We start from the raw sequence: 126,806 nt of genomic DNA on the forward strand, positions 1-126,806 counted from the left end.
AAGGAAGCCTTCCACGGCTGGTTTCTTGGGAGCCTTGAATGTTGTACTTTGGCAGGTATGTGACAGCCCAGCAGGGAATCCTGGAGCTTTGAGCAGGCCTGACAGCCACTCACGAGGCAGGCCACAGAGCTTTAGAAATCTTCTAGATACGAATGAACTTAGTTACAAAACAGAAATAGACTCACAGACATAGAAAACAAATTTATGGTTATCAAACGGGATAGTGGAGGCCTGGGGAGGGAGGGATAAATTAGGAGTTTGGGATTAACATGTACACACTACTATATATAAAACAGATAAACAAAAAGGACCTACTGTATAGCAAGGGAACTATATTCAATATCTTGTAATAACCTATCTATAATGGAAAAGAATCAGAAAAAGAATAGAATATATATATATATATATATATATATATATATATATATATATATACACACGTACACACATCTCTTTCTAAAGGAGAAAGCAGAGGGGCCTAAACTTAGAGACAAGAGGCAATGGATCTGGACAGGAGGTGATAAGTACCAGACATTTTTAGAAAATAGATAGACTGATTAATTGGGAGTGTAGAAGCAAAGTAAAAGAAAGAATTGAGAACGATGCCCAGATTTCTTGCCCAGGGAACACGGGCTTTGATAGTTCTCTTCACTGACATAACGAGTGGTGGGCATTCCAGGGAGGTGAGGTGGGGATGGGGGTCGCTGGAAGGAGAGAGAATGAGCTCAGTTCTGTTTTGAAGTATTGTTGTTTGTGTACCTTGGGACGACATAACAAAAATACATTGACTGTATAAGCCCAGAGTTCAGGAGAGTAGTTTAGTCTCAACACAGAGGGTTTGGGAATAACAGCACATAAGTGGTAAGCGAAATCATAAGCATAGATGAGACTGCCCAAAAAGAAGATATAGCATAAGAACACAGGAGGCTGAGAGGAGGCCCCTGGGGAAAACCAAAACTGAGGACTAACTGGAGGAGACTGAGTAAGAAGAAGACAGCTAGACTAACCAGGAGAATAGTGCCAAGAAAATTAAGGGAAGGATTTCAAGAATGCAGTGGTCCAAAAGGTCAAATGTCTCATAAAGGTCAAATAAAATGTCAACCAAAATGTGTCTAGTGGATTTAACAACCAGGAAATCATTGGTAACCTTTTCAAAATGGGAGTGGAAAGCAGAGTACTGAGGATTGAAGAGTAACTGAAGGTGAGGCAGTGTAGACAGCCCCTTCATGCGACTTGACCGAGCAGGGAAGGAGAGAGACGGGGGTGGGGAGGGGAATATCTAGAAGTGGAGCTGGGTCATCAGCAGATGTTCTTTTGTTGTCAAAGTTCTCTAATGGGAAAGATTTGAAAGTGGTTTTATTCTGCAAGGAAGAGCAATGAAGAGGAAGCGGACACAAATATGGAAAATAGAAGGTAAATTTGTCCCCTCTGTCTTGGAGGGGATCAGAGAGGTAGCACTTCAGCTCTCAGATGAGCCTTGGATAGGAGCGACTCATCATCAAAGCATGATGACGCGACATAAAGACTGTACCCATGCAGACAAATGTGTACATGGGAGCAATTATTATCTGTCTTTTTCCCGGAACATATTAAATAAGACAGTCCACAGAAAATGAGGGAGCTGGAGTAGAGATGGGCACCTAGGAAGAGTGGGAGAGGGTTGGAGGAAATGTTAAAGGATTGTACACTCCACTGACATTGGATGCTATAAACCTACATCTACACCAGTACCCATGTAGTGTGACCGTCTCCAGTATCTTTCAGAAACCCAAGCTCTGGAGAAGGAGCATCTCAGAAGTGAAAAAGGTATGAGTTGGTGGTTTGCAGGCAAGTTGTAGTAGATGGACATGGGGACAAAGGAAGCAAGGATGCCAGCAAGAGAGAGACTGAAGGATGAGACACACCATGGAATTTCATCAGGAAGGATAAAGAAATGAAACCATGAAGGGGCTAACAGCTTGGGAGAAGAGTTGGGGAGTAAGCGACTGGAGATTACACAAAGAGAGAAAGCAGGTGGGATTTCATGTCCACATTAAAGGAAATGTGAAAAGGTGGGTCTTACATTTAACGGTATGGGACATTACCAAAGTGTTGCAATTGTGATTATCCTACCTAGCGAAATGGAATAGAAGCAAAGGTCAAGGGTGTCTATGAACTGCAAATACTGCTTTTTTTTTTTTTTTTTTTTTTTTTTTTGCGGTACGTGGGCCTCTCACTGTGGCCTTTCCTGTTGCGGAGCACAGGCTCCGGACGCGCAGGCTCAGCGGCCATGGCTCATGGGCCCAGCCGCTCCACAGCATGTGGGATCTTCCTGGACCGGGGCACGAACCCGTGTCCCCTGCATCGGCAGGTGGACCCTCAACCACTGTGCCACAAGGGAAGCCCACAAATACTGCTTTAAAAAAGTAAAAGCAACCTTGTATTCATCCAAAACTGCTAACTGCAAGAGATATGCCTTTTACTGGCATTGTTATATAAAAAGCTAGAGGCAGGAAGTGTGTCTGAAGTGACAGTCTGGGGAAGACAGATCAATAAGAAGCAAAATCCTGCTTCAGACAAGAGTTGCAACCAAGACCTCTGAGAAAAATTGCAACTTTTGTCAGAGGTCTTGGTTGCAACTCTATAGCAAGACTGGTCAAGGACCATAGCTGCTGAGGTGTAGATCTAGCTCTTCTGGATAACAGGTTGAAACATTACTCAATTCATAATTTCCTCAGTAATAGGCCAAAGTCATGGCCCAAGAAGGGTGATCTCTCAATGCTGCGAGTGTAATCTACTTTGGGACCTCGCTCTCCTCCCTTCCTCCCCTTTCCCACCTGTGCCTCTCACTGGCCAAAAGCAGCCGGAAGCCAAACAGAAAGGCCTTCGAGGAAGGACACACCAGTCAGCCTCCCAGGACAGAGATAAGGAAGGAGAGGCGTGAAGAGTGGATCTGGTGAAGAAACGAAAAACATCCAGCGGATTTAACAAGGATTAGGAGCAGCTGTGGTAATAAGCCAGCATGTGTCTTTAGCTCAAAGACACTGGTTTAAAGAAATAAGTCTGACTTAGCATGCATACTGGGACTAGACTGGAAGCCACAAACCAAACCCACAGGAAATTCAGCATGTAGACAGGTTTTGTTTGGCCAATAAAACATGTGTATGTATGTTTTCAAATCAAAGAAAGCACATGGGGGCTTCCCTGGTGGCGCAGTGGTTGAGAGTCCGCCTGCCGATGCAGGGGATGCGGGTTCGTGCCCCGGTCCGGGAAGATCCCACATGCCGCAGAGCAGCTGGGCCCGTGAGCCATGGCCGCTGAGGCTGTGCGTCCAGAGCCTGTGCTCTGCAACGGGAGAGGCCACAACAGTGAGAGGCCCGCATACCAAAAAAAAGAAAGCACATGTTTCCAAGTGTTTTCACATCAGGAGATATCACATAGAAATATAATTTCTGGCTTTTCTTTAAAAATTGGAAGATCCAGCAACATCAGACCCATTTCCTAGAGGGCAACACTCAGCTGGAGCTAACTGCAGCCCCTTTAGACAGGGCATGCCTTGTCTGAATTTCCTCAGGCGTCACCACCTTCTCTTCCATGCCTAACACTGAGGTCAAAGGCAAGTTTTTAGCCTGGAGGTGTCAATCAGCATCAGGCTTGCAGGGGTGTCTTCTTTCTTTGTTTTAACTTTGCAGTATTTTTTTCTTCCAGTTTTATTGATACAACTGACATACAAAAAGATAAAAATTAAACTTAAGAGGACTTCCCTGGTAGTGCAGTGGTTAAAAATCCACCTGCCAATGCAGGGGACATAGAGCCCATGCTCAGCAACAAGAGAAGCCACCACAATGAGCAGCCCGTGCACCACAACGAAGAGTAGCCCCCGCTCGCCGCAACTAGAGAAAGCCCGTGTGCAGCAACGAAGACCCAACGCAGCCAAAAATAAATAAATAAATAAATTTAAACTTGAGATATAACTGACGCAGAGCACTATGTAAGTTTAAGGTAAACACGGGTGTTTACTTATAGTAGAAAAGCACTTTTCTGGATTTACAGGTATCCCCTGCTTTTAAAAAGTTCGCTTTTCACCAATTCACTTTATGAAAGACCTACGTTAGTACCTGTTTTCGCCAACCGAAAGAAATCAGAAAAGGATTTTCGCTTTTACAAAAAAAAAGACAAAAAGCAAAAATAGTGTTCAGCGTTTGTTTTGCAGCAAGCTTTTACAGAGTCAGCGCGCAGCCCAAGCAGCAAGAACGGCCCCACCAAACTCCCTCCCCAGGGACTACGTTCAGCATCTCAGCATCAGGCCACCATAGCTTTGAGCTGTGTCTGTAAGAATCTGTGTTTTCTCTCCATTTATTTTGTGCATCCGTTAGCAAAATGTGTCCTAAGGTAATTGCTTCTTTACATCTTTCAGCTTACAAAAGGTTTCATAGGAACTCTCTACTTTTGGATAGGGGGGAACACCTGTAAGTCTATACCAAAGTAGGAAAACAAAAGATACACCAAGATGGCAGAATTTTTCCTGAAAAATGGGAGAGAACACTTTCCTTATGGAAGGGAAGAGGGTTCCTACAGTGTTTTAATATGCACACAAAGCGTTTCTGCATCAAAAAAAACATAAATCAAGAGACCATTTTTCTTTCATCCTGCCCACTTCACTCAATTGTTACCTGCCTGGAACACTGTAGGCAATGCAGCTTGAGATTCTGGACTAGAGCCATGCAGGTGGAAAGCAGAAAAATCATCTAAATTTCATGTCACTATCCCACAATATTCTTTATACTTATTGCTATTCCCTACCACTGATGTTCAATCTCCGAATATCTCTGAGCCAATAAGCTTCCCACCATCACCTCTGTCCTCCAAGTAACTTGGGGCATCTCGATCTCAAAGGTTTTGCAGCATTGCGAGGTGGGGACATCCTCTAGGCAGGTAGAAAAATGGTACCGGTGAGGTGAAGATAATGGTTGAAGATACGAGAGTAGATGAGCTCACTTAGTTAAAGCAGTGTGGAAAGAAAAGTGCAGAGGTCAAGATGTAAGAGGCACAAATAATTAAAAAGTGAGGAGAGGCAATTCAAGTAGAGGAAATTCAGTACAAGTAACTGGTTAACCAAGTGATGGAAGAGCTGAGAAGCTAAATGGGCAATGAGGCAACACAGAGATTAGCAATGCCACGAAGTTTTTGCCACCCCTGGGCCTGACAGAACAAAAGAAGGAGATGGTGATGCCAGAAACCTGGACTTCTGGTGGGAAGGAGAACAGTGGCGGAGGCTGCCTTCCCGAGCTGGGACTACAGGAAAAGGGCACAAGTCCACCGAGCCGGAAATGACAGAGACTGAACCACTGCCCGAGAAACCACCTTAGCCTCCTGCCAGTTCCTTTCATGGACCAGATCTACTCAGAAAGGTAGGTTTGATACAGACAGAGCAGGGAAAGAGTAGAGAATGAATCTGGGAGCAACCACAAATAACTAGGCGGAAATCAGACTATGGAGGATTCAACAGGAATTGAGGAATAAGAAACAGAAGCAGCAAATGTAGACCACACATCTGTCATTTGTGCTGTTTCAGTGTTAACTCTGTCCTGTTTGCATTCTTATATTCCTGAGATGTGGCGGAAACTAAATATTCCTAAAAGCTGACTTTAAAAGCTCCATTTCAAGTTATTTTTCCCCAGATGGAATAGCTTCTCCTCAAGTTTCTCCTTCCTCCTTTTCTGCTGAAACTTATAACCTCTTTATTAACTTGTAATTCCTTTTCTTCAAGAATATTAATGAAGATAATAAATAATTGTAGGATTCTCTCCAATAACATCCTGAGTTGCCTCCGTGTATAAGCTCTTTTTACACAATTTTTAACTCTTCTGCAATCAAGAATTCAGCAGCACCGGGACCTCCCTGGTGGTTCAGTGGTTAAGAATCCACCTTCCGAAGCAGGGAACATGGGTTCAATCCCTGGTTGGGGAACTAAGATGCCACATGCCGCAGGACAACTAAGCCCAGGTGCTGCTTAGAGAGCCCATGCACTCTGGAGCCTGCGTGCCACAACTCAGACTCGGCGCAGCCATAAATAAATAAATAAATACTTTAAAAAAAAAAAAAAGAATTCAGCAGCAGGATGCAGTTCTTGTTATTACTTTGCAATTACAAAGCAGTAAATCCACTCATCTGAGAGCCAGCCAGCCTGTGACTTAAAATAACATCTCAGTAGAAGCTAGGGCCCCACCCCTATTGGTGAGATGAGGTTTTCCATTTCAATCGTATGAATAGCTTATAGATACTCTATACCCATCAAGTTATATGTTCCTAAATCAGGTGATTACCGTTTTAATCATACGGTCAGTGAAACAAACTCTGGTTGATTTAAGAGAGCAAGACATTACAGGGAGACAGAACAAGACCAGGACCTAGAGCTTTTTAAAAACCTAGATCTGACTTTCGATTTCCTCATCTGAAAATTTAGAATAATCATTGGTGCTCCAACTACCTCTGAGAGCTTTTGGAAAGTCAAATGAGATTAGTTGAGTATTCCTTATAAAGTGCAAAATAAAAATATATCCACAGAGCCAGAATGCCTGGGGTCCTAATACAATCCCACCACTTCCTGGTCATGTGAACTTGAGCAAATTATTCAACTTCTCTGGGCCTCCATTTTCTCATCTATAAAATGGAAAAAGTAGGAGGGCTCTCATCATGGCTTGTAATTAATGACTGGCTGAGGTGAGGGTACAGAAGCTCTGCTCCGTTCCTAACAATAAGACAAGGTACCGTTTACACTCCAGAGCCCCCAGGCATCAGTCTGAGACCACACTTCACCTGAAACCCCATTCTTGTGTAGCACTTTCTCTTTTCTTATTCTGCTTCCCTCTCTCCCTTACCAGTTTTCCTTAGAACATGCTCTTAATAAATCTCATGCACACAAATTGCTTCTGCAGGCTCTGCTTTTATAGAACCCAAACTAAGTCAGTACTACTCACACAGCGTTGTTGATAATACAAGTAGAGCACTTGAAACAGTGCCTGGCATGTAGCAATTTCTCAATAAGACTGAGCAGAAAATGGGCCAGGAAACATGGTGATGTGATGATTGCAATAATGACGTTACAAAACCCCTGGCTTGCAATTAACATGTATGGAAATTAAAAGTCATCCCTCTTGCAATAATGCCATTTGAAGCAACGTGGATGGACCTGGAGATTATCATAGTAAGTGAAGTAAGTCAGGAAGAGAAAGACAATTCATATAGGATAGACGTAGAGTACAGACTTGTGGCTGTGGGGCAGGGTGCGGAAGGGATGGATTGGGAGTTTGGAAAAGAATATATGAAAAATAATATATATATGTACATATAACTGAACCACTTTGCTGTACAGCAGAAATTAACACAGCATTATAAATCAACTATACTTCAATAAATTTTTAGACATCCCTCTATCCTAACAACAAATAAAAAGCTGAACAAACTGAAAAAATCAACAATTCAACTAAGATCTGTCAGAAGTGAGGTCACAAGGTAACACCCCTAAAACTGGAGAGATAGACAGATATAGAGAATTACACCTTATTGGAGCAGAAACCCACAAGCAGAAAGCTCCATAGAAAGCAGTACTGAGGTGAGAAAACCTGACCTGTAATTGACAAATTGCTGGAGGCTCAGTGTGAACAAATCTGAGAGATAAAAACTCCAGGAGGACCCAGTCATGGTGGGGGTGGGTGCGAGGGGAGAGGGGAATTTTGTGAGTTTTACCTCCAGGAGCTCTACCAGGTTCTCACAGTGAAGACAGGGGAAAAAAAAAATCCCCAGGTGCGGGGGCTTCCCTGGTGGCGCAGTGGTTGGGAGTCTGCCTGCCGATGCAGAGAACACGGATTTGTGAGCCAGTCCGGGAAGATCCCACTTGCCGCGGAGCTGCTGGGCCCGTGAGCCATGGCCGCTGAGCCTGCGCGTCCGGAGCCTGTGCTCCGCAACGGGAGAGGCCACAACAGGGAGAGGCCCGCATATCGCAAAAAAAAAAAAAAAAAAAGTTAAAAAATCCCCTGGTGCTTCCTGCAAGGGGAGGGGAAAAGTAACCATTCTGAAATAACCAGAGCATCCTTATCTTCTTAACAGGGCCTGCCCGCAAGAGAGACTTTTACCGGATCCTAAATTATTGGGGCCTTATCAGAGCCTAACTAACCCAGCAGAAGGGAGATGCCCAACTCTAGTCCCCTCTGGCCATCCCGTCCCACCTAAGGTAGTGAGGGTGGAGGCACTTGTGAAGTTCACAGTCCTGAGGCACAGGCTCACTAAAAACTGATGCCTAGTCAGAGGACTATAGAACACTTCCTCTCCCCTCCCCTCACACCTGACCAACACTTCACTGAAGGACTACTTACTGGAGTTCCTTTTACCCAATACATCACATCCAACTTTAAACAAAAAATTACAAGGCATGGACCTAGAGATTGTCATACTGAGTGAAGTAAGTCAGAGAAAGAGAAATATCATATGATATCACATATGCGGAATTTTTAAAAAATGATACAAATGAACTTATTTACAAAACAGAAACAGACTCAGAGAACAAACTTATGGTTACCTGGGGGGAAGGGTAGGGGGAAGGATAGTTAGGGAGCTTGGGATTGACCAAAAAAAATTGTATATCACTATATTGTACACCTGTGACATATAATATTGTACATCAACTGTACATCAATAAAAAAGAAAGAAAAAAGTTACAAGGCATACTAAAAGGCAAAAAACACAGTTTGAAGAGAGAAAGCAAGCATTAGAACCAAACTCAGATATGGCAAAGATGTTGGAATGATCAAGTGGGAACTTAAAACAACTATGATGGGGAATTCCCTGGCGGTCCAGACTCGGCGCTTTCACTCCTGGGGCCCAGGTTCAATCCCTGGTCAGGGAACTAAGATCCTGCAAGCTGTGCGGCCCCTGGGGGAAAAAAAAACTATTACTATATTAAGGGCTCTAAAGGAGACTGAGTTTAATTTCTCTCTGATTGAGTGTGGACTGGACTTATTTGATCACATCTATTGAATAGATTAAAGCAAAAGTGATAGGATGTCTCTTCCAAGAGTAGGTTATACAAAGACTGGAGTTTCCATCTGGGGTGCTCTCCCTCCCTCTTTGTCCTGGGTCCCTTACTATGGGGGAGGCCCTATGAAAAGGCTCACATGACAAGGAGCTGTAGCTCCTGCCAACAGCCCCAAGACACCTTGGAAGTGGACCCTCCAGCCCTTGCACATGGTTACAGCCCTGGCTGAACACTTAAGTGCAACCTCATGAGAGACCGCAAGCCAGTGTCTGGATTACTGACCCACAGAAACTGTGACCTAAGGAATGTTTCTTGTTTTTTTGTTTGTTTCTTTGTTTGCGGTACGCGGGCCTCTCACTGTTGTGGCCTCTCCCACTGCGGAGCACAGGCTCCGGACGCGCAGGCTCAGCGTCCGTGGCTCATGGGCCCAGCCGCTCCGCGGCATGTGGGATCTTCCCGGACCCGGGCACGAACCCGTGTCCCCTGCATCAGCAGGTGGACTCCCAACCACTGCACCACCAGGGAAGCCCATGTTTGTTGTTTTAAGCTGCCAAATCTAAGGCAATTTGTTATCCAACAATCGACAACAATGTGGAAAGATAATAAAATTCCAGATATCAATGGTTTGGTTTTAGAATAAGGGAGAAATCCCAAGACTATGAACGAAATGGGATGGACTGGAAATGGGGTTACCTGTGTGTATGCAGGGCATCAGACAACAAAACTGCGGAACTCAAATGTCACCATGCTGATATGGAAAAAGCCAAAATAAGTATCATGAAATACAGCAAACTCAGTGGTGAAACCAGATCCCTAAGCTCACTGAGGTGGCTCTGTTCCTGAGGGAGCGTTGCCAGTAGAAACTCAGTCTCTTTAAAACAAATGCAAAGTGCCATGATGAAGGAGAGAGTGAAAACAGAAAGGCCTCTCCTTGGGGAAAGAGAGCAAAGGCAAATAATCAGGCTTTTTTTTTTTTTTCTTTAAAGAATCAAGAATGAATGCTTTACTCTTATGCTAGAACAAGGGGTATCAGATAATTCAAACTCTTTGTATTCAGAGTTGCTTTTTCTGGTCACCTGAATATATATTAATAAGATGTTCCTGTGAATTCAGTCTTAACTGGAAGGATTTCAAAAAAACTTTCCAAAGTCATTATACGTGAATAGAATCCCCAGAAATTTTTCCACAGAGTTCAGCTTTTCCAAGGCAGCTCTGTAGCTTCTTTCCCAAAGTTTCCTTTACTATGTGATGACCCTGCTTGTTCTCCTGACATAAGATGATGCTGAAGGCTAGCAGGGCTGATTTGAGTTCTGCTCTCAGCTCTAGCTAAGCAGTCAGAGGAGCTCAAATAAGACTTTTCTCTTTTGGGGCTTCCCTGGTAGCACAGTGGTTAAGAATCCACCTGCCAATGCAGGGAACACGCGTCTGAGCCCTGGTCCAGGAAGATCCCACACGACGTGGAGCAGCTAAGCCCGTCCGCCACAACTACTGAGCCTGCGCTCTAGAGCCTGCGAGTCACAACTACTGAAGCCCGCGCGCCTAGAGCCCGTGCTCCACAACAAGAGAAGCCACCGCAATGAGAAGCCCGTGCACTGCAACGAAGGGTAGCCCCCGCTCACCGCAACTAGAGAAAGCCCGAGTGCAGCAACAAAGGCCAAACACAGCCAAAAATAATAAACAAATAAAACAAATAAATTTATAAAAAAAAAAAACCTTTCCGTTTTGAAACTTACTTCCTTATTTGTCACTCAGTGTTGACAATGCCATGCTTCACAGCACTAATGTCAAATAGATTACAGAGGAAAAAGCACTTGGCAAACTGTAAAGTGCTGCACAAATAGAAAAGGGGAATTCCTTTCAGCAGCCACATTTCCCAAAGAAGACTATCTCTCAGCCACTGTCAACTCTTCAGTCACATCAGACCTTTTATTAGTAGAAAATGCTTCTCTCCAACATTTGCCATCTCTGATTATAACGATAACAATATCCCCGTGCTTTCAACACACCGGCCCCACCTCCTTTCCTCACCTGTGGCTTGCATTATTATTTCTGCCTTCGCTCGGGCTGCTCCCAGAGTTTCCTTTTACTCCCTCTCTGCCTCCTTTCACCTGGGAGATATTTCCCCCCAGTAAACGCTTCAGCCATGTTTTTGAGGAAACCACCATGGAGTCATTCTGTTTTCATTTTCCCGAGAATAGCTGCCTGCTGAGTGAGAACTCATCCTCCACTGGGCTGTGGCCCTACAAGTCGGCTCTGAATTGTCTGGGCCAGTGCAGTCCGGGACTACCCGTGGACCAGGGATATGGAAATTCTGAACAACACATTCTCCTTTTCCTAAGGCACCGACTTCCTCAGTTTTCTAAATCCAGGATGTTTCATCTCCCGCCAACCTGGCCTGCACCCCTTTTCCATGGAGGGACTGTTGGTGGTTCAGAACATGGACTTCAGAATCACTTGGGTCACCCGGGGTAAGTAACCCAACCTCTCTCATGAGAGCTTCATTTCTCATAAGGATCATGTTAACTGCCTGCCAAGGTCACAGGTCAGAATGAAATGAGACCACGTACAGAGTGTTTACAAGGGTGACAGGCACACAGCAGGGCTTCAGGAATGCAGACTGTTAAGCTAGGTTTCAATTCCTCTTCCAAGCCATCCTAGACTCTTGCCCCCAACAGCCCTTTCCTCTCCACACCCCCACTTCCTTCCTTCCTGCTGATCCCAGTAGGACCCAGCAGGGCCTCCCTCCTCTGCAAAGTAACCCTGCTACACCGTCCTACGATGCTGTCTTCCTCATTGAGTGCCCACAGCCCTTGTCTCTGCCCCTCGTGGGGGAGTGGTCCTGTGCTTCCTTGCGCTATTCATTACCTTTCTATGTGTGGTGTCATTTAACCCAAGCAGGCTTTATTTGCTGACACGGTGGATTGTTATAAATATTTTACCAGACCTCCAGCCAGGCCCAGTAATGGAGATGCTGAATTTTAAAACAAGGTAAGTAAATACCAATGAATAACACTGCAAAGGGAAAGGTTGGCCAAATTTAGGGTCCAACAGTGAGCCTAGTTTTCCTCACAGCCCCTTTTATACCTTCTAGAGCTGTTCTTATTAATAAAGGTATAGTTCCTATACAGATTTATCAGTAAAATTATCAGTAATAGAAAAAACATAGACCTGTGTTCTGCAAAGGTGGTGAGGATTCTACGGTTAAAAAAAGCGATTAAAGTCATTAGATTCTAATTAAGGTAAGGTCAACTGGCTGGAAATTACAAAATGTACACCTGGGAGTCTCGATCTTTAAAAGCGGAGAAAGATTGGGGTAAAGTTAGTAAAGTTCTTGAAAAAGAGATCTGTCTATAAACATCAAGGAGGGGTAGCCAGAAAGAGAGAGAGAGAGGCTCCACCATGTAATCTGTACCCAAGATCCAGGAATGGATTTCCATCAGCCTTTACAATCTGGGGGCACCCTCTAGAAAGGAGACGCATCCCTCTGTCTCTCTTCCTGGTCCTGACCAAAGAGATTAATAAGGGGTGTTCTCAAAGTCAATATTAAAAGGAGACCAAGGGTGATTTCATGGGTCACCCAAGGAAATCTCTCCCCACTTGTTTGCTGATTCCCGAAAAGTCCTTTCTGCTATAAGTAGAGATTGAGGCTGAATATGTGAACACTATTCCACACATTGATGAATAATCCACAAATGCAAACAATGCTAAGCCATGCTTTCTGGGTTTTATTGAGAAGGAAGGAATCATAAAGACCAGTGAGGAATGAGACCCCAAAAGTGAGTCAACTAGCTTTGAACTTCAAACAAAGCCAAAGAGAATTTGTGTACCAGCCTCGTCTCCACCAGGTATACTGGTATGTTTGCAGGAAGCTTTGCTGGCTAAGATACTTTGTGACTCTAGTAAAGTTGTGGACCCATGTGGGCCAGCCCTGGAACTATGCCGCCACCAAACAAGTACAGTGTTTAGTAGTAAAAATAAGTTTAAAGAGATTTCCTCCAATTCCTCAAATAGTATTGAAGCGGCGTGTTATGGACTGAATTGTATTGCCCCCACAAAATTCATAGGTCGAAGCCCTGACCCCCAATAGGACTGTATTTGGAGAAAGGGGCTTTAAGGAGGTAATTAAGGTTAAATGATGTCATAAGGGTGGGGCTCCAATCCAACAGGACTGGTGGCCTCATAAGAAGAAAAAGGGACACCAGGAGTGCAGGCACACACAGAGAAAAGGACAGGTGAGGACACAACAGAGAGGCACTGTTTGCAAGCCAGGAGGAGAGACCTCCCGGAAACCAACCCTGCTGGCTCCTTGATCTAGGGATTCCAGCCTCCAGAACTGTGAAAAAATTATTTTTTCTTGTTGAAGCCACCAGTCTGAGGTATTCTGTTATGGCAATCCAAGCAGACGAATACAAGGGTCTAGTTTATAACCAACACACACACACACACACACACACACACACACACACACACACACACACACCCCTCCTCAGGGAGGTGGATAGAGAACCCAAGCTGACCCTTGCAGAATTCTTTTGATGGGCTCCAGGACGCAGGATGGAAAGTCCACAGATACTCTCACATTAGTAATTTTTATCCCATCCCAACACAGTCATTAAAATAGAAAGAAGATTTCTTCCTGGGGCATTCATACATACAGGTCAACAAACACTTATTATGCCACACACTAGGACCTGGGCTACAAAGATGGAAGATGTTTGCCTTCAAGGATCTCACAGCAGGCTCACCAAGCACGGGAACTGAGGCCACTGGAACTGGCTGCTCCTTCCTGGTCACCCTCTGCCCACCCTGGCAGAGGGATGCAGACTGTGCCCCGGAACTCTGGTCTTACAGACCCCAGCTCTCTGGATGGATTGGGCCTGGGCAACTTTTCTATCTTGTCTACCCCTAAAATATTTTTACCTCTGGGAGTGTTTAGATTTGCCTATATTTCAAAGGGATCCCCCAGGCTCCTCATTTGCAGTTGTTTTTATTTTCAGAAAACGGAATGGTGACTGGGAAGAGCCCAGTTCCAGGCCCCCCACTTCAAATCGAGGACACTGCCTGTCCCAGTCTCCACTGTAGATAAATGGAGACGACAATGCCTCAACATTCTGTGAGGATTTAAAGAAATGTGTATATTTAAGTGCAAAGCTATGTAAATAAAAGGCAGTAGTAATAATGTCATGTATGAACTGTTTGCTATGCACCAGAGACTGAGGTCAGTCCTCACAATAACCATAACAATAGCAACTCTGTGACGTGAGTTCTATTGTAATCTTCATTTTTACTAATAAGGAAAGTGAGACTTAATGAAGCTCTATATGTAGGCTAAGGTCATAGGGGTGATGACGGGAAGCTTGGTGACTGAAGAGTTCTAGGCATCCATTACCCTGTTACATTCTCCCATGGTTGCAGAACTTTTAATCAATTGTCTTAGGTATTTAAGTCATTTGCATTTGTAACTTACCATCATAATTTAAAGGAGTTCACGCACACTTTCCAGGTGGGACCATGAGGAGGTGAAGCCTAAGTAACAGGACAACCATTAGAAGGGCTGGGAAGACAATCCTCATCCAGGCTTCTGCCAACTCCGTGCTTCTAATACACCTCCCGCCCTGCATCACTCTTTAGAGACTAATGCGTGAAGTTGGTTACAATAATTGAGTTTCTGGCATAAGGGATATTTTCCTGATTTTTTTAACCTTAAAAATTGTTCCTCTTACAAACTAGTGGTTACCAGTGGGGAGAGGGAAGAGGGGAGGGGCAATATAGGGATGGGGATTAAAAAGCACAAACTGTTACGTATAAAATAAGCTACAAGGATATACTGAACACAGGAAATATACCCAATATTTTATAATAACTATAAATGGAGTATAACCTTCAAAAACTGTGAATCACCATATTGCACACCTGTAACTTATATAATATTGTATAGCAACTCTACTTCAATAAAAGAAAAAAATTGTTCCTCTTAAAAACAGAGTAGACTGGTGGTTACCAGGAAGTGGGAGTGGGAGAAATGGAGAGATATTGGCTAAAGGGTACAAACTCTCAGTTATAATATTAACAAGTTCTAGGGATGGTGATGCATGGATGGTACAGCATGGTGATCATACATTGAATGTTGCTAAGAAAGTAGACCTTAAGTGATCTCACCACCAAAAAACGGGGTAATTACGTGACCAGGTGTTTCTGAGATGGAGGTGTTAGCTCATGCTACAGTGAATGGTAAACATTTTGTATTCATGTCAATACAACAAACGTATTAAACAAACATACACAATGTTATATGTCAATTATACCTCAATAAAGCTGGAAAAAAATTGTTCCTCTTAAACCATCACATTCAACTACCTCTTTTCTACCATTCAGAGAGGTAAACAGGAATTTCACTTTTTTAAAATTGAAGACAGCATTTAGCTTCTCTCTACAACTCCACATAAAGCCTTTTAACTGTGAGATTACTCTGCCATCTAGCTTCCTAAGTCTATACGGCTGTTCGTGATACTCTCCTGGGGCGTATTAGGGCTAAACACTGCTTTGTTTTAAAATGCATTGTTTTAGATCACTTAACAACTGTTCAATCATCACACACACACACACACACACACACACACACACACACACACACACACACAGCAGTAACGGGAAGCATGATGTCTCCTCAACAGGAAGAAGTCCTTGTCAGAAAGATCAGTCTACAATGTGGTGAGAGAGAACTGAGACACTTGAGATTTCTGCTTGGAAAAAAAAAAAAAAACCAATGGAAGGCATTCCTTCTTTTCAAGCATCTAGAATGCAGATTTTAAGACTTAAAGTGAGTGAAGTTAACATGAAAGGCCAACATATAAAACACCAAGCATCCATCTGTTGACTAAATCTTATAAATTTAGTTGAAAAGAGAATGTGTTTTCTAATAGTCTGTGTATGTTCTATAACAGCATTTTCTATAAACTTGCTACCCATAAGCTACTATAGGGGAACAGAATTTGCCGCCCCAAAATGTGTCTCTTTGGAATATTTTAAGCTGGTTATTTTGTAAAAGACAGAAGACGTGGGAAAAACTCTGAAAACCAAGTAGGAGTTAATCTTTTGTAAGAAACATTTACATTTGCAAGGGAAATCTCCAGTTGTAAGGCTATCTCCCTCTCCATATACCTAGTGGAGGAGGAGTGCTGGGCTGCACCCCACAGGCCTGCAAGCCTTGTAGTTGCCCAGCCACAAGACCAAAGAAAGAGCCCAAAGGCAGCAGCAGAGACATCAATGGTTTAGTAGATAGGGAATCTTACAAGTCTGAAGCGAAAGGTCCAGGAGCGACACTACTGCAGACAGAAGACAGGACATACCCAGCAATCTTCGCTACTGAGGGGCGAAGGAGGCTACCGTTTATAGGGGAGGGGATATTGACGTCAGGTTGGTTCATCAGTTACCAGGGAAACCAGTGGCTAGGGCAGGAGGCAACCACGGAGGCAGTTATTGATTAAGCTCTGTAATTAAGAGGATTGGACAGTCATGTGAATGAAGCAGGGACTGGTTGAACAGGAGCCGTACAGAGAGCAAGACAACAGCCACCTTGAGCAGCCTGACCATACAAGGAGGATAGCCAAATCTCTAGAAATTCTTATCAGTGGAGAACGCAGTAACTTCAATCTGCATGATAACTTACCCTTGTTTACTGTGCTTTTCCAGGGAACCTCTCGTAACTGACTGTCCCCACCCTCAACATCCTCCTTTGTCTTTAGCTGAGGAAGGTGTTTAAGGTGAGGGCTTCAGCCATTTTGATGAGTTACTCAGTTTTCCCGGGTCTCTCCCAGGTATACATGTTATTAAACTTTTGTTTGATTTCTCCTGTTAATCTGTCCCATGTCAATTTCAATTCTTACACCAGTCAGAAGATCCTGTAAGGGTAGAGGAAAATTTCTTCCTCCCCAGGAAGTTGGCGACTCTGGTGTGATACAACTTTACTGGCTGGACACTACTTGCCCCAAAGCTGTCGCAGATCCAGAGACACCTGACAAAAGCCAGCAGAAGGTGAAAATTCTTACCATGTCTCTCAGTCTCCCAAATCTTTGCCTTAGGGTCTGTTGGAAATGAGAGTGGTAAGAGTTTTTCACTCTTCTAAAATTAGATTAGCAGAAGAAAATATTTGTAGGGCTAGCTCCTTGGACTCAGCAACTCTTGGTTTAAAATTTCGAAGAGTACTCTTGGTTTGTTGTTCTTTTCGTCCCAGAGATGGTCACCGTTTTTCTTCATCTTTGTCTTTTGTGTCATTTGTCATAAGGAGGAAAACCGTTGATCTGATTAGGTTTTTCTTTTACCCCATTCTGTCTTGAGAGCTTGGCTTATTGACCAGTGAGAAAACTCTCTCTCATCTCTGCCATCCTGAAGGTGCACACAGATACCAGTGTGCATTTGGCAGCCAGTTCAATGGACTGGAATTCCAACCATCTCTTTGTCTGGCGATGCCAGCTCTCAGGGAAGTTCGTTACAAGGAGATTCAGTCCATAAGCATCCTTTGTCATCTCAAACTTCATTGCTCTATTAGTGATACAACGAAAATTTTTACTTCTGTAACCAAACCAAACTTTGGTCCACTAGCCCACCACGTAGCAAAGCCAGTTAACTGACCCCAGGTTGGGTGAAGTAAAGTACAGCATTTATTGCAGGGCCCAGAAAGGGGTACAAGCATCTCATGCTCAAAAGACCCAAACTCCCTGATGGCTTTCAGGGAAGGGTTTTTAAAGGCAACATTTGTAGGGAGCGCTGCAGGGTGCATGACTATCTTCTGATTGGTTAGTGGTGAGGTAACAGGGTGATTTTCAGGAATCTTAATCATCTGGGGACTCCCTATTTGTATGCTTTTGGTCAGCATGTTGTCACCATCCTCCATCTAGGTGGGGTCTTAGTTCCTGCAGAACAACTCAAAGATATATGTCAGATTGTTACATATACCCTTGAGGGGGAACTAGGATTCTGTTGTATTGCTGAACTATTATCATTACTTTTCTTGCTTAACTTCTCTTCCTTTCTTTCTGCATTCCCTCACTTTCCTAATTAGTAACTACTTATGCCTGCTCTTTAGAACTCAGGGAAGGTCTAGAAGACTAAAGCCTTTTTCTACAAACAAAAAACATGGGACATGGAGAGGTTTTTGGATCTGGGAGGGCCCCGCAGGATCCTCCTCAGTTTCACTTTCTCAGATAACTTTTGGGAGTGAACTATCTGGATCTTGTGAGGGCTACACCCTTTGCACTCTCCTGTGGGGATGCCTCCTGCATCTTACTGGTTTGAGTCCCCATTAAGATCCTACTAGTAGTCAATCTAGTAGCCAATCGTCAGAGGATGGATCCTATAAATTGGAAAAACTTCTAAATTGGTAAAATTTTTAGAGAACTCTCATCATAAACAGCTGTTTTATTGGTACTTAGGGAAAGACCAAGTTAAAAGGTAAATACAAAGAAATATAACAGCTAACCCTAAGAAATCCCTTGGTTTAAAAAAAAAAAGTTTGTGAAGGCTTATTGAATTTGCAGTCTCAGCCTCCCCTCATGGGTCTCACAGATGCTAATAAAAATATTAGGTTAATTAACAAGAGAACAGGAAGAAGCTGAGGGGAAAATCAAGCGACTCTTCCCAACAAGGTGGAATTTTTGTGTGTGTGTGTGTGGTATGCGGGCCTCTCACTGTTGTGGCCTCTCCCGTTGCCGAGCACAGGCTCCGGACGGACGCACAGGCTCAGCGGCCATGGCTCACGGGCCCAGCTGCTCCGCAGCATGTGGGGTCTTCGCGGACTGGGGCACGAACCCGTGTCCCCTGCATCGGCAGGCGGACTCTCAACCACTGCGCCACCAGGGAAGCCCAGGTGGAAATTTTTTAAAAGGGTATTAAGAAATAAGATCAGTAAAGCAAATATTAAAAGTGGTGGAATAAAGGGGAATCAGAAAGGGAAGAGTCACAGGACTCATTCAGGAGAGCAGGACTCAAGCAGGATAGCAATCTTTAGATGGTTATTAAGAAATGGAATAAATAAAATGGGCATTGATGGGATTAAAACAAAGGTTTTAATACAGCACTACCTAAGATTGGATGAGCCAAAGGTATGCCATTTTGTCCCCCAACATAAAAGGGCCCCAAACAATTCGACCCTATTTACCCTAGTTTGGAGAAATTTTAAAAGCTGAAGACAAAAATTACTCTAAGAAACCTGACCAGCAATTGCTTGGGACAACAGACCAATTAATCAGGTTAAAGATTGACAAAAGGGACTTCCCTGGTGGCGCAGTGGTTAAGAATCCGCCCGCCAATGCAGGGGACACAGGTTCGCGCCCTGGTCCAGTAAGATCCCACATGCCGCGGAGCAACTAAGCCCGTGCGCCACAACTACTCAGCCTGTGCTCTAAAGCCTGTGAGCCACAACTACTAAGCCCACGTGCTGCAACTACTGAAGCCTAGGTTCCTAGAGCCCATGCTCCCCAACAAGAGAAGCCACTGCAATGAGAAGCCCGCGCACCACAACAAAGAGGAGCCCCTGCTCGCCGCAACTAGAGAAAGCCCGCGCACGGCAAAGAAGACGCAACGCAGCCTATAAATAAATAAATTTTAAAAGATGAAGTAAAAAATAAAATTCACTAACACACACACAAAGATTGACAAAAGGGCCTGATCCCTTGGCTTGACCCCTCACTGGGGATCCACAGCCTTTTATACAGATATGGAAAGAATGGCTTGGGGATTAAGAGGAAAAGTTTCTGGGACCCCTTGTAAGACTGAGACTTGTTGATGGGGTCCTAATGGAGGCTATGGTTAGAGGTATAAGAGTTCATGCAACTGAGGTGAAAGTTTATAAGAAAATTGGTGTGTTTGAATGGGCTTCATGTAAGGTGGTTGCATCTCTTTTGCCTGATTGTATTGCGGGAATAGACATTGTGTCTAGCTGGTATTGCCTGGTATTGTAAGACAGGGCATATAAATCCACCCTTCAGGCATTGTTAATTAAACATGCTAAAAGGAGCCAGTAGGGTCACCTGAACCCACAGAATGTGAGGTTGAAACTGGGGCCTGATATTCGGGGACTAATAGAAGCAATCATGGAAGGTTTTTGCCCCTAAGATGGATTGGTCTGGGGTTAATTTATGCACTCAGAAAGAGGCCCTTTGCCAAATGTTCATTTAGGAACTAGACTTACTATAACAATGCTTATGCTGTTTCCGAGAGTAAGTTATCTTTCATTAGAAGATGAAAGAGTGAGTGCATTTTACATTTAATTCTTTATAGCTAAAAGCACAAACTTAACTGGTCTCACTGGTCAGGTTTCCTTAGAAGGTAGTTTTGTGTGACTAAGAATTGGCCAGAGTATTTTCAGGCTGGTATGATTTCGCTCTTTCTTTTAGAACTAAGTATTTTATCTTTAAATTGACATTTTTATTTATTTATGCTAAAGTTGGAAAAACTAACCTATGTGTATGTAATGTTTATTTTTTACTTGAAAAAAGTTTGAAAGGATGAAGACCAAAGCCAATTTATTAGTATTTTTGGCCACTAAAAAAAAAAAAAAAAAAAAGGCCTTTGTTGAACACCTTGTGCAGGCTTTTGAAAGACATGATAGATTAAACCCTGAAGTTCTAGAACATAGAAATCTTTTTATTTCCATTTAACTTGGAAATCTCCCTGATATAAAGAAGCAAATTAAAGAACATGTAGTTGGACAGATCAGCCTGTTTATACCATTTAGGCGGCAACCCTAAGGAATTAAAAACAGCTGTCCTTGTTTTACTAATCTAGTCTTTACTGGGCCAGAGGTATGGCTCCTAAACCAATTCAAAGCTCACCAATCCTTTCTACCACTCCCAACCTTCCCTATTTAAGATGCTTGTAAGTACTGAAAAAAAAAATCTGCCCTTACAGGAACAAAGTCCTGGGAGGAACTTGAATTTCTTTCCCCATGCCTTTGAATGTTCTACCTAGTCTTCTCCAGGAACTCTTACCTACACAATCCCTTTAAAATGCAAATTTCAGAAAGATAACTTATCAAAAGGAAAAACACAAAAGGGGAAAAAGTCATTTGGAACTTGGCTTGTCAAGGATACATCTCAAGTGTCTTCCCCACAAATAGTAATAAAAAGGGTGTTAGCTATCTGAACAGGTGACCTTGTTTTGTTCTATCTGCCAGAAACCCAATTTGAATCCAACCTCTTTTGTAACTGCTAGGTTTGGTGTTATCGGCGAAGTGTTAGAATGGGAGCTATGGTGTCTCTGTGTCTGTGTGTTTGTATGTGTCTATGTATTGTGTCTATATATTGTGTCCAACATATGTATGTGTTGTGGATGTGTGGTATTGCTAAAATTAATTTGTAAAAGAGCTGTATCTAATTGGCTTAAAGAAAATTAAGCACTTATATAAATTCTCAGTAATATAATAGAAACTGACCCAAATGAATTTCAGATTCACTTGATCTGAGAAAAGGTATTAAACTAGCTTAAGTTTGTTGGCTTAATTAATACAGAGATGTCTTTAGAGTCATCAACATTAAGTGTAATACTTTTATTATACCTAAGTTTACTGAAAATCAAGTAAGTTCATGTTATCTCTGTTACAAAATTTTTCAGCAAGAAAAATAACTTTGTATGATGAAACTTTCATAAGTAAATAAATGTCAATGGGATAAGAGTTTTTAGGTGAACTCGTTAAGAGTAACTATGTTTTATGGTATGTCTACTTAAAATAGTTTCTCTCTTTTTGGTAACTTGAAACCTTAGACTTTTGCTAAGTTAAATGATGAAAATTTATTGAATGTTTAGATCATTTACAAATAAGATAAAATACTGAAACATTAATTGCTAAACAAGTTACCTACTTCTGACTTTTTATTAGAGAAAAGCTAAAGATATTTAGGTTTATTAAATACATGTCATGTACCACATTAAAAAAAAATTATGCTATGAGGAAATGTATGTTTCTAGAAGTTATGTACCCATAAGTTTGACAACCAAAAATATTACTGTTATAACAAAAAGTTCACAACTGGCTTCTTAGTTTTCACTAGAAATTAAGGTTTTTAAAGGTTAAGAATTCTAATTAACATATGTAACTAAAACTACTAAAATTAATAAGGAAAACATCTTTGTATGCAAGGAGATTTTTTTAAGGTACAAGAAATGGAAATGCATTTTGTTAAGGCAAAAGAAAGTAATTTTGTCCTAAAAAGAGGTTGGGGGTGAAGGGAGAGAGAGAGAGAGAACATGCATAGGACAAAATCTGAATGTAAAAAGGGAAGTTATAGAAGGTTTGTGGAAAAGCAACACTGAGAAGAATTTTGTGTGTGGTCAGAACTGGCTAGGATTAGAATGAGTTTAATTGGTTGGATGAATCCTAATATTAAAAGTAAGCTGGAGCTTCCCTGGTGGCGCAGTGGTTGGGAGTCCGCCTGCCGATGCAGGGGACACGGGTTCGTGCCCGGTCCAGGAAGATCCCACAAGCCGCGGAGCGGCTGGGCCTGTGAGCCATGGCCGCTGAGCCTGCGCGTCCAGAGCCTGTGCTCTGCAACGGGAGAGCCACAACAGTGAAAGGCCCGCGTACTGCAAAAAAAAAAAAAAAAAAAGTAAGCTGGTGCAAACTTAGAATTTAGTTAAGAGGACAGAGTTTTCTTGAAATATTTATCTGCTTTTGATAACAGATTGTAAAGTTTCTTTCCCTTTTAAATCTGTTTTATCTTTCTGCATTTGCCTTGGAAATCTTAGTAACACTTTGGTTAAGAGAATAAGTATTGTTTCACAGTGACCTATGATATTTGGTATGTTAAATTACATGGAAAGCATTGTCAAATGAATGATGATAAACTTTCTCAGATTATACTGTATGGGTAAATGTTATTAATAAAATGTTCTAGAAATTATATGAAATTCCTAAAATTTAGATATGTCCTGGTATAATATGTCATAATTCTAGTTATTATCTTAAAACGCTGTATGTTGCAGAAACAACCAAATTTCGTTATCAACTGCATTCTAATCAGATCTTTAACCATGCCATTTTAAGACTTCATCATTTATAAACAGTTATTGTTTTACTCTGATGCTTTTGCAAAACTGTTTCTTCTTCAAGAAGATTCATAGAACTTTTTGACAAATATAGGCTTCCGATAACCTTTAGGGCATACCACCCAACTGGGTAAAATATTACAGAACTTTAATGGAAAATCTGATGGCTTCATAAAACTGATGACAAAAGTTCAAGATCAACAAGAATTAATTATATGGGACTGAATAAACTGATGAGGATGGTTATAATTTTTATGACTTTTTGTTTGAAACATTGCTGATGTTTCCAGATTTAAGGAAAATTTTTTCTTCTCTCTTGAGCTAACTATAACTTAGAGCAATTTGGTAAAGTACACCCTTGTGAACAAATATGAAACAATTATCTTTTTTCTCCCTACCCGATCCCTCCAAAATTCTTATTTTCATGGGAATATAGTTATTCGCATAAGTTCAAACAGAATCTATTCTCCTTATAAGAGCATACAATTGGAAACATTAGCTATAAATACCAAGGCTTTGACTGGAATGTCATATTTGAGAGAGACATGTATCAACTAAAAAAATAAAATAAAAAAAGCATAACAAAAATTTGAGAATTATTTTTTATTCAAGGACATTACAGAGGACTATAGCCCAGGAAGGCAGCCCAGAGGCTTACCTCTGAGGAACAGTTCCAAACAGGCAAGGGAGGAGCTAGGATATATAGGAGTTCACTTAACATCCCTTTGTTCTTTGTCTGCGGGGCAGTATAATTAAGACTTTAAACTTTGAGGTCAGACAGCCTAAATTCAAATCCCAACTCTACCTCTAAGCAATTGATCTAACTGTCTGAGCCTCAAATTTCCTTATGTGTAAAGTGGAAAAATAAGCTATTCCCTCTCAGAGATTTTGTGAGGAGTTAAAAGTTTTTGGCAGAGACAAATGGATACTAAACCCTCAACAAATGATCATATTATTATTATCATCGACATTTATTTTATATAAAACATATAATATCTTACAATAATAAATAGGGTAAGAATTGAACCTGAAGACATTGTGATCCAAGATACAAAAAAAAAAAAGCTGTCATTACATTTGAGACCCACACTGCCCCTTATTCATAAGGTCTACTCCAAGGTCTGAGCATCACTTCTTATTGTTGCTATTCCCAAGAGCACTGAAACCTTACTGTCACCATAGAAAGAAAAAATTAAGAATACCAAAATTCCAGCTCCATTTCCCACCAAGAGACTGAATTCACAAGGACTACTGGCTCAGAGCTACTGGCTACCAGATCATCTCTGAAGGAACTATAAAGGGAAAAACATCAAAATACAGATAATATTTTTTTAAACATCTTTATTGGGGTATAATTGCTTTACAATGGTGTGTTAGTTTCTGCTTTATAACAAAGTGAATCAGTTATACATATACATATGTTCCCATATGTCTTCCCTCTCCCTCCCTCCCACTCTCCCTATCCCACCCCTCCAGGCTGTCACAAAGCACCGAGCTAATATCCCTGTGCCTTGCGGCTGCTTCCCCCTAGCTATCTACCTTACTACGTTTGTTAGTGTGTATATGTCCATGACTCTCTCTCGCCCTGTCAAAGCTCACCCTTCCCCCTCCCCATATCCTCAAGTCCGTTCTCCAGTAGGTCTGCGTTTTTATTCCTGTCTTACCCCTAGGTTCTTCATGACATTTTTTTCCCCTTAAATTCCATATATATGTGTTAGCATACGGTATTTGTCTTTTTCTTTCTGACTTACTTCACTCTGTATGACAGACTCTAGGCCTATCCATCTCATTACAAATAGCTCAATTTCATTTCTTTTTAAGGCTGAGTAATATTCCATTGTATATATGTGCCACATCTTCTTTATCCATTCATCCGATGATGGGCGCTTAGGTTGTTTCCATCTCCAGGCTATTGTAAATAGAGCTGCAATGAACATTTTGGTACATGACTCTCTTTGAATTTTGGTTTTCTCAGGGTATATGCCCAGTAGTGGGATTGCTGGGTCATATGGTAGTTCTATTTGTAGTTTTTTAAGGAACCTCCATACTGTTCTCCATAGTGGCTGAACCAATTCACATTCCCACCAGCAGTGCAAGAGTGTTCCCTTTTCTCCACACCCTCTCCAGCACTTATTGTTTCTAGATTTTTTGATGATGGCCATTCTGACTGGTGTGAGATGATATCTCATTGGACTTCTGATTTGCATTTTTCTAATGATTAATGATGTTGAGCATTCTTTCATGTGTTTGTTGGCATTCTGTATATCTTCTTTGGAGAAATGTCTATTTAGGTCTTCTGCCCATTTTTAGATTGCGTTGTTTCTTTTTTTGTTATCGAGCTGCATGAGCTGCTTGTAAATTTTGGAGATTAATCCTTTGTCAGTTCCTTCATTTGCAAATATTTTCTCCCATTCTGAGGGTTGTCTTTTGGTCTTGATTATGATTTCTTTTGCTGTGCAAAAGCTTTGAAGTTTCATTAGGTCCCATTTGTTTATTTTTGTTTTTATTTCCATTACTCTAGGAGGTGGGTCAGAAAGGATCTTGCTGTGATTTATGTCATAGAGTGTTCTGCCTATGTTTTCCTCTAAGAGTTTGATAGTTTCTGGCCTTACATTTAGGTCTTTAATCCATTTTGAGCTTATTTTTGTGTATGGTGTTAGGGAGTGATCTAATCTCATACTTTTACATGTACCTGTCCAGTTTTCCCAGCACCATTTATTGAAGAGGCTATCCTTTCTCCACTGTACATTCCTGCCACCTTTATCAAAGATAAGGTGTCCATATGTGCATGGGTTTATCTCTGGGCTTTCTATCCTGTTCCATTGATCTATATTTCTGTTTTTGTGCCAGTACCATACTGTCTTGATTACTGTAGCTTTGTAGTATAGTCTGAATTCAGGGAGCCTGATTCCTCCAGCTCCTTTTTTCGTTCTCAAGATTGCTTTGGCTATTCGGGGTCTTTTGTGTTTCCATACAAATTGCGAAATTTTTTGTTCTAGTTCTGTGAAAAATGCCAGTGGTAGTTTGATAGGGATTGCATTGTATCTGTAGATTGCTTTGGGTAGTAGAGTCATTTTCACAATGTTGATTCTTCCAATCCAAGAACATGGTATATCTCTCCATCTATTTGTATCATCTTTAATTTCTTTCATCAGTGTCTTATAATTTTCTGCATACAGGTCTTTCACCTCCTTAGGTAGGTTTATTCCTAGATATTTTATTCTTTTTGTTGCAATGGTAAATGGGAGTGTTTTCTTGATTTCACTTTCAGATTTTTCATCATTAGTATATAGGAATGCCAGAGATTTCTGTGCATTAATTTTGTATCCTGCTACTTTACCAAATTCATTGATTAGCTCTAGTAGTTTTCTGGTAGCATCTTTAGGATTCTCTATGTATAGTATCATGTCATCTGCAAACAGTGACAGCTTTACTTCTTCTTTTCCGATTTGGATTCCTTTTATTTCCTTTTCTTCTCTGATTGCTGTGGCTAAAACTTCCAAAACTATGTTGAATAAGAGTGGTGAGAGTGGGCAACCTTGTCTTGTTCCTGATCTTAGTGGAAATGCTTTCAGTTTTTTACCATTGAGGATGATGTTTGCTGTGGGCTTGTCATATATGGCCTTTATTATGTTGAGGAAAGTTCCCTCTATGCCTACTTTCTGCAGGGTTTTTATCATAAATGGGTGTTGAATTTTGTCGAAAGCTTTCTCTGCATCTATTGAGATGATCATATGGTTTTTCTCCTTCAATTTGTTAATATGGTTTATCACATTGATAGATTTGCGTATATTGAAGAATCCTTGCATTCCTGGAATAAACCCCAATTGATCATGGTGTATGATCCTTTTAATGTGCTGTTGGATTCTGTTTGCTAGTATTTTGTTGAGGATTTTTGCATCTATGTTCATCAGTGATATTGGCCTGTAGTTTTCTTTTTTTGTGACATCCTTGTCTGGTTTTGGTATCAAGGTGATGGTGGCCTCGTAGAAGGAATTTGGGAGTGTTCCTCCCTCTGCTATATTTTGGAAGAGTTCGAGAAGGATAGGTGTTAGCTCTTCTCTAAACGTTTGATAGAATTCACCTGTGAAGCCATCTGGTCCTGGGCTTTTGTTTGTTGGAAGATTTTTAATCACAGTTTCAATTTCAGTGCTTGTGATTGGTCTGTTCATATTTTCTATTTCTTCCTGATTCAGTCTTGGCAGGTTGTGCATTTCTAAGAATTTATCCATTTCTTCCAGATTGTCCATTTTATTGGCATAGAGTTGCTTGTAGTAATCTCTCATGATTTTTTTTATTTCTGCAGTGTCAGTTGTTACTTCTCCTTTTTCATTTCTAATTCTATTGATTTGAGTCTTCTCCCTTTTTTTCTTGATGAGTCTGGCTAGTGGTTTATCTATTTTGTTTATCTTCTCAAAGAACCAGCTTTTAGTTTTATTGATCTTTGCTATCGTTTCCTTCATTTCTTTTTCATTTATTTCTGATCTGATTTTTATGATTTCTTTCCTTCTGCTAGCTTTGGGGTTTTTTTGTTCTTCTTTCTCTAATTACTTGAGGTGCAAGGTTAGGTTGTTTATTCGAGATGTTTCCTGCTTCTTAAGGTGGGCTTGTATTGCTATAAACTTCCCCCTTAGAACTGCTTTTGCTGCATCCCATAGGTTTTGGGTTGTTGTGTCTCCATTGTCATTTGTTTCTAGGTATTTTTTTATTCCTCTTTGATTTCTTCAGTGATCACTTCATTATTAAGTAGTATATTGTTTAGCCTCCATGTGTTTGTATTTTTTACAGATCTTTTCCTGTAATTGATATCTAGTCTCATGGCATTGTGGTCAGAAAAGATACTTAATACAATTTCAATTTTCTTAAATTTACCAAGGCTTGATTTGTGACCCAAGATATGATCTATCCTGGAGAATGTTCCATGAGCACTTGAGAAAAATGTGTATTCTGTTGTTTTTGGATGGAGTGTCCTATAAATACCAATTAAGTCCATCTTGTTTAATGATTCATTTAAAGCTTGTGTTTCCTTATTTATTTTCATTTTGGATGATCTGTCCATGGGTGAAAGTGGGGTGTTAAAGTCCCCTACTATGAATGTGTTACTGTCGATCTCCCCTTTTATGGCTGTTAGTATTTGCCTTATGTATTGAGGTGCTCCTATGTTGGGTGCATAAATATTTACAATTGTTATATCTTCTTCTTGGATCGATCCCTTGATCATTATGTAGTGTCCTTCTTTGTCTCTTTTAATAGTCCTTATTTTAAAGTCTATTTTGTCTGATATGAGAATTGCTACTCCAGCTTTCTTTTGGTTTCCATTTGCATGGAATATCTTTTTCCATCCCCTTACTTTCAGTCTGTATGTGTCTCTAGGTCTGAGGTGGGTCTCTTGTAGACAGCATATATAAGGGTCTTGTTTTTGTATCCATTCAGCCAATCTGTGTCTTTTGGTGGGAGCATTTAGTCCATTTACATTTAAGGTAATTATCGATATGTATGTTCCTATTCCCATTTTCTATATTGTTTTGGGTTCGTTATTATAGGTCTTTACCTTCTCTTGTGTTTCTTGTGTAGAGAAGTTCCTTTAGCATTTGTTGTCAAGCTGGTTTAGTGGTGCTGAACTCTCTCAGCTTTTGCTTGTCTGTAAAGGTTTTAATTTCTCCATCAAATCTGAATGAGATCCTTGCTGGGTAGAGTAGTCTTGGTTGCAGGTTTTTCTCCTTCATCACTTTCAGTATGTCTTGCCACTCCCTTCTGGCTTGTCGGGTTTCTGCTGAGACATCAGCTGTTAACCTTATGGGGATTCCCTTGTGTGTTACTTGTTGTTTTTCCCTTGCTGCTTTTAATATGCTTTCTTTGTATTTAATTTTTGACAGTTTGATTAATATGTGTCTTGGCGTATTTCTCCTTGTATTTATCCTGTATGGGACTCTCTGTGCTTCCTGGACTTGATTAACTATTTCCTTTCCCATATTAGGGAAGTTTTCAACTATAATCTCTTCAAATATTTTCTCAGTCCCTTTCTTTTTCTCTTCTTCTTCTGGAACCCCTATAATTCGAATGTTGGTGCGTTTAATGTTGTCCCAGAGGTCTCTGAGACTGTCCTCAGTTCTTTTCATTCTTTTTTCTTTATTCTGCTCTGCAGTAGTTATTTCCACTATTTTATCTTCCTGGTCACTTATCCGTTCTTCTGCCTCAGTTATTCTGCTATTGATCCCATCTAGAGTACTTTTAATTTCATTTATTGCATTGTTCATCGTTGCTTGTTTCATCTTTATTTCTTCTAGGTCCTTGTTAACTGTTTCTTGCATTTTGTCCATTCTACTTCCAAGATTTCAGATCATCCTTACTATCATTATTCTGAATTCTTTTTCAGGTAGACTGCCTATTTCCTCTTCATTTGTTAGGTCTGGTGCATTTTTATCTTGCTCCTTCATCTGCTGTGTGTTTTTCTGTCTTCTCATTTTGCTTATCTTACTGTGTTTGGGGTCTCCTTTTTGCAGGCTGCACGTTCGTAGTTCCCGTTGTTTTTGATGTCTGTCTCCAGTGGCTAAGGTTGTTTCAGTGGGTTGTGTAGGCTTCCTGGTGGAGGGGACTAGTGCCTGTGTTGTGGTGGATGAGGCTGGATCTTGTCTCTCTAGTGAGCAGGTTCACGTCTGGTGGTGTGTTTTGGGGTGTCTGTGGCCTTATTATGATTTTAGGCAGCCTCTCTGCTATTGGGTGGGGTTGTGTTCCTGTTTTGCTAGTTGTTTGGCATAGGTTGTCCAGCACTGTGGCTTGCTGGTTGTTGAGTGAAGCTGGGTGCTGGTGTTAAGATGGAGGTCTCTGGGAGATTTCCGCCGTTTAATATTATGTGGAGCTGGGAGGTCTCTTGTTGACCAGTGTCCTGAAGTTGGCTCTCCTACCTCAGAGGCAGAGCCCTGACTCCTGGCTGGAGCACCAAGAGCCTTTCATCCACACGGCTCAGAATAAAAAGGAGGAAAAGTAGAGAGAATTAGTAGAAGTATGAGGAAAGAAAGAAGGAAAGGAGGAAAGGAAGGAAGGAAGAAAGAAGCAAAGAAGGAAAGAAAGGAGGGAGGGAGGGAGGGAGGAAGGAAGGAAGGAGGGAAAGAAGGAAAAAAGACAGAAAGAAAGAAGATACAGTAAAAATAAAATAAAGAATAATATAGTTATTGAATTAAAAAATATTTAGAAAAAAAAAAAGGGACGGTTAGAACCTTAGGACAAATGTTGGAAGCAAAGCTATACAGAGAAAATCTTACACAGAAGCATACACGTACACTTTCACAAAAAGAGGTAAAGGGGGAAAAATCATAAATCTTGCTCTCAGAGACCACCTCCTCAATTTGGGGTGATTCGTTGTCTAAAGGAGGGAAGGAAGGAAGGAAAGAAAGAAAGAAAGAACGAAGGTAAAGTATAATAAAGTTATTACAATTAAAATTAATTATTAAGAAAAAAAATTTTTTTTAAAAACCATGGACAGATAGAGCCCTAGGACAAATGGTGGAAGCAAGAGTATACAGACAAGATCTCACACAGAAGCATACACGTACACATTCACAAAAAGAGGAAAAGGGGAAAATATCATAGATCTCGCTCCTAAATTCCACCTCTTCAATTTGGGATCATTCCTTGTCTATTCAGGTATTCCACAGATGCAGGGTATATCAAGTTGATTGTGGAGCTTTAATCCGCCGCTTCTGAGGCTGCTGGGCGAGATTTCCCTTTCTCTTCTTTGTTCTCACAGCTCACAGGAGCTCAGCTTTGGATTTGGCCCTGCCTCTGCGTGTAGGTCGCTGGAGGGCGTCTGTTTTTTACTCAGACAGGACGGGGTTAAAGGCGCCGCTGATTCGGGGGCTCCGGCTCACTCAGGCCGGGGGTGGGGGGGGGAAGGAGGGGCACTGCGTGCGGGGCGGGCCTGCGGCGTCAGAGGCGGCGTGACGTTGCGGCAGAGGCCGGCGTGACGTTGCACCAGCCTGAGGCCCGTCGTGCGTTCTCCCAGGGAAGTTGTCCCTGGATCCCGGGAACCTGGCAGTGGCGGGCTGCACAGGCTCCGCGGAAGAGGGGTGTGGAGAGTGACCTGTGCTCGCACACAGGCCCCTTGGTGGCGGCAGCAGCAGCCTTAGCGTCTCCCGCCCGTCTCTGGGGTCCGTGCTTTTAGCCGCGGCTCGCGCCCGTCTCTGGAGTTCCTTTAAGCAGCACTCTTTTTTTTTTTTTTTTTTTTGCGGTACGCGGGCCTCCCACTGCTGTGGCCTCTCCCGTTGCGGAGCACAGGCTCCGGACTCGCAGGCCCAGCGGCCATGGCTCACGGGCCCAGCCGCTCCGCGGCATGTGGGATCTTCCCGGACCCGGGCACGAACCCGTGTCCCCTGCATCGGCAGGCGGACTCTCAACCACTGCGCCACCAGGGAAGCCCTAAGCAGCACTCTTAAACCCCTCTCCTCGCGCACCAGGAAACAAAGAGGGAAGAAAAAGTCTCTTGCCTCTTCGGCAGGTGCAGGCTTTTCCCCGAACTCCCTCCCGGCTAGTCGTGGTGCACTAACCCCTTCAGGCCATGTTCAAGCTGCCAACCCCAGTCCTCTCCCTGCGCTCCGTCCAAAACCGAAACCCGAGCCTCAGCTCGCAGCCCCACCCGCCCCGGCGGGTGAGCAGACAAGCCTCTCGGGCTGGTGAGTGCCGGTCGGCACCGATCCTCTGTGCGGGAATCTCCCCGCTTTGCCCTCCGCACCCGTCGCTGTGCACCATTCCGCGGTTCCGAAGCTCCCCCGCGCCCGCCTCCCGCAGTCTCCGCCCGCGGAGGGGCTTCCTAGTGTGTGGAAACTTTTCCTCCTTCACAGCTCCCTCCCACTGGTACAGGTGTCGTCCTTATTCTTTTGTCTCTGTTTTTTCTTTTTTTCTTTTGCCCTACCCAGGTACGTGGGGAGTTTCTTGCCTTTTGGGAGGTCTGAGGTCTTCTGCCAGCCTTCAGTAGGTGTTCTGTAGGAGTTGTTCCACGTGTAGATGTATTTCTGGTGTATCCATGGGGAGGAAGGCGATCTCCACGTCTTACTCTTCCGCCATCTTCAAGGTCCCCCCCCCAGATAATATTTTGAGAAACCCTTGGGGAGATAGAGGGATGCTTTGAAATGGGGGTGGGGAGGTGGGCAGAGACAGCTTATACAAAGGGAGAAAGTAGTCCCATTCAGCTGTAAGAAGGATAAATAGAGAAAGAGCTGTTGGAGTTTATAGAAGAAAGGAAAAAGAACTCTTCTACTCTCCTAGGTTCAATGGCAGGGACCTGCAATCAAACTGATAAAAGATGTATTAAGATGAGGAAAAAAACAGGTTAATTATATACATACACCCAGGAGTTCATGAAGAAAAATGTGGCTCAAGGAAATGGCCAAAATTTGGGGGCTTATGTATTATCTTCAGCTGTTTTTGTTTTTGTTTGTTTGTTTTTTTGGCCACACCGCATGGCCTGTGGGATTTTAGTTCCCCAACCAGGGATCGAACCCAGGCCCTTGGCAATGAGAGTGTGGAGTCTTAACCATTGGATTGCCAGGGAATTCCGAAAATGTATTTTTTGACTTGGAGGAAAGTTGGGGGGTAAATTATAGGATGGTAATCAGGAAATGTGTATTAAGTCAGGGTTTTCTCATACTCTTTGATTGGAAGAATTAATATTGTTAAAATGGCCACTCTACCAAAAACAATCTACAGGTTTAATGTGATCCCTATCAAATTACCCATGACATTTTTCACAGAACTAGAACAAATAGTCCTAAAATTTATATGGAACAATGAAAGACCCAAAATTGCCAAATCCTGAGGAAAAAGAACAAAGCAGGAGGCATAACCCTCCCAGACTTCAGACAATACTACAAAGCTACAATAATCAAAACAGCATGGTACTGGCACAAAAACAGACACACAGCTCAATGGAACAGAATAGAGAGCCCAGAAATAAACCCACACACCTATGGTCAATTAATCTTCAACAAAGGAGGCAAGAATATACAATGGGAAAAAGACAGTCTTTTCAGCAAGTGGTGCTGGGAAAGTTGGAGAGCCACATGCAAATTAATGAAGTTAGTTAATGGCCCGGGAAGATCCCACATGCCGCAGAGCAACTAAAGCCTGTGTGCCATAACCACCAAGCCTGCACTCTAGAGCCCGCGAGCCACAACTACTGAGCCCACGTGCCACATCTACTGAAGCCCGTGTGCCTAGAGCCCCTGCTCCACAACAATAGAAGCCACCGCAATGGGAAGCCCGCACACTGCATCAAAGAGCAGCCCCTGCTCGCCACAACTAGAGAAAGCCGCGCACAGCAACAAAGAACCAAAGCAGCCAAAAATAAATAAATTAAATAAATAAATTTATAAAAATAAAGTAAAATATGACACAAATGAACTTATCTACAAAACAGCATGCACAAATATAAACTCAAAATGGGTTAAAGATTTAAATATAAGACATGACACCACAAAATTCCTAGAAGAGAACATAGGCAAAACATTCTGACATAAATTGTACTGATGTATTCTTAGGTCAGTCTCCCAAGGCAATAGAAATAAAAGCAAAAATAAACAAATCCCTAATCAAACTTGTAAGTTTTGCACAGCAAAGGAAACCATAAGCAAAATGAAAAGACAACATATGGACTGAAAGAAAATATTTGCAAATGATACGACTGACAAGGGCTTAATTTCCAAAATATACAAACAGCCCATACAACCCAATCGAAAAATGGGCAGAAGACCTAAATAGACATTTCTCCAAAAAAGACATACAGATGGCCAATAGGTACATGAAAAGATGCTCAACATCGCTAATTACCAGAGAAATGCAAATCAAAACTACAATGAGGTACCACCTCACACCAGTCAGAATGGCCATCATTAAAATGTCTACAAATAATAAATGTGGGGGAGGGTGTGGAGAAAAGGGAACCCTCCTATACTGTTGGTGGGAATGTAAATTGGTGCAGCCACTATGAAAACACTATGGAGGTTCCTCAAAAAACTAAAAACAGAGTTGCTATATGATCCACCAATCCCACTCTTGGGCATATACCCAAAACTATAATTCAAAAAGATACATGCACCCCTATGTTCATAGCAGCACTATTTACAATAGCCAAGACATGGAAACAACCTAAATGTCCATTGACTGATGAATGGATAAAGAAGATATGGTACATATGTGTATATGTATATATATATATACACACACACACATATATATATACCATATATATACACACACACATACATCTATATACCATACTTATGGTATCCATTATATCATATACACACACACACTGGAATACTACTCAGCCATAAAAAAGAATAAAATAATGCAGTTTGCAGCAACATGGATGGACCTAGAGATTATCATCCTAAGCGAAGTCAGAAAGAGAAAGACAAATACCATATGATATCACATATATGTGGAATCTAAAATACAACACAAATGAACCTATCTACAAAACAGAAGCAGACTCACAGACATAAAGAACAGACTTGTGGGGCTTCCCTGGTGGCGCAGTGGTTGAGAGTCCGCCTGCCAATGCAGGGGACACGGGTTCATGCCCCGGTCTGGGAAGATCCCACATGCCGCGGAGCGGCTGGGCCTGTGAGCCATGGCCGCTGAGCCTGCGCGTCCGGAGCCTGTGCTCCGCAACGGGAGAGGCCACAATAGTGGCCCGCGTACCGCAAAAAAAAAAAAAAGAACAGACTTGTGGTTGCCAAGGGGAGGGGGGAGGGGGGAGGGGGGAGGGGGGAGGGGGGAGGGGGGGAAGGAAGGATTGGGAGTTTGGGATTAGCAGATACAAACTAGTATATATCCGACTGATAGACAACAAGGTCCTATTGCATGGCACAGGGAACTATATTCAATATCCTGTGATGAACCATATGGAAAAGAATATGAAAAAGAATATATATATATATGGCTGAATCACTTTGCTGTACAGAAGAAATTAACACACCATTGTAAAGCAGCTATACTTCAATAAAATTTTTTAAAATATAAAGTAGATTAAATTCCTGAAAACATAAAAAAATTTAAAAGTAAAGAGCTTCCCTGGTGGCACAGTGGTTAAGAATCTGCCTGTCAATGCAGGGGACACAGGTTCAAACCCTGGCCCGGGAAGATCCCACATGCCGCAGAGCAACTAAGCCCATGCGCCATAACTACCGAGCCCACGTGCCACATCTACTGAAGCCCCTGTGCCTAGAGCCCCTGCTCCACAACAATAGAAGCCACCGCAATGGGAAGCCCGCACACTGCAACGAAGAGCAGCCCCAGCTCGCCACAACTAGAGAAAGCCATGCACAGCAACAAAGAACCAAAGCAGCCAAAAATAAATAAATAAATTTATAAAAATAATAAAAACAAAGTAAAATATGACACAAATGAACTTATCTACAAAACAGAAACAGATTCACAGACATAGAGAACAGGCTTGTGGTGGCCAAGGGGCGGTGGGGGAGGGGGGGAAAGGATTGGGAGTTTGGGTTTAGCAGATGCAATTATATATAGAATGGATAAACAGCAAAGTCCTACTGTGTAGCACAGGGAACTATATTCAATAACCTGTAATAAACCATAATGGAAAAAAACCCCCAAATACCAAGTGCTTCTCTTTTTATTTATTTGGCTGCATCGGGTCTTAGTTGCGGCATGCAGGATCTTTGCTGCAGTGCACAGGCTCTTCGTTGAGGCGCACAGCCTTCTCTCTAGTTGTGGCGCGGGCTCCAGAGTGTGCGGTTTCAGTAGTTGCGGCGCATGGTCTTAGTTGCCCCGCTGTATGTGGGATCTTAGCTCCCCGGCCAGGGATTGAACCTGTGTCCCCTGCATTGGAAGGCAGATTCTTAACCACTGGACCACCATGCAAGTCTCAAAAACACCAAGGGTTTTTAAGTAAGGTGTGTTATGCAGATTTAAGACAATGCCTTGGCCATTGATTAAGAGTTGTTAAGAGTCTTCCTCCTCCTTCCTAGTATGAGAAAGGGAGACACCTTTACAAATAGAAATTTCCTCTGTAAGTGTAAATTTTCCTTACAAAGGGGAAATTTATGCTCTCTTTTCAGAGCTTCTCCTGTGTCTGCTGTTTCTCAAGATAATCAGCTCAAAATAATCCTTATGCCAAAGAAGCATATTCTGGTCCCTTTTGAGTTCTATTCTTGTTTCCACACCCACCTCCGTGGAAACCTAGAGACCAGGATGCAGGTATCCTCAGAGTTAGAATCAGGTGGCACAGAAGTCCCACATAAGGCAGGAGCTGAGAAAAATGGGTAGAGCCTCACCAGCTTTGGTGAGTCTGTATATGCATGTATATTACTCCATACTACAATATGGTGGTGTGTTAGCCACTTAACTCTAGTATAAAGGTTAAATGACAAGAATATCAAAAATAACTATAGCTACAATAAGTTGCTAATGAATACACAATAAAAATAAATTGTGAAACTAAAAACATAAAAGTGGAGAGAGTAAAAGGGTAGAGGTTTTATATGGGACTGTAGTTATCAGCTTAAGATAGACTGTTACATCTATAAGATATTTTGTGTAAGCCTCACAGTAACCACAAAGCAAAAACCTATAATAGATTCATGAAAGATAAAGAGGAGGGAGGGACTTCCTTGGTGGCACAGTGGTTAAGAATCCACCTGCCAATGCAGAGGACACAGGTTCGATCCCTGGTCTGGGAAGATCCTACATGCCGCAGAGCAACTAACCCCATGCACCACAACTACTGAGCCTGCGCTCTAGAGCCTGCGAGTCACAACTACTGAGCCCATGTGCCACAGTACTGAGCCTATGCTCTAGAGCCCACAAGTCACAACTACTGAGCCTGCACACTGCAACTACTGAAGTGTGTGCACCTAGAGCCCATGCTCCACAACAAGAGAAGCCACCGCAATAAGAAGCCAGTGCACCGCAACGAAGAGTAGCCCCCACTCACCGCAAATAGAGAAAGCCTGCACACAGCAACGAAGACCCAATGCAGCCCAAAAATATATATATATAAAGAGAAGGGAATCAAAGCCTACCACTATGGAAAATCATCAATTCACAAAGGAACACAGTAAGAGAGGATGAAAGAAACAAGGGAGATACAAAACAGGCAGAAAACAATTAAGATGGCATTAGTAAGTTCTTATCAATAAATAATATAAATGAGTTAAATTCTCATATCAAAAGGCACTGAGTGACTGGATGGAGCATAAAACAAGATGCAACTATATGTTGCCTACAGGTGACTCACTTCAGCTTTAAGGACACACAAAGGCTCAAAATGAAGAAATGGAAAAAGATATTCCATGCAAGTAGAAACTAAAATAGAACAGGGGTAGCTATACTTATATCACACAAAATTGACTTTAAGCCAAAAACAGTAACAAGAGACAGAGGTTTGGATTGTGGAGAGAGCTCTGTCAGCCCTCAGGTTCCCACAGGAGCTCTCCCTCCAGGCCATGAAGATGAACCAGCACTCTCTATGCAGCTCTTCTTGTCTTTGTAAGCACCTGCCAGCAGCCAGTGGAATGAAACCAGAACCCCTTCTGAAGCCCCACTGCCTGCCTCCTGCATAGAGCCTCCCTTCTGGGACACTACAGTTCCCTGAAAATCAAGTGCATCCTCAATACCAGCTCCAGGCTCTGTGAGACCTTAGAGTATGTATGGCAGCTGCAGAGTGAAGAACTACTTCTTAGAGAAGTGCACCACCATCTGCAGTGGAAAGGAACCAGGACCTGGGGCCTGAGAGAGCCTGGCACCTGTGCTTCTCTGAGATGCTGAAGTCCAAGGAAGCCCCACATAGGGATAGGCTATGGCTGCTTTCTGAAACAGCTCAGCCTCCTCCTCTGCTCTCTTTTCAACACTAGCCTCCTCAGAGGAGCTCTGCCTCTGTCATTCTCCCCATGGGCTTACTGGTTTTAGCTCTGCCTTATCCAGTAGACTCTAAGCATCATGACAGCAAGAACTGTGTACATTCATTTTTTTCATCAGTATATCCCTAGTACTTAGCACAGTTACTGGCACAAATGAGACAGTTCATAAATATTTGTGAAATGAATGAATGCATGAGCATATCTTCTCTTCAATGGACTACAGAGTTATAGATTTGAAGCCAGGACTCTCTAACCCTGGCACTCATCCTCACTGCATCCTCCACCCCAACATCACTAGGTTCTTTGGGGGAGGCAGCAGTGGAATTTTTGGCATCCAGTTCTGAGCATCAGTGGTGACAGGGGTTATTTTCACTAAAGAAGCTCCCCACCCCACAGTAACGTAAGACATTTTCTTGTCTGTAGGTTCAGACTCTCTGACCTTATATATAAATAAAATAATCTTTTAATTTAAAAAAGAGAAATACAAAGGTCATTATACAATGATAAAGGAGTCAATTCATCAATTATAACAATATTAAATATATACACACCCAACACTGGAGCATCTAAATATATTAAGCAAATACTAACAAATCTGAAAGGAGAAATAGACAATACAATAATAGTAAGGGACTTCAATACCCCACTTTCAACAATGGATAGATAATCCAGACAGAAAATCAACAAGGAAACATTAGACTTGAACCATACTGTAGACCAAATGGACCTAACGGATATATCCAGAACATTCCATTCAACAGCAACAGAACATACATTCTTCTCAAACACACAGAACAATGAAAATAGGATGCTGGTCTCCAGAAAAAGCATGACCTGTTCAGATGCACAAGGCACTCATTCCATAGTGCTTTGATATTGTGCTCCCTAGAGCAGCAGTGCTCACAGAGCCAAAACACTCTTCAGGCCCCTGGAGCCATGGCCATTCCAACTCTGGGTGACTCTTCGATGGACCAACAGAAGTGAGATGTGTGCTCCTAGTGTGTCCAGCCTCCTCTTGAGTCCTCAGATGCCTAGGACTTGTATCAAGTCCCCAGTCTTTAAGGCCCTGTACCATCCAAAACCATGCACAGTCAACTATCTGTGCACTTTTACACGTTAAATCATTGGATACTTGCAATACTTCTTTAAAGTAAATATAATCATTATGTTTATTTTCTAGATGAAGTTATTGTCTTCTAGAATGACCCACATTTCACTGACATTTTATTATGAAAACAACTGCCCCATTAGTGTGTTTAAATGTAAGAGTGGGAATCTTTCACTAGGACAGTAAGGATTATTTTGGGTGATTAGACAACAGTGTAAACCAGCTGTTCTCCTCATAAATATAAATCAAAGAAAGGGAAGTTGAACTTCCAAGACCAAGCAAGGAGAGATTTTGAGTTTGTTTTTTTTGCGGTACGTGGGCCTCTCACTGTTGTGGCCTCTCCCACTGCGGAGCACAGGCTCCGGAGGCGCAGGCTCAGCAGCCATGGCTCACGGGCCCAGCCGCTCCACGGCATGTGGGATCTTACCGGACCGGGGCACGAACCAGTGTCCCCTGCATCGGCAGGTGGACTCTCAACCACTGCGCCACCAGGGAAGCCCCTTGAGAATATTCTTGACAGGAGGTTGCCAAAGCTAGATAAGATGCTGATCTATCCTACTTTACAGGCTCTCAAGAAATGAGCCTCACAAACTGTACCTCCCAACTCCTCTATCTCTCCACCTCTCTCCATCTCTGCCTCTCTCTCTCCCTCACCTCCTAGGAGGGCTCAGCTTCAGTTTTGCCTAAAGGCGGAAGAATTATATGACCTAGTAGTTCCAGGTAGGCCCAAGGATTCTTCTCTTGTCTCAGGCATCCAAATGGTACAATTAGGCCTCAAAACCTAGCATCCTGTTCAATTATAACAAGGCAGAGGCTACGCACTTAAGGGCCAATTTCTATCAAGAAGTTTTACAGACATTGTCTCATTTTCCCACATAGCATTGCACTAAAAAAGGTAGGAAGTAAACAGTATCCTGCAGGTGGCCTGGGGACTCCCCAAGTGTGGCTAGCATCTGAAATGAGGGCAGCCTAGTTGTAGACTATGACTTTTAACTGGTGGGGTCTGTGCTAACTCCAGTAGTTAGTGCCAGAATTAAATTTCAGCACACCAGGTGGTAACAGAATACTCTCAAATTATTGTTTATTATTTTTATAAGCTTTTTTCCACTGCTTAATTGGTATATTTTTGTATTTGTGAAAATTACTTGAGTATCTTGTGGGGCAATGGAACACACCATAAATATTTTCTAATAAAACTAATGAAAAAATTTTTTCATTTAACAGCTTTTAACCTAGTGAGAGGGTTTTCAGGAACAAATTTAAGTCATTAAAAAGGGATAAGGTTATTTAGAAAATCTATAATGAAGGACCCAAACGATTTGCTCCCTTGGTAATAAAGAAGCTAGGATACTCAGGAATCAGATAATAAAGATTCCTGTCCAAGGAGAAAACTTTAAAGGAAATTGTGTTTAAGGAGATTACCTACCCAAAAAGTTCCAAATAAGAATTCGTTTTCACAAACCCTTTCCTTTCATGATTGACTGAATACATCATCTGTGCTAGATGTCCCCAGTTAATCTTTGTGAATGGTAATAGAAGTTAATTAGCATCAAAGGAAAAACAGATGCACATGTTATCAAAAATGGGATTTGTGGTTTGTGAAAAGAGAACGCAAAGTAAACCAGGCTCAGTCTATGAAATTCAACTAACTAGATTGCCAAGAAACAGGTTCCATTTATTCTTATTTTATGGTTTTATTGATTTGCCTGTGCTGCCATGAATGATATCACTCTGTCAACTAGTCCTTTATTATGTAATCTTTTTATTATTTAGGAAATAAAACAAAATCTCCTTTAGCATTAACATATTGGGATATTATTCTTTATGGGCAACTGTTAACAGTTTTAGTAACCTACATATCTTTGGTTCCCTGGATAAAGGCTTATTGATTTTTCTAGCTCCTGCTATGAATTCTTGATGTTTGGCAGTGGAGGCTCAGCTAGTCTACACAGGGGAGCTGTTTACACAATCAGCATAATTACTATTGGGTTGTATAATGTGCATGAGGCTACTGGTACTTAACACCCTTTACAACTTTATTAAGCAAAGCTGTTTTTTCCTTTCATTGCTGCAACATCTAAAACTATAAACATACCTACAATGATCCTATTCTGAAACCTGGATTATACACAGCAAGAAGTTACAAAGCAGCTTCTGAACATGTACCTGTCCTAAAATGTGTTCAAAAAGACCACTGCTATCCTGCATTACTGGCCTTGGAACCACTGTCATATATAAGCAGAAAGAAGGCATGATTTTTCTCTTAACACTAGCTTCTCTCCCCCACTCTCCAGGTACCTCTTCACTCTCCTCCCTTTCGTTAGGACCTTAGCAACTCTAGTCACAGTCCCTGTCAATAGAAACTCACTCCTCCCTTTCCTTTTGTTAACACTGTTATGTTCTAGGGTTAACTGAATTAGTAAAGGTTTTACAGTAATACAGCTGAGTGGCAGTCTGAGCAACAAAGTGAGTTGACCAAGGACATCAAAGCACTGGTCAGGAGTCACTCAGAAAAGCTCAAAAAAGGTCAACATCATCATCCCTTAGATTCCAGTTGAATCTCCTGGCTGAGCACCTAAGGGGGTATTTAAATTCTGCAAAATAGTTCAAGACAGTGCTTTAGGCTAGTCTTTACCATTGAAACAGAACTGGAAGACTTTACAACTAATTTGTTATCTTTGCTATTGTTACTCCTCTTCCCTGCTAAATTTGTCCTTTTGTTCTCCTAAGATCATTATTACTGAAACCTGTTCAAGGACAAGCACTGTGGCCAGGCTTAGATCACAAAATGGTTTAAGCCAAAAATGGCTTCTCTCAGGTCAAGAAAGCCATGATTGGTTCTCTTTCTTTAGGGATCCCCCTACCCTACCTGCTTACAAAATGAGTCCAGGAAAGTGACCAATGGCAGACATCCCAAGGTGAAGGGAATGTTGGTCATTTTCACCAAGAGCATAGCTTCTTGAAATGCATCCTTTGAACTCTTAGGATGGGGGTTCAGTTGAGGACCACGGCAGCCATTTCCAGAGCCAGAGATGTTTTAGTCCTTGCCCCAAGATCAGTGGTTCTGAAACAATTCAGGCAGGTAGGGATCTCTTCATAAACAAATAAAAAGGTGTTTAGGGGATAAGGGGACTAATAGGAACAATGTGGGGGCTTAGGGGGTGAAGGGAAATGGGGGCATTGTGGTTCTATAGGTCTTCAGTTCATCTGTCAGGGAATCCAGCATTTGTTTACAGGACTCAGGTCAAGTCTGGAATCAGCTCAAGGGGGTGGTCACCATGACATACATAATAGGCTGAATTTAACTTGTTTGAATTATTTTCTCATTAACCAAATGACTTTAAATTTAAATTATATGATAATTAGCCCATCTAGATTAAACTTTTCACTTCCAATCTCAATTCCTTTAAAGTTCTTATAGACAGAGGACACCTGGAACTAGCACAGCCAATAGTCAAATCTAGTCTAATCTTTGGCCCCTATATAGCTTTGACTGCTACACACATATATACTCAGCGATATCAAAAAACTGAGCCTTTAATTTTCTAGATTAACCCTTGAGAAACATCTAGCAGCTCAGGCTTATCTTCCTTTTTTTCCCTTTTTCAATTTTTGTGGATATCGAGGAAATTCAAACACCTTGTTTTACCCTTCTTAGTCACACCACTAGTAGGTATGACTACCTCCTACCTTTTGCTCTGCCTACCCCAAAGCCCAATTCTCTAAGGCACCAATCATTAAAGATAGTTTTCAACAAGAACTATGTCTCAGACAGAGCAGGTTGATTTAAAATTGTCAGGGGCATCAGCCATGTAGATAGCTGTTGAAGGCCAGGGTCTCTGGTCTTTCTGAAATGGTAAAAGAGGGCTTATAAAAGTGAAGAAGCACTGATGCCCAAACAAATTAAAGACACTACCAGATCTGTTCATTCATTCATTCTATTTTTACCATGTGCCTGCCTTATGAAACATGCTATGCCAGGCACTGTCAGGATCTAGATGGAGTGGAATTCAGAGAACACCAGAGACGGCTCTTAAATCAGGTCCTATAAGGAACAGTTGAAATAATCAGTAATGGTTAGCCTGAAATAAGAAGATTCCAGAAGAACATGAGAGTCCTCATGCCTAAATAATTAACCTTTTTTCTTGCAGTAAAGAGATTAGACTTGTTTTGTATAGGACCACATAGAATTAATATCAATGGATAGAAATCAGTGGAAGGAAATAGCAAGAAGAACTTGCTATCAGAGCAATCTAAAAATAGAATGAGCTGTGTGGGGAAGAGCAGAAACCTAATTAGAAAAGTTGGTACCTGGGGCACTATACACTGCATCACTGGATACCCCACCCCTAAACAAATCTTAATCTGACTGCTTCAAAGCAAATCACCTGTAATTCTATTACCCAAAGGCAATCACTGATGACATACTGGCACGTTTCCTTGTTTTGTCTGTGCACTTTAACATAGCGAAATTGTACCATATATACAATTTCCCATTTTTATTGAAAATTATTTCTCTGGGCTATTTTGTAGACTACAAATATTTACCAAAGCTTTCTCTAATTGTTGTACATTTAGAATTTAATGGTAGGAGCAGGAGTTCTCAAGACGTCGTAACTGGTGGTTTGAATCTCACTTACTGTGCTTTCTTTGAAAAGTTATTCTTTGTGTCTCAGCTGCCTCATCTGTAAATGGGGATTATACCTCACAGAGTTGTCGTATTAAAGGAGCTAATTCAAGTAAAACACTGTTAACAGGGAAGAGCCAAATCTGACATGTTGGATCTATTTCTTTCACTTTAACCTTCGCTTTCCTTTGCTTTTGTTCACTAAAAGGATACTGTCTATACACAGTGGCCTGCCTTGGGGAACACTGCCCTCTGCCTGTTAAAGCCAAAGTGCCTTTGTTCAGGGAAACATCCTGACCCTGTCCACCTGTGATGGCTGCAAGAAAGAAGAAATGAACACATCCTCTCCCCGGGGCTGGCCATTCCAGGGGACATTTGCAAATCTTATGGCCTTTTTACTTTACTTCCTCATCTCCTCCCCTCTCTGTTCTATAAAAGAAACTGGCATCCAAACCCAAAAAAACTGTAAGATGGTTTTTTGGAGACATTAGTCTGCCATCTTCTCAGTCTGCCGGCTTTCCGAAGAAAGTTATATTCCTTGCCTCAGCGCTTGTCTCCCGATTTACCGGCCTGTCGTGCAGCAAGCAGAGCGAGCTTGGACTCGGTAATAGCACTAAGAAAGTGCCTGACATACAGCATTCACCCAAAAATTTTACCAATTATAGGTAAGACCAAAAGTCTGTAGAGAAAAATCGTGAAAGACTTCAAAATGGACCAAAAGGTTACTGGCTACTTTTCATGAAACTTAAAGCTCTGTCTAGTAGAATCTTGGGATGAGGAAACCTGAGCCTTTTGTTTGAGCTATTTTACAATTCTGCAAGTTATACATAAATGATACTTGTCCATGGACACGCAAATTCTGTCTGGTGGATAACTTGACTTCCCTCCCCTGTTGAAAATGCCAGTTTTACATTTATTTATAAATTCATTTCAATATCCTTGATTCACCTATTAAGTGTGATGCTTTGAATTCTCCCTTGAACTGGTAGAAAAATCTTACTGGTTTCATTAATGAGTTAAATAAAACCTCAACAGGTCTTTTAACAGGTCCCATTCAGCCCTAATTCAGTAAGTCAACCTAAGACTATATACTCTATGCTTCAAAGGTTGTTTAAACCTCTTATAAAATCTATCATATTTTGCCATCATTATTGAGCTTGGGCTTCCCTGGTGGTGCAGTGTTTAAGAATCCACCTGCCAATGCAGGGGTCCAAGCCCTGGTCCTGGAAGATCCCACATGCCAATCAACTAAGCCCATGCGCCACTACTGAACCTGTTCTAGAGCCCGTGAGCCACAACTACTGAAGCCCACACGCCTAGAGCCCGTGCTCTGCAACGAGAAGCCACCGCGAAGAGAAGCCCCATGCACTGCAACGAAGAGCAGCCCCCACGCGCTGCAGCTGGAGAAAGCCCATGCGCAGCAATGAAGACCCAATGCAGCCAAAAATAAAATAAATTTATAAAAAACAAAACATTATTGAGTTTTACTAGGGAATTTAATTCAACTCTTCAACAATTCAGGACCTACTATTAATATACAAGGTATCATGCTACATGCTGTGGTAAATATGAAAATAGTAGTGCTTGCCATCATGTAATTATCTTTGGGGACAAGAGGTACAGTCTTCCAACCTTACAGTGTGTTGTGGGTATTAAGAACATCTGGCACATACATTTTAAAATAGAATCTTTAGCAGTAAGTTATTCAACCACTAATAGGGAAGACCAGCTGTGCACACCAGCCTTCTTACCCACTACCACCACACACACACGCACACGCACACACAGCAGGGACTGGCTAGGGAATGTTCCCTTCCACACATTCCCTCAACCAATGCATAATTCTTACAGGTGCATTTACCCAGGACTATCCCATTAGAGCGGTGTCCATTTCTTCCCCAAAACTCTCAAACACATACCAGACCTCATTTTCCTAAACCATTATAAATAAGCCTCTTTTTTTCACCTAAATACTTTTACAACTGCTCAGCTGGCACTGCTTCTCACCCACGCACTCTACATCAGAAAACTCCCACATCCTCAATCTCCTCTACCAAAATTCTATCCACCTCCTCTTCCTGTTTAAAACCTAGCTGTTCCCTAAAAACACTTCCCCAGCAACACTATGTTAAAAAAACAGAAACTTCATGGGAGGTCCACCATAGAATTATCATGTACTCCTGGGATTCAGGGTCAGTAGAGGTGAATTTACCATGAAGCTCTCGAGACCTAAGCTTCAGTGTCCCTAGCTTTCATGAGCTCCCTTTAAGGTTCTTAAACTAGCAATGTGTTGCAGTTTTTGAAAATTTCACAGCTAATTTAACCAGTCAGTTAAGATGCTTTTTTTTCCACTCCAGCTTCCATTGGCACACTTTCTCTCCTGTTGGATGACATTGTACCAACCAATTTTAAGAGGCAGTTACAGTTGATCACGTCCTGCTTGGCTTCTAGTATGCCACTTTTTGGTTCTCCTTCTGTCTACTTTGTTGAATCCTCATCTTCCCACCTGTCCCTGGAATAACCCAGAACAGTCTTCTCCATGTATTATTCAATCCTTAGACTTTAGGGCTTAGATCTCATCCAGTAACAAGGATGAGATCCACAAATAGCATCTATTATTCATACTGAGGACAAGCAGTTGAATCTCCAGTCCTAAGCTCCTGTCAACTCCAGATAAATGCCTACTTCACAGCTCCACGTGAATGTCTAATAAGCATTTTGAATTTAATATGCTATAAGCTGAACTTTTTCTTCCCTAAAACAACTTCTCAGTCCTAGCTCAATAGTAACTCTACCCTTCCAGTTGCTCAGGCCGAAACCCTTGGAGTCATCCTTTGCTCTCCCACAACTAATCCATCAGCAAATCCAGTCTTTTTCCTCTTCAAGAGGTCACTGTGACTACCTCAACTACTCTTATTCTAGCCCAAGCCAAGATCATTTGCCTAAAATATTCCAATAGACTCGTTTCCCTGTCTCTACCCCTGCCCCACTGAAGATCTACTTTTGCTCACAAGACCCATTTTACTTTTAATCACTCCCCACCCCACCCCTTCCACATACAAATAATTGAGAAATTTACAAATTTTGCTAATTATACCAAAAGCTAGGACTGCCACCACCAGGTAAATGCTCAGAGCAGGTTTTAGTGCTAGCCTTCTTTCTCAAAATCAATTTTCTGTAGTTTTACTTTCACTGCCCAGCTCACTGTAGCCAGTCAACTACTCAAAAGACAATTTGTCTCAGGTTATATGCTGGATGCTTCTATATATAGTGGGCACTTCATGGAACAAAAGATGTTAAGTATAAAAATAAAACTGGGATTTACCAGAGTCCAGCAAGAATACTTTTATATAACTGAAGGAAAATAAGACACATATTGTGAAGACGAATCCACTGAAGATAATTTTTAAAAGATTTCTATGAACAATCGGCTATTACATTCACATGAAAAACATTCATAACAAGTTTTAAACTTTTTATTTTATATACAAATAGTAAGTATTGTTTCTGAGGAAGGTAGATATGCGTGATGACCCATTCAAGAAGTTCACACTTAGTCCAACTGCAAAAAAAAAAAGGCAGATAGGAAATGAATTAATGCATAATGCTTTAAATATCCATTTCATTTTCAGGAAAAAAAATGGCTCATTATAGAATGAGGTTTAAACTGGAAATCTGACCACCCCAACTAGTTATGGTGATCTAAAGAACTTAAATATTTACTGAACACCTACTACAAACTGCTCCAAAAATCTCAACAATTATATTTTAGACAGTGAATTTTAATACTGGTATACCCAATTCTACCATCAAAGACATTTCCCGCTAGAAAAACACTACTACATAAAATGATCTTTACCAAAAGCTCAGGATGGTCATTAAGTAGGCAGCAAATTCTACCACTATTCTAAGGAGCCGTTCACAAATTAACTCATTTAATCTTAACCTCTGAAAAATGGGACACAAAATTACCGGGCTTGGGGCCATTCTCTGATCTACTACCTCCAACTAAGTTATCTGAACTTCCACAAAGTAATACTAAACATACTCTTAAGTATTTGGTCAAAGCCAAAAGTTTAAGATACTTTGTTCCTGTCACAGAAATCTCACATTAAACAACTTATATCCACTGTAACACTAAAACATAAGGACACCTAATTTAAAAAAATACGTTCTACTCGGTATTTTTGAGCTCTAATTATGAATAAAAAGGTAGTGACTGTTATTTTGTATCTCAAAGGGCCAATAAGGAATTAGTTTTCACTTCTAGCATTTAAGCGATTTTTAGGAACCAAGAAAGCTTCATATATACATTAATTTCTACAACAATCCTGACATTTATTTTTCACAGGCAAATACTTAGCTTTGAGTGACTTGACCAAAGTCACACGACTAGGATTCAGATCTCTGAATCCTAAAAAGGTCTACCTGGCCCCAAACCTCAAGCTCATTCCACTGCACGGCCCTATCCAACATTTCAGGACAGCGGACAACGTATATATTCTGCTAAAATTAGCTAAATACGATTAGACGTTTAGTATTTAATTGTTCCTGAAAAGTAATTTTATGCAACATTATACAAAGCACCTAAAACTGTCACAAGTGGGTAAAAAAGAATGAGAAAGTCTACTTTTAAGGCCTTCACCCCCACCTCCATTCTATTAACGTGACTACCAAAACTCTCAACAGTGTCATACGCTACCAAGGAAGGGCCCTGCTAGCTACAAGAGGAAAGCGGCGTTGGTCAAATGCCCACACCACGAACTACCCGCTCGTCGGCCCCCCACGGACACAGGAGAGCACGGCGTCGGCGGCCGTACCTTAATGAAGCCGATGTCCTTCGCGTACTGGCGGAAACACTGGCGGCACATATTGAGGCCGTATTTCCGGATCAGACCGTGCCGGTTTGAGCAGACGCGGCTGCAAGGAAAGAGATGGCGTTACCCCAAGTCGTAGAGAGCAAAGTATTCGGCACTCGGAAGGCCACCACCCGCACTGCCTGCCGGTCTCCACGGACCCATCACAGGCCTGTAATGGCGGCAGACACAGCTACGATTCCGTCTCCCCACGCCGCGCCGCCCGCGGGCTCCTCCACAGCGTCGCGCCCCAGAGCAACCCTTCCCTGATGCGACATTGTTTCTCACCAAGAACGAGAACCCTGGCCGAATTTTCTCGGGTGGCTCCAGTAAAGCTGCTGGTGCCCCATGTTGCTTCCTTGGCTGCAACAAGGCAAAAGGAAAGACGGAACGCACGCAGGCGCTCTTCAAAACTTTCAGACACAGCTTACCCAGAAGGCAGTGCTAACAAAGGACGCGTGCGCAGTGTGGCTACGGTGTTTCGCTGGTGTGACGAGGAAGCTTGGAAATAATCTAGGCGGGCACAGCTGATGACGTCACCACACCTCAGCCTCTAGTTTTCTCTTTCGCTGGCTTCAACCGCCGGGCGTGGTGGCGCGCGCCTGTAGTCCCAGCTACTCGGGAGGCTGAGGCAGGAGGATCGCTTGAGCCCAGGAGTTCTGGGCTGTAGTGCGCTATGCCGATCGGGTGTCCGCACTAAGTTCGGCATCAATATGGTGACCTCCCGGGAGCGGGGGACCACCAGGTTGCCTAAGGAGGGGTGAACCGGCCCAGGTCGGAAACGGAGCAGGTCAAAACTCCCGTGCTGATCAGTAGTGGGATCGCGCCTGTGAATAGCCACTGCACTCCAGCCTGGGCAACATAGCGAGACCCCGTCTCTTTTGAACCCCCAGAAATGAGTTTTGAACCCTCTAGAAATAAATGATGTCACTATCATACCGTCTCTTCTTCATCGTCTGAACCTTTTACATTGTTTTAATTAAAATTTTACACTTGGAAAAAGGATTTTTGCCTTAACTCAGTACTGACACCTACTGGGGTAAACTTATAAAATAACTTAAAATCAACTGTAATAACTAGGAGCCAACGGTAGGAGTTCCCGTTTTGTGAGACAAAATACGTTTTCAAACTTTTTTTAATTAACACACTGCTCCTAGAAATACACCTACACCATTCCAGAAGAATGACACGACTTAGCGTGTTTAATTTAATATTTAAATGTAGTTAGTTAAGTTTAAAGTAAGAAGCAAGTAAATGCCCAATATATGTTGCTTTGACCAGATGATTTGGTAATAAAATAACTAGTGAAAACCAGATGCCATCTAATAATCTGAAAAATGTCCCTAAAATCCACATGGTTATTTATAATGTCTTTAGATAAACCTAAAATTGTACATGGCTCTGATATCAAAGCTTTAACTAGATCTATAAAATGTACCACAGGGTGCAATAATGCAGGAAACTTTACACAGGAACTCTTGTTTCTTGTTTTTTGTTTTTGATTGTTTTTGGTCAAAAACAAGATGATAAAGGAAGGAGTCAAGCCAGAGATTTAAAAACCAGATATGACTTGATCCTGCCCTCAAGACAAATAGAGTGAGGAAAATAGGATTATCTCAGAGCCCTTCTTTCCAGTTTCAACATTTTTGTTTTCAGTTTCAACTTTTACAACTCAATGATATGTATACAACTAAGTTAGTAGGACAATTGCATTAGATGATACATGTGCTCATAGAACACAAAAGGAGCAAAGAAGAAAGAGATTCATTCCAGCCTGAGGTTCATTTGAGGGGCCTTTGAAGTAGACCTTAAGTGAAGAGTGGGGTTTTTACAGGCAGCACTTGATGGAAGGGAATGCATAGTGAGAGGAAGAGTTTGAGCCCAAGAATGGAGTTGGAAAAAGCTTGGAGAGGATGAACAATCTTGTGTAACTAGAGAGGAGGATGCACAAAAGACCTAGTGATAGATGACTGAAAGGGTATTTTAACTTAAAGCCTGATTGTGAAGGGTCCAATGTCAAGCTTCTACACTTTGCCTGGAATTTATATCAGTCATAGATGTGTAGTTTCCAAAATCCATGTGCCTCTCCAAAGCTAATCAAACATTTCCCACCTATAGCCTTCTCAGACCTTTCCCAATTGGTCTCTGTAATTTTTAGAAGATTACAATGGTTCTTGAGATCAATTCCATAAATATTTTCAATACTCTGATATATAATCCTCTGGGCCAAAAGAAGTGAACTCATTTAAAAGTGGGGGGAAGAAAAGACAAACAAGAAGCAATTAGTTACACTTGAACAGTAACAATCTCTTAAACTATCTTGATATTCAAGTAGTTCTTAATGTTTATTCTGGTCTTGAAAGTTATTCTTCTTGATGGAGATATTACAAAACTGCAGCTGAGAAGCTGTACTTCCTGCTCAGTCTTAAGATAATGTAGCACCATCTATCTCCACCGATGGTATTATCAATTTCTTTTTCAATAAAAAAGCTGAGCATACAGTTTTGGGCTTCCCTGGTGGCGCAGTGGTTGAGAGTCCTCCTGCCGATGCAGGGGACACGTGTTTGTGCCCCGATCCGGGAAGATCCCACATGCTCACGGAGCGGCTGGGCCCGTGAGCCATGGCCGCTGAGCCTGTGCGTCTAGAGCCTGTGCTCCGCAACGGGAGAGGCCACAACAGTGAGAGGACCGCAAAACCCAAAAAAAAAAAAAAAAAAGTTGAGCATACAGTTTTAAAAGTCCATTTTAACCCAATGTTTGTAAAGAGCTTTTAGCTTAATCCTATACTCTTCTTACAGATTCCTATTACTCTTCTGTATTTGGCTTTTAAATTCTTCTTTTAAAAATTATTTCCCCCTAATATAATACATACTGAGTCCTCTTTCTTTCTTACTTTTCCTTCTTTCTGTTTTTCTTTCTTAAATACAATAAAATACAAAGGAGAAGAAATGTGCCATAATCTCCTAGCCCAGATAACCCCTATTAATATTTTCTTTTGGAAAAAAATAAAAGTAATACTTATAAGACTGACACATTCTAATGGGACAGAGTATAGATATTATTTTTGAATTTAAGCACATTGGAATGACTGCATGTTAAGACACCATTATTCAGATATCTCCTATTTTCTTCCTTAAGTTATTCTCACAATTATTTGTGATTCTACATCCATAATTTAAAGACATACATCTCCCTTGAGCTATCTTCAATTTCAGAACTTATACATATATATTCATTTCAACAGATGTTGATATTTTAATTAATTGTATACTCTAAAGCAAAACACAGATACATAAAGTATATTTTTTAACTTTTTAGGAGTACAGTTGATTAACAATGTTGTTATACCTACAGAATTTTTTTTTTTTAGCAGTACGCAGGCCTACTCACTGTTGTGTGGCCTCTCCCGTTTTGGAAAACAGGCTCTGGACACACAGGCTCAGCCGCTCCGCAGCATATAGGATCTTCACGCACCAGGGAACGAACCCGTGTCCCCTGCATCGGCAGGTGGACTCTCAACCACTAGCACCACCAGGGAAGCCCGTAAAGTGTGTTTTTAAAAGTAAGTTTTTATCCAACCCAGACCCCTATTTCTCCAGTCTCCCTGTCCAAACCCACATGTTATCAGGATCTTTAAAGAAATAAGTGTAGCTATCTATCTACCTATCTACTCATCCACTCACAGAAGTATATGTGCATATCTATGCATGTATACATACATATGTATAAATGTGCCCATATACATATGTTTGTATTTATATATATTTACTACATTTCTTTTCACTTATACAAACAGAAGCATACCATACCCAATGGTATGATTCTGTTTGTACAGAGAGATCATATCTGTTTGTACAGCTAGATCATACAAATAGATCATAAAGCATCTTAGAAGAGTATAAAAGCTATGGAGAAATATATAGCAAAAATAGGGAATGAAGTGAAATTGGAACATCTTTGAACATTCCTTTGCATACTTAAATTATATCTATATAGTATATCTATATTATAAAGTATGTCTGTAAAATAAAATTCTGGAAATGGGACTGTGAGGCAACAGAATATGAACTTTTAAATTTTTGATAGAGATTACCAATTTGCCATCTATAGAAATCATAACAATTCAACCAAATACCCATAGAAAATATCTGTTTTTCCACACTCCCCCAACAGTGTGAATTAGCAAACTTTTTTATATTTGTCCTTCTGATAGCCTAAAAATGGCAAGTGTTGTTTCAATTTGAATTTCGATGCTGCAGAACATGTTTTGCTATGTTTATAAGCCAGCCATGTATCTTTATCTGAGAACTTCTCCTTCCAGTCTACAACCCGCTTTGGTAATGTGCTCCTGGGCTGTAGTTTGTATATTTGTAAATATTTACATGGAAGAAAATTAGCCCTTTGACTTTTCATGTTGGTTGCAAAGTTATTCTAGTCACTTCAACACCAGATTCTTATTTATTTCTATGTTTATGTTCCAGGTATTCTTCCATGCAAAAAGTTTTAAAGTTTATGTATGAAAATTTATCAAATTGTTAGGTCACTACTTTTAGGTTTTGTGTCAAAATTCTAAACACGTTCTACTGTGTTTTCTTGTTGCACTGTTACATTTTGGGTTTTCATTTTAAATCTTGAATCCACCTAAAATTTATATCACCATCCCCCAGGAGTAAGGGAGAAATCCAGTTTCCCTCCCTCCCAAATGGCTAGCTACTCACTCTAACTCAAGAAATATTAACCAAATGCATAATCATCAGTAAGCTTACTCTATTCTGGCACAATGTAGGCTCTCATAAACATTTGTTGAATGAATATTTAGATAGTCATTTACTGATTCATTCTTTCTACAAATATGCATTGAGTACCTACTATATGTGAACACTATGCTAGATATTGCATGTAACAGTAGTGACTCAGAACCTGTCCGGGAAGCTTGTAGTCTAGCAGTAAAGACAGGCATTAAATAAGTAATCATATAGCAATTATTTTGGACAAGATAACCTAAGATTCCTCTTGCTGTGAACACCCAAACTTGTTAGAAGAAATATGGTATGTTTTAAAATTCAGAGTTGGTGGCTGGGGGGGGGGGGCGGGGGCAAGAGTGGCTTCTTTGCTTCATTGTGCCCTAGCGACGCCCGGACACCACGCGGGCCGCCGGCACCATGAAGATCTGGACTTCGGAGCACGTCTTTGACCACCCATGGGAAACTGTTACAACAGCTGCAATGCAGAAATACCCAAACCCTATGAGTACGAGTGTGTTTGGAGTCGATGCATTGGACAGACACATAGATCCCTCTGGAAAACTGCACAGCCATAGACTTCTCAGCACAGAGTGGGGACGGCCTTCCATTGTGAAAACTCTTATTGGTACAGCAAGAACCAAAACATATGTGCAAGAACATTCTGTAGTGGATCCCGTACAGAAAACAATGGAAATTAAATCTACTAATATTTCATCTACAAATATGGTTTCAGTAGATGAGAGACATATACAAACCACTGCCTCAAGACCCAGAAAAAACTGTTTTGACTCAAGAAGCCATAATTACCATGAAAGAAGTCAGTCTCAGCAGTTAACCTCGAAGGACTGATGGCAAGTACGGTACCGTCAAATGCTAATAAAGGCCGAGAAGCAAATGGAGTGGGTAATACATAAATTAAATGCTGAAATTGAGGGATTGACGGCTTCGGCAAGAGGGAGCATAAGGACACCAACAGCGGCAGCAGCATTTGTGAAGAAATGATAATGAAAGTTGATAAACAACACCCAGTTCCCCAGGCCTCTACAAGCTGACAGTATATTTATTTGTTATTTTTAAAAAATACAGGTCTTCCCTGGTGGCGCAGTGGTTGAGAATCTGCCTGCTAATGCAGGAGACACGGGTTCGAGCTCTAGTCCGGGAAGATCCCACATGCCGCAGAGCAACTAAGTCTGGGCGCCACATACTACTTGATCTTACGCCCCAGGGCCCGCGAGCCACAGCTACTGAGCCCACACGCCACAACTACTGAAGCCTGTGCACCTAGAGCCTGGTGCTCTGCAACAAGAGAAGCCACCGCAATGAGAAGCTGGTCGATACAACTAGAGAAAGCCCACGCGCAGCAATGAAGACCCAATGCAACCAAAAATAAATAAATTAAATAAATTAATTTAAATAAATAAATAAATAAATAAAAATACAACTATATTTTCGGTAGAATTTTGTTTTTTGATAAGCTGAAGAAAGACTATTTGACTTGATCAAAACCAAGAGGTGCAGTGTTTCTAAATAAAAGGGATTGGCTGAAATTAGTGTTGTCTGAAATGACCGCCTGATTTTGAGGATTCCAATATTTATGTGAAAATTTAACAATTTTTGAAAAGTACTTGAAAATTGATATTGGCTGATTAAACCTCCTTAAGGTAGAATTTTAAAGCTTTTCACGCATTGGAACTCTACCTAGTTTTGGACCAACCCCAGAACCAAGCAGAGCCACCTCTTACATACCCACGACTACCCTGCTGCAATAAACTTGTAGAACTTGCATGAGGGAACTCACTCTTAAAGGAGAAACTGTATAGTTTTAAAAAGACATTGATTGTATAAAATAATTTGCTCTGCTATAAACCACCATTAAAAATCACAATGTTTTAATTTGGTACTTAACATTTTTGGAGTAAAAACTATCACAAAAGTAATAAATGACGCCAACAAAAATATACTTTATTGTGTTAAAGAGTACTGTATTGGTTTGCCAAAGTTTTGTAACTCAGTAAAGGTATTACCTTCCTTGGATTTGTACTTTATGACTTAGTATGCTGTACCGTGGGCTGGTCATGTTAACTGAAAAAGTCATTGCCAGAATTTTGCAGCACTCTAAACTTAAACAGAAGAACAGCTGTTCACATCTTTTAGCATTTCACATTTGCCTAACTTATAAATTGCCATGTGTCAAAATCATGGTTCTGTAATTGCTAAAGCATGATATGCCAGGTTATTTGAATCTAATTACTTTTTGAAGTGAATTACGACCACAAAACATCTTTTTTTACATGAAGAGCTGTACATCATTTGAAATTACTCAAATGATGTCTTGCTCTGATGCATAAATTCCAGGGACTTAATGTTTTTAATAATACCGTGTCCCTGCAGGGGATGGGGGCCGTGGAGAAGAAAAAAGAATAATAGGGTGAAAAAAATCATTGACCTAAACTAACCAGTAGGTGAATTGCTTTGCAGCTTTTATTTATGGAAATCCTTGCTTTGGATGCCAGAGGGCAGCTGCAATCTGAAAACTAATCCAGTAAATGTATTTTGTTTTGTATTTTGTAGCAGGCAATTAATTATCCACCACTAAATAAATAAGAATATCTTTGATACTGGGAATTGTTGCATATAGAGTATTTTTGTTAAAAGGTGATGAGCTCTTGCCTTTATTTCACAGTACTTAAAGTGATAAACTTCTAGTCAGGTTTCCTATAAAAGAAACCAGTTAATATATGTACATAAACCACAAAAATAGTATAACAAACTATTTGAAAATTATTGTTTTTCGACTTAAAATATTGTTTAGCTTGAGACTTCTTAGGACGTTTGTAAAAGCAAGTTAAAGCCAATAAGAGTTTTGATTTTTTTTTGTGACCGGAGATGGTTTTTACAATTAAAATAATATTTCAACTAAACAAAACATTGCTAAATATTGATATTTAATAAGTTGCCTTGTATAATTTCTGAAAATTATTCTTGTTCTGAAAAGTGTAAGAATACCCTAATGATAAAGATTTCTAAACAAAATTTTATCCTGTTTGATTTTTTTATCTGATCTAATGACAAAATTCTATAAATTTTCATTTTCCAATGTAGTTACTTTTAGTTAAGTAGCTAGTAGTTAATGGCTTTTACCTGTTAAAATATAAATAACATAGCAAGCATCTGAGAGGACTAAACTGGAATAAAGTGTTCATGGGTTAGAATTAGACTCGGACTATGGAGTATATTATCCTATTTAATATTAAAGATGGATCTTATATGAATTAAGAAAACCCTTCCTGTTAATAAAAGCTTCCTTTTAACTAAAAACAAATAAATAAAATACAGAGTTGAGCTCCAGGGAATCCCAAAGATCAGGAACTAAGAGGGAACTGAAAACCATAGAGACTCCTCTGGGGAGATTTGTCCATCTAGGTAGTAGGACCTGGATTCTGAGGGGAAAAGAGACGAGGCTTTGGATAACTGTATTTAATTAAATTGTGGAGTGGAAATCCATGAAGATTTTTGGGAAGAATTAAGCACAACATATGAGACTTAAGTTCCAGTACTATTTGTTCGAACAATGACTATCTATGAGGTCACAGGCAAATCCCTTTACTCTTTTCAGCTTCCATTCCCCTCGTATAAAATGAGAGAACTGAATTAGAATACCTGTAAATTATGTTTCAGCTCAACATTTTAGGATTCTGTGATGAGAGACACCTTTGAAAATTTAATTTGGCAACAGTGTGAATGGTGGATTATTGTATTAGCCTCGTAACTGGTATTGCTGCCTCTAGGCTTGCTTTAACAGCAAATTAATCCCTTCACTGACCACAGTAGCCTTTCTTAAACAGGTCTAAATTTTATCCCCTGCTTGAACATTTTCAGTCGTGTTCCAGAATATTCAGGATAATGTTAAAAAGCCTCAGTTTAGCAAAAAAAATTGTTTTCATCATCTGGCTGCTTTATACTTATCTAATGTTCTCATCTAACATTTCTCCCATTATAGTCTAATTATTGGTTTATTTGTCTCTTCTAAACAATGTAAACTCATCTTTGCCTTTTTTTTTTTTTTTTTTTGAACAAGAAGTTTATTTAAACCACAAGACTCTTGACTTGAAGGGAAAACTGTCCAGGATTCATTTCTTTTAGAGTAATTTAAAGACATTGCCCTACTTGTAACAGCTACATACAAAAAAGTTATAAAATTGTCCTTGGTTTTACAATGATAAATGAAAAGCATTAAAATTCTCCCATCGAACAAGGTATGCAAGGATTTTTATGTTGTTCTTTTTTTGTTAAACAGTGAGAGCAAAATAACTTACTGAAATATAAAGGCAAGAACTGAATGAGCATGCCACTAATGGAGAAAAGGGGGTATTTTCATAGAACCAGTATTTTTCCCCAACCCATCTCCATTAGATGGCGGTCAAAACATACCACTGGCGGGCTTCGCGGGCTTCCCTGGTGGCTCAATGGTTGAGAGTCCGCCTGCCGATGCAGCGGACACGGGTTCGTGCCCCAGTCCGGGAAGATCCCACATGCCGTGGAGCGGCTGGGCCCGTGAGCCATGGCCGCTGAGCCTGCGCGTCCGGAGCCTGTGCTCCGCAAAGGGAGAGGCCACAACAGTGAGAAGCCCGCATACCGCAGAAAGAAAACAAAAACAAAACATACCATTGGCCATTTACTTAAAAAAAAAAATGCACTATGCTTGTGCACGTACACCAGTTACTTTATGTACAATAAAGGAAGGGGGAAGGGGGAAATGAAAGAATAGAGAAAACTATACTGTAGTAGTCAGGATGTGGTGGAACCAAATTGTGGTTTTCTAATTGAGAATGTCTTCTTGGTCTGGAGGAACAGAATTCTGGAGTAAAGTAGCAGGTTCCCTTTTTAGTAGACACCTCCTGTCTGCTGCTGGAACACACCAATTGTATCTTCAGCCTCCATTTCCAACTGTGCAGGTGTGTCTGTCTCATTGATTGGCTGCCCATCAAATTGGAATCTGATCTGCTTCATTGACATACCCTGTCGTTCACAATAGGCTTTCAATAGTTTACTAAGTGGTGTATGACTCTTAATCTTAAACTGCACCACAGAACCCTCCTGCCCCGCCACCTTCAAATTAATATGATCATTGTTCTCAGTCTTGACTCCTTCCTTGGGCTTTTCATCAGCCATGGCGAGCGCCAGATTCTCCTCAGCTGCCGCTTCACTAAAGAGGTGCCAGGCCCGCATCAAAAGAGCACACAAGCAGCACCAGGAGTGGCAGAAGAAGGAGGCGGCAGCGGTGGAGGAGGGAGAGCACCTTTGCCTTTTAAACATCTAGCACAGGTGCTGGCATACAGCAAGAACACCATAAATATTAAATGAATGAATAAGTGTACTGAAGTAAAAAGACCTGGTGGGTTTAGAAATAATTCTGACAATTGGCAGATGCCTTAAAGGTATGTGAGAATGTTTATTCCTTACCAACAATGAGTATAAATGTTTGTTTTAACAGTATAAATTTTTGTTTTAAATATTTGTTTAACTTATAGATCTTTGCAGATCTATAAGTAAATATGTTATCTCATTTTAATATACTATTCTCTGATTAATAATAAAGTATTTTTCTCTTTATTAAAAAAAAGAAATAATTCTGGAGGGAAGTAATGCAGCTCTGAACTGACATGGCAATACTAAGAAGGGGCAGTTGGGTATTAATTAGGAAATCATAGTGGAAACACAACCTATAAAAAATGATCAAAGAGTGTCAACAGGGAAAAGGGAAACCACACTCCATCTCAGATGGGCCTTGAACCCACGATCCCTGACTTTAGGAGGAACCTCGAACCCACTGTCTTTTAATTGAAACCACTCACCTAGTATAGGACTTACTGAAGCTCAGGTTCTTTTGTCTCTTTGCAGAAAAGGCAAAGTGGCAGGTGAAGAGTGAGTTTATTAGCATACATAGGACGCTTGTGAGAGATACAAACAGGCAGGCAAGGCAGCCCCAAGAACAAAGAGAGCTATATTTTTATAATCAAACAAAACGTGGAGAGGGGAGAAGAACACCTTCTTCCTCACTTTTTGGTAGATGTCAAGGTGATAGGGACAGAGTAAAGGAACAAAGTAGGTAATTAAATAATTAATCCCACTAAGGGATTGTAAGTAGATAAAATGTATCGGAGACCCCTGTAAGTTAATGATTACTCAAGAAAGCAGGTTTGCCTAACCACAAAACCAAGCAGTCTTGCTTAGCAATAAAACCATGCAACAGGAGCATGAGACATGCCCCAAAACAATAAAACAATGGTGGCATGAGACCCACATCCTGTCCGGTGAGTTCAGTAAGTTATGGATTCCTAGGACATGCTCCTCTGGGCACATTAAAAACAAAAATATATGGGCTTCCCTGGTGGCGCAGTGGCTGGGAGTCTGCCTGCGGGTGCAGGGGACGCGAGTTCGTGCCCCGGTCCGGGAAGTATTCCACATGCCGCGGAGCGGCTGAGCCCGTGAGCCATGGCCGCTGAGCCTGTGCGTCCGGAGCCTGTCCTCTGCAATGGGAGAGGCCACAACAGTGAGGGTACCACAAAAAAAAGAAAGAAAGAAAGAAAAGGTGACGTTATACTGAAACCTGAAATGATTTAACCATTTTTAGCATATGTTACTGCCTTTTTGCTTATTTACATTGTGCCATGACAGTCCTGGCTTGACCATGTAGGGACAAGAAAAGTCCCCCAGCCGACATGGAGGAGGAACTGATGATGAAAGTGTGACGTCTACTCATGAATGAGGAAGATGGTGGTCTTCCCCACGCCCAACTTTTCCTTTGATTATAAAACCATAGCCCACTAAGTTCTCAGGGTGCAGCCCCCCTCTCCCTCCTGCTTATAAGCCTCACAAACATCCTATTCTAATAAATCACTTATCTATCACTTTGCCCCTCTCTGAATTCTTTCTTCCATGAGACAGAAAGAACTGGAGTTCCTCGGAGCCCCCTAGAGGTTTCAAAGGCTTACATCGTAAGTTCCTCCTTTGACCCTATATGGTCTAATTGGGTTGGTCATGGAACTATTTAAGTCAAATATATATTAGCAAAACGGTGGTAATGTATACTAAAATACGATCATTCATCTCAGGTTTTGGTATAATGTCCTCTTTCACCTAGTTTCTTTCCCCTTTCACCTATATTCCTGTCTTGGCTACATGCAGAAATGCAACCCTTTAAGGACCACTAACTCCCTGACTTTATGTGACAAGATTCAGACTCCATATCTATCGTCTTGTGTTTTAACTATCAGGGTTTGTGGCTTGAGTGTGCCTGGCACTTGGATGCATCTGGTCTTCCTTCAAGTTAAGAGTAGATTGTTGCTAGATAACTGGATTCTTTTCTTGAGTGGTCATTAGCTTACAACAGTCTCCCAAACTCCGTTAAAATTTCCTTTCTGTCTTTAATCCCCTGGTGAGATTTCTAAACTAACTAAGTATCCTACTCTAACCCTATCAAAAGCAGCACTATAAAGGTCTAATTCTTAGGTGTATATTTGTTAAATATATAGCTTTATTTAGTTTTTTTAAAAATTTATTTATTTTTGTCTGCATTGGGTCTTTGTCGCTGTGCGCGGGCTTCTCCAGTTGCGGCGAGCGGGAGCTACTCTCCGTTGCAGTGCGCAGGCTTCTCATTGTGGTGGCTTCTCTTGTTGCAGAGCATGGGCTCTAGGTGTGCTGGCTTCAGTAGTTGTGGAGTGCAAGCTCTAAAGCATAGGTTCAGTATTTGTGGCACACGGGCTCAGTAGCTCCTTGGCATGTAGGATCTTCCCTGACCAGGGTTCGAACCCCGTGTCCCCTGCATGGTCAGGCGGATTCTAAACCACTGCACCACCAGGGAAGCCCCAGCTTTATTTAGTTTAGATGAAATTTACCATTAAAAAAACCAGCTCCAAGATCTGGTCCCAACGTGCTAGGGCAGACAAGTCTACACTGTCCATAGATTGTGACCTCTCTCTTTAAGAACATGATGACATTTGATTTTACTAGCTTGAACCCAGCTGAGCTACAAACCTGAGTAAAGTTTACTGTGGGTACAAATTCAGGAAGTCAGAGATATTCAATTATCTGTTGAATGCCTGGTATGCACAGAAACCTGGAGAAACAAAATAAATGAAAAGTAATTTTGGGGAATTCCCTGGAGATCCAGTGGTTAGGACTCAGGTGCTCTCACTGCCAGGGGCAGGGGTTTGATCCCTGGTCGGGGAACTCCCATAAGCCATGCAGCATGGCCAAAAAATAAATAAATAAAATAAAATTACAACAGTTTGTCCAACATTTAAAACGTTCCCGGCTCCCAACTTTTTCTACAGGTTCGGAGGTATATTTTAACATACTTGTTTACGCAGGTGTTTTATTTTTTTCATCTATGTTATTACCCACTCGAACAAAAAATAGGTAATTCCTATAAAGTCCAATTTCTTTGAAAATTCTAGGGTGTCGTTTTAGTTTAATCCTTTTTCTCTCTAGCCATAAGATTAACTGTTGGTAAATGCTGAGTAGTGCTTTCATGCTCTACAAGCAAGAATACTAAATAGGAAAAAAAGTAATCTTTTATTACCTTATCACCACTTTTCATGAACTAACTTTGTTTTTCAGAAGATAATCAACGGATAACCCTCTAGGTTCTAACTGTTGTACACAGAGACGCTCATTCAAGAATAAATCATTATATTATCACGGTTGAAAAGTATTTTTGGACGCCATTTCACACTTGTGAAAGTACATCTTAGACAAAATGGAATATTTAATACAAATCTGGGACCAGCGAGAGGCGAGCACGCAAAGTTTAAGTGGGCGAGACTACTACGACCCTAAGTGTGAGCGCTTCCCTCGCCCCACCCAGGGCCTGGCCCTTCTTTAATAAATGGAATAAGGAGTCCGAAGGGTATGCATCTGGGGTCTGGACGGTCTTTCCAAGCCTTAGATGCAGTTAAGCCAGCCACTCCATCCAACCCACTAGCGGTTGCAAAGTGGGAATTTGTTCAACAGGAATGGCCAAGTCAAATACTGTCATATCAAGTTCCCTTCTGACGTAGCAGGTGTCGCCTCTGGAGCACCAAAAACAAAACAAAACACCAGCTCATCAGCGCCGGGAAATGTCGCGCCCCAACTGGCACTAGACAACTCGCAAAGGGCCGAAAGTATGTAGGCAAAAAAGCTTCCCCGGTAACAGAGGAGCTGATGCCTTTCCTTAGGAAACTCAAGGACCCCACGTGTGCGTGCAGCGCATTAACGGTCAACCGCGGAAACTAGGACTCGGCCCCAAACTATAAGAGCTGCGGCCGTCAGCGCGCGCTCCCGGGAAAGGACGTGGCGCTCCCGGGAAAGGACGTGGCGCCCCCGCCGATCGCCGGTTTCGGGAGACGCGCGCCGGGTCCTCAGGTGGTCGGTGTCCGCCCTCCGCGGGCCGCAGCCACAGTGCGGACTTGACCCTGCAAGGGAGAGGGGACGCCGTCCGTCCCCGCAGGACTCGTGGAGCCGCTGTACAAAGAAACCGAAGACGTCGGCACCACGAGCAGGCAGGCAGATCCCCGAACAGCCGCGTGCTCGAGGACCCCGGCGGCGGCGCGGCGCGGCGCGGCGGGAAAGGGGAAGTTTCAAAGCCGAGAGGTGGCAGCTGGTTGCTGGAGCTACGGCGAGATGAAGTTGTACTGCGAGGTGGAGGTGGTCAGTCGGCACTTGCCGGCCTTGGGGCTGAGGAACAGGGGCAAGGGCGTCCGGGCGGTGTTGAGCCTCTGTCAGCAGGCGCCCAGGACTCAGCCGCGGCCCCGAGCGGGGGGCGAGCGGGGCGGCCGGCACCACGCCTGCCTGTTCATTTCCACTCTGAAGGATAAGCTCGGGACCCGCTATGAGGTGCGTGAAGCAGGCAGGTCAGGGGTGGCAGCCGGGCGCTCTTGCCCTAAGCGCCCGACTGTTCCCGAGGCTGGACTCCGTCTTAGGGGTTCCTGAGCGCCCGGCCCCCGAACCCCATGACCACCCGGACCCCGGCGTCTCCCTACGGACCCCGAGGGGGAACGATTTTGAGAGTGCACGTCTTATTTTTCTTGCCCATTTCTGCGACTTTGTATCGACAGCCTTGCTGTTTAGTTGCAGATAGCAGCCCCGCCCCTTTAAAGCCTTGGAAATTTCGGCCTGCCGGATTAAACTATAAACGAAGCCTCAGTCCAGTTTGGGGGAACTGTAAAATGACTACTCTTTGGTTCAGTAGATTCCGTTTCTCCACAGGCTTTTCGCTAGTTTTGTCTGTTTGTTGGTTTGTTTTGTTTGTTTTAAGGCTTTGTAGGGTGTTTCTAAGGTCATTAGGCCAGATTAGTACAGTAGTAAAGCAGTAATGCTTGGGTTGCATCTTGATATTTTTATTAAAGTTATTGGTTACTGCATCTCTCTCTCTCTTATTTCTCGTCAAATGTTTGATTTCCTAAGTCTTGATTTGTTAGGTCCAAGACTTTTTCGTATCTACCTAGCAGTAGTAAACCCTCCAGAAGTTGGAAGTTGAAGTAGAATTTTTTGATATAGAATTTTTAAAGCGCAAGTTTTATAAAATCCTTTTATGTTGATTACCAAGCACGTTATTTTGTGAAAATGACTGGAATACCTTTGTGCCTACTATAATAAAATTGAGGGGACAATTCATCACCCACCATTGCATCTGACTCTTGACTTTATACAATTTCTGAGATTATTTCCCTTACAGTGTTTTACTCCTCAGTGAATACTCATAGTTGAGGAAAGGAGTTATTGCTGTTTCATTCAGAGCCACGTAAATGTTCGATGTGAGTAGTTGAAAGTCTAAATAATTCCCCCCTTTCCATGGAATCAATTCGTATAATTTTTCGAATTAAAAGGACTTTAGAAATCACCCAAATTTTAAAGGTTAGAAAACAGGTGACAAAAGCAAACTCATAACCAGAATTGGGTCTCCCTTTTCTCCCTGTTGTCTTCCCTATCTTTTCATGCCCAGCTTAGGTACTGCTATTTTCGGAGTCTGTTATGATCTCTCCTTTAAAACTTTTACTGCACTAATAGTCAGTAGCTGACCTAACCAAAATTTTATTGTAAACTGCTAGTTGAAGACTTACTGTGTGCAGGGTGCAGTGCTAGATACTGTGGGAAATAAGCCTGATTTAGTCACTGTTTTTCCAAGACCAGAAAGGGAGAAACAGAAGCCACCACTTATAAAGGTGGGCTATGATAAGTGCTGTAATAAAGGTAGAAGCAGAGTAGTATAATATCAAAAATGAGATCAATTCTGATTAAAGGTCTTGAGAAAGTTTTGTAGAAGAGGTGGTGCTACAGGGCTTGGGACATAGTAGGTGTCAAGTAAACATTTATTGGTTGAATTAAGGTGGTTTTGTCCTGGGCCTTGAAGAGTAGGTATTAGTGCTCAGTATGGAAGTATCTTGGGGCTCTTTCTTACAACCCTCTACTCTTCTGTCCTCACTTCAGCTGTCATCCATTTGACTGTGATTTCCAAATATGTTCTTTAGCTAGTCCTCTCTGTTAACCTCCAACTTGAGCCACCTACCTACTGGAAATCTTCACTTGGATGTGTAGCAGTATTTCAAACTCAGAATATCCCCAGATTAATTTTCCTTGCCATCCCTAACCCTGCTTTTCTGACAGTCTTCTGCAACCCTTTAAGTAGTATTCTGCCCCATCCAGGCACCTTAAAGCCTTTCCCTCCCCACATCCAATATATTATTGAATTCTTTCAATTCTACTTCCTAGGTAGCTTTCATATTTTCATACCTCCTTCCATCCCAGCTGTAATCTAAATCACCATTGTCCCTTGCCTCGCTGGTTTCTTAAAGGATCTTCCTACTTCTGCCGTTGTCTTTTTCCATCCCATTCTCCCCGTCCCAAAGTTCATTCTTACACTGTAGTTAAAGGAAGCTTTTCCAAATGTAGACCTAATCATGTTCCTATCTTAAAGTCAGTCAGTGGATATCACTGTTCCTAGGATAAAATCCAAAATTCTTAATATGGTTTACAAAATCTTTCACCATCTAATCTCTGTTTACCTCTCTAGGCTCACCTGCCTCTTTTCACTGGATCTTTCAGGTGCACTGAACGTCTTTCAGCTCCTCACAGCTGTCTTACCTTCAAGGCTTTGAACACATTGTTCCATCTTCTTTTTTTTTTTTTTTTTTTTCGCGGTACGCGGGCCTCTCACTGTTGCGGAGCACAGGCTCCGGACGCGCAGGCTCAGCCGCTCCGCGGTATGTGGGATCTTCCCAGACCGGGGCACGAACCCGTGTCCCCAGCATCGGCAGGCGGACTCTCAACCACTGTGCCACCAGGGAAGCCCGTTCCATCTTCTTGGTATGCTACCCGCTGTGTTTTCCCCCAGTATCTTCAGTTGCCTAACATCTCTTAATCCTTCATTCTTACCTTTAAGGTCACTTTCATACCCCTTTGCTAATAAGGTCTTACAGCAGCCTGTGTTTCCCTTCTTTTAATATTTGTTATGCTTGTAATTACTTGTTTAATAACTGTCTCTTATGAGATTGCCAACTTGATTAGTGTAATTACCATGCTGGTCTTACTTACCACTGTTGTCCCAAGCCCCCTATCATAGTACCTGGTACATAGTGGCTTCTCAATAAATAGTTGTTGCATTGAAGTCTGAAGCAGAAACAACATTAGTCATTAAAAATTTTTGAGCAGCTGTTATGTGTCAGTCACTTTTCTGGCTCCAGGGAAATAAAGGTGAACAAAGGAGACAAGATTCCTGCTTTCACTGAGTTTATATCTTGTGGGAGGCATGCCCACCCCAGACTAATGGGCTGAAGTTAAGAAGGCAAGTAGCTGCTATTGGCAATGGGAGAAAAGAAACATTCTCCTCAAACACAGGGGTTTCTGTTTTTGAAGAAGAAAGAGTTACTGGACAGGTAGAACAATTATGTCTCTTTTTGTGGCTGCATCGGGTCTTCATTGCAGTTTGCAGGCTTCTCATTGCGGTGGCTTCTCTTGTTGCGGAGCACGGGCTTTAGGTGCATGGGCTTCAGTAGCTGTGGCTCGCGGGCTCTAGAGCACAGGCTCAATAGTTGTGGTACACGGGCTTAGTTGCTCCACGGCATGTGGGATCTTCCAGGACCAGGGCTCAAACCCGTGTCCCCTGCGTTGGCAGGTGGATTCTTAACCACTGCACCACCAAGGAAGGCCCAGAACAATTATATCTTACCAGATGCTAGATAAGGAGTGTAAATACTCCAAAAACCACCCAAATAAAAACCTTTAAATCTTAAAACCACAGAACACCCAGACTTAAGAACTAAAGCCCAAACCAAACCTGGCAAAGTGACTGGCACATCCTAGTTGTAATAAATATTGAATAACAGTACCTGGTTTTGTCCTTTTTTCCCATTGGTTTTAAGCAGCTAAAGGAGAACATTGAGCAGTTCTTCACCAAATTTGTGGATGAGGGGAAAGCCACTGTTCGGTTAAAGGAGCCTCCCGTGGATATCTGTCTAAGTAAGGTATGGTATTAAAAACGTTAATGCTTAGGTTGGTTGACTGTAAAGAGAATAGAGGCTCTTTTAGGATCCTGATACCCACATAGCTGAACAGAGACAGTCACTTGCTGGTATGTTTGAAGAAGTGACAGCAGTTTCCCTGGCATGCATGTATGGCCTCTAAAACGGCAGAGTCAGTCTCAGAAAAGTTGCCCAGGATGGGAAGGAAAACTGGGTTTGCTTCTGTGCCCAAGATGGAGCCTCAGGGTGTTCTTAGACAGAACTCTATAAGGCAGGTGGCACAGGTCTACGTTTTGCCAGCTGAATCACAGGTGATGAATCTAAATTTGGTGTTAAAAAAAAAGAATGAAATACAATTAGAAACACTTCAGGGGGTATTTTACTTACTATAATCACTTTTTAAAATACATAAACCATTAGAATAAAAAACTGTTTCCTTCTTTGCCTTACCTCACTTTTTCCTTTTCCCCGTTCCCAGAGGGTAGGAGCAGTGATTTGTTCAACCTTGCGGTATCCTTAACCCCAAGGCACGTGCTTTGTAAACATTAAAAGTTTAATAACTGTTTAAGGTATTTGTATTGAATGGAGGTGTTTTGTCCTACTTCCTCCTGTTCTTGTGGTTTTTCATTTTCTCTTATATTCAGCCTATCTTTCCACTAACTCCTTCTACCTAAAAACAAGCTGAGAGGTCTTACCAATTAAAAAAGTAGAATAGACAAATTTCTGGAAAATCAAGGCTAAATCTATTGGCTCCACTTTCTTGCTATCTCTTTTGACCTCTGCTTTCACTGGTTACTCATAAAACACTGCCTCAGAGATCAGTGATCTCCCTCCTATTTGCCAAATCACATTGCCGTTATTTCTTATCCTTTTTGAGCTCTGTAGAACTCGACACTAATGACCACTCTGGACCTACTGGCTGGACTACTTCACCCAGGTCACCAGACTTTCCTCACTCCACTTGACTGTGTATACTGCTGCCAAAATAGCTCTTGTCATGTAATTCTCAACTCAAAATTCTTCAGTGATTTCCCACAGCCTGATCATTCTATCCTCCTTATCTTGGCATCAAGCTCATCTGTAATCTATCCCCGTACTATATTTCTCCTCTTTTACTGCTCTACAAAGCTCCTACATTCCAACCAAATAGGATCATATACTTAGTTTCCCAAACTTGCTGAAAGTTCACTAGTCCTTCACATATAAACTTTACGAAACTTCTAAAGTATCCTGCAAGTATTAGTTATTTTTATTGATGACTTAGTTCACATACCACTTTACTAGTGATTTCTATGTCCAGCTGGAAGCAGTCTCTTGCTTTTGATGTTTTCTGGTACTTTTGGCATTGAGTGCTATTTGGCCTTGCTTTTTTTTTTTTTTTTTGCGGTATGCGGGCCTCTCACTGTTGTGGCCTCTCCCGCTGTGGAGCACAGGCTTCGGATGCGCAGGCCCAGCGGCCATGGCATGCGGGATCCTCCTGGACCGGGCACGAATCGGCAGGCGGACCCCCAACCACTGCGCCTCTAGGGAAGCCCTGGCCTTGCTTTTGACAGGGCCGTTGCTTTTCACAATTCCTAGTGTTTGTGAATAACCCCCCCTAGGTGTTTTGCAGTGCACCGCAGTACCTTATTCTATCTCAGAGGCACTGGAGATTTGGGTCAGTTCATCTTTTCTTTTTTTTTTTGACTTTGGTTACTAAGTTTAAGTAACTTTTTTTGTGTTTTTTTTTGGATTATAGTCGTTGGGTCAGTTCATCTTAAACCCAAATCTTAAGTGGAATCTTTTCATGCTTTCCTGTTTTATTTTATACTCTTATGGTTCCCCCTGTGAACAGTTTTATTTAGCGTATGTCTCTCAATATAATTTTTCAAAAACGTTTAAAGTTTTTTGTATCTGTATTGAAATTTAGTGAAAATAGAATACTAAAAAAATTTGTACAGCCATTTTCAGTAAATGATTGCATGATTTGCATATATAACTTTACAGACTTTGTTTAGGATAGATTAGCATGGATGCATTATCTAAAATGGAATTTATAATTGTACAACTTATTTTTATGTATTCAGGCCAATTCCAGCAGTCTAAAGGGTTTCCTTTCAGCTGTGAGACTGGCTCACAGAGGCTGTGATGTTGAGGCACCACTTTTAACCTTCACACCAGTGAAGACTTCAGAATTTGAAAAATTTAAAACTAAAATGGTTATCACATCCAAAAAGGACTATCCTCTAAGCAAGAACTTCCCCTATTCTCTGGAACATCTTCAGACTTCTTATTGTGGGCTTGCCCGGGTTGATATACGTATGCTTTCCTTAAAAAACCTTAGAAAATTAGACTTGAGTCACAACCATATAAAAAAGCTTCCAGCTACAATTGGAGACCTCATCCACCTTCAAGAACTTAACCTGAATGATAATCACTTGGAGTCATTTAGTGTAGCCTTGTGTCAGTCTACACTCCAGAATTCACTTCGGAGTTTGGATCTCAGCAAGAACAAAATTAAGGCACTCCCTGTGCAGTTTTGCCAGCTCCAAGAACTTACAGATTTAAAACTTGATGATAATGAATTGATTCGACTTCCTTTCAAGATGGGACAACTGACAAACCTGCGTTTTTTGTCAGCGGCTCGAAATAAGCTTCCGTTTTTGCCTAGTGAATTTAAAAATTTATCTCTTGAGTACTTGGATCTTTTTGGAAATATTTTTGAACAACCAGAAGTCCTTCCAGTTATAAAGCTGCAAATGCCATTAACTTTATTGGAATCTTCTGCGCGAACCGTACTATATAATAGGTAAGCCTTTGATAGCATCCTGGTATTCTCATCATCCTCAGAGTAACAAAGTCTTTAACATAGCTTATGACGCTGTGTGCAATGACGCTTTGCTCCGGTGGCCGTCTTGCTGTTCCTTACCTCTGCTTAGAATGCTTTTCCTCCAGAAAGTCTCATAGCTTACTTTCTCACTTCAGTTCTCTGCGCAAGTGGCACCCCAGAAAGGTCTTTCCTGACTACTCTATCTAAAGTTTTATCCCCCACCCCCTTACATTGCTTGATTTTTTTGTCATAGGATTTATTACCTGGAATGATACATATTTTTTAACATTTGTTCGTTTTCTGTCAGATATTCTCACTAGAATGTAAGATCCATGAGGGCTTGGACTTTGCCTTATTCTCCACTATTTCCCTTGGGTCTAAAATGTGCTATCTATTCCCCATACCTGCAATATGTTAGGGAATGAATGAATGAAGAATGAGTGAGTGAGTGAGTGAGTGAGAATAAATAAATCAATGAATGACATTGTTTCTCAGAGTCTGGTTCCCTGACCAGCAGCATCAGCATCACCTAGGAATTTGTTAGAGGTGCAAGTTCTTGACCTTCACCTCACACTGGCTGAATCAGAAATTCTGAGGATGGGGTCCGGCTCCCTGTGTTTTAACAAGTCCTCCAGGTATCTCTGATACAGTCTAAAAGTTTGAGAACTCCAATCTGACATAGTGGTAAAGTGTGCTCTTTGGAGTCAGACTTAAGTGTGATTTCTGGCTTCACCCCTTAGTGTGGCTTTAGCAAGTTATTTAACCTCTTTGATTGAATCTCATCTGTGAAGCAGGAACAATAATACCCACTTTACAGAGTTGTGAAGATAAATGATCTAATGTAATGGCAAAGCATTTGGCATACAGGAGGACTCAGTAGCTCCTGGTTCTCTTCCCTTGTCTTTGAACACTAACTGCAGTTGGTCATGAGACACCAAACTCCAGTTATTCATTTTATTCAGGCTTTCATATAGGAGTGGAAGCTAAGATGTGAACCAAATTACTATTGAGTGCTTATAAAATGGTAGGAACACCATATTTCGAAGAAGAGATTCTTAACTTTTTTTTAGTGGGGAGAGACTCTTAAAAAAAGAAAAATGACAAGTTATGGGCGTAGAAAAATGCACACATGAATAAACACAGACTTTTGCGTACAACTTTATAATGCTCATAGACCCCACGGAAACCCAAGCAAGTCTTTCTTCTTCACCATCCCTAGCTTAAGAGCTCTTATCCTAAAGCAGTGGTTCTCAAATTTTACTTCACATTTAGAATCACCTGAGGAGCTTCAAAAAATCCTGATGGTTAGTCCCCACCCCAGACTTATTAAATCAGAATGTTTGGGAGGGGACTTCCCTGGTGGCGCAGTGGTTAAGAATCCGCCTGCCAATGCAGGCGACACGGGTTAGATCCCTGCTCCGGGAAGGTCCCACATGCTGTGGAGCAACTAAGCCTGTGCACCACAACTACTGAGCCTGCACTCTAGAGCCTGGGAGCCACAACTACTGAGCCCGCGTGCTGCAACTACTGAAGCCCGGGCACCCTAGAGCCTGTACTCTGTAACAAGAGAAGCCCGCGCACCGCCATGAAGAGTAGCACCCGCTCACCACAACTAGAGAAAACCCATGTGCAGCAACGAAGACCCAACTCAACCAAAAATAAATAAATAAAATATAAATAAATTTGAAAAAAAAAAAAAAGAATGGGAGTAGGACCCAGTATTTTTCTAACTCCCCAGGTATTCTAATGCATGGCCAGCTAGGATTAAGAACCGCAGCTTGCTTCTCAAACTTTAAGTGCATTCACATCACCTGGGAGTCTTGTTTAGCAGATTCTGTTTTAGAGGTCTGTGGTAGAGATCTGCTTTTTTTTTTAATTTATTTTTATTTTTAACATCTTTATTGGAGTATAATTGCTTTACAATGGTGTGTTAGTTTCTGCTTTATAACAAAGTGAATCAGTTATACATATGTTCCCATATCTCTTCCCTCTTGCCATATCTCTTCCCTCTTCCCTATCTTCCCTCTTCCCATATCTCTTCCCTCCCACCCTCCCTATCCCACCCCTCTAGGTGGTCACAAAGCACCAAGCTGATCTCCCTGTGCTATGCGGCTGCTTCCCACTAGCTATCTGTTTTACGTTTGGTAGTGTATATATGTCCATGCCACTCTCTCACTTCGTCCCAGCTTACCCTTCCCCCTCCCCATATCCTCAGGTCCATGCTCTAGTAGGTCTGTGTCTTTATTCCCGTCTTGCCCCTAGGTTCTTCATGACATTTTTTTTCTTAGATTCCATATATACGTGTTAGCATGCGGTATTTGTTTTTCTCCTTCTGACTGACTTCACTCTGTATGACAGACTCTAGGTCTATCCACCTCACTACAAATAACTCAATTTCGTTTCTTTTTATGGCTGAATAATATTCCATTGTATATGTGCCACATCTTCTTCATCCATTCATCTGTCGGTGGACACTTAGGTTGCTTCCATGTCCTGGCTATTGTAAATAGAGCTGCAGTGAACGTTTTGGTACATGACTCTTTTTGAATTATGGTTTTCTCAGGGTATATGCCCAGTAGTGGAATTGCTGGGTCGTATGGTAGTTCTATTTGTAGTTTTTTAAGGAACCTCCATAGTGTTCTCCATAGTGGCTGTATCAGTTTACATTCCCACCAACAGTGCAAGAGAGTTTCCTTTTCTCCACACCTTCTCCAGCATTTATTGTTTCTAGATTTTTTGATGATGGCCATTCTGACTGGTGTGAGATGATATCTCATTGTAGTTTTGATTTGAATTTCCCTGATGATTTGTGATGTTGAGCATTCTTTCATGTGTTTGTTGGCAATCTGTATATCTTCTTTGGAGAAATGTCTATTTAGGTCTTCTGCCCATTTTTGGATTGCCTACATTACAGGCTAGGCTGCTAGTCCATGAACTACACTTTGAATACAAAGGCTCTAAAAGTAACTAAGGCTCATTGTTTTAAGGCAGTGATCCTCAGAAGTTGAGAGTGCATCACAATTATGCTTATTGTAACACAGTACTTACTAAAGCAGATTGCTGGTCCCCACCCTCAGAGATTCTTACTCAGTAAATTTGGAGTGGGGATGAAACTGCATCTATAACAAGTTCCAAGGGAATGTTGATGCTGCTGCTCAGGGGACCACACTTTGAGAAACACTGGTTTAAGGCATTGACTCTTAACTAGGAGTTGAGAATTACCTATTAAATGACAATACATGTAAGTACCTAGAACAGTGTCTTGTTCATAATAGGTCCCAATATTGGATGTATAAATACAAGTAATTTGCTTCTCTGGCAATTAAAAACCAATGTTGTTATCATTAGTTGTGGAGGAGTTCCTAAATAATATAGATGAGAAATATATATCTAGATTTTCTGGTAATCTAGGTCCTAGATTCTACCTCAGACCAACTAGTTCAGAATCTCCAGAGATGGACCCCTATTGTATGTCATATATTTTTTTAAATCTCCAGAAGTGATACTGATGATTCAGGTTAAGACCACTGATTTGTGAGAAACATGTGGTGTCTTTTGGAAGTGTACTTCTCCCGAGTTTCTTGTTCTGTGTTTTCTCTGAGACTTACATATGAAAAAAAAATAATATATTGTACTTATTCAAATTTGAAAATTATGTCCAAATGAGAAATACTATAAATGGTTACTGATGATTTGAGAAGATCGTAACAGATTGGCTAAGGTGACTCTAATCTTTACTAAAGTATAATTTTGCATGTTTTGAGCTCCCTTGTTTTAAAAAGAATATAGATCCAAAGCCATGAGAACAGTATCTGTTATCTAGCTATTGATAAATTGTCCTAACTGGGACCTCCCTGGAGGCACAGTGGTTAAGAATCCGCCTGCCAATGTAGGGGACACGGGTTCAATCCCTGGTCTGGGAAGATCCCACGTGCCGCGGAGCGGCTAAAGCCGTGCGCCACAACTACTGAGCCTGCACTCTAGAGCCCACGAGCCACAGCTACTGAAGCCCGCACACCTAGAGCCCACACACCAAAAGAAGCCACCGCAATGAGAAGCCCGCGCATTGCAACAAAGAGTAGCCCCCACTCATCTCAACTAGAGAAAGCCCTCGTGCAACAACAAAGACCCAATGCAGCCAAAAATAACTAAATTTATTTTTAAAAAATTGTCCTAACTACTGGTTATAAACATAAAGTTATAGTCTATTAGAAAAATATGTTGTAACTTAAATTATGTTGGATAGAAAGTACAGTTTTTAACTGTTTCCTGTTTCCTTAGACTATAACCAATAGCCTGGAATGTAAACATTGTTACTTACACAAGTAAGTAACTTGTGAAAAAAATTGTTACTTACACAAATAATAAATTCTTACATGTGAAAAAATTTAAAATTGCAAGCAAGGCCAATACCAAATCCCTTAGGAAGAGTAGGCCACTATTTTTGATTTGATGTGTATCTTTTCAGACTTTTCTAATAGGGTTTTAAACTCCAGTTTAAATTATAATAGTAGGTTTTATTTATTTGTTGAAAAAATCTGAACACCTATTATGTGCCAGCCTAGGTACTAGAGAAACAACAAAGAGAACAGTGTGGGGGAGACGCAAAGTGATGGCGGTATGGTTGTGTTTAGGGTGGAGAAGCGGGCTGGGAGGTGGGCAGGCAACCTCAAGAAACTGTCTCTTAGTGTCTTGTAGATGAGGGTTTTGAGTTTGACTTGATTTGATTTTTTTTTTTTGACTTACTTGGATTTTAATTGTATTGGGCGCCATTGAAATTTTAAGCAAGAGGGTGAATGAATTTAAGCAAGGTTAAATTGCTTACTTGGCTACTAAAGTAAAACTAATGTCCCAAACAACATGTGTTTTAAATTTGTTTCACACAGTTTAAAATTCCCTTTTGAACATTTGATGCCTATGAGAGTATATGGATTGATTGATTGATTTTTAAATTAATTTATTTTTGGCTGCGTTGGGTCTTCGTTGCAGTGTGCGGGCTTCTCATTGGGGTGGCTTCTCGTTGCGGAGCATGGGCTCTAGGCACGCGGGCTTCAGTAGTTGTGGCTCGCGGGCTCTAGAGCGCAGGCTCGGTAGTTGTGGCACACAGGCCTTAGTTGCTCGGCGGCATGTGGGATCTTCCCAGACCAGGGCTCGAACCCATGTGCCCAGCATTGGCAGGCGGATTCTTAACTACTGTGCCACCAGGGAAGCCCCTATATGGATTTATTTAAATAAATGTTTCTTCACAGATAGAACTGAGTAATTCTCTCATTATCATTTATAAGAATTGTATGACAGAGCCATACGTTTAAATTATGTTACACTGGTCATACAGTATAATTATATAAAGGACAGATGGCTCTTTCATTGTATTCAGTGGGTTATGCTAATTAAGTGGCGGTGCTAAAAGATACTTTATGGAGTGGTATAGATCCTCTTAGGTTTACAAAATATGTCATATGCTGTTACTTAGTATATTTTCCCCATTTGTACTAGTTAGGAAAATAAAACAATATACTGAGTTAATTAATAGAGTAATTTTATTTTTCCATTGTTATAATTTCAGTGTCCAGTAATTCATGTCCTAATACATGAAGTTTTGAATCTAGTAACACATTAAAAACTATTTTTAAAATATTTTTTTCCAATAGGATTCCATATGGCTCTCATATCATTCCTTTCCATCTTTGCCAAGATTTGGATACTGCAAAAACGTGTGTTTGTGGAAGATTCTGTCTAAGTTGTTTTATTCAAGGAACTACTACCATGAACCTACACTCTGTAGCTCACACTGTGGTCTTAGTAGATAATATGGGTGGTACTGAAGCACCTGTTGTCTCTTACTTCTGTTCTCTAACCTGTTATGTAAATTCCTGTGATATGTTAATGTAATAAGTGATACCACAAAAAGAAATTTCATTTAGTTACAGGCCAATATGGGACTCACTTATTGTTTACATGTCAAATTGGAGAAAGGGAAGCTGTTCGTGGGTTTTGTATACTTGCTTGAGGGGAAAAATGTGTTAGTGTAACATTTTCGATCATTTGGCTGTAATATCTTAATTTCATTAAAACCTAATTTTATTGTGGTGTTAACTTTTATCAGCTTATTGCACTTGTGTTATTTCAGCCTAGTGTTTCCAGAATGGGTTGTGGGGCTATTTTTTAATGTTAAAACAGATATTGATCCCAACCACTCTGGTCATAGAATTTTATCAGTTTTCATCTTGCGTTTCAGTTAAAGAAATTGAATTTCTAGGACTTCCCTGGTGGTCCAGTGGCTAAGACTCTGCTCCCAGTGCAGGGGGCCCAGGTTCCATCCCGGGTCAGGGAACTAGATCCCATATGCCATAACTAAGACCCAGTGCAGCCAAATAAATAAATATTGTTTTAAAAAATTGAGTTTCTGTATGCAGAAAATATACTTTGCACTAATATAGTCTAAACTGTAGTGAGAACTTGTTTGATATGAAACTACATATAAGTTTTTAAGCACTTTTGTGTTTTTCAGGTATATTATTCTAAATATATATGGAATTTTATATTCACCATAAAGTAGGAGTTGCTTTGGACAGACTTAAGCTTTTACAAGTTTTATAATATTAATTCCATAATCTTTGTTGTGATTTCTAAGTTTTTTAATTTTTAGGGCTGGAATGAGGTTTTGGGGTTGGGTGGGAGTAGCAGAAAATTGCTACGTTTACTAAGTTCTGTATTATATGAGGGTGGTTCTTTTTGTTTTAGTCACTTAATATGTTTAAGTTTTTTAATTAAAAAACTGATAGCAATATATCAGCCACAATATACCAGCTAAAGGATGATTAGGATTTGAACTAGAGCAGAGGATATGTAAAAGGAACCAACTTAAAAGAATCTTGGAAAATGGAAGCAGAACTGTTTCATTCTCCTCATTCCCACTGTCTCAAATCAGCCTCTCTCCTAGATCACTGCAACAGTGTCAGAACTAGCCTCTGGGAACAAAGGAGGGGAAAGAGTGTAAGTATCTGGAGAAAAATCCTCTCTGTGACCCTAGATCGGGGATTTCCAGCCCAGGCTTTATACTGCCTTCTAAAAGATAATTAACTTTTGCTCTTTAAAACTAAGAATTCTGTAATTAAGTATCTTAGGATTTTCTGAACTCATAAATTGGTGAGACATTGCCTGAAAATATTATAAAACTATATTAAAACATGGTTCTTTAAAAAGTGAAGTTTTGTGGCATAGTTAAAATTTAGTGCATATCTGATTTTTACATGTTCCTGTAGAAAGACAATTATTTCTTCATCAATAAATGTAGATATAAAAGTCTGTGTTGGGGGGCTTCCCTGGTGGCACAGTGGTTGAGTCCGCCTGCTGATGCAGGGGACACGGGTTCGTGCCCTGGTCCGGAAAGATCCCACATGCCGCGGAGCGGCTGGGCCCGTGAGCCATGGCCGCTGAGCCTTCGCGTCCGGAGCCTGTGCTCCACAACGGGAGAGGCCGCAACAGTGAGAGGCCCGCTTACCGCAAAAAAAAAAAAAAAAAGTCTGTGTTGGGAATAAGTGCCCACCATGTTATTCCTACACCCTAGCCCTTTGCATTCTTGCTCATCTACAAGCCATCCCCATTGTAAGCATCTTAGCCTAAAATTCATATACAAAAAGCAGGGTCTTTATTTTTGGCTGCATTGGGTCTTTGTTACTGCGCACGGCTTTCTCTAGTCGCGGTGAGTGGGAGCTACTCTTCCTTGCAGTGCACGGGCTTCTCATTGGATGGCTTCTCTTTTTGCGGAGCTCGGGCTCTAGGCGTGTGGGCTTCAGTAGTTGTGGCGCATGGGCTTAATTGCTCTGCAGCATGTGGGATCTTCCCGGACCAGGGCTTGAACCTGTGTCCCCTGCATCAGCAGGTGGATTCTTAACCACTGCGCCACCAGGGAAGCCCACCTTCTTTTTATATAAATATAAGATGCCAATTCTTGTGGAACTAAATTTAAATAATGAATTTGATAAGAGGATGAACCTTAGTTCACTTACAAATAATTTACCATTATTTCTTTAATTTACAGCCAAATTAGACATGTGATTTTACTTATATTTTAAAAAATACAAAAGATTTGAGTAAGAGTATCACTGTATTTATTCTCATACAGGCAATTTTCCTATAACTTCAACATTTTGCTCTCAAAAATAGAACAAAAGATTCCCAAAGCTTAGAACTGGATCACTTGGCCCTTTCTCTTCTTATCTCCTCCGAGTTCAAAATGCTTGCATCTCTTAATGGCCAGCATCCTCTTGGACCTGCAGTTGGGCTCAACACATTCAAGCCTCAGTACGATCTTCTTTGTGGTTTTAGCCTTCTTCCGGAAAATTGGCTTTGTTTGCCCACCATAGCCACTCTGCTTCCGATCATAGCGCCTCTTTCCCTGAGCATACAGGGAATCTTTGCCCTTCTTATACTGGGTCACTTTGTGAGGCTGATGCTTTCCACACTTCTTACAGAAAGTCCTTCGGGTTTTAGGTACATTGACCATCTTTGCAGTAGAGATGTCTTCACGATGAAAACTGTTGTAAAATATTTAAAATACGGCAGCAAACGTTAAACATTTTGAAAATTCGTGTTTTATAAATATTTATAGGAAGATAACATTACACAAGTCAGTAACGTATAATTGCACCAATTATTCTTTTTCTGTATGAGTAAACGCACATATACGTGCACAGCTTTTGGGAATCCTTAAATTATTGGAGCATTTATAGAATGAAACTCACTGAAAAACAGCAAGAGCAGCAACACAGGGACGCCCCGTACAGTTTCCCCCACAAAGTGGGTTCCTCTGGGGCTTAATTTACCGTGGCTGCCCAACAACTAAAGCGTAGTGGTGTGATACCTGATTTTCTTCGGCAGAGAAAGAAGGCCGAGGCTAGAGTTTATTTTCGCCTCTCCGCGCACCCTCTCCCTCCATGTTCTAGCTCCCGGGCATGCCCGACTCGGGGCGCGGTGTAGAGCCACCTCCACGGCCCGCCCCGTCCCTTCTCCGAGGACCGCATCAGCCTGGTTTCACTTTTCCCTCCGAAGCATCGTCATCCTTTCCTCAGCAGCCCTGAAGGCTGACGTGTCCCTAATGAGTGCCTCCCGGCCCAGCAGCCGCCATGCGAGAGCCCCTTTCCGGAAGGGAGAAGCCCGTTTTTGAAATCCACCAACCAAGGCGGCGGGCCTCGCCCTCCCTCTCCTACCAGGGCCCACACGGCCCAGCCCTGGATCCTGAGCACTGGGGACTCCAGCCGGAATCGCCACCGCCCCGCACCCGCTCACCTGGAAAACCCACGTCCACGCTCCGGCTTCGTCCTGCTCACGCCTCACAGGAAAGGAAGGAACGCCCCGGATGTAGGACCTGAGCCTGAGCGACCGCGCTGCGGCCCAATAGGCAGCGGGCGGCGACGGCCGTGCGTCTCCAGACTCGACCGGGAAGCGCCAACCGACGGCCCGAGGGGCGGGGCGGAGGGGTGTGGGTCCGGGGACCGCGGCGCTCGGCGGGCCGGTCGCTGGTTGTCAGGACAGTCGCCGCCGGAGTGGGGCGAGGTTACGTCCTTCGGTCTGGGACGTCCGGGGCCCCGTAAAGATGAGCGCACAGAAGACGCAGGGGCGCTGGAAGCGCAGGTAACGGAGCCGGGGTGCGGTGGGGCCGCGACAGGCTTCTTCCCGGACCCGTGCTGGATGGAGAGGACCGAAGCGACGCCGTGCTGCGGCTCCTAGCGGCGGGGCCGGTGCCCGAGCTGCAGCTGCCAGGCGACGATGTGTGGAGCCCGGGCGGCGCGGGGGAGCTGAGAGCCTTCGGGCCCCAGGACCCCCGGGGCCCGGGATGAGTTAGCGAGGACAGCCGCGGGGGCCAGTTCCGACTGCTGCAGGCCACGGCCGCCGCCCGCCCGCCCCTTCCGCGCCGGAGCCTCTAGCTCCTTTCCGCGCCCGTCTGCCTGCCTGCGCTCCTGGCGCCGGAGACCATGAGGTTCCGCATCTACAAGCGGAAGGTGCTGATCTTGACGCTCGTGGTGGCCGCTTGCGGCTTCGTCCTCTGGAGCAGCAATGGGCGACAAAGGAAGAACGAGGCCCTCGCCCCGCCGCTGCTGGACGCCGAGCCCGCGCGGGGTGCAGGCGCCCGGGCCGGGGACCATCCCGCCGTGTCCGTGGGCATCCGCCGGGGCTCCAACGAGTCGGCGGCTCCGCTAGTCGCGGCGGCCCCGCACCCCGAGGTGGACAACCTGACGCTGCGGTACCGGTCCTTAGTGTACCAGCTGAACTTTGACCAGACGGTGAGGAATGTAGGTAAGGCCGGCTCCTGGGCCCCCCGAGAGCTGGTGCTGGTGGTCCAGGTGCACAACCGGCCTGAATACCTCAAACTGCTGCTGGACTCACTTCGAAAAGCCCAGGGAATCGACAACGTCTTCGTTATCTTTAGCCATGACTTTTGGTCGACCGAGATCAATCAGCTGATTGCTGGAGTGGATTTCTGTCCGGTTCTGCAGGTGTTCTTTCCTTTTAGTATTCAGTTGTACCCCAACGAGTTTCCGGGCACTGACCCCAGAGATTGCCCCAGAGACGTGGAGAAGAATGCAGCTTTGCAGATGGGATGCATTAATGCTGAATATCCCGACTCCTTCGGCCATTATAGAGAGGCCAAATTCTCCCAAACCAAACACCACTGGTGGTGGAAGCTGCATTTTGTATGGGAGAGGATCAAAGTCCTTCGAGACTATGCTGGCCTCATACTTTTCCTAGAAGAGGATCACTACTTAGCCCCTGACTTTTACCATGTCTTCAAAAAGATGTGGCAATTAAAGCAGCAAGAGTGTCCTGAGTGTGATGTTCTCTCCCTGGGGACCTATACTGCCATTCGCAGTTTCTATGGCATTGCTGACAAGGTAGATGTGAAAACGTGGAAATCCACAGAGCACAATATGGGTCTGGCCTTGACCCGGGATGCCTATCAGAAGCTGATTGAGTGCACAGATACTTTCTGTACTTACGATGATTATAACTGGGACTGGACCCTTCAGTATTTGACTGTATCTTGCCTTCCAAAATTCTGGAAAGTGCTGGTTCCTCAAGTTCCTAGGATTTTTCATGCTGGAGACTGTGGTATGCACCACCAAAAAACCTGTAGACCATCCACCCAGAGTGCCCAAATTGAGTCACTCTTAAATAATAACAAACAGTACCTGTTTCCAGAAACTCTAACTATCAGTGAGAAGTTTATGGCAGCCCTTTCCCCACCTAGGAAAAATGGAGGGTGGGGAGATATTAGGGACCATGAACTCTGTAAAAGTTATAGAAGACTGCAGTAAAAAATCACAATTACAAAAGCAAAAGTAGTGACAGTCTTCTATTTTTGATATTTGTTCAAACAGAACATACAATTGAATAAAAGGGTTTAGGAACTGGTTTCTGCTTTAGTACAACAACAACAGAATTCTTGTAAAAGGTGTCCCAATATAGTAATCTTTTCCTTTTATGTCTGATTAAGATGTAAAACAAGTTTTCATTTTGAGAATTGGGTTTTAAAGCTCAATGTGTATCTGCTAAAGGTAATCATTATTGTTAATTGATAAGAAAGAAGAGAAATTTTATTTAAATTGCATCTATTAATCTTTTTATCCGGAACTTTGTACACTTTTCCACGTTCAAGACTTCTTTTGAGTACAGCAGAATTTATTTAAAATTGTCATATTAGTAAAAAGTATTACAATGAAATTGTTAAGAGTATTAATGGAACAAGCCCAGCTTCACTCTTGACACAGTTACTAGGAAGGGATTGCTTCACTGGTTTTATAACTCGAAAGTTATGTTAAACACAGTCAGAACAGAGTCATTTTCAGTATTAAAGATTCCTGTATTATTGTGTTAAGATTTGCCTGTGCTTTGGAACCTTCATAGAACACACTTTCTTTTGGAATGTATTTGATTGATAAGAAAGTTTAAACACTGTTTTCACCTCAATGTAGAAATACAGTGGTTTTGTTTTTTTTTTCTTTTAGTGCTGCCAAAATAAAACTCATTTTTGCATAAAAAGATTCCTGATCATTTTGCAGAATAAATTTTTACACCAAAATCCAGTAAAGACATTCTACAAGGTTTAAAGTTAGCATTACATATTATCTGTACATTGTATAACTGAGTTTGAAATAAAGAAAACCCAGCTCTTGACAGTGCATCCCTTTGGAAGAAACTGGCTTCCAAATTAGCCAGGCATAGATAATGAGCAATAAAAAGCTGCTATGTAAGTGAAGTACAGCCAGAAATGATACAAAGTTCAGTCCTGCCAAAGTGAAACATGTTCTAGTGCCAGCTTTATTTTAACAGAAATCATACTTTTTAAAAGGACAGACAGTAAATAATAGGAAGCAGGCTTAAAATTTATTCCATATTTAACATGAAAGTTTTCCTTAACAGTATATAATTGTATTCAATCATAAATATAGACTACTTTCTGTGTAGGTACTGCAATAGTCATTTCAATCTAAGAAAACTGTACCTAATGGACAGTCTCAAAACTATTATTCCATCAAATTAAGATTCCTATTATGGTTGAGAAATGTATATGGTCATCTACAATGGAGCAAATAGTTCTCTTGCTTTATGAGCTACCTTTATACTGCCCTCAGCCCTCTGGTTCCAGGTTTTACTGGGGTTATAAATGTAAATCAGAATGAACTGCTAGGCTTCGTACCAGTTTTTGGTGCTCTGACCTGACCTCCCTAGTTCAAAGGACTAAAGAAATTAGTTTCCAGGACTAAGGTAAGGCCAGAGGTTTGAATTAGTAGCTGTTTTTGGAACAGAAATAGATCAGCTCAAGGCCTTGGGGTCAGCGATTAGATCAACAAATATTTTCCTTTCTATATTGTCTTTCATGTTGTCCTAAAATTTTTTGTGAGGAAAAAAAAATCTGTTGGGATTTTCTCCTGGCCTCAAATAAAAATACTATTCCACAAAATTCATAACTTAGCCACTGTTGATAAATTATCTGCTGCCCTCTTTTAGGTGTTATAAAAGAAATTGATTAGAAAACACTAGCTCTTGTTGTTTTCATGTAATAATATAATGAAGACAATTTTCCTGTTGGAGCAAATTCTTAGGCAATTTGTCCTGTTCTAAAATTTGTAAATTAATTCTATAAAACCAAGGAATGTTTGAATAATTTCCAAAAAATTCTTTTAAAATTTTGAATTTTCAAGGTCATTAACAAATAACCTGTTATTTATATATATGTATACACACATATATATATACATGGTGACATATATGAGAAGAGTAAAATACACAGTTGAAGCAAAAATACTAAATTTCAGTGTATTTGTATTGTTTGGATCATTTAATATTGGTTAGTAAAGTTCTTTCAGAATCTCTATGACAAGCATAAGTACATCCTATTTAGTGAGACTTATAAATGCATAGTTTTGAGATTCTCCTCCCACCAACACATGCACTCTAGTGTGCTTCTAGTTAATTGCATTCTTTAGAAATACTCTGTGACAGACACAACTTTTAATGAGTATTTATTTTGAAATTTTATTAAAGTAATGGCAAACAAAAGCCAAAAACAACACAGAAGTAAATATAAATAGGTTGTATTAAAACTAAATGTTTAACTATTAGAAAAAATATACATCAGAGGAATCACAAAACTTATTTCCATAATTAAGGAAGCTTTGTATAAACTCTACATGCAAAAAAATAAATAGCTTCAGTTTCCCTATGAGAATAAAAATTGCAAACTTTATACTTTCTTGAATACCTTTGGTTTTAAGATAGTAAACAGAGTCTATTTTTAGTTAAATTCTAAGATGATACAGAATTAATCCAAGTCATAAAGCAAAGAATTCTGAAAACTGAATGAGCAATGAGTCACATGATCTTTAATAATCTGCACACGACCATCCTGCATATTGGTTTCCTTTATGTTGTCAAAACCAGGTGTATTGTGAACTTCAGTTTTGTTCAGTAATGAAGATAGGTGATCTCCATCTAATTCTTTCTCTTCAGTTATTACTGGTTCTTTTAAATTATCTTTTTCATCATTTGAGTGAACAGCACTTTTGTCTTTTATAAATTCAGGTTCCATTTTTGACTCAGGTTGCTGAGACTTTGCAGACGGCTTTTGAGAAACATCAAGGGCCCCTTGTTGCAAGCATGCAACTGAACCACAACTGTCTGTTTCTAGTACTTTGACTGCTACAGATGAATTGGAATCAGCTGAGGTAGTAGCATGCTGTAGACTTCCTTTTTCAGTTAGATGACTTCCTTCATTGGCTCGCTCTTCCTTCTCATGAAGCTGCTCAGAGTTACTACATTCTTGCAACTATGTCAGGAGAAACAGCAAATTAATAATTCTTTGAAACAAATAGAAAAGTAAATTGTACCCGCTGGAAACTTTTTTAAGTTGTGAAGGAGTAACCCAGTAGACTTACAGATAGGCCCTCTGGCTTCCCCCTCAAAGTCATTCTCCAAATGCTGCCAGTCATATTTTAATCATACAAACCTGGCATTGATTCTCTGATTAAATACTTTCATTGACCCTTCATCTCTTTCAGGATAAAATAATCCTGGCCTACAAACCTTTTAACATGGCCTATAAAACCCATTAGCAGTCATTCTTATAAGGGCATTCTTGAGTTTCTTGAATTTTCTTGTATTTCTGTGATTCTTTAGAGCCTCTTTCCCCTGAATTCACATTACAAGTCAATTGTCCTAGTTACTCATTTGTGTCCAATACTGAAGACTATAAAAATAACCAAACTTAAGTTCAACTAGAAAGAATGAACAAACTGGATGACATAGTTCCCATGGTTTGAGAGTCAAAAAAAAGCTGTTTGTCCTTGGACTAATACTCATAATTCCGAAATGTTAGTCTCTCTCCATTCCTCACTGAACAGTTATTTTGGGATTAAAGGAGATAACATAAATGAAAAGGAACTGCAGATGTTTAATAGTAAAATACATATAAAAAAGTCTTTATTCCTCTTAACATCACTCTTCCCAGCCATCATGTCCACTTAGTTTAAAGTTATGATATAAAGAAATCAAGAATTAAGTTATTTGTTAGGCTTCAACCTTGTCCCAAATCACGACTCTATAGAGCCCACCAAAATCCTTACCTTTGCATGTATTTCAATCTTACTATCGGTAACCTGAAGAACTTCAATTAATGGTGGGGTTAGGGGCATTGTCTGTTTGAATGGAGGGCTCAGGACCTCTTCAAGAAATTCATTAACGTTTTCTTCACTGACAAATAACCTTTCCTAAAATAAAAAGAGAAAAAAAAATTCTACCTTATTGGTCATACTTGACAGAGTTGTATCTAAAAACAGCTCATAAAAGTTCTCACACAGTTCAGAATTGCACTTTTAAAATGTTTATTTTAATGTTATTCCTATGCTATTTTGGCAAAAGAAAACTGAGTATTGTACAGAGCAATAAGAACAGCAAGAGTACATACATATATAGGAAAAGACCCTAGAAGACAAGTCTTAGTTCCTTTTCTAGGTCTCTATTAAATCTGAGGTATGTTTTCCCTCCAAGTAATCTTACTTACAAATTATCTTCCCTTTTTTTCCCCTCTATTTTGTAAGAATAACATCACCTCTAGAGTTATAAATGCAGTCCAAGCTAGAAAATGTAATTTAATTTTATAACACTTCCTAATGAGTCAGCAAAAGATACACAGACAGGATCTATTTAAATTTTGTGTGACCAGTTTGCCTTTTAGTTCTTGGCTAGGTAAGAAAATACATTCTTTAGTATTCTCTCAAATGCTTGTCCATATAGTTTTTTTTCCCACATTGTGATTTATTTTCACATTTATTAAAACAATTCCAGGAAAACGACTGCCCTTTCCTAACTTTCCCCTTCTGATGACATAAACAGATAGCCGATTTCATATTTTATATTCTCACAAAGTATTTTACCTAGCCCTGGCTATTTACTTTACCATTTTTGGAGGTTTTCAAATTAACCACTTCTCACAGAAGATACACCTCATAAAATAAAAATTTAACTTATTAGCAAATTTCTAGAAAAATACAGGAAGAAGTAAAACTTCCTGGCAGGTTAAAGCCAAGGCCCCAAACTTAATTTTTAATATATAATCTGTGCAACTAGTGTTGTGAATTTAACCCTTGAATATCTTAAAAGAGCTAAAAAAAATTTACATGTAACATTGATACAAACCTCAATCAAAAATACCAATTAATTGTTCACTTATGAGTTTAAAAAGTTCTATAGAATGTCAAACTTTTTTTTTTTCCAGTATTTGCCAATAGTACTGGAATATTGAATCTCAAGATCCTCAGTAATCTGAAAGGTATAGTAGCAACTACAAAATGATATCCTAGGTAAACCTGATAATGCACAGCCCCAGTTTTTGCCCAAAAGAGATGTAGCTGATGTGATGTTGGTACCAACAAAGGCTTATATTACACTTTGTTAAATGCCAGCCATTGTGCCAAGTACTAGCAGGGAACAGATTAAAACAGATGCAAAAAGAGGTAATTTCAATGTAATATAACGCCCACCAGAAGACAACCCCACCAATATCAGCGACTGAAATTAAGCAGTACCATATGGCCGAGAGGGCAAGGGATTTAGATTCACACCTGCGAGTTGGTTTTCCTACAAAAGAACTGTGTGGCACAGGCTGAGTTACTTTTGCTCTCCGGAAGTAAACGATTTACTTTCTAAGGTTGGAAAAAGCTATTTACCAACTTAAAATATGGCTACAATAGAATGCCTCTTAAACCTATTTGTGTCACAACCCCTTTGAGAATATGACTAAAGTTACAGCCCTTCTCAAGGGCAACTGTGAAGATTGGAAACCCATCCACCAGAGAGGATGCGTTAAGTTGTTTTTTGTTTTTTTTCAATATGCGTTTAAGTGTACTTAACATCTTTCATCAAGTGCATCAATTTCAAGTCATCAGAAGAGAAGTTATAATGGAAAATCCTTTGTTTAGGATAAACTGAGAGTGTGCCTGTGATAGCAAGTGGAACAGAATATTTCAAATATTAGGACTCTAGAAAGAACTGTTACCTCCAAAGAATCGTTGTTTAAACCATAATACCATTCTCTCCACTGTCCATGGCACTCTGGAGATTTGGCCAGTCCTATCACTGCATTGTTTGAAGAAATGCTAACCACTGGTTCTTTGGTATTCAACTTATTCTCTGGAGTAAATTGCAAAAAGAAGGAATAATAAACTAAGTCTTGGGTGGAGAAGGACAATTTGTACCAGAGGGGGGTCACTTCCCCTTGAAGACTTTGAGGCTGGATCCAAGGCACTTGAATGAGCAGAGTCAGGGATTCTTCATCCTGATTACACTGCAAAGGCGGGCACAGAGGTTCCCCGCGGTCGGTCCCGGGACCACTCATGGCTCGATCAGCTGGCTCCCTGCGGGTGCCTTCCCGGGCCTCCAGCGCCTCCACGCCGAGAGTTCGGCGCGCACTCACTTTTCCTGCAGAAGACCCCCTGTCAAGGTCCCCGGATGAAGTACTAGGAGCGCCTTCGCCACCGTCCCCAGGTGAGTTCCCAGCTCCGGAAGGCGGCTCCTCCCGGATGCCTGTTGTTGATCTCTCTTGCCCGCTGAAATCCCGCTCTTCGGGTGCTGAGACGTGCTCCCCCCCGGTGGCGTCCGGGGTGGTGATCCCGGCGTCGGCAGTCCAGCCTCGGCTGGGATCCGAGCCTCCGTCCGCCCCACCAACCCCCGCTGGGCCCACCTGCCCCTGGTGAGCGGAAGCGCATGGCGCGCAGTCAGTTCCGGGACGGTCGGCGGCCTCTTCCGGGGTCGCGGCGGGCTCCGGGTGCCTGGCGGTCAGCGCTACAGGTAGCGTGACCACCAGCTGCCGCCGGGCCTTGTTGAATTGCGCCTTGCCGCAGCTGTCATCCACCGGGTACGGGAGCGAGAGCCGCAGCCGGTAGTCGGGTTTCCTCGAGTCGAGGCACAGCAGCTTTCCCGTCACCTCCAGCGCCGCCTGCTCGGCCGAGCGCAGCAGCGGCAGCTCGATGGTGACCACGAGCTCCTGGGGCACAGTACTGGGGGCCGAGTCCCGACAGCAGCGGTAATCCTGGAGGTCCACGTGGTGGCGCTGCACCACGCTGTAGCTAGGCTCAGTGGGGGCGGGCTGCAGGACGGCCTCCGGATGGGAGGGCGCCTGGGGCCTGGGGATCGCAGCGCTCCCGGCGGCCTCCGGGTACCGATACGGGTAGGGGAAATCGGGGAGAGGGCTCTCCGGCTCCCCCTCGGGCCGGGCCGGGGAGCCCCCGGGCAGGGGCGTGCGTAGCACGGCGGCCTCCGGGGTCCCCTTGTACTTGACCTTCAGGATCTTGGCATTCCTGCGGTCCAACTTCACGCCGAACTGCTTCTCCACGGCCTCCAGGGCCGTGGCGTCCAGCATCTGGCGGAAGCGCTCATGGCGTCGGGCTAGCGCAAGAGCGTCTGGGTGGAAGACGACGTCGTAGACGGTGTAGCGGCTTCCGCGGCCCCCAGCGTACTCGCGGCCCGGCGCCAGGCTGTAGGGCAGAGACCACTGGCTGCCGGATGTCGCGGCCCTGGAGCCGGGCCGGCTGCTGGGCGCGCACACCAGCGCGTTGCTGCACACGTTCACGAAGCAGCGCCGGGTCCCATCCAGGCTGGTGCGCAACACGTGGCCCGGTTCCGGGTGCACGAACCGCACCTCCACTCCGCGCTCACGCTCCAGGGCCGTGATTTCCTCCTCGTAGCGCCGCCGGTTCTCGGGGTCCGTAAGCTCCTCGGCGTACTCGGAGAACATTCGCCGGAACTCCGGGTCCCGGAAGGCGGAGGTGAGCTGTTGGACCTCCTCTCCGCTCAGGTCCAAGTCTTCCAGCGGCGAAGAGGCTGCCGCCTTGGCCATGCTGCCCCTCGGCTCCTTGCCCAGGAGCCAAGGGAGATGAATCTGAGACCGAGTGGGAGGAACGCGTCGTAGAGTCGCTGGTCTGCGGAGAGTGAGGCGGCGGAGGTCTGTAACCGCCAGAGAATTGAGCCTCGGGCAGCGTGTGCTCGTTGCCATAGTGACACCACCAACAGCCGGGAGGAGGGGCAGGAATAGGGGTGACGGAAATATCAGAAATAGCCTTAGTTTCTTCAAACCAACATTATGCATTTTTTAGATTCCTGTGCCATGGTGCAGTTACCTCTGCAAAATAACCATCTGAATAATTGTCATAATTAACAGCATCATGTACGTTATCCATTGTTCACAACACTTCAAGGTAGGCCTAATCCCCGTTTCACAGATGAGAAGATAGGGCCTGAGAACTTACCTGACGAAAGTTACAAAGCTAATACATTCACAAGCTGTGATTCTAACAACTTTATATGCTTTATTCACTTCGCTAAACCAGCATTTCAGTCTCTTAGATATTTCACCAATTTGCCCTGTTTACAACTCTCATTTGGTGCAAGAGATATTATGGGCAGGCTATTCATAAATAGCCAATGATCAGGAAACCTGTGACTTCGTTAATAATAAAAATGCAAATATAAGATACTACATATCACCTATCAAAATGGAAAAGGCTTTTTTTAAAAACAATTACTGTATTTCCTTGGAGTGGTAGAATTATATTAATAAAACCTTTCTAGAGAGTAGTTTGGTAGCTGTATAAAAAGCCTTTAGAACGTGCATACCTTTTTTGATCCAGCAATTCCAACTTTGAGAGCATGCTCAAGAAACATGATTCTAAAAGTTTGGGAAAAAGCTAAGAATTCAACAGTGGGACTGGTTGAGCAGATTTTGGTACAGCCATGCAATGGGATTCTATGCAGCCATTCAAATAGATATTATAGAAGAATATTTATTGATTGGGGTAGCTATTAATTGGTAGTTGTTAAATCCAGTGATCATTTTTTCTGTTCTCATTTTGTTGAAACTCTCAGCAACATTTAACACAATGTTGGCATTACCTAAATGTCGAGACACCATCCAAGTTTCTCTCCTACCTCATCACATGCACTGGCACTTCCTGTGGTTTCCCCACACTGAGACCAAGTGTTGGCTTTTCTCATAGCAGAGAAATCTCAACCTACTCCCGTCTTGTGTGATCTACCTGGCCCTCAAGGCATAATGTCACATGACGGTGCCTCATACCCAGATTTCTGCAGTGTGGTCAGCCGTGCTTCAGCTGATTAAACACCAGGTCGGGGAGCACACCACCTCTCGGTTTCCCCAGAGTATTAGCCCTGGATAGCCTTGCAGTGCTGTTCCTCTGCTAGCCCATTTTTCAGACCGCTGCTTCCTTTTCATTTCCAGACAATGTCCACCTCCACCTGATTCTAGTTCCTGCCTTATTCTAATAATTATTGCCTGATTCTGGCAACTTATTGGCTCGTACATAGTTAACTGCTCTGCTTCATCTTACGTCACCTTGCTAACCCATAAACATACCCTATCATTTTAGGCGTTAAATGTGTTCCTAAAGAAAGCTTTCATATTTAGCTCTACGGTTCTTGTAACTGGACCAACAACCTTGCAGTTTCTATTTCACTTTCAAGGCCCAAATTGTAAATTTTCCCAAGTAATCAGTAGCTTTCGAAGTTAATGCCTTGATTTCACCTTTAGTCAAAATTTCCAGGCTATTCTTGAAATTAAAGCTCAATCTTGCTCTTCTAACATCAGACCTCTTCTAATACTCTGAAATTTTACATCCTTAAACCACATCTCAAATTGCCACTTCATCCTTAACCAGAATTCACTTATCACAACATTCAGATTAAATTTCTTGAGGAATTTTCTTTCGGTGCCATTTTAATTTTTTTATCAGTATCTCTTCCCCAAAAAGCTTTGAAAGAAATATCTTCTATTCCAGGCTTTCTGTAATATTAAGATTATTCATACATTTGAAATACTCTTTGTACGTTTAACAACTTCCTGTCATTCAGATTCATTTCTGGGCCATCACCATAGTCCCCCCCCATAAACTAATAGATAAGGGCATGGTGTTGAGTTGTTATACCCAAAATAGCAAAAGTCTGCTTCAAAGTGAATATTATTCCTTTTAAATGTAAAAACTATGGGGACAGTGTGTTTTTAAATTTTCAGTGCCAAAAGGTAATTATGTAATGAATATCATAGTAATATCCTGAAACAAAGATTTTCACTATCATTAGAATAGATTCTGTGACTTGAAATTTAAACAATTTGCAATTCTTGAATATACTATTAAGACTTATGGTGAACATTAGCGTGTAACTCGTACAGAAATAATGAAACTTAAATTTTTAAACACAAATGTATACTTGGATTATATATTTTTACACATTTTCATATTTTTCCTAAAAGATTATGCAGAGAATATTTTTCCTATAAAACTCTATAAAGTATACTATCATGTTTATTTTATTTTATTTATTTAAAAAAATATTTACTTATTTATTTGGCTGTGCCAGGTATTAGTTGCAGCATGTGGGATCTTCGTTACCGCATGCAGGATCTCCACAGCGGTGTGCGTTTAGTTGCCGCGTGCGGGATCTAGTTCCCTGACCAGGGATTGAGCCCGGGCCCCCTGCATTGGCAGCACGGAGTCTTCACCACTGGACCACCAGGGAAGTCCCCATCGTGTTTACTTTAATATCAAAATTTCATAAAATAGAAATTTAAGCAGAACATCCTAAAGTTTACCATAATTTTATTGTAACAATATCAAAATTACATAAAATTAAGCAGAAAATTGATGAATTCTGTTTCTTCAGATGGTCTTTAAGAATCTCAAAACCCTTGGAGTTTGCTGAAAAAAGAAAATATTCATAAAATTAAACATTTGGGAAACCTAAGTTATTGTACATTTCTTAATATTTAGTTTTAGTTAATTTTAAAAATAGGTCAATACATGCATATTGTTCCAAATTCAAAACGGGACACAGTGAAAAATAAGTCTGTCTCACACTCTATTTCTGCTGTCCAGAAGCAACAGTATATCCTTATAAAGATTGTCTAATCATATACAAGCATGTGTGTGGGGGTAAATGCTTTAAAAACACACAAGTGGTAGAATACAATGAACACTATTCTACCCCTTTTTTTCAATTAGTAATAAACACATATTTATAATTTTTAACTAATCCCTTCCTCTATGGCTTTGAAACTTAATATAAATTAGAAAAGTTCCAAATAACTTTTAAATGGATACACATTTAAGCTATTTGTTTTGCAATTTTATAAAAACTACAATAAAAACAGCTGTACCCAATTTTATGCATAAACCCAAGTATACCTGTAGGATAAATTCCTAGAAATGGAATTGCTGATATATGCAGTTGAGGTCTTAAAAAAAAGTTTTTACCATTTTTTATTCTGACCAGCTCTGTGTGAGAATGGATGTTTCTCCCCTACATCACCAACATTGTGTTTTTAAATAAAACAACTGTATTTGAGAGCACATGTTGAAACAGGGTTAAACCTTATCTACTTTGGCTACATTTCTGTGGTTAACTCTACAATATGATTTCACAAATATTCTAAGAAAAAAATTCTTTTTAGGAGAAACTAAGTAGCAGTAAAACCAAATTATTTCACTATATCGTGAAAATTTTTTCTCTCTCAAAAAAGAAAAAAAAGACATCAACTTGTTTGATCCAGCAATGAAAAAATTCCTCAAATTATCACTACTAAATTATAGTTTGGAAATTATGTCAAGGGTCTTCAGCATCTGACTCCACAGATGATAAAGGGACCAACTATTTCAACTCAACAGTGAACGTCAACTGCAAGTCAAGGACTGTTCTAGAAACTTTTAAGAGGGACAGGCACATAAGTGACTAAAGCAGTGTGTTAGAACTGTCATAGAAGGTCTGTATACAGTGCTTAGATTCTAAGCACTGTACTTAGGTTAACAATTCTGCATGGCAATCAGGGAACATTACAAGAAATGTAACAAATGTCTTGTGCTGTCATAATAAATTGGTTAATTTCCTATTGTGGTTTATTTGCTTATCTCCCAGCTCATTAAAAAAAGAATATTAACTGGTTTGCCAAGATAAATATAATAAAAAGATAAAAGTAAGGAAATCAGGAAATTCAGGTAAGAGAAAAATACAGATCAGAAATGAAGAGGAAGCCAGAGCCACAGCCAACATTTATGCTAGTAATTCCTCTGCTGCTGTAGAGGTGGGCTGCACGTTTGGCTGTGCTTCCTGGCAGCTAACACAAAGGGAGTCTATTAGTAGATTTACAGTCTCCCCAAGATGAAAATAAACAGTTCCTTGGGACAGACATAGATTTCTCTTGTCCTGAGATCTGTTGAAAGTGCCCACTATTGGTTTTCATAGCAGAATGTTTTAGATGTCTGTGAATTTATACCAAATCTCAGTTCAGTAAAAGTCAATCTAAAGATGGACAAAATAGGGAATTCCCTGGTGGTCCAGTGGTTAGGACTCTGCGCTTTCACTGCCGAGGGCCCGGGTTCAATCCCTGGTTGGGGAACTAAGATCCTACAAGCTGAATGACGTGGCCAAGAAAAAAATTTTAAAAAGGTGGACAAAATATGCTCCAGAGGTGACCTAATCCTGGGGTCACAAAATCACTGTCAACAACAGCGAGTGGTTGAGACTGGTAAGAGCGTTGCCTTTACCTAAAGGCATTCCAAGTCAAAAGCAAATTTGTTTAAAGATTCATTGTGGGCTAGGTGAAGTCAAACACATGTTCAGCTTATGGAATAGAGGCTAGAATATCAGTGACACTTTTTTTTTTTTTTTTCGGTACGTGGGCCTCTCACTGTTGTGGCCTCTCCTGTTGCGGAGCACAGGCTCTGGACGCGCAGGCTCAGCGGCCATGGCTCACGGGCCCAGCCGCTCCGTGGCATGTGGGATCTTCCCGGACCAGGGCACGAACCCGCGTCCCCTGCATCGGCAGGCGGACCCTCAACCACTGTGCCACCAGGGGAGCCCCTCAGTGACTTTTATAAGAGTATCTGTCTGGTTATATTCCAAAAACTAAGCAGTGCCTGGAATACAGTAAGATTCAAATACACGTCAAATGTGTGAATCCAAGTATAAAATTTAGAATATCCCAAAGTGAACGGACTTTAATCGTCCATGAATACTGAGCAGCAAAAATAATGCAGAAAATTTTTTTCAAGAAATATATATAAGAAGCTGTTAATCATGGTTTCAGGGTTAGGAAATGGAGCTACTTTTTCCTTTTCAATTTTATACTTTTAAGCATTATTTGAAAATTTTATCATGTACTTGTGTTTTTATTTAAATAAAGATGTTAATTACAAAAAGTAAAAAAAAGACAATTGCGTTGGGTGTTCAAGATTATATTCTCTGAGAACCTGGAGGTATTTGGTTACTGTTCTTAACTGGAGGTGGGAAACAAAATATAATTAACCAAGAAATCACACGTTAGGATGCCTGAATCTAAGGGAAACTGTTAAAAATGCAGATTTTTGGGCCCTACAACTGGAGAGAGACATTTGATAAGTTTGGGGTGGGATCCTGGAACTTAACATTTTTAACAAGGACCCCAGAGGATTCTGATGCACGTGGTCTACAGGACACCCTCTGAAAATCACTACCTACCAGGTGATTATTTTTTCCCCCAAGACCTCCCCCCAACTCCAACCCCTCACCATCACCACACTCAACCCAGCTCCCCTAACATTCCTTGCCGCCAATTTAAGGTAGATTACCTAGGTTTTGAGAACCAACCATGTGGACGGCAAGGCTTACCTCTTGGAATAATAACATCATCAGGAGGCTGCCTGTAAAAGAGCTAGCCCACCTCTACAGCCAGTCTGAGATTTCCCTCAGAAAACAGTTCTTGGTCTATTTCATACAAATGTGCCATCAAGTACATACAATTCTGTGTCCCCGCATGAACACAGTAAGTTCAGCCTAGAACATTTCCAATGAGCTACTGTAGACTTTTAAAAACTTCAGCACACCTACAGAACATCTGAATTTTAGCAATATTACACCAAGAGACAGCCGTTTCTTGCTGTTTCTGAGGGCACACTTACCTATCTTCTACTATCTTACTGGAAGGATAAAAAACTTTGAATGAAAATCCACTTCTTGGAAAAGAGCCCTTTGGAGAGAAAAATGCCCATAAGTGAATACTCAACTTTTAACAAAGAATCCCTATTTTTAAAATCAAACTCCTTGCTCCTAACTTAAAAATAAAGTTACAAGATGAGACTATAAAGTAATGAGACAAATTTTTGTATGCTCTTTAAAATATTACTATAAAATATAAATATAAAATATTACTATAAAATATCTCCACTTGAAGCAAAAAGTCAAGTTGACTAGAACAGTTATGCTAACAAATGTGACTAGAAATGCTTAGGAGGGGTTCTACTTAGTATAAGAAATAAACAGTACTGGGTGATGCTAAATAAGCACATAAGACACTCGAACATCATGTTCGAGAAGTCTTTCCTGCCCCTCTCCCCAGTAAAAATCTGGGTTTGATGCCCTGCCATTGTGCCCCCAAAACAACTGAGCAGTAGTCACACATACAGTTGTCTGTCCATTACTAAACTCTAAAGTTACTGAGCACACTCTGTCTTTTCAGTCTTTGTGTCCCTGGAACTAGCTCAATGTCTGGCCCATTGCAGGCATTCATTAATGGGAATAAGTATCAAGAAAGGATGAAGCAATGTCAAAACCAAGTTTTGGGCTTGCCCAAAAGGTATAAATAAGGTTAAAAAGATATAATGATGGTGTAGGAACTGGTTGTTTACTCATTTACAGTATGAAAAAGTGGAAAAATTCAGAAATAAAGTGGTTTCAAATAGAGCGTTAACTACGAGAATGCCCAGAGTTCAATTTAAATATGGAAATAGCCTCATTGTGACAAGAATATTGAAATGTGAATAAAGATTCTACAAAAATTAGGGCCACAAATTTCAAACAATGAAACCAAATCAGCTGACTGTGCTCATCCTTAGAGCAGTAGTTCCCAACCAGGGACAATTTTTGTCTCCTAGGAGACATTTGGCAAGTATCTGAGGACATTTCTGATAGTTACAACGGGGGGCTGCTACAGGCATCTAGTGGATGGAGGTCAGGGATGCTGCTAAACACCCTGCAATGCACAGGATGGTGCCCCAAAACAAAGAATTATCTGGTCCAAAATGTCAATAGTTCTGTGGTTGCAGAAGCCAGACAAAATAAATGTGTGTGTGAGAAAAGCAGTAAGGGATGATGTTTCTAGAAATGACCTAGGCGAAATAAAAAAGTACTAAAGTTTAAAATTCACAAGAATCAAGGAAACATACAGATTAAAAATCACTAGTGAAGGGCTTCCCTGGTGGCGCAGTGGTTGAGAGTCCGCCTGCCGATGCAGGGGACACAGGCTCGTGCCCCGGTCCGGGAAGATCCCACATGCTGCGGAGCGGCTGGGCCCATGAGCCGTGGCCGCTGAGCCTGCACGTCCGGAGCCTTTGCTCCGCAACAGGAGAGGCCACAACAGTGAGAGCCCCGCGTATCGCAAAAAAAAAAAAATCACTAGTGAAGATATTTGACATAAAAAGCAACATTATGCAGCATTTAGTCCCCAAGTTCAAAAAGTCAATCATACTTTTATAGAAATTCAGAAGCAACTTGAAGATTCTGAAGCAATTTCAAGGTTCTGCATAAAAATGAAATATTAAACTGTGTCCCAGTAGGAATTTCCACATTTATCAGTCTTAGATTTTTGGGACTTGGACAATTTCCAAGAACAACAGTAACAACAACAACAAAAAATCCTCAAAGGACAAGTACCATTAACATGTTTAAAGGGGACGGAATACATGCTCTGAAAGTAATTTGCAGAAAGGAATCCCAAGGAATCTCAAGGCAAGTTACTTTGAAGGGGAAAATACTCATCTGGATTTATAAGCTTTGGTGCATTTTTTTTCTTTTTTAAGAAAAAAGTCACGTTACTTTATAGTCACATACTCTTTTGAAAGTTCAAGAACTTTCTGTTTATACCAAATTAATCCAGTGTTTCATTTATAGTATATTTTAACTCTAACAGTAATTGATTAAACATATATTTTAAATTTAAAGAAGTAACAGTCTAATCTTGACAAATTATGACTACATAATGTTAACTACGTTCTTACAGGGTTTATGCAGAGGCATTCGGTATTGGTCAAAGTAAAAGGATCGTATTTGTCTGCGATGACAAGTAGGTCAGGCACAGGGTACACTCTCAGAGTATAGTCATACGCCCAATACACCGGGCAGACATAAAGAGGGAGAGGAGTCAGGTGTCCTTGGGATAAGATAGTCTTTACAAACTACAAAAGAATGACACAAAACAAACTTCAGTGCATTTGCAAAAGCTAAAAGAGCAACAAAGAATTTCAAATTAAATAGTAATTACCAAAGTGACTTAGAAAATTTGAGAAACAGTTGGGAAAACTGAATTACAAAACCTTGGGAAAACTGATATAAAATGAAATCAACTACCCTGTATTTTAGGAGAAATTTATGAGTTTTCATTCAACACCATAAAAGCTACTCCCCCAAATAGTCATTTTGGAGCAATTGTATTTTTAGCTGTATGATAAACTAATTTACTAATTCTGTTCATCTAAAAATAACTCCACAGCTTGAGTAATGCCAAGAACATATACTTAGCCTACATACACTTTAAATGTTATAAAATACATACTAAAAATGCTCTGTATGATCTACTTCCATACTTCCAAATGAGGGTACATGTAACCAGTGATTGACAACTGGGAATCTTGAAGCTACAAGATAAACACTACACATCCTCCTGATGTGGGCAAATCATAGGAAATACTTAATAAACATGATAAACATAAACATTTTATTTAAACAAATATATATATATTGAAGTACAATGTAAGATTTATGAGTTCTAAAGGCAAAACAGGAACCTCCAAAGAAATTTCCTGCTACTTCGGGGCTTTCTTCTGCCCATTAGGGGATACGTCAGTAGGAAAATTGAGAAACACTGATTTAGGAACAAAAATTACCTTACTGACAAAAGTGTGCTGAAATTATTTTGAACTATAAATAAAAACAACAAAAGGGCAAGTGATTAAGTGGCTTAACAAAATTTATATAAATCCAAAATTTATATAAATTTATATAAATCCACGTGTAATTAAGATACCTTAATAAAGAAGACACAACTTACATGATTAGGAATATCCAAATTGCTACTGGGAAAACGGACACAGTTTCTGCACATTTTATTCACTAAGTCTTCACGAAAGACAATAATTTCTTGTGTACAATACTGAATTCTGAAATAAAAACAGTAGTTGAATGTGACTTCCTCAGAACAAAATATGAGGTAACTTTAAAGGCAAGATGTTTTATAGTACAAAGCCATTCCCACTTCCCATTGTTCACCACAGAAAAAATGCAACCAGAATCTATTCAACCATTCATTTGACAGTAATTTATTGAGCTCTTAATATGTGTCTGGCACTATTCTAGGAATGAGAATAAACAACAGATACAATAATTACACAGTATGTTGGAAGATGATTAAGTGTATGGCAAAAAGAAAAAGGCTAACAGGAATCATTTAGGGGAAGGGAAAGTCTAGAAAGCTGGAGTAGTAAATAGGAGTATTGGAACAGGTAGGGCTCATAATGAAGTTTGATCTGAGCACAGACTTGAAGGAGGTGAGAGAGTCAAGCAGACATGCAGAGAAAGAACACTGCAGGCAGAGGGAACAGGCAGAGCAGAGGCCCTAAGATGAAACATGCCTGGCATATTTGAAGAACCAAAGGAGCTGGAGTGGCTGGAATAAATGAGGAGGAGAAGAAAGTCGGAGAGGAAATCACAGAGGAAACTGGGGGTCAGATCATGCAGGCCATGACTACCATTGCAAAGGATATGGGCTGTTACGGAATAACATGAGGGGCCCATCTTTCTGAATCAGTAGGGTGGATGTGACATGACTTACGGTTTAAAGGATCACTCTGACATTGTTAAGGACATACTACAGAGGAGCAGGGTTAGAAGCTAGAGAACAATGAGGAGGCTATTACAGTGATCAAGGCTAAAGAAGATGGTAGAGGGTTGTAGAGGGGGAGGTATAGAGAGGTGGCCAGATTCTGGATATATTTTGAAGTCCTTCTTCAAATTTTTGAAGGACTTCCTAAAAGCTTGCATGTGAGGAAGAATCCCAAAGGTTGGTCTGAACGACTGGAAGGATAAAGGCATCAGGAACTACGATGAGGAAAGCTACGGAACAGGGTTGGGGACTGACGAGGGAAGAAGATCAGAAGGTCAATCTGAAGTTGTCTATTAGACATCTAAGGGGAGATGATGAGTAAGCAACCAGATACGTAAGTGTAAAATCTGGTAGAAGGTTTGAGCTGGAGATATCAATGTGGGAGTTGTCAATACACAAAGGGTAATTAAAGCCCTTGGACTGGAAAAGTCACTGAAGGAGTGAATGTAGGTAGAAAAGAGAGGAGAAACAATGACTGAGGGAATTCCCTCAGTAAGAGCCTATGGTCACAGTGAGTAGCACATACAGTAAATGTGTAATCCTTTCAGTTTTCCATTGTAACTTTTCTTAAAGGATGTGTAATTGGAATACCTATTTTTAAATCTCCATCCATTATTTAAGCTTCTAAATTCAGTGTTAGTGAATTATTTAAATACAGTTAAAACATTTTTAAAGTTTTGAGAAACCTAAAATAGAAAGAAATTTTTTCATTTTTATCCCATAACAATCAAAATTCAGAGACAAATTTTAAGAAACAGGTTAATTTTTTTCCCACTTTTTGTTTTTGTATGTCTTTGGCCACACCACCCATGGCATGCGAGATCTTAGTTCCCCAACCAGGGATCGCACCCACGCCCCCTGCTGTGGAAGCGCAGAGTCCTAGCCACTGGACCACCAGGGAATTCCCAAGAAATAGGTTAATTGTTAAATGAAAGGAAAAAACCACAACACAAAAATACTAATATTTACCTGCAAGGATTAGTAGTAAAAACTGAAAATGGTACTCTTTGTCTGAATTCATTAGTGATGCTTTCAGCAAATGGTGGCCTATAAAAACAATTTATGTGATATAGTATACATTTTTAAATTTTACAGAATTTTCTTTACTGTTGCAAATATCTGAATAAAACTTACCTTGGTAAGATGGAACCAAATCCAGGATCCGCTGGACCAGGTACAAACACAAATCGACTACTGTAGCAAAATGCAACATAATTCATTCTAAAAATATTGCACCACTATCCCGTAGTCCAAAACCAAATTATTGCCTTTAATTAAATTACAAATTTTTAAAAATTAAATTTCATGCATTTTAATAAATGAACTACTAAAAGGCTCCAGACCAATACTGTCCAATAGATCTTTTTGCAATGATAGAAATGTTCTAGACCGGTACTGTCCAATTATTGAGTGTTTGAACTGTGGCCAGAGTGACTGAATTTTATTTTTATTTATTTTATTTTTTTATTTTTGGCCACGCCCTGCAGCTTATGGTATTGTTTTAGTTCCCCGACCAGGGATGGAACCCGGTCACTACACCCCACCCCCACTCGCCTGCAGTGAAAGCACTGAGTCCTAACCACTGGACTGCCAGGGAATTCCCTTAAATAGTTTAAATTTAAAGAGATGCACGTGGCCAGTGACTATCATATTGAAGAGTGTAGCTCTAGACCCTTAGAGTAATGTCACCAAGAAATCTGGAATATGGTGGAAATTATCACTCATCCTTTTAATACTTTTCATTATAAATCTCTACTAGAGTGTAACATACATTATCATGATAGAAGGTTAATTTTATCTCTTAACTGTACTAATTTTCTCAACTTTTTCTTCCATCCATTTCTTAACTTAGGATTCATTTTTTGTGTTTCTTAAATAACACTTTAAATAAAAAATATAGAAATCATTACCTTTGGTGAATATTTGGGTATTCACATATTATATCTGCCAAAGTCTTTAGGGAATCTAAAATTTTAAAGGGATATTGAATTTAATTTGCATATGATATACATAAATCAAATTTTATTTTATTAGCTAGAACTCTACATATTTTGAATGAAATTAAAATATTATAGATTATTTCTTATCAATTTAGTTTATACAAATGTAGAAACACTTATTAAACAGATCCTCAATACCTTTCAAAGCTTGAACCTGATTTTTTCCATAGGGTACAGATGAAAAATTGCCACACAGAATAAAGCAGGTTGGAGGTGCTGGTGAATAACCTAAAAATGAAAGAAGAAATGAACATATGGAGTGTAGAAATCATATTAAAATCTTTTAACCATGAGTTTTTAAATAATAAAACCATACTATTTTAAAAATAATAACTTCATAACATTATTATAAAAAATAGTAATAATAGTGCCCATTTACTGAGCACTTATTTTGTGCCAGGCCCTGCAATGGCTTGATTAATCCTCACAACATCCCTGTAAACTGAGAGAGAGATTAAGTAACCTGCCCAAGGTATTAGGCTGCAGCTTAAACCCAGTTCTGTCAAATTCCAAAGCCTAAGCTGTCCTCCACTCTTGTACTATTCTTAGGACAAATTCTCATTTATCATGAATACACAGACAGACAGACACACACACAGTTATTTTTCAAACGTAAAAATGTAAGTCTTTAAGATGAATTCATTTAAAATATTTCACCACTGAATCAACGTCTTTTAAAAACTAGACTACTCAAAAAGATACATTTTTTTTAAAGAATTTAGTTTTAAGACATGAATTATCATTAGAGTTCAAAAAAGAATAGAAAAAATGACACCTACCAGAAAACATGGTGTGAAGTTTTTCTAACACTTCTACTTGGTCCAACCAAACATCAGATATAAACACAAACATGGCATCTTTATTCTCATCCTCTAGTTGTTTTAGTTTTGCAGAAGTCTTCACAGATGTATTAGAAGGCCCTCCAAAAAAATTAATATTTCCATAGTATGCCCTAGGTAATTATAACACAATTATTACCTTCTATCCTATATTCTATTGGAGATATTTTTCTGATATTCTGCAAATTTAGCTTCTGTCTATCTAATGAGGTAATTGTCCCATCAATGTAAATTGGACCATGAAAATGTATTATTTGGGGCTTCCCTGGTGGCGCAGTGGTTGAGAGTCTGCCTGCCGATGCAGGGGACATGGGTTCGTGCCCCGGTCTGGGAAGATCCCACATGCCGCGGAGCGGCTGGGCCCATGAGCCATGGCCGCTGAGCCTGCGCATCCAGAGCCTGTGCCCCGCAACAGGAGAGGCCACAACAGTGAGAGGCCCGCGTACCGCAACAAAACAAAACAAAACAAAAGTGAGCTGGCTTGATGAGGGCTTGTATTCTCTGTGGCGTGAGCAGCACTTTCCCCCAGATTATGTACTTCAACAGGAAGAGAAGATGCACAGCAAAAGCTGCCTGCCAGTGGCTCCCAGCCAGCAAATGTGGCCTTGGCACCTGATTTATACAGGCATACTGGGCCTAAAATCTTAATCCTCATACTTCTTCTTGAAATCATCACCATCATCATGGAATCTCAAGATTTAATTCCCCCAGATGCTTACAGGCTCCAGGAAGGTAATACTAAATATCAAAGCAGCGGCCAGCTGAGGCTGACTAGGTGTGAGTGAGGGAGCACACACATACCCTGCCCAAAGTGGGCAATCACTGCAGTATAGATGTTCCAGGTGAGAATTCAGGTACAAAGTATGGCTAGATCTGATTGTTCAAGAGAACTCAGAAATCTAGACCATTATGAGAAATCTCCTAATTTTTAAATATTGCAAACTAATTCAAAATGTGTTTTAACACCTCAAAGAGGAAAAAAGAAATTTCTATAGACTACATTCAACCCACAGGCCACCAGCTTCAACTTCTACACCATTATTCAGCCTCTGCTCAAATACCTTGAGTGACAGGGAACTCACTCCTCTCAGAGAAGGCCCTTTTGGAACCACTCTAATATTATAATGATTTTGCATATATTAAAGAACTATATAATCTGCCTCTTGTAACTTTCACTCAGTAAAATACAAAAATAAAAACTTTTTATTAACATGGGAATTATATTCTTCTAAGTGTTTTCCTATATCTTATCTCAGTTGAACTTCTCATCAATCCTATAGATAAATAAGACCGATAGACTGGAAGTCTTTCCATTAAAGCCAAAGTACAGAGATGCCATTGCAACCAATCTGGAGTCAACCCGAAGTTTTCAGTTTCATATAAAGCCCAGTCTTTAACTCACATTTTCCATTGCTCATCGCCTTCTGACACAAAGCCTGAGGACTTGTAATAACTGAGATATGATATACTATCTTACATTCATTACTGCCAGTATTATAAAATTCCTATAGAGTTAAAGTCAAACATTTTTATACCTAGTAGTACTAGAGGGTTCAGTGGGTGGAAATCCAAAGGCATTGACATGAAACACCTGATCTTCAAACCAACCTGAAAAAAGATAAGTAACAAATCACTTTCATTTGTCCAATTCTCCTTCTTGTTTGAAAGGACAAAACTATGGAACACAAAGCAGTAACAGTAGGCCATCATCTCATCCCCTGTCGACTAACAACAGAATTTATCAGTCCCACTGCGCTACAAAACAGCGTCAGGTTCAGAGACTGTCTCTTTTTTTTTTTTTTGGCCACACCATGCGGCTTGCTGGATCTTAGTTCCCTGACCAAGGACTGAACCCGGGGCCATGGCAGTGAAAGAGCAAAGTCCTAACCACTGGACCGTCAGGGAATTCCAGACAGTCTCAGTTCTATAAAACAAAAAATTCATGAAATACTAACAGATTTAGAAATAAAACTTTTCCCTTTTTTTATTTCACAATACATGTTAGAGTACAGACAGATAAGGTACACAGATTTTAAAATGTCTCATTTTATGACTCTATGTACAATCTGTTTTTTCAACTTCATTGAGATATAATTCATATATCATACAACCCTTTAAGAGTGTATACTTCAGTGGTTTTTAGTATATTCACAAGTTGTACAACCATCACCACTAATTTCATAATATTTTCATCACTCCAGAAACAAACCCCTCTCCCATGAGTCTGAGAGTAATGTTGTCAAAAGTATGCTCTCATAATCAGTGTTGTCCCGAGTTACATCATGTTAACATATTTTAACCAATGTAGAAAGGGTTTTACGGTAGAATGATGAGGGGGAGAGGGAAAAAAGTATACTGACTTACCCTCTGCTAAGACAAAGCATGACTCTGTGTATAAACCGCTATGGAACTGGTACACAATAATTGAGGAAAATAATTCTACTTCTATGCTTGAGGTGGTGATAAAGTCAACATACATTTTGGGCTCAACAGGACTTCCAAATAATAAATTCAAACACTTCACATTTAAAACTCTGAATAGATCATAGCTTAAAAAACTTTAGGTTTAAATATTCCCATATCTGCTTCTAAGATCTAATACTGACAGTATAGACCATTCTTAGCATGTTATAAACTTCCTCAGTGATTTGTCTCGATTCTCCAAATAAGGGAGAATTACAGGCTTTTTGTCTCTGGTTAGGATTATGTCTCCAGATTCCTACACCACCGTATGAGTTACACTAAGAACCCAAATAGGTAAATGTGAGAATAATATATGATCAATTTCCCCAACTCACGTAACACAGATTTAAAAAAATAAAAGTGAAGGATATAGCTTTACTAAGATCCAGTTGTACTGTTCCTGTAGGATCTTCCAGAAAAAATTTTCCCTAAAAAAAATTAAAAGAAGTATGTCCACATTTATGTAAAGATGACTACTATGACAAAAGAATTAAAATACTGACAATTTTGACAACAGAATATAGTAGACGGTACAGTGGATTTTTTAAAAATCAGTAACTCCTAGTCTAGGCTTTTCCATTTACTAGTCTGGTGACCACAAACTAATCAATTAATTGAGACTCGGAGTCCTCATAGGTACCTAGACAATGACCACTGCCAACCAAGAGATGACAGGAGGGATACTCTCTGGCTGCCGTAAGAGGGGCCTCAGAGAGCCAACAACAACTCCCAGGGAGCAGGATATGGTCTGCAGCTTTGATTGTTTTGAAACCCAGTACTCTCTGTTCAACCAGAGGTCACTGGGGGACTAATTTCAGGCTATGCAAACTGGTGGCCTGTATAAGACACTCCTTCCTGATGTCTACTCAGGAAACCAAATGCAAAAGGAAAGGTTACTTGGTGACTGAGGTAGCCACTTTCAATGAAGAATACGCTCCCATGCCCTCTGTAAAAATCCTGTATATAACTGACATTTCATTAATCTGAAGGCTGAAAATAAAAGTTGGATGCTTATCAAGTTCAACTTACCTCTTTTAACTGGGTTATCATTCCAAGAATAATCACATCTCCGATCTTGGTTGTACTGCCCAATAGGGTTTCTACTGTCTTAAGCTAAAGTAAAACAAAATAAATTCTTAAGGACTGAAAATATGTTCTTTTAAAGAACTAATCTTTTTACAAGTAAGTAAATTTTGAGTGCACATTTTAGTATTTTACAACTATTTTACGGTAGAAAATCAAATAAAATTTAGAAAATATAATTTTATCCTACAAAAAGCTGAAATATTAACTGATGATGGCTTGGAAGAATTGTGCCTAAAGAAACACCATATCAACACAGGCCCTAACCAATGACTGAAGTTTCATACCATATTATTTTGAATAATAATAAGTATATTTATCTTTAAAATGTAAACAAAGAATATAAATTTTATTTATTTTATTTGGTCAGTACCTCTTCAGTACCTGAAAATTAGTGGGCTATTTAAAAAGTTATATTCTATTTTTATTTAGTATTTTGAAAGGCTGTCATTATTTACATTCTCAATCTGATCCTTATTTTTTATCAGAAAGTTAAAGGTAGTAATAATCAGGGCATTATTTTTAAAAAATCGTTTCTGACCCTTTTCTATACATATAATCCTAAGTATATGTTAATACACACATATATAATTTATAAACACATAGCCATACAGTTTGTTTTATTGTAAAGATGAAATCATATTATTTGTATTATTCTTCAACTTAACTTTTTTTTTTTTTTTTTTTTTTGTGGTACATGGGCCTCTCACTGTTGTGGCCTCTCCTGTTGTGGAGCACAGGCTCCAGACGCGCAGGCTCAACAGCCATGGCTCACGGGCCCAGCCACTCCGCGGCATGTGGGATCTTCCCAGACCGGGGCACGAACCCGTGTCCCCTGCATCGGCAGGCGGACTCTCAACCACTGCGCCACCAGGGAAGCCCCAACTTAACTTTTTAAGTTTAATATATCTTAAACTTGTTTCATTTAACTATATATAGATACACTTCATTCTTTTTAATGGGTAGAGATATCTATAGTATATATACAACAATTTACCAAACAACTTAAAGGACATGATCACATCATCCCATAATAATCACTGTTAGCATATGATATTGAAGTTTCTCTTTAAAAACATGAACCTCAAGCAACACAGGAATACAATGTTCATTTTAAACAGTTTTTAAAAATGAAACACTTAGGGATAAATCTGAAGAAAAGATATGTAAGACATGTATTCTAAAAACTGGCTTAGGTAAAGATTTCTTAGAAACAATACCAAAAATATGAGCCATAAAAGAAAAATTGATAAGTTGGACTTTAACAAAATTAAGAACTTACGTACTTCAAAAAGACTGTTAAGAGAATAAAAAGACAACTTACAGACTGGGAAAAATATTGCAATTTGCAATCAATCAATTAAAGCAACACAGGAATAAAAGCTGTAACAAAGTATTCATGAGGATACCATATTTACAGTTTGCAAAGGAAGAATGCCATATAGGGACTATAGATGGTGGTTTAAATAGATAATATACCAGCAGGGATACAGAATTAAACAGCTTGGCAAGATAACAAGAACAATAAATTATTTAGCTAAGCCCTAAAGTTACTTTGGCAAAGAGGAGAGGTGAAACAATGCTCTGGGTTGTGGGTATCTGAGTTGCCATAGGAAACCTAATATATTCAAGAAAACACATCGACAGTCATTTGTAGAGAAATATAAATAATGTCAGTTTCCAAAACTTAATACAATTTTTTTCTCCAACAAAAATTAAAAGCAGAAACCATCAAACTCTATAAATGTTTTCTCCTTATGGTGCTGCCATCAAACATTAATTTAAGCATTATCTAGTATTATCATTTTAGTATCTATCAGACTGCTCATCACCATGAATTCTGATCTAACATGGTAGAGGACTGAATGAACCTTAGCAGAGGCTGGGCCTCTTCAGAAGCTATTTGGAACACCACAGAAACGGTGGGTCCTAGCCAGAAGGAGCTAAGGACTATCCCCCAGCAGGGCTCTGTGTGCTGGAGGGGGAAAAAAGCCACAGGAGACCAGGTGTGTTGCTGGAACAAAAGTGATGGTGCTGTTTGGTAACCACTTTCTGAAGTATTACAGTAGAAAGAGCACACACAGCAGAAAACATTCTTCCTCTCCCCAGACAACCCTGTGGCCTGTCTGTGCTCTCTTGTGCATTCTATAAATGTGGTTTCCTTAGTGCCTTCAGTAAAATTTTCACTCCAACTGATATAACATGTCTGAGCTGAACAAGTGTATGGGGGTCACTAGAGGGCTGGGCTGGGCAAGGAGCAGGATTTCAGAGTATGAGTGAGGGCAGGAAGGGTAGTGTTGAGGGTTGGTCAGAAAGCCAATGTATCATCCAGCAAATGGACCAGGAGGATGAGGGTTCTGTCTTGGTGGCCAGAGACCCAGCACACAGGACATGGACTTTACCAACAGTGGGCATGCACAGGTCAGTTAGCTAGTTAAACTGTTATCAGTGGTTAATTTTTCATTTAAAATTCAATAAATTAGAATTAAGCAATAAATATTAAACTTGTATACATACACCCCCTAAATAACTAGGATAACGTTCTAACCTGGAATTTGCTTCCGCTTTCATCAGGGTGAGAACCTATCACTGGAGGAGTAAATAATTCATGTCTGTGGGTCCTCTAGAAAAAAGAAAGATTCACATGAATTACTGAGGCAAACATTTAAAACTAAGATTCATTAAAATAGTGCCCTGACAAAGCACTGTCCTTAAACTAACGTTACTATTATTTATTCTCAACAAATTTGAAAATCTACATAGTTTAATATTCAAATATCTAGAAATGTAATTTGTTTAAAAAATCATTTTAAGACTTTTTTTTAAAAAAGGTCTATCATGTACCTGGCAGTAGTGCACTCTGGGCTGAGGATATGAAGACAACAAACCAAGGTGTCAACCTCAGAGCACAGGGGTCAGTGAGAAAGAAGTGTCAACAGGTCACAATACAACAAAGGACCCTGAGCAGAAGGGGCCATTTAAACCGAGATCCTAAATGATAAAAAAGACTTTGCTAGTAAGAAACAAAAGGAGGCTGAGACAAGACATTTCAGGCAGAGGAAAGGATGTGTCACAAGAAAGAGTTATTAAGAGTAAAGGAGGGGCTTCCCCGGTGGCGCAGTGGTTGAGAATCTGCCTGCCAATGCAGGGGACATGGGTTCGAACCCTGGTCTGGGAAGATCCCACATGCCACTGAGCAACTGGTCCCGTGAGCCACAATTACTGAGCCTGCGCGTCTGGAGCCTGTGCTCCGGAACAAGAGAGGCCACGATAGGGAGAGGCCCACGCACCGCGATGAGTGGCCCCCGCTTGCCACAACTAGAGAAAGCCCTTGCACAGAAACCAAGACCCAACATAGCCATAAATAAATAATTAAAAAAAAAAAAGAGTAAAGGAGTATTCAGGAAGTGATGTGAAGCTTAGTACAGGTGGATCATGTAGTGCACAAGGCAGCACGTGTGACAATGCAAGAGATGGGTTGGAGCCTCTATTTGGGAAAATGTCCCTCCCCCACTGTGGTCCACATAGTTCAGGTAGGGTTGGTGCCCTTACCCCTCCAGACAGATCACCAAGGCCTAGCAAATCAAAGTACTCCACCCCCTTGGCCAATGATTGTTTCAGGGTTGAGCAAGTGCCTGAAGCCTGGCCAATAGGAGACAGCTGCTAGAACTATTGGAAAAGAAGAGCTCTCTAAGAGTTTCCAAGGCTACTAGTGAGTGGCCATCTCAGTCACCTCATAGGGAGAACTTGTTTGAAAGTAAGATCAATTTTTTAAAATTGCTGGGAGATGGAAAGAGGTAGATGCCTCATGACATTGTGTGAGCACCTTGATCCAGCCATGCGTGACACAGCTGGACCTCCAGACTTCTCCACAAGCCAAGAAGTTCCTTTTTCTGTTTTAGCCAGTTTGAGTTTTTGTAAACTCTAATAAAAGGGTCCCAACAATACAGACTTTGTATGCCAAACCAAGAAGTCTGTCTTATAGACAATAGAAAACAACAATTTTGAAGTAGGATGATAATATCAGATTTGCTTTCAGGAAGATAATTGCAATAAAAATATGCATGGACTAAAATTCAACCCTTTTAATGAGGCTCGGGAGGGTTTAGTGATACCCCCAAATAATATCATAGGCTTTAACACATAATTTTTAAAAAGAAAGTGGTATTTACTGAGCATCTTCTCTGTGAAAAGTACTACGCCAAAGGTGGCAGAGGAAATAAACAAGGAGTGTGCAGTCTGACAACAGGGACACACACCCCAAATGCAAGGCAGGGCCAACCCTAGTAAGTGTGGCAGGAGACCCACTGAGTGGTCAGTGGGTTGAAAGCAGGAAGAGGACTTCCCTGGTGGTCCAGTGGGTAAAACTCCACGCTTCCAATGCAGGGGGGGCCCGGGTTCGATCACTGGTTAGGGAACTAGATCCCACATGCATGCCGCAACTAAGAAGTCCACATGCCACAATGAAGATCCCGTGTGCCGCAACTAAGACCCGACGCAACCAAAATAAATAAATAAATAATTTAATTAATTAATTAAAAAAATTTAGAAAGCAGGAAGAGACTGCATCCAACTGCAGATCAGGAAGGGCTTCAGAAAAGAGGAGGAATCTGAGAAGGCCCTTCCAGAATTAGGAGGGTTTCAAGAGCAGAGATAAGAGGGAAGAGCATCAAGAGAGTGAACAGTATAAGCAAAGTCACAGAAGAAGTGGAAGAAACAGACACAATATTTCCATGTTTCAGTTTTGGCTCCTCTACTTTTCAGAGGGAAAAGTACAGATTAGGCTAAAAAAGTGTGACAGGAAGATTTGTATTTTTAAAAAATATTTATTTATTTGGCTGCTCTGGGTCTTAGCTGTGGCATGCAGGATCTTTAGTTGTGGCATGTGTGATCTTTTAGTTGTGGCATGCGAACTCTTAGTTGCAGCATGTGGGATCTAGTTCCCTGACCAGGGATCAAACCCAGACCTCCTGCATTGGGAGCGTGGAGTCTTAGCCACTGGCCCACCAGGGAAGTCCCAGAAGATCTGTATTTAATCCAGTAGGTGGTAAACTTCCTGGAAAGACTTGTGAGCAAAATCATAGCGTGATCAGCGTTAATCTGGAAGATTAACCTGGCAACATTATGTAGGCGATGGAGGCAGAAGAGAAAAGACATCCTCAGTGCTCATTCTCCTCAACCTTTGTTCAGTGCTTACTCCTGCTGACCACCCTCTCCTCATTGAAACCTCCCTGTGCTTCTGCTATATAACACCACCCTGGCCTAGCCCCCAAACTCTATCATTCCCTTTTCCATCATCTCGGAGGGGCTCATCCCTGCAGTCCCATCTATTACTCTAGGCAGATGCCTCCTAAATCTCTCTCTACCCAGATCTCTTTCTTTAGCTCCAGATGTACATCTCACCTGATATCCTACTGGCAACCTTAATTCAAATGTTTGAAACAGAACCTGCCATCATCTTCCCCATTCTCTTTTTCCTATTTGTTTATATATTACCTAATTACCATTATTCTACCCGTCCACTCTCTCAGGCTCAAAACCCTAATCATCTTTCAGTCTTCACTCTCTCCCTTCTCTTTCATGTCCAATCAGTCACCATGAGCTATGGCTTCCACTGCCAGGACTGTCCCCTCTTTCTGCTCCCCTTACCTTCCTTCATTCAGGCTATCATTTATTCTAGGACTAATACCACAGACTCCTGTAAGTCTTCTCTCATACTCTAATTCATCCCAAAATCAGCTGAGAGAGAAAGTCCTCAGGGAACTGCTGTAAGTGAGCTGCTCTGGTATTTTAAGGCTCCTTGTACCAAAAGAACAGAGTCCAACTCCGAAGAGTGGCATCCAAGGCAATCCCATGACTTAGTTGCCACTTGACTTTCCAAACTTATCCTATGCTACTCCTCTTCACAAGCCTTCCTCTCCACACAAAGAAGGCTGATTGCTCATCATTTCCTGCATGGAGTCCACTTTTTCCTCTTGCTCTGTCTTTGTTCACACTGTTCACCACCTTCTCCCCATTTCCACAAGATCAGAGCAATCAAGGCCCATGTCAAATGCCAACATTTCCTTGAAGCCTTCTCTGATTTTTCTATAGAAACATTCTCTTTGTATTACATTTCTTCCATAGCATGTATAAAATTCTACTTCTTATTTTATTTATGCAGATGACTTTAACTTCATAGACTAGAAGTTGCTTGAAAGTAGTATAGTACAGGAGGCAAAGGTTGGGCTCCAGAGTCAGACTGACTGGATACAAACCCTGTCCCTACTTACTAGATGTAACCTCTGGGCTAGTGACTAAACTTCTCCAGGTCTCAGTTTCCCCATCTGTAAAATGGGAATAACAGCATTTATACATACACTGATGTTATGATGATCAAATGAGGTAATGTCTGTAAAGTGATAAACAATGCTTGGCCTATCAAAAGCATTTAAAAAATGTTAGCTACTATTTTTATCATCATCATGATTGTTAAAGTACAAAAGTCTATCCTTTAATTATCCCTGAGTCTTACCTAAGCTGAAACAGTCTCTTTTTTCCCCTCCGACTTACCTGGTGCAAAATTGTGTATCGTTCACGAAACAGCTCTGCTTTATCTCTTGCTGTTCCAAATAAATTTGGTGCAGGGTGGTTGGTCATTAATAAACTAGGAAAAAAGGAATGCCTATTTATGACTATCATAATACACAAAGGTAGATCAAAATGAAACAGGAGACTATATACCTTCAAAAAAAATGTGCATTTGAAATTAGCTTAACATCAATAGATGGCATACTTACGGAAGAAATTTTTTTCTTTCTGAATTGTACACAAGGCGTGGGATATCAAATGCTCCTATGATATTGAAAATATGTTCTCTGAAAAACAACCCACAAAAACAGACCTGATTTACTAAAACATAAGTATTCCAAGTGAACGTGAAAACTTGCATTATAACCTTATATCATATACACATACTTTTCACAGATCATGTACACAATTTCTTGTAGTGTCAAAAATAATATGGGGGTAAAGTTTTTAGCCTGTGCATTTTCCTCTCAGAGATGAGAAAGCACTGCCACTACTCTCAAGCTAACAAAAAATTTAATCAACTTCTAATTAAGAATGTTATCTGTTGAAAAAGAACATTTACATATAAAATAGTCACATCTTAAAGAAATCTCTCCTAATATGTACTATTTTTATAAGCTACAATATTATTAAAAGGTATTATTCATTAAAAGGTTTAATACCTTTTAATATTAATTATTAAAAGGTATTAAACAATTTTTTAATCCAAAATATCATGCAAAAGTGACCCAGGAAAAGATGTAAAACAGAAGAAGAACCCTCCAAATTCTGCCCATATCCTTGACACCTATAGTGTTAGAGAAGGATAATTCATAAAATAATTTACCTTCAGATACTTTTAATATCATAATCATGTTTGAATGAGGTTAAAAAAAATTCATAGCACTACTGCATAAATATTACAACCTAAAGAATCTTCCCTAAAATTATACCTATTTCCCAAAATGAAAACAGACAAAAAAATGTCATGCTAGTCTGTTGGTAGCACCTAGTACAGAGTAGCAGAGAACCAGTGAACTTGAAGTAAGCCTGCTTCTAGACACAGCTCCATGATTTTCTAATGGGTCAATCATGGAAAGTTATTTAACTTACCATGCTACTTATTCATCTATAAAAATGAGAGCCTCTCCCTTGTGCTATGATATAATGCCTTTCTGACAACTGGAGTTGCAAAGATCAATTACCATTCAGTCCCTACTCAACCTCTATATTGGCTGACTGTAGCACATGAATAGCTTGACAGAAACAACAGGTAACTTTAATGCCTATTTTAGGATTATATAATCCTTACATTTTGATATAATCGTTTTGAATTTCTACTGATGGCTTTAGGAGCAAGTACTCCAGTATCTTAAACAATGAGTTGGCAAGGATAAAATTTAAATACCTCAATTTCTCTATTTTTTAGCAGCTCTAATAACTTCTGACCAGAAAAAGATTAAAACTACTAACCAAAATGAGTAATGACTCTTTTCAATTATCTCCATTGCCCCAAATAGGAAAAAACTGTCAAAGTTAAGACTATCTCTATCCATTTTCCCAGATGTTTTCCTTTCAGTTAAACCCTGTGAATTTGGAAAGAAGTATCATATTCAAAGGAGGAAAGGAAAGAGGTTTATCTCAGGGAGATAAAACCCAGGAAAATTACTGCAACATAAATTCCTAAGCTCTAACAGCATGAGACAGGGTAAAAAGTCCTAAAGCTGAGGTTCTACCCTCCTTTGCCATTCACCATGTGACCCAAGTTAAGTCACTGAACTTTCAGGACTCGGCACTTTCCTAAGAAAAAAAAGTAAATTATACCTCTGAATAATCAGTTCAATCCACCTGCAGCATATAGAATATTAAATCAAATCAGTTGGGTAAGTGGTAAAAGTTTGTCATGGTACAAGCAACACTGAAATCTCAAATTCTAGGATAAAAATAGTAAAGATGAGTCATTTAATATTGAGGTTTATAATGTAAGCTATCACTTAAAAAAAAAAAACTAAGAAATAACTACTGTAGAAAGGTGACCACTGAGTATTTCCCCAAGAAAATAATTTAAAATAACCACTCAACAACACGTCCAACATGGGGAAAGGTGAATTTTTCCACATACACAGTTTCATCTACTGACTGACTGCATTCCTGGACTGCTGCTTCCACTACGGACCGTTCGATCATGTTTGATGACACTGGAAAGAGAAGTTCAAAGTTAAATTTTAAAAACAGGCATAAAAATTAGTTCTTTCCACACACAGCTTTTTTCCTGAAAATAATCTGCAAACACTAACCCCAAGATGCTCATTACATAGATTTTAGGAGGAAAAAAGTGTTAGAACAAAAGCCGTATTTCAAATACCTTAATCTTCCACACTCAAATACACTTACAATACCTTAATACACAGTCAAATGCCTTACTTTTCTAAATATTGTTAAATAATATACATTCAGGTATACAATGCTTCTGTAAGCTCCTAGGTTTAATATGGTTACATTAGTATAACTTTGCATCACAACTGCTATGTTTCAGTAGGTATGATAGTAACAGTAATAATAACAGCCACCACTCATTAAGCCCTTAGTAAATGTGTGGCACCATGCTCAGTCGTTCACAAGCATTATTAGATAGATGTCCTATGAGACTGCTGTTCATAAGCCATGTCTTACAGACGGGGAAAGTGCAGCTCCAAAAGGTCAAATGACCAGATCACTAACATAACTGGAAGGAGTAGAGAGCAGTACAAACCCGAGCCTGATTCCAGACTGGGTGCCCTTAATCACTGTGGTATGTTCTCAGGCAAAATACCACATACCATCTTAAATTAATGTTTACTGATTTTCTAAATGTAATCATTTTCTAAATTTCCAACTGTAAGGAAATTTTTAAAGCAAAAGTATATTTAAAAGTCTGCCTTTAGAAACAACGTATCAGAGCAAGCCACACCCACTTCTCTCCTTCAGTGCTCTAGAAACTGGACATTTTTTTCTAGAAGAGCACTTCTCTTTTGTAGGCCCATGCTTATGGTAAAAGGCTAAGTATTTAACAAAAAGATCCCTTAAGAAAGGCTGAAGCAGGAAGGGAAAGTTATTCTTGCTTACTTTTTTTTTCCCCTCAAATATTTAAGAGTACCTAACTTAAGTAAGACAAAGTAATAGGCAGAGAGAAAAAAGTGACCATAAAGGAATCAGAGGGGAATTCACAAAGGGGAAGAACTGTAAGAGTCTCTGGGAATGCCCCAAGGTTCCAACAGAACTAGAGGTTACTCCTTGGCAAGAAGTGCTACCAAGGGTATGTCTCATACCACTGGGACATTCAATACTGAATCCTCAACTTCAAATTAAATCTATAAATCTGAGGATGTAGAACTATATGAACAATTTAAGAGCTGTCAGAAAATGTTACTTACAGGGTTGCTTTTCAACTGCATCAATGATCTTTTCCAGTGCATCTTCAAGCTCTACTTCATTGATAGACTGAAGAGCTTCTGTGAGGTACTTAATAGCTTCACTGATAAGAGAGATTGGTAATTAAGGCTAAAAGTTTCATGCCAAAATCTAGCAAACACTCATCAATCTAGCATTGAAATTAAGATCCACTCACTCCTCCCTGCAAGCAGTACTCTCCTTTCCTGTGCTTTCTGAACAAATTCTTCCTCCTATCCCCTGCCAACATAATTGTTCTTAAAGCCCCAAATCACATCCTTCTTCTAGGAAGCCTTCCTAGACCAGCTCTACCTGCTGCAATCTCCCCTTCCTTCTGAAATTGTTTAAAAAATCTCACTTATAGATACCTTAGATCTGCTGTATCACATTAGCCTTGTACTATTTATTACCTGACATTAATAAACTCAGTCTGCTTCAATGTTGTGAACATAACAGACACTTAAATACATATTTATTAATTTGATAATGCATTTGCTTAAGTTCCAGTAACTTCATCAGTTTTCAACTGTAAAATAAGAAAAAAATTAGGCTAGAAAAAACTTTGACATTCGAATATAGTCATAGAAGTAATAACACTCACTAAAATCACATGAATCCCTCTCACCCCTCAAAAATCAATAAAGCTGAAAAAATTTTTAAAAATCACACGAATTCCTGATTTAAATACCAATAATACTCAGAATGAACACTGTCTACTTAAACAATTTGCTAATTCCATGCCATTCTTTATTTTTAGACCACAGCTTTACACTTTGCATCAATATTATTGTTACAGTCATCACACTAACTCTTCTATATCTTGGGTTGCTTATTGTTTCATGTGTGGGTGTCACATCCCTCCAATTTATTATAGATGATGCTCCTTGAGAAGGGGAACTGTGTCATCCTTTGGCAGAGTGCTAAGCACACTGAAGGTGGTCCACAAATACTTGCTGATTGAGTCCCTAAAATCACACACATATTAGGTGAATCTTGGGAGAGCTCTTAGCATAGACCAAAGTCATACAGGATCTGGCTCCCACCAAATCTCACTAGTCTCACCCAGTGTCTCTGGCTTTCCTGGTGCTCTCCTGTCTCAGGGTCTTTATATGGTCATTTCCCCCACACTCTTCCCCTAGTCAAGTCCTGCTCATCCTTTAACATTCAACTCAAACCATTCTTTTTTTTTTTCAACCATTCTTTAAGGAAGCCTTCTTTGCCTCTAGAACTGTTTATACACCTGGTTATACGCTATCATAGCACTTCCTTCCTCAGATCCTTTTCATAATTGAAATTAAATAATTGTGAATTATTTAATATCCATGGTAGACAGACTTCTAAGATGACCCCTAATAATCCACACCTCCTGGTATTCACATCCTTGTGCAATCGCCTCCCCTTGAGTGTGCATTGGACCTAGTGACTTGCTTCTAACAATAGAATATAGCAAAAGTGATGGAATATTTTACTATATTGTAGTTTTAAAAATAAAAATTTTGAAGCGGCAAGATGCCACCTTCTTGCTTAGGTTACAAAAGACTGTGACTTCCATTTACTAGCAGACTCTCTTGCTAGCTTTGATGAAGTAAGCTGCCATGCTGGGCAGGCCCAACAGCCAGCAAGGACTGAAGCCCTCAGTCCAACAATCTTGGATGAACTGAATCCTGCCAATCACTGAATGAACTTGGAAGCAAATCCTGCCCAACTGACTCTGAGATGACCCCATCCAGACTGCAGCCTTGCGAGACACCCTGAAGCTAAGGACCCAGCTAAGCCTACCTGAATTCCTGACCCACAGAAAATGTGAGAATATAAGTGCCTGCTGTTTTAAACTTCTAAGTTTGGGGGTAATTCGTTATGCATCAATAAATATTAATACATTACCTGTCCCCCAACCTCCGCATTGTCTTACCCTCTCCTACTCCCTTGCCCCAGCAGTACTTTGCAGCTAACAGACTTCAGTGTATTTCTGACTGAATTAATGAATGACAGCTCAATATTAGGTCAAATTCTAAGTGAAAATAAAGAAAAACTAACTGATCAATTGGTCGTATTTTCAAAATGTGGGGAATCAACTGAAAAAAATTTATTACTGTCTCCTAGAGCTTATCCACTCTTGCACTTGTTCACCACTAACCCAAAAGTAAGGTAAAAGTCCCATGAAGCTTATTACAAAAACAAACAAAAAAAGCTCTACACACACAAGAGCAATCAAAACATGGTACAGAGAAGTGTATCCCGTCCAGCAGGTATTTACATATGTAAATACTGTATTCTTTATATATAAAAAAAGCAGATTTAATGAGAAAAATCTTGGAAAGGATCATTCTACAAGTCGCAGAAAACACGGATATGGCCAGAGAAGCACAGAAGTTCTAAAGGAAATCTAAACAAACAAACAAACCAAAAAAACCCAGAAGACTTAAGAACATGCTTTAAATTACCCACTTCTTAACTCTCCAGGAATTCTCTCTCGGGAATAATACGTGATCCAAAATTGGGAAGGCTAGCAAGGCCCACAAGTTGTACAACATAATCTGACAGCTACCGACATGCAATGGGCTTTCCCAGGTCTCTCGTTCGCTGTCTACGTAACCACGTGAGCAGCGCTGTTAGGATTCCCAATTAGCGGAGGCAGAGACTAAGCTGGCTGAGGGACGCCCAAACACAGTGCTAATACACCGCTGCTGCGACACCGACAGCCGCCTCTGCGGCTGTCTGGTACGTTCAGGAGGAGACCCTCATCCCTTCCGGGAGAAACTTTTCGACTCCACGCGAATGTCGAGGAACTTAAGAAGGCATCGCCAGGTCCCCCTTGCTTCTTAGAACTTTTTCAAGGGCCGGCGGCCCGGCCCTCCCCTCCTGTCCCGTTCGGTGCCCAGCCGACTCACCCCCGGAGCAGCAAGCCGCGCAGCTTGAAGGCAGAGAGCGCCCTACTCCGCAGCCGCTCCGGCGCCATGTTCGCTTTTTGGCGCCACGGCTGCGGCCCCGCCCCGTCCCTGTCCTGGTCCCGCCCCAGACGCGCCGGTTCTCTCTGCCACTGCTCCTCCTCCCTCAGTGCGCAGAGACGTCGGTGTCGCCCGCCTGGAGAGTTGCAGTTCCGCACGCAGTAGGCTGCATTAGAAGACGACCCTGTACTGCTCTGTTTCTCGGAGACTGAAGAGCGAGGGCGTCTTTCCCTGGTGTCTGGTTGGGAATGTGCTTCCCTATCTCAAATGCTTCGTTGAGCCACTTAGTACTCCCATCGCTACCCTCCACCTTCCGTGACTCCGGTCGGGCTCCTCCTGGACCCCGGGGCCCTTATGCTTTGTGTCACCACAGGGTTTTCCCCGACATTCACTCGAAGCGGCTACACATCACCATCATTCTCACCCACCCCGCTTTTTATTTAAGTTGCGGGCTTCCTATGCACCATGTACTATCATAAGCGTTTTAACGTATTAATTGACGTATTGCTCCTAAAGCCTAATGAGTTGTGTGCTGTTTTTTCAACATCCTCATTTTACAGATTAGGAGAGTAAGACGCAAAGATGGTAGATGGCTCACTCAAGATGAAACGTTCTGTAAGTAAGTGAGGGAGCCAGGATTTGAACTCGGTCTGATTGCAGCAAGTGAGCTGTTAATGTGCCAGCTTCAAAACGGTTGCTTCAGTGAGTTAAATAAAACCGTGGAGTGCTTATAAGTGAACTCTCCGTCTCATAAAACGTGAGGATGGTTTCTAAGAACTGATACACGGTGACCTCCAGGGTATCCGGATAACAACAACAAAAAAAGCAAAATATGGTAAAGGAGGGAACATGAGAATATATATACATATTTATTTACTTGAATTTGTATTTTAAAAAACCTCTTAAAGGTAACACTGGACACACCAAAAAATGATTAACCTTTACGGCTGGAAGGGATAAAGATGGAAGTGAGACCTTTCTTTGTAGTGAGACTTTTAATTGTCAATCAATGTATATGTTTTTCATATTCAAAAACAGAAAAGAAAAAAGTAAACAAAACTGAAAGCAGACCAAAACCAATATACCTGTATATTGAATTGGTAACGTAACATCACAGAGAAAAGTGATTTTTTTTTATTAAAGGGGGGGGATCTGTCTCCTTCTTTTTTTCTTATTTTATTTATTCATTTTTGGCTGCATTGGGTCTTTGTTGCTGTGCGCTGGTTTTCTCTAGTTGCGGCGAGCAGGGGCTACTCTTTGTTGCGGTGCGCGGGCTTCTCATTGCGGTGGCTTCTCTTGTTGCGGAGCACAGGCTCTAGGCGCGCGGGCTTCAGTAGTTGTGACTCGCGGGCTCTAGAGTGCAGGCTCAGTAGTTGTGGCGCGCGTGCTTAGTTGCTCCACGGCATGTGGGATCTTCCCGAACCACGGCTTGAACCCGTGTCCCCTGCATTGGCAGGCGGATTCTTAACCACTGCACCACCAGGGAAGCCCCAAAAAGTGATTTTTGAACACAGCTCTCTGTATATTTTCAGTGAAATACATTCCAATTACATTTTCAATCCCCTTTTCTCTTTCTTCTCCTGGGATCCCTATTATGTGTAGATTGGCACACTTTATATTATCCCATAGGTGTCTTATATTGCTTTCAATTTTTTTTTCATTTGGCTTTCTGTCTGCTGTTCTGATGGGGTGATTTCCATTATTCTGTCTTCCAGGTCACTTATTCGTTCTGCATTATTCATTCTGCTATTCATTGTCTTTAGTTCAGGTTTCATCTCAGCAAATGAATTTCCTAATTTTTCTTGCCTCCTCCTTATAGTTTCTAGTTCCTTTTTACAGTAATTGCATTTCTGTTGATAAGCTTTCTTAATTCCTTCAGTATTTTCTTTACTTCCTTTTTGAATTCGGTGTCTATTAGACTGAAGAGGACTGTTTCATTGTTTGTTCCTTTAGGGGAATTCTCTGGATCTTTTAACTGGGAGTGGTTCCTCTGCTTCTTCATTTTACTTATATTTCTCTTACTCTGTGAATTTAGGAGAAACAATTATCTTCTGTAGTCTTGGAAGGCTATTTATATGCATAGCTTGTATAGCTTGTATAGCTTGTATTGGTTTAATATTTTTGGCCCTAGGGCTGCTTTTAGTTTGGATGCTTTCCACCTCTTTCCTAAGTGTGTGCTGGCCATTATCCCCTTGATAGGGGGTGTGCAGGTATGGCAGCCGGCACATGTTCCTGCGGGGGGGTGGGGGGGCAGAGGCAGTGATTGTCACCTGCTCCCAAAATATATTCCAATGACAAAAAACTGCAATGAAAATTTGAACTTTTATGTAAGAAAGGAGAGGAAATAAATATGGATAAATAAACAGTTGATTCTCATTATTCAAGGTGATTACGTTCTAGACAGTCACCACCAACACTGAATTAGCAAATAATCATTGCTCCTAGGGTAAGGGGTAAGGCTCCTCTGAGCCTCTGGTCACAGCATTTTCATCAACTTATCAATACATAACCTTGCCTTATGTGTGTTTCTGTTTAAAGACATCTTTAATATACATTGTTGATTCATTAACATTGAACTCAGAGTCAGCAGCGCTATAATTCATGCCTGAAGGAAGCTTATCTAACATATGTGTTCTCTTCCTAAGGCAAATGACAGCCTTCTTATGCCTTGGAACACTAGAAAGCACTTCATCACTATGCTTGGAGTCCATTTTAAACAGCAAAATCACCCAAGATTCTCTTGGAGGAAACCAGCTGCCCTCAAGCAGCTCTTGGAAAGGTTCATGTGTTAAGAAATCAAGGCCTCCTGCAACAGCCAGCACCAACTTGCCATCCGCATGCCAGCAACTGTGAACAATTTCATAAGCAGATCTTCCAGCCCTAGTGAAGTCTTCAGATGACTACAACTCTCTCCAGTATCTTGACTGCAACCTCAGAGAGATGACACTGAATCACCCAGCCAGGCTGTTCCTAAATTCCCAACCTACAAAAACTGTGTGAGGTGATAAATGTTGGGGTTCTTTTGCGGTACGTGGGCCTTTCACTGTTGTGGCCTCTCCCGTTGCAGAGCACAGGCTCCGGACGCGTAGGCTTAGCGGCCATGGCTCATGGGCCCAGCCGCTCTGGGGCACGTGGGATCTTCCCGGACCGGGGCACGAACCCGTGTTCCCTGCATAGGCAGGCAGACTCTCAACCACTGCGCCACCAAGGAAGCCCCATGGTTTTTGTTTGTTTGTTTGTTTTTTGGGTTTTTTTTGCGGTACGCGGGCCTCTCACTGCTGTGGCTTCTCCTGTTGCGGAGCACAGGCTCCGGACGCGCAGGCGCAGTGGCCATGGCTCACGGGCCCAGCCGCTCCGCGGCATGTGGGATCCTCCTGGACCGGGGCACGAATCCATGTTCCCTGCATCGGCAGGCGGACTCTCAACCACTGCGCCACCAGGGAAGCCCAGCCCCATGTTTTTTATTTATTCCCAATGAAATTTGGGAATCTTGAATATGGATTGGATATTAAATTATATTAAGTAACAACTTAATTATTACTTAAGTGTGATAATGATATTGTGGTTATATATATGAATGCCCCTATTTTTAGGAAATGAATGCTGAAGTGTAACTTTCAAATAATTCAGCAAAACGAAAAATGTAGACACACACATATAAAGAAATATAAAGCTATTATGGAAATAGTAACAATTATTAAACTTAAGTGGAGAGTACACAGGTATTCCTTGAACTATTTTTTCAACTTTTCTTTATGTTTGATATTTTTCATGTTAAGAAATTGAAGATAAAAGAATCTATCCCAATTTCCCAGCTTCCTCTCACAATCTGACAATGATTCCTTTTTCTCCCATAAATTTTCAATTTCTTTTCCCTATGACTCCTTCACCTGGCCATAAAGTCCTAATACTTCAATGAAAACTAAATGCTGATGACTCCAAAATCCATATTTTCTCAAGCTTCAACTTCAACTCAATATGTGCCCAAATGAACTTACTATCATCTCTCCAAAATCTGCTCCTCCTCCCAAGTTCACTACCCTGGTGAAGGACTCTACCCCTTCCACCCAGTGACTATGCTAGTAAACTAGGCAGCATCCTTGACACCTCTCTCTCCTTCATTCTCCATAAACCAATCAGCCAAGTCCCTTTGGTTCTACCTTTTAAGTATCTCTCAGACCTGACCATTTCTTTTTTTCTTTTTTTTTTTATTTAGCACAGGCTCCGGACGCGCAGGCTCAGTGGCCATGGCTCACGGGCCCAGCTGCTCCGCGGCATGTGGGATCTTCCCGGACCGGGGCACGAACCCGTGTCCCCTGCATCGGCAGGCGGACTCTCAACCACTGCACCACCAGGGAGGCCCATGACCTGACCATTTCTATCTCTATGGCTAGGGGCCTTACTAGGTTATCAGCCTCTCTAGCAGCAGGGACTGACCTGCCAACGGGTCTCTTTGTCTCCAACCTTGCCATTGGAATAAGCTTTCTAAAACATAATTCTTATTATGTCACTTCCCTACTTAAAACGTTTCCAAATCTCATATTAGGATAAAGTGAACAAGCCATCTTTTTCTTCCTCTCTTGTTCCATCCGCCAGAAACACTCTCCTTCCTCTTCCCCTCCATTTGCCTAAACAACTTCCATTCATCCTTCACTTCTTAGCTTAGACTTTACTTTCTCTTGGGAACCTTCCCTGACTCTCCCAGATCTGAGTTAGGGGCCCTCTTATGAAGCCCCAAGGTGCCCTGGACTTTTGCTGTCATTACACTTACTGCGGAGCATGGTAGTTGTCTGTTTGCTGGTCTATAGCCCCAAACATACTTTAAGGTCCAGGAGGACAAGTAGGTCATTTCAAAAATACGGTGCCAATGTTACTAGTAACAAGCAAATGATACAGTGGTAACTTTAAATATATGTATTTTTTTATTGAGGCATAATTTACATTGCACATACATAAAGAATACATATGAGTTTCAATAAATATATAAACCTATGTAATTACCACCCTAATCATGATATAGAAAATTTCCATCACCCAGAATATTTCCTTGTACTCAATTACATAAATCCCCTCTCCCTACCCCAAACAACTACTCTTCTGCTTTCTATCACCATAAATTAATTTTGTATATCTTGAATTTCATATAAATGAAATTATATAGCAGGTATTCTTTTGTGTCTGGTTTCTTTTAATATTTGGTTGTGCTGGGTCTTAGTTTTGGCGGGAGGGCTCCTTAGTTGTGGCAGGGGGACTCCTTAGTTGTAGCATGTGAACTCTTAGTTGTGGCATGCATATGGGATCTAGTTCCCTGACCAGGGATCAAACCCGGGCACCCTGCATTGGGAGTGTGGAGTCTTAACCACTGTGCCACCAGGGAAGTCCCTCATCTGGTTTCTCTTTTTTTCAGCATTATGAAGAACGATAGTCAAATAAAAACTGTAAGTATTTAAGGTGCACATGTGATGTTTTGATATATGTTTACATTGTGAAATGATTACCACAATCAAGCTAATTAGCATATTCATCACCTCACATAGTTACCATTTTGTGTGTGTGTGGTGAAAACACTTCAGATCTATTCTCTTAGAAAATTTCAAGTATACAATACATTATTATTAGCTATAGTCACTTGTAATACATTGCGTCTCTAGTATTTATTCATTCTATTACTGAAAGTTTGTACCCTTGACCAACATCTCCACATTTCTCCCAACCCTCAGCCACTGATAACCACCATTCTACTCTCTGTTTCTATAAATTGGACATTTTTAGACCCCACATTTAAGTCAGATCATGCAGGGACTTCCCTGGTGGTTAAGCCTCCACACTTCCACTGCAGAGGGTGTGGGTTCAATCCCTGGTCGGGGAACTAAGATCCTACATGCCATGCAGCATGTCCAATAAATAAATAAATTAAATAAGTGAGATCATGCAACATGTGCTTTTCTGTATCTGGCTTATTTCAATTAGCATAATGTCCTCCAGGTTCATTCATGTTGACACAAGTGTCAGGAATTCCTTCTTTTTTAAGGCTGAATAATATTCCATTGTATATGTATACCACATTTTCTTTATCCATCCATCCACTGACAGTTTGTTTCCATGTATTAACTATTGTGAATAATGCTGCAATGAACATGGGAGTACAGATATCTCTTGGAGAGAGTGATTTTTTTCCTCTGGATATATACCCAGAAGTGGGATTGCTAGATTATTTGGTAGTTCGATTTTTAATTTTTTAAAGAACATCTATATTGTTTTCCATAGTGGCTGCACCAGTTTACATTCCCACCAACAGTGTACAGGGTTCCCTTTTCTCCACATCCTTGCCAGCACTTATTATATTTGACTTTTTGACAACAGCCATCCTACTAGGTGTGACACAATATCTCATTGTGGTTTTGATTTGCATTTCCCTGATGATTAGTGATGTACATGTTGGTATATACATCATGTACCTGTTGGCCACTTGTATGTCTTTTTAGGGAAAATGTTCAGGTCCTTTGCTCATTTTTAAATCTTTTTGTTTCTCTACTGAGTTTTATGAATTCCTTGTATATTTAAGATATTAACCTTCACTGGATATATTATTGGGAAGTATTTTCTACCATTCTGTAGGTTGCCTTTTCATTTTGTTGATTGTTTCCTTTGCTGTGCAGAAGCTTTTTAGTTTGCGGTAGTCCCATGTGCTTATTTTTGCTTCTGTGGCCTATGCTTTTGGTGTCATCTCCAAAAAAAAAATCACTGCCAAGACCAATGTCAAGGAGCTTTCCCCCTGTTTTCTTCTAGGAGTTTTAGAGCTTCAGGTCTTATGTTTAAGTCTTTAATGCATTTTGAGCTTATTTTTGCATATGTTAAAAGGAATGCTACTCCTGGGGGACAGTCTTGGAGGGGAGAATGTGGAGAGGCGTCAGCAGAATGTCCTGAGGCTAGGGCCTAAGGAGAGAAGGCCAGCGGAAAGGTGATCAAGACTCTCTTCTTGACCAAACTCTAGTCAAGCTCCTCTGAGCCCTATTCTCAACTTGTAAAATCTGCAGACTCTTGGCACAAATGATTTCGTCCAGACCCCGCGCCCCTGCCATACTAAGAGACTTGAATAAGCACCAGCATAGTTTCTAACAGCTCAAGGCCACACCCCTAGAATGACTCCAGTGCCCCTTAGAGGGCCTGCCTGCCTGAAAAAGCTCAAGGCTGCCAAGAGAATTTACTGTTTGTTCCGGCCCCAAACCTGGTGATAGGCAGATAGGCCCCTGAACCCTCCCTCCCAGGCCCCCTTATAGCAGTTACTTTATTTTGTTTTTGTGGTACGCGGGCTTCTCACTGCTGTGGCCTCTCCCGTTGCGGAGCAAAGGCTCCGGACGCGCAGGCTCAGCGGCCATGGCTCACGGGCCCAGCCGCTCCGCGGCATGTGGGGTCTTCCCAAACCTGGGCACGAACCCGTGTCCCCTGCATCGGCAGGCGGACTCTCAACCACCGCGCCACCAGGGAAGCCCGGCAGTTACTTTAGAAAGCTTGCAATTATACATCCTTTCTCTGCCTTTGAGGTGTAAATTTACCGAACAAAACTGTTTCTCCAAGCATCTGAGAGCTCTTTGAAATGCAAACATATAGGGAGATAATTCTTATTCTTGCTCCCCAGCCCTGTGGGAAGATAAAGGCCTAATTTTTGTGGGTGCCTTGCCTTAACTTGCATCACTGCCTCTAGTCATAAAGATAGAAGAAGTTTGTTTCTTCTCTGGATATGCTCCAATTAACAAGCCCAGATGGCCTAGCCACAGGGATCAACCCTCTTCAGTGCCCCTCAGTGCCTTCCCTCGGTACACTGAAAGCTTTAAAAAGTCTCCTGCCTTCAATTTCCACAAAGTTCAGTTCAGTTCACAGTGCATCCTCTTCCCCATGACAATAGTTTGTTACTGAACAAAATCTGTCCTTGCCTCTTTAACTAGTGTCCGACCTGGTTTGTCTCTGACAAGGCCAAAATGGTGGCATGGCTGATGAGGTTTTAGGAATGAGGGTAATCATGTTCTGTTTGAAACTATTTTCTTTCTGTGATATAAACCCCTTCTCTGTCATCTTTTTACTTTTACCTTTTACTTCAGTGAAATTTAGTAGAAATACAAATGACCTTTAAGAGTGGGTTTTGGGGCTTCCCTGGTGGCGCAGTGGTTGAGAGTCTGCCTGCCAATACAGGGGACACGGGTTCGTGCCCTGGTCCAGGAGGATCCCACATGCTGCGGAGTGGCTGGGCCCGTGAGCCATGGCCGCTGAGTCTGCGCGTCCAGAGCCTGTGCTCCACAACGGGAGAGGCCACAACAGTGAGAGGCCCGCGTACCACACTCACACACAAAAAAGAGTGGGTTTTGAAAGAAAATACAATGTGCTTCTATGTTTTTCATGTCTGGGGTGATGTGAAATAACATGCTCCATGGGGAGAAGATCCATAAACCTGTAAATGGAATTATTCCAATAGCAGTAGGAGTTTAAAGCCAGAGGTGACTATGAGACTATAGCCCTAAGAATTCACAGAAGTCTTGGAGAGAGCTTTGGCATTCCACTGCAGGTGGAAAGGGAGTTTCTGGGACAAAGGACCACCAGGTACCATACGTTAATAACAACAATGAGAGCTGGTCTCAGCACCCCCAGAGCTAACGTGTCATTGCTAGGGACACAGGGTGCCATCTGGAGACGGACCCCACCTCACCCCTGGAAATGGAGGTCAAGGCCAGTGCTCAAGAGGGGTTATTACTACTGCTACTACCATTTATGAACACCCACTTTACACCAGAGCTGTCCTATGGGCCATCTGCCTTTATGCCTTCAGTCCTGATCGCCTCCACGCCCCCACCGCCAATCCAAAGTGAAAGTTCTAATAATCAAGTTACATTATTTACTCCCCTGCTTAAGACCCTTTGGCCTTACAGTTAAAGTTCAGACTCTTTAG

The 126,806-nt window shown here is 41.1% G+C and overlaps 7 protein-coding genes and 1 pseudogene across 13 annotated transcripts; 3 read left to right on the plus strand and 5 right to left on the minus strand.

The window, feature by feature from the left end:
• Positions 1-47,125: 47,125 nt before the first annotated feature.
• RPS29 (ribosomal protein S29) lies at positions 47,126-48,969 on the minus strand. The gene is made up of 3 exons (XM_032624519.1): positions 48,812-48,969; positions 48,488-48,587; positions 47,126-47,229 (listed from the first exon to the last, which is right to left on the minus strand). Exons 1-3 carry the CDS (start codon positions 48,871-48,873, stop codon positions 47,221-47,223), a joined length of 171 nt encoding a protein of 56 aa, XP_032480410.1. The 5' UTR covers positions 48,874-48,969; the 3' UTR covers positions 47,126-47,220.
• A 4,716-nt stretch (positions 48,970-53,685) lies between these two features.
• Positions 53,686-54,320, plus strand: LOC116749732 (annotated as a pseudogene).
• A 3,757-nt stretch (positions 54,321-58,077) lies between these two features.
• Positions 58,078-58,440, minus strand: LOC116749397 (small ubiquitin-related modifier 2-like). Its single transcript, XM_032623731.1, has one exon. It carries the CDS (start codon positions 58,438-58,440, stop codon positions 58,153-58,155), a length of 288 nt encoding a protein of 95 aa, XP_032479622.1. The 3' UTR covers positions 58,078-58,152.
• Positions 58,441-62,597: 4,157 nt separating this feature from the next.
• Positions 62,598-75,681, plus strand: LRR1 (leucine rich repeat protein 1). 3 transcript variants are annotated; one of them, XM_032624943.1, is made up of 4 exons: positions 62,598-63,147; positions 66,672-66,773; positions 68,837-69,558; positions 75,231-75,681. In XM_032624943.1, exons 1-4 carry the CDS (start codon positions 62,935-62,937, stop codon positions 75,469-75,471), a joined length of 1,278 nt encoding a protein of 425 aa, XP_032480834.1. In that variant the 5' UTR covers positions 62,598-62,934; the 3' UTR covers positions 75,472-75,681. The 3 variants fall into 3 exon arrangements, with proteins under 3 accessions (XP_032480834.1, XP_032480835.1, XP_032480836.1); XM_032624944.1 differs by having other exon boundaries at positions 66,675-66,773; XM_032624945.1 differs by lacking the exon at positions 68,837-69,558 and having other exon boundaries at positions 66,675-66,773; positions 75,231-75,389.
• Positions 75,682-77,676: 1,995 nt separating this feature from the next.
• On the minus strand, positions 77,677-78,995 carry RPL36AL (ribosomal protein L36a like). The gene is made up of 2 exons (XM_032622955.1): positions 78,871-78,995; positions 77,677-78,119 (listed from the first exon to the last, which is right to left on the minus strand). Exon 2 carries the CDS (start codon positions 78,086-78,088, stop codon positions 77,768-77,770), a length of 321 nt encoding a protein of 106 aa, XP_032478846.1. The 5' UTR covers positions 78,089-78,119; positions 78,871-78,995; the 3' UTR covers positions 77,677-77,767.
• On the plus strand, positions 78,184-81,623 carry MGAT2 (alpha-1,6-mannosyl-glycoprotein 2-beta-N-acetylglucosaminyltransferase). The gene has a single exon (XM_032622954.1). It carries the CDS (start codon positions 79,557-79,559, stop codon positions 80,895-80,897), a length of 1,341 nt encoding a protein of 446 aa, XP_032478845.1. The 5' UTR covers positions 78,184-79,556; the 3' UTR covers positions 80,898-81,623.
• Positions 81,624-81,733: 110 nt separating this feature from the next.
• On the minus strand, positions 81,734-90,889 carry DNAAF2 (dynein axonemal assembly factor 2). Of its 2 annotated transcripts, none has more exons than XM_032622952.1 (3): positions 86,636-90,889; positions 84,705-84,848; positions 81,734-83,908 (listed from the first exon to the last, which is right to left on the minus strand). In XM_032622952.1, the coding sequence occupies exons 1-3, from the start codon at positions 88,721-88,723 to the stop codon at positions 83,405-83,407; spliced, it is 2,736 nt and encodes a 911-aa protein (XP_032478843.1). In that variant the 5' UTR covers positions 88,724-90,889; the 3' UTR covers positions 81,734-83,404. The 2 variants fall into 2 exon arrangements, with proteins under 2 accessions (XP_032478843.1, XP_032478844.1); XM_032622953.1 differs by having other exon boundaries at positions 82,850-83,908; positions 86,835-86,968.
• A 341-nt stretch (positions 90,890-91,230) lies between these two features.
• Positions 91,231-117,904, minus strand: POLE2 (DNA polymerase epsilon 2, accessory subunit). 4 transcript variants are annotated; one of them, XM_032624686.1, is made up of 19 exons: positions 117,809-117,904; positions 114,902-115,002; positions 113,611-113,686; positions 111,719-111,796; positions 111,492-111,585; positions 107,488-107,562; positions 104,886-104,969; positions 104,228-104,284; positions 103,758-103,806; positions 102,929-103,001; positions 101,334-101,506; positions 100,693-100,782; positions 100,465-100,519; positions 99,689-99,748; positions 99,524-99,601; positions 97,724-97,832; positions 96,675-96,851; positions 94,581-94,648; positions 91,231-91,346 (listed from the first exon to the last, which is right to left on the minus strand). In XM_032624686.1, exons 1-19 carry the CDS (start codon positions 117,874-117,876, stop codon positions 91,328-91,330), a joined length of 1,584 nt encoding a protein of 527 aa, XP_032480577.1. In that variant the 5' UTR covers positions 117,877-117,904; the 3' UTR covers positions 91,231-91,327. The 4 variants fall into 4 exon arrangements, with proteins under 4 accessions (XP_032480577.1, XP_032480579.1, XP_032480578.1 ...); XM_032624688.1 differs by lacking the exon at positions 117,809-117,904 and adding an exon at positions 117,366-117,453 and having other exon boundaries at positions 103,758-103,760; positions 104,236-104,284; XM_032624687.1 differs by lacking the exon at positions 117,809-117,904 and adding an exon at positions 117,366-117,453 and having other exon boundaries at positions 103,758-103,763; positions 104,236-104,284.
• Between the last annotated feature and the right edge of the window lie 8,902 nt (positions 117,905-126,806).

The sequence above is a fragment of the Phocoena sinus genome, chromosome 2, assembly GCF_008692025.1.
Source record: "Phocoena sinus isolate mPhoSin1 chromosome 2, mPhoSin1.pri, whole genome shotgun sequence".
In the NCBI taxonomy this organism is placed as follows: Eukaryota; Metazoa; Chordata; class Mammalia; order Artiodactyla; family Phocoenidae; genus Phocoena; species Phocoena sinus.

Coding starts and splice junctions, on each gene's coding strand:
- RPS29 (XM_032624519.1), bottom strand. CDS start 48,873: ATGGGGCACCAGCAGCTTTACTGGAGCCACCCGAGAAAATTCGGCCAG. Junction 48,588..48,811: donor GGCCAGGGTTCTCGTTCTTG/GTGAGAAACAAT, acceptor CTTTCCTTGCAG/CCGCGTCTGCTCAAACCGGC.
- LOC116749397 (XM_032623731.1), bottom strand. CDS start 58,440: ATGGCTGATGAAAAGCCCAAGGAAGGAGTCAAGACTGAGAACAATGAT.
- LRR1 (XM_032624943.1), top strand. CDS start 62,935: ATGAAGTTGTACTGCGAGGTGGAGGTGGTCAGTCGGCACTTGCCGGCC. Junction 63,148..66,671: donor AGCTCGGGACCCGCTATGAG/GTGCGTGAAGCA, acceptor ATTGGTTTTAAG/CAGCTAAAGGAGAACATTGA. Junction 66,774..68,836: donor TGGATATCTGTCTAAGTAAG/GTATGGTATTAA, acceptor TTATGTATTCAG/GCCAATTCCAGCAGTCTAAA.
- RPL36AL (XM_032622955.1), bottom strand. CDS start 78,088: ATGGTCAATGTACCTAAAACCCGAAGGACTTTCTGTAAGAAGTGTGGA.
- MGAT2 (XM_032622954.1), top strand. CDS start 79,557: ATGAGGTTCCGCATCTACAAGCGGAAGGTGCTGATCTTGACGCTCGTG.
- DNAAF2 (XM_032622952.1), bottom strand. CDS start 88,723: ATGCATAATGTTGGTTTGAAGAAACTAAGGCTATTTCTGATATTTCCG. Junction 84,849..86,635: donor TAAACAACGATTCTTTGGAG/GTAACAGTTCTT, acceptor TTTTTATTTTAG/GAAAGGTTATTTGTCAGTGA. Junction 83,909..84,704: donor AGATTGAAATACATGCAAAG/GTAAGGATTTTG, acceptor CTCCTGACATAG/TTGCAAGAATGTAGTAACTC.
- POLE2 (XM_032624685.1), bottom strand. CDS start 117,451: ATGTTGTACAACTTGTGGGCCTTGCTAGCCTTCCCAATTTTGGATCAC. Junction 104,970..107,487: donor AAAGCGGAAGCAAATTCCAG/GTTAGAACGTTA, acceptor GTTTTACTTTAG/CTTAAGACAGTAGAAACCCT. Junction 97,833..99,523: donor TTTACTACTAATCCTTGCAG/GTAAATATTAGT, acceptor TTTTTATTTCAG/AATTCAGTATTGTACACAAG.